Here is a 143,788-nt window from a genome sequence, read left to right as displayed (position 1 = left end):
CTCTCACACACAACCCCCCATTTCTCACACACAGAGCTACTAGCAGCCGCTTTAGGTTAGAGAGAGAGAGAGAGAGAGATGGTTTCGGGTTCAGGGATTTGTGCGAAGCGCGTGGTGGTGGACGCGCGCCACCATATGCTTGGCCGTCTCGCTTCGATCATTGCGAAGGAGCTTCTGAATGGGCAGAAGGTGGTGGTGGTTCGGTGCGAGGAGATCTGTATCTCCGGTGGTCTGGTCCGCCAGAAGATGAAGTACATGAGGTTTCTTCGCAAGCGAATGAACACCAAGCCTTCCCATGGTCCTATCCATTTTAGAGCCCCTGCTAAGATCCTTTGGCGCACCATCCGTGGGTACGTTTCATTTTGGTGAATGATTAGAAATTGAGAGTGTATTCGTGGATTTCGGTTAGGATATGCAACTGGGTTTGTTGATTTTTTTTTTTCCTTTTTGTCTGAGCAATCAAATTGAGCTTTAATTTTAATGGTGAAAACTAGCATTGTCTTGTGCTGCTGAGTTGGTTTCTATTGGGTTTGTTTGGTATATAGATTTTATGCTATGCTAGTGGTTTTTTCATATGGTAGATATTTTTCAGAAACCAAGATCACTATTGGTTTTATCATATGTTATTTGATATGATCAGAGTAGAATATTAGGATGTTTTAATCTGCTATATGTGGGTTGTGACATTTTTATTGAAAATGTATAGAATGATTCCCACAAGACTAAGCATGGTGACCATTTTTTTAATTTTTATTTTTTTGTTTTGTGTTGATCATCCGAAGTGAGCTAGTGCGCTTAAATTTCCGAACTTTGAACTTCAATGGTGAAAATCTAGCATTGTTATTGTGCTGCTGAGCTAGCTTCAGTTGGGTGCGTTTTAAAGTTATGCTTTGGTAGTGGTATTATATGTTATTTGATGTATAGGGTGTTTTGTTCTGCTATATGTGGGTTGTGACATTTTTGTTGAAAATGTGTAGAATGATTCCCCACAAGACTAAGCGCGGTGCCGCAGCTCTTGCTCGTCTCAAGGCTTATGAGGGCATTCCACCTCCTTATGATAAGATTAAGAGGATGGTGATTCCTGATGCTCTCAAGTGAGTTCTTTGGCTGGTTTGCTTTCGTTGGGACTGTAAGTTTATGCATATTTGGATCATCTTTTGGGGTTGTATTAAGGGATTCTTTTTCTGGTATGTAAATAGGGTCTTGAGGCTTCAAGCAGGACACAAGTACTGCTTGTTGGGCAGACTTTCATCGGAGGTTGGATGGAACCATTATGACACCATCAAGGTGGGAATTAGTTCTCCTACTTGTTCACTATTGTTAGGGTTTTTCTGGATTGGTTTTGAAGTCTTCTCTGATACTTGGATTAGACATTTTTTCCGTTCTGCTTGTGATTAGTTTGTGGCTTTTCCTATTCACATATGTTATTGATTAGTTATATGCTTGTTCCATCTGTACTTTATGTTATGTTGAATGTTGATGGTATGGTTGTACATTAATATAACTATGCTTCCAGTAGTTTTGCATTCTAAGATATAATCCATGGACCTTTTCGTTGAAAGTGACGTTTTAATAAGATTTGCATCTTGATTGTTTGACTTTGCTCTGGCTTAATACAATGATAATTTCCATGAAGATGCTGCAATTTAAAAGTGGCTTTGGATTACAGCTTTTTTACTTGCCTATTCTGTGTTTCTAATATGATTCGATCAACTTTATTGCATGCTGCACTGCTAATTATAAGTTTAGTACCATGGGAATGTACTTCAGCAGTTATATTTGTGTTATATCATGTCTTTCCATGTTAACTTCTGTGCAGTAACTATATACTCTAGTTTAGTGTTTCTGGGTGTCATGATAGTACACACATGTTTTGAACATTGATGAACTAATAATTAAATGGTAAATTCTACAATTGCCGGTTTCAAATTCGTTAGGGTTGTAATCAGTATTGCTTTTGACTGTTGTGTTAGATTTCATTTGTTTTGGCTGTTAATTTTTGCGGATGGGCATATACGGATGTTCTGATGCTAATGTGTTTTTGTGCCCCTGTAGGAACTTGAGAGAAAGAGGAAGGAGAGATCCCAGTTGGCCTACGAAAGAAAGAAGCAATTGAATAAATTGAGGGTCAAGGCTGAGAAGACTGCTGAAGAGAAGCTCGGTGCTCAACTAGAGATTATTGCTCCAATCAAATATTGATCCAGACTCGTTTTTATTTTTTTTTTTGAGATGAGAGACTTGTGGAGAATTGAATTGCCCTTAAATTTGTTTTCCATTTTGATACTATTATGGTCCTTGTGTTGGTTATATGTTTATTGCAGTAATTTTTCCCCTAGATATCTTTGCATTTGTATGCTACCCAGTTTTTTTCTAAATTAGATAAATTTTGTTTTATGAATTACATTTTCTTTAAAACATGCGCAAAATTTAATGTGTTGAATGCATCTAGTTATTGATTTTTTGTCAACTAGCTGAATTCCCAGTTTGTACCAAGTTGTTATTTTTACTTTGTGAGACCTTAGGGATTTAATTAGTCTTTTATTCATCTTTAAGAAAGTAATATATTATTGCTTTTTAACAATTTTAGTTGAAGGAAACCTTATCTTAATTAAGTTTGTGGGGATTTCTTTCGTAATTGAAAACTTTTGTATTTTTCAGTTTTTTTATAGAAAAAAATGATTATTGGAAGGAATTGAATGTGAGGCTGTCTGGAATGGAGAAAATCTTGGATGACACTATTGTGTCAGTGGGCTGGTACCACTTCAAATTATTTAATGCTGTAGGTACTACTACAAATAATTTTAGTTAATTCCAGTTTAAAAGAATTACCATATCAAAATATAAACAATCTCAGATTTTTTGTTTTGCAGGCTCCTATCTCTTCTTATTCCTCTCTTCCGATTTATTTTAAGATCTTATCCTGGCCAACATTTTAAAATTTCATTTCAATTTTTCATTATTTTCTCAACCATTTTCTTCTCTTTTGCCACTGCACGAAATCCTTAATCTTTATGAAACATTGAACTCAAGCTACAAAAACTAAAACATTGAACTCAAGCTAGAAAAACTAACACATCTTTCTAAAACTATGTTATTTCAGTTATTTATTATTATTATTTTTAGAAAAAGTTATCACATCCAAAGGTTCCTTTCGTACCACCGTTTATAGCTTTGTTTCTTCTTCAGTGTTTGTAGTTCCGGGCTTGTCCATCTTCATGAGAACAAAAAGCTCTATGCCTCTTCAAATTTTTCATTCTTTTTTCCTTTATTATTATTATTAATTAATTAATTTATTTATTTAATTTATTTTTTTCCCTATAGATCCTTTCAAAGGTTAAAGCTTGTAAAATTGTCTTAGATTTTGAAAATGGGGAAATTTCCATAAATTGCAGCCATTGACAATCCAAAGAGAAAAAAAGAAACTCAAAACAAGAAACTTTACCCACAAACCACAATTACAATCGATTTTCTTCTGGTCCTGACCCAACCAGTAAGGGAAAAAAAAAAAAGAAAAAAAAAAAAAGGCAATTTGTAGAGAGTACAGAGCTCGAGAGAGAAAAAAAAATATAAACGAAAGCTTAAAAAACGATTGTTTTTTCCCCATATATAAACATACATAATCTCGTTTTAAAGAAATTTTGAAAACGAAACCAAAACTAAAATTTAAAACTTTAAAAAAAGAGGAAAGAAAATCCTGAGAGTGCTTTGTTCCTTTCCTTTCTACTGTATATTTCTTGTGCTCTTCTTGTCCATCAAAGAAAAATTATTTGGAATGTTTAACTCTTGATGACATGGAAATTTTTTTAAACATGGCATTAAATAATTTGAAGTGGTACCACCTAGCTGATCTAATATCACTTTGTCATCCAAGATTTTCTCCTTGGGATGAAGTGAAGGGTGGCCTACAAACTTGTTTTTGGTTTAACACAACGTACTTATTGAAACTCATGTATTTAATGTTCGTCAATTTTTGCAGAGGTTGGAGAGGGGTTACATAATTTGGCATTATGACCATAATCCTCTAGTACGTAGGAAATTAGATGTCTCATTTATTATATGTATGTATATATTATGAAAAATGTATATATTTTATGAAAAACGTCTCATATAATTGAGTATTATAGGAAAAGTAACTAGAACCCATTGCATAAAAACCAAATAAATATTTCTCCACGTTGAGTTGGGAGTAGCAGAGTCTTTCAAAATAGGGGCACCTTGGCCTTAATGGGGTCATAAAGACTAATTCAGATACTAATGAATGAACCCAAGTTTATTGATTATTGATTATTTTCTTTCACATTTTCCGAGAAAATTTTGCCTCATATTGTATTTGCATATGTGTTAACAGAGACTATATGTGGTGCAAGTAGAAGGAGAAGGATCCTCTCAATTTTTCCAAAATTAGAGGATGTCATTTCGGGTAAAACCAAAATGTATACCATGTCAACATTGTCATTATTATTAATTTGGAAACAATCCTTTTACTTATTAATTATTACTAATTTTTTTTATATAATTTAGAAATAAATTGATTAATTTTTAAGGAAATAACGATCCCAAAAATAATCAAAACAATATATAATATATCTAAATCATAATTACCTTATTGTAGTGTTTAGAATTCAATAATAAACTAAGTTAAAAGCCAAATTATGCTCTTAAAAAAAAGTTATGCTTAAAGAAAGAAGTTACCATATTATTTAAATTATTACATTAACTTTAGCAGTTTTTGCAAAATCAAAAATAATAATAGTAATAATGGTGTTGACAAAATAAATAATGGAGAAAAAAATAAATAAAAAGAATTAAATTTTACAATTTTTTTTCACGTATTAATTATATAAGATAAGAAAAAAATACATAAAATATTTTACCACCAACTTTACTTTTGACTTGTTTATTATTTAATTCTAAACATTAGTAAAAAATAAGTTATCATGTAGATATATTATTATATATTATGTTTATTATATTGTGTGGTTGTTTTTTTTCTTTAGAAGTAATGAATTAGCAATACTATTTTGGACAGGTACATTTTATTAATTTATTTTTAATTCTAAATCATCTAAGAAAATTAGTATTAATTAATGAGTAATGAGATTGTTTCCAAATTAATATTGATTGTAAGGTATAATTTCCATAATTTTAACTTGTTAACATGGTATATCTTAGCTAATCCAAATTGATATCCTTCATTTCTCTATGATTGGAGAGGGTCCTTATCCCTCTAAAACAAAACATTCAAAAATGGAAAGATTTTAGAAAAAAAGAATAATAAAATAAAATCACAGCTATACTTGATAGTTAAATTCTAATGAGAAAATGGGGTTTGATGCAAACATTCCGGGACTATATACCAACAAACCCAAAACAATCAAATCCTGTCATAAAATATGTCAATCTATACCTTTTTTTTTCCCTTTCCTATTTTGTCTGATGAAAATTGATTTTTCTTTCTATGTATAAATTTGTTGTACACATATTTCCATAATCTTATATTTCTTGATTTCTTTTCCTTTTTTTTCTTCTCTTGCTTGAAATAAGATTATTCATATGGTTTTCTAATACTCAATTAATTTTCATAATAATTAAAACCAATGCCATAGCAGGACTCTTTACTTTTCAGCTTCATTCTCTCCAGTACTTTTTTTTTTTTTTTTCTTTTTTAACTTTTTAAGTTCTTTGCTGAGAAGACCGTTTCTTATTCTAAAAGTAAAAGAAATTTTCTTCCATTTTCTTGACTCACAAACATGTCATTTCACTGGCCTGCTTGTTCACGTATAGCAGTCCTTGTAATCTTCAGTGTAGTACTAGCAGATTGTCAATTCTATAGACAAGTTGGCCCCAAAAAAATAGCTTATAACACGATCACTGTAGATCCATCAGGCAGGGGAAATTTCTCCAAAATTCAATCTGCCATTGACTCTATTCCTTCATACAACATGTATTGGACTACTATCAAAATCAAAGCAGGCGTTTATAGGTATTTCAACATTTCTTAGTTAAAAAAAGAAAAGAAGTTCATTTTCTTCTCTTTCTTTTTATTTTTTATTTTTTATTTTTTTTTAAATTTTTTTTGGTATTTTTATGTGAAGAAAATTGTTCTTTTTTATGGTTATATTTGTATATTGCATATATAATTAGGGAGAAGATCAAGATCCCATATGATAAGCCATATATAATTCTCAAAGGAAAGGGAAAGAGGAGAACACAAATTGTTTGGGATGATCATGATTCACTTGAACAAAGTCCTACATTCAACTCATTAGCAGATAACATCATTGTCAAAAGCATGACCTTCATAGTAAGAAACCCTTTCCCCATATTAAATGGTATATAATGTTATATAATCTTATTTTATTGGACGATTGACACCTGACTACATGGAATTTGGGGGCAATAAATCACAGTGAATTATATAGAATTAGGTGTTTAAGTACAAATGACAAATGTTATATATATATATATATATATGGATATCTTTTTTTATCTATAATGTATGCATGCATGTATATATGCATAGTGGTGGTTAAATTGTTACACTAGTAAATGATTCTAAATTTGAATTTTGATTTTTTTTTTTTTTTTTTGGGGCAATTCATTGTATATACAGAATGCTAAATTTGTGTTCTCTGCTATGATGTTGACTAGAATTCGTACAATTTCCCGGTTAACAACAATCATCCCAGGACACCAGCAGTGGCGGCTAAGATATCCGGTGATAAATCAACATTTTTCCGATGCGGTTTCTATGGTTTGCAAGACACTTTATGGGATGATCATGGAAGACATTACTATAAGCGTTGCACCATCCAAGGTGCTGTTGATTTCATCTTTGGTGGTGGACAGTCTCTTTTTGAGGTAATCAAAATTTTTTAATATTTTACAAAAATGAAAGAGATTTTTTTTTTTTTTTTAATTAGATTTTTGATTCTTAGAAAAAAGTTGATGATGGTTTTTTTGTTTGAGTGTTTATAAATGTAGAATTGTGCTATAGCAGTGCTTGGAGGAGCTCTTGAACCAGGACTTGCAGGTTTCATAACAGCACAAGGAAGAACAAGTCCTAGTGAATCAAATGGGTTTGTGTTCAAGGAATGTAATGTGTTTGGTACTGGTTCAACTTTCCTGGGAAGACCATGGAGGGAATTTTCTAGGGTTTTGTTTTATAACTCAAGCTTATCAAACGTCATTGTTCCCCAAGGTTGGAATGCTTGGGATTCTGCTGGCCAAGAGTGAGTTTATCACAAATACTTGCCATTATTACAAAACCTAAACTTAAAACATGAATTTACTTAAAACCCATCCTTTCCCTCTACCAAAACCATCAAAATTTGCAAATACTCGCTGTCAAAAGACAAAAACAATTCTTATAGTAAGTAATCATCTATTGGGTTCCATCGCATAGCTTATATTACATGCCTAACTTTTTTATCATTAATAAACCAAGATAGCCTTTACCATAAGCTATCTAACGGCGATTAGTAGATAATTTTTATCTTTTTGGCTAAAAATACTTGTTTTTGCTCTCTTTTGAGATTTATTTTGTTTAATAATTCTTTAAAAACACCATGGTCTTTTTTTATTTATTTATTTTATCAGGGATAAATTAACCTTTGCTGAGCATGGCTGCTATGGAGAAGGATCAGAAACTTCTAAGCGTGTGAGTTGGGAGAAGCAACTGAGTGAAGAGACTCTGAAGCACTTAATAGGCTTGCGTTACATCAACAGTGATGGTTGGCTTCATCAGCTTCCTAGTTAATTCCGTATCATCAGCATTTTCTCTAGTATTTTACTCATCCCAAGTTTTCACTATCATAATTGTTATATATTTTGCAGTAGAAGTTTTATTACGTTGTTTGATTTACTAGATATTTTGTAATTTATATGCCCAAATAAGGAAAAGGCAGAAAAACTTGCCCATAATAAATTTCCAAACTAGTAATGCGTGTTCATGTAAAAATCTTTATGCTACATTGTTGTTTTTGGCTCAATCATCACCAGATATTCCTACTAGTTAAAAAAGCTCCTTTTGAGTGAGAGATTTAGATTCTTGCACCCACCGATCATCGTACCATATTTGAATACATTTTGAGGGACCAAATTCAATTACTATAATCAAACATTGTAGAGAAACCCTTTTGGATCACTGTAGGGTAAAATAACGGATTTGCTATAGACTGTCTAATGTCAATCTCCACGACTACAAGGACATTTAGGTTGACAAACTCCAAAGTAATTGACATTGACAAATAAGTACTTACAACTAATTTTTACTACTAACTGACAAGTTAAATGTATTATAATTCTTACTTTGATAAATCAACTTATTCATTGCTAAAGAACTCAGTTATGGCACTTGGAAGTGCAACATAGAGAGTGAAAAGGCAACATGCTATTTACTAATAACTGGTCATATTTGTACTTAACGGTTAGCATCTTCAATGTTTGCAGTTACTACTGGTGTTTTTTTTTTTTTTTTTTTTTTGGGGGTTTGTGTGTGTGTGCACGTGTGTGCCATGCGCACGCACACATGCACGTGTGTGTGAGAGAGAGAGAGAGAGAGAGAGGGAAAAAGAGCTGAAAATTAACCAAATTTTTGCAAATTTTGTTTTATTATTTTAAAATGTCAATGTATAAATCAAACAAAGCTAAATAACAACTTTATTCTATGATTTCATAAATGTAGGGTATGAAACAACAATAAAATAATCTTTTAGAACTGGAAAAAAAAAAGAACAAAAAAAAAAAAAATCAAAATCTGAGTATGTTTCCAGTTTTTCACAGCAGAGTAGTTTTATGATTGGTAAACTATATTTTCCTTCTTATTTCATCCATGCGTAGGAAGCCACATCGCATTTGCATCTCTCTCCAGAGATTAGCAATAAACTGCAACTTTTCTTAACATCAAGGCGGTGCATCTTTAACGCCTGGCACAATCTTTTGATTTGATTTGTGCTACCTCGTCCAATTTCACTTCAAACGCTGTCCTGTAAAATGCTACCGTCTGATATGCAACCACCGCATTTCCTAGATGCCCAGAAAACTCAGCAATTGGCACCTCAAGATATTTTCAACCAAACACTTCATTGCTAATGAGGTGAACCAGAGATAATGATGTATGTCTATTTGGTATTATGTGTTGGGACACTAAGATAGAATTTAGTATTCTTGAAGTCATCCAAAAGCGGGTTGTACCCGTCTTTGGTTCTTGTCTTTGAAGGCAATCCAAACTCTTCCATGAACGAAGATGTATCAAGCTACAACATAGTTGAAAAATTCCTAAATCAATATCCAAGTACTGATATCCTGAACTGATATTATATCACACTATAAAATACCAAAATCTTTAGGTATTATTTTTCTAAAAACACTTTTGATTTTATTAATCCATAAAAATGTGTTCTATTCTAAGTAACAGGCATTAGTGTTTATGTTACCAAATGTTCCTTAGCCTTATCAAGCAACAAGTGTCAGGAAACTTTATTTCTTAAGATATACCATATATCGAAGGTAACAACTGATAACTTAAGGGGCAAGTTGATTAAACAAAAATTTATCCATAAATATGAAAAATAGCAAGGCTGTGCCAATTAATGTCTCTCATAGTTGGCAAGGAAACTAAAGCAATATACTATAATATAGTAGAACTTACTATAATTGTCCGCCTCTTCTTCCCTTTCTTGGATGATTCATCTTTCTGCAGTTTGAGCCACCCAGAACAGTAATGATCAATACGTTCCAAAAGCAAAAAGTCAGTAGGGAAAAAGATATCAGCATCACCCTGCAAATCAACCAAAAAAGAAATCATTAAGGCAATATGTGGTAATTCATATATTTAAAGCACCAGCAGTATCGTAATAAAAGCATGGTGCAATGCAAGTGCATTACTCAAAAAATATGTGGTATTTTGTATGAATAATAACAATTCAAAATACTACTAACTACAGAAACAGCATACCCTTGCATCTAGATAACTGCTACAGTCTGAGCTGCTGCCATCTTTCTGCAGAATGAAAGGTAACAATGGTGAAACTGTAATAGGCATATTATTAGTCACCTCAGAAGTGATTTCGCTTACAAGAAAAAAAGAAAGTTTTGATGACAACAAAAACCTATAGCAGACATATATAGCTATTTCTTAGCTGCTCTTCATGTACAAATACAAAGTTTAAAGATTCACACACTTTCAGGCACAAGCAAGCAAAAGTTTGGAAAGAAATATTTTGTCATAAAAACATTCACTAATGTGTATAGATACATGTAGAGTGTAATCTTTTCATGTATCTACATAATAGTCCATACAGCTAAAACAGTAAGTTGAGCCAGTTGTACAAGAAGACAACACCTGATCCATTCCCTACTTCCATAAGATGACCAAATTTATATGGTTTGCAGGTCATTGCATAAACAACATGGCACATGTTGTGCTTATTAAACTACGTATAAACCATGTCTTTGCATGTGTTGTGTATGAGTGTAATTTTTCTTGTTTTGTTTTGTGTTTTGGGTGGCTAGTTTTGGCCATAAGCTATAATTCCAGTAATTAGCGGAAATTCATAATCTAATTGTCATGGTTGTCAATAGGCAATTCAGCTCATGAATCAAATTCCGATAAAATATCAGTAAAATGTTGATTTTCTCACGTTTACATATACAGAATCAAAGAAAAAAAAAGTCCATCATATTCACATATTAGTTGCTGCACCAAAAGAGTAAAGGTTAAACTGCAGAAATGAATCCCAAAAGTAGGGTTAAGATAGCAATTAGGATAATGTTTAAAAAAAGAGTACAAAATGTCTGCACCAAACATATAAACTATAATAAAACACGGAATAGCAGTATACTAATAATGATGTATGAAAAAGCATGTACCTTGGTTGAAACCAATGGAGCTCTTTCCCCAAGTATTCTTACATCAGGTAGGTAGCTAAAGTCTGAGGCAATTAAAGACATCTTTGGTAGCACACTATGTAAAACCTCTAGTAGTTGCTGTGTACCCAAATATAGCATCAGTGCCAGTTTATTTTATTTTTAAACAATATTATTGTTGAACATTTGACTTACCAGGCAACCAGTTGGCAGCCAACTTCTCTGAGGTTTTGGAAAGATTTTAGACCAAACGCTTTTTGCTTTTGAAATTGCACTGCTTCGAGTAGCTTGACTTTTGTCCAAGTCCATGATCTCAATACACTGCTTAATCAGTGTGTCTTGCAATGGCTTATACACCTCACAAAGAGTCTCTCTACTGGGGGAAAAAATCAGAACTAGTGAAAACTAGACCCATATTAACCCTTATTTGAAGGCAAAATAGATGGAGTTCATGTAAATCCTTCTTCAAGAAGAAATTAAGATATTATATTCCATCTCAAATCCACACATGAAATATGAGGGATGAGTTAACTAACTGAAGGAATTCATATGTGCCTAAACAAAGAAATAATATTTCAAGTCAAAAACAGGAGAATGCATCACCACTATAGAGAAATGACTGCTTGAGTTGAATGTTTTTATAATTTTTTTACTAATAATGAGACAGCTCAGGTATCATTTTCTAAAATCTAAGGTTCAAGTCCATTTTCCATCATATTAGAATTAAGTAATTCACTAACTAGAAAACTACATGTTATATAATTATTGAGTAGAAAGACATAATATTATTATTGACTAATTGTTGGAAGACAAAAAAGTAGAAATGCAAGCTCCCAAAAGTAATTTAAAGGCATTGCCAAAACGTTGGCTACCTATCATGTTGCTTTTCTACCCATACTTCCATCCATGGGGAATTTTGATCTTTTGAGTAGATAAGATCATGAGGAAGATTATCAAGCACCTGCACAAAAATGAAGGAGGAGAGAGAGAGTTATTCAAATTCAAGAAATAAAAAACAAGTCAGATAAGGAATTATAATCATACAATCATACTATTGTTACTTCAACAGTAATCATACTATATACTTGCATCAAATTCAAAATTCCAAACTAACAAAACTCGATTATTTTCTATTGCTCCTATAAAACCGATAAATGACCTAAAACTAGGACATACCTCAAGCATGATTACCCAACATGGTTGTTGTTCAACTTCCCCTATTTAAAGTACATAAAAAATCATGTAAGAAACAGCCGAGCTACTAAGTAGAAAATAAAAGTAGATGTAGAAATTCATTGTAGATTGAGAGGCATGAGAAAGATAGAAATACATTAACAGAAAAGGAAATTGATATATAGCTGTTACAACGGATGGGAGTTCTTTAAAGCTAGAGATAAACAGTACAGGAACATGGCCTTTAAAAGGGCCTTTGCAAGATGACTAAATCTTGTTGCAATATATATGTGAGCATTTATACAAGTACACAGTTTAATGCAGAAAGAAAAGAAATTAAAAATGAAGCAATTCCAGAATTAAAGACACCTTACCCCATCCACTCCTGTCAGCAGCATCACGACATTCAACTTTAAACTTTGATGAGTGACTATCAACTTCTCCAACAGTTTCTCTTTGTATCTTGGCAAGTGAGGGACTAATTTCTACTGAGCTACAGTAATGAAAAATATTGTACTCAATATGGATCAAGACACATAAAATACTAAAATAAAAAAAGAATAGTTGAGAGATATACGTGTAAGTCATATTGTTGTAAACCCTAGCAGGAGCATTCAACTTTAAATAATCCATTATGCCCTTTGCACAGGTTCCTGATCCACCACCAATTTCATAAATCTGAGTGCAGAATAAATAATTCATTATGACGAATTACATGATTATTGGACATTAATAGTAACATAATAAAAAGTTCATAAGAATCTAAGATAAAACCTGACATGATATGAACTGTTTTTTTTTTTTTTTTTAACAGAAGTAAGAAATCTGGTAAGAAATTATAAGTTGAATTACTAAAGTTTTAAGGTTCATGGTAAATTGCTAGATGGGATTAGTAAAACCTAAACTTTTACATTAATAATGTGATGTTATAGGTCTCGAGAAAATCACTCCAGCCCAATAATAAACCACATGTTAGCACCAATATGCAAAGTAAAACCATTTGTATTCCATAAGACTCCACCTCCAGAAGAAAATTAGTCCACATATAAGTGTAATCTGAGATTAAATTGTTATGGCATTTGACGATCTTGTCAATGAATTCCAGTTAGCAGTCAGCCATGTGTACCAACGAGTAGATTATACCAAACAAAAGGTCTTGTTAAAGAGAAACTAGGAGTTGCAAGTCCAATTTGTGAAAGGGACAAATGTTTTCAATATTACTTAAGATCTCTAGAACTTTAGAGCTTGTCTATCCATTAATTAACTGTTTTTCATTAATAAAAGACAAAATTGTCCGTTTAAAATTTTTTTTTTTCCTTTTTTTTTTTTTTTTGGTTGAAAACTAGAATACAATTTGTAAGTACATGGCCGAACAAGGAACTTCTTAATTCTCTATTCTGTTTAGTGGAAGGAAATTCCATAGTTCTACAAAAGCTTCGAAAGTCCTTCATTATAAATGTATAGGTTACCTGGCGAGTAGTAGAGAAATAAATGACAGAACTTATGCAATGATCATTTGTTACTGTTCAAAAGGCTATAATCAGGAAGAAGCTTTCTCCCAAATATTAAATGCCATATTACTCAAGAGAACAGAAGAATAAACAAGCACAAGGAAATTCTTGTATAAAACTTTTGTGACTAGCACATAAAAAGGAGACATCTTACTTTCAGTGGAACTGACAGATTAGCAGTTCGCAATATTGCTCCAGCAATCCCATGGGCATACCATGGCTACAAAACAGAGTGCTATAGTTATCAACTAAAATAATTTGCTAAAGTTGGTTGGATCTTGATTAAATCGTTTTTGGTAACTAAAAAAATGGAAAAATAATAATAATGGTAATATTCTAGTAATCTAACTTTAAATTTTTAATGCTGGGAAAATAAAAGAGGAGAAAAAGATAGTTTGAATAATTACCTTAAAGAGTTCCACTGGAGTAAACCATGACACAGAGCTGTCTTTGTAAATTTTATTGAGGTGTTTCATATAAGCTTTCCTCCCTAAGGTGCAAATTCTATAAATTGTCAGCTAGTAGCTGCATAACTTCTATACTGTAGTGCACATTCAAAATGCTACATGTGAAATCAAGATGACAGTCTCAAAAACTAGTAGAACATACTATCTCAGAACCAATTGTCATTTTAATAAACAGTAGTGTCACTGTTAAAAACAACATCAATTTGTAGACTAATCGAATGACAGTGCAAGACCCTAACCTCCTATCACCCTAAAACTTGCAATTCCAATCAAATATCACCCTCCCCAATTTGTTTATTAAAATGTACTCTGTCAGAGTGATCCATCTCTGAAAAAGTTAAAACTCATTTTAATGTTCTGCAAGTACAAGCTCCTAGATTTGACATTATTACTATTCGTCTACCAGAACATGCTCAGTCACTTGACCACGTAAGTTGACTACACATACTCCACAACATATAGCATAGGTAAAAGAATATTTTCCTCATAGCATTTTAAGGAAATCACCAGTTACAAACTACAAAACCATGCCTTTTAAGTGATTCCATTCTAGTTTTACAAACAGAAACCTTTCCTTATGAATAAAAGCATTCAAGTTCTAGTAATACCTTTCTAGAAAAATAACTGCATTTTGTCAAGCATAATCACCAACTTGAATTCCAAGCCGATCGCATACTAAGAGCCAGACCCATTAAAGACTTTACTCATTTCTTGCAAACACTTCGAATTTAACATGCTCAAAATACTGAATGACACGAATTATTGAAACCAAGTTCAAAATTTTCAAAAGCACAATGATTCATATAACAAGTAAAGTTACCTTCAAGCTGGTTGAATTTAATGCTTTTCTCAAGCACACCAACAGACCCTGATCTTTGCGAGAAATACCCATGTTGGGGATCATACAACTGAGAATGGATGAAATCACGAACCTGCACAATTAAATCAACAAAAGCATTAACATCTAAAGAAAAAAACCACCATCTCAAAGTGCATAAAACAATGAAAATGAGACAGAAAATGTGAAGAGGCTCACAAGAACTGGTTTGTCGCCAACAATGTGAGTAGTAGAGAAATGGGCTTGAAATGGAGGAACCCAATAATCAAACGGCTTAACTGCATACACACATACACAAAAATATATAGATATATAACTGATTCGATAGCACTGAGTGAGAAGGCAAAATCACAAAGCATAGATAGAGATAGAGAGAGAAAGATAGTACCTTTCGTGGTTTGGAAGAGCAAAGGAAGCTCTTTTGCAGCAAAAATGCGACACAGCATCGTTCTCAGGTAGAGAGAGAGAGAGAGAGAACAGTTTGTTGGTTGATTTTTCCGCAGCGTGCTGAAGAGGGGTTTATGCGGCTATTTCAGTGGCTTAAACCCCCCACGGCCCCCCAATTTTAATTTCAATTTTCTTATTTCAAATTTTTGTTCTTTCTTTGGTTTTGCAAAAAAATATAAATAAATAAACAAACAAACTTAACACTAAAAAGATTCACCATTTTCTCAATCTTTTTTTTTTTTTTTCCATTACTATTTTTTTCGCTTTTTTATAAATTATTATATATATCCGAAAACTTTTATATAAATAATTCAGACTAAATTTTTGTTGTAGACCTTTGTCCAAAGCCCAACCCATCAGGTCAGCCCAAAGCTCAATCTAATATAATTTTATAGTTTTCTTCCTATTTTTTATTCAATTTAATACAAAATATTTATTACATATTGGTGAAAAACTGTTAAATCCTTTAATTAATTAGTTATATTTGATTACTCTAAACAGCATATTCGTTTCGGCAAAGTCACAGTCTTCAAAATTAATTAAGATAATATATGTCCCAGTTATATATCACAGCTATATATATGTTGATATATTATTAATTGATATATTTATATAGTAAAAATAAATTTTAAATAAAAGATAAACTAATTTGTCAGAATCCGTCCAGAATTCCTTCCCCGAAATCCTAGACAAGTTTTGATCCCCGGCAAATACCACCGAACCTTCCAACGGAAAATCCGGCAGCACCTCCCCTAAGGGTAGGACTTACCAAAAATTACCTGCACTGAAAACACACTTCTATACTCATCCCCTTATCCATCCCGCAAAACTACAAATTAATTCCACAAATTTATAGCACTTCACAACAATAAGGGCAAACCAGTGCATAAATAAAACATAAGTGTCCACATAGTATACAAAGCTTCATGAAGTGCTAATCAACAGAAATACAATAAAGATGAAAGAAATAATACAACTGAAATTAATGAGTACAAAAGTACTTCTCGAAACATGATAGCGGCGGAGAACTGGTTCGCCCCGGAAGAACGTCTATCACCCCTTGCACCTAAGGGAACGGAACTTAAAAACGTGAGATGCTAATCATCTCAATGAGTGACCCTAGCTACTGAACACTTTTAATAATAATACTAATAATAGAACAAATAGGGGAATTGATTAATACCAACAATTAATAGGTAAATAAATAATGGCAGTTGGAAATAATAATTTCCCTCAAAACTCTCACTAATCACTTCATTGGAAATGTTCCCTTTTTAAAACATTTTCACAAAACCCGATATTCGTATTTCCCGAAAACCAAGGGATCAAACAATTTAATAAACAATAATAAATAAATACCCCAAATATAATTTAAACGTACTAAATTATAATAAATAATTTTTGAATATTTTTGGGGTTTGAAATTTTGTCTGAAAATTTACACTTGACGCACCACACCATATACCGGTGATGCCCTCCGATACCCAGCGTTCTGAGCATCGACTGGCGAGGAGATTAAAGAGAGAAACTTGCAAACGGTACTTCGGCGTCCCGACAGTACCGCTGCTGAAACCGTCATCCCGGCTAAGGAGGGGGGCGGCTGTGGCCAATATCAAACTTGCCTGCCCACGGCCCAATGGCACTCACGGGAGACATAATATTTGCGCTCTAAACCACATATACATACACCAGAACACCAATACTGTATGAATGCGTCCAAAATAATTATTAAATCAACCGTACCGTTTTCCAAAATTACCGTGGGAAATATATCAAAATTTCATATTTACCATCCCACATATTTCATTAACAAATCCGGTACGAAAGCATCGATAACCAATAAAACAATAATTTTTCTCATAATACGAGGTTCAACAACTAAAATACCGTGGGCATAATTATAAAATTAAACCACCAATTTAAACAAATATTTTCATAAAATATTTAAACAAATTATGCCTAAATTATAATATTTAAAACCACGCACAATTTATTACTGAAAATACCTTGCTCATGCATAATAATTAAAATTAAATTACAATAAAATCATAACTAAATTGTACCACATGAGCATAATTCAAATACCAATTAAACATAATTAATTACCCCAAAATATTTTTAAAGGTGGGTCATTCACCTTAAGCGCGTATATCATCTAAGATCCTCCGCAGGATCAACTCCACTACTTGTACGTGCACCTAAAACATCCACAATACACCAACCAAATATATTAATATTTTAATCAGTAATTCCCAAATGGGTACCCGGGGAGCGAACACAAACGACAACTAAAAATTACAAGTTATATACCGAATCGAAGCTTGAGTGATGAGGATCACGGATTCGGTCTTACTTTCTAGAGATCGGACCCGAGGTGGCCGGAATCTCGCCGGAAAGCTTCCAGGATTTGACTCCTCAATTCTCCCAAACCGTCGCAAATTGGCGGAAAAGGATGCCGAATTTGGATTCAGGAGGTTGGAATCAGTGGACAGGGACTGGCGGTGCAACTGGGTACTCGTCGGAACAGTGATTTCCGACGAGCCGCCGCGGTCACCGACATCCGTCGCCGGCGGCGACGCATGCGGTGGGCGTTGGCTGAGATTTTTGGCTGTTTTGTAGATCGAGGGGAGAGGATTCCAACGGGACCGGCGGTGAGGCAAACGGAGGTCGGAAGGCGGAGAAATCGGGGTTTGAAGATTTTCGGTGCCTCGCCGTAAAACGCTCTGATCCCGGTGCGTCGGAGGTCCGGTGGCAGTGAAATTTGGTGGGTAGGCCGGACTTGAGGAGTTGATGAGGGGTGGCTGGCGCATGTGGCCTAAAAATGGCCGTAAACAGGGCAAACGGCGGTGGCCGATGGTGGAGGGAAAAATCGCCGCCGAGCTTCGCCGCCTCGATCCGGGCGCGTTCGGCAACCAACGGTCGTGAAATTTCAGGGTTTGGCTGGAAATGGGAAGACGCTCCCGTCTGGCCGGTGCGTGTAGTAAGAGTCGGCCGAAAAATTGGACGATTCTGGCGGTCGGTCAGCTTTCTCTCTCTCCTCTCTCTTTCTCTCTCCTCCCCGACGTTTTTACCAAATAAAAGCCACCGTGGGTGATACTGTTCATCCACGTGGACCAATCAGGTGATGACACGTGGCATTACTGTGCACTTAAGCCAGATATAATAAAATATTACGGTATCCGGCGAACTTCAAACATCCATAACTTTTTAACCAGATGTCCAATTTAAGCGTGCCGCTAATCTATGAACTCGTATCGACGAGTACTTTACAACCATACAAGAGTCAAAACAAAATTACACAAAAAGAAAAAGTCAACTCCGGCACCTTTTGGACTGTTTGCACCTCGACTTGTTTTGCCCATAACTTTCAAACCGTAGCTCCGTTTTCGACGTGCTACTAGTCTACGAACTTGGGGCATCATGCACTTCGCCAAGGTATCCTAGTCAACTAGAAATTCCAACTGGAACAAAAAGTCAACTTTAGACCTCCCTCGATCAACGTGCACGGATTCTTGTGTGATTTGGGAGTGGGTGTTACAAATTAATTATCATCACATCATTTATTTGATAGATATTTTAATAATTCTTACATTATTAATATAAAGCAGTGTTTTGAAACCACTATTCAACTTATTCTATTGTGTATAAATATAAATTGTGATTTTGTAATAATTCCAAATAATGTAGTTTACCAAGAAAAATAGTAGTTTAAAACGAAGAAGAGAAAGTTGATGATGGTAATAATTATGGGAATGGCAATATTTTATGTCATGAATATTAATGTTTTACAAGCAAGATTATAATATTAATCCTCAATTTTCTTCTTCATGCATCTCGTATTTTTGATCCCCCATGCATCATCATTTGATAAATTTCGTATCCCTAAATAACAAATTCAATACTTCAAATATCTGGTGTGCTTCAAAAATGCAGTATTGAATTTTGTCATCAATCTGCCAATCGGCATAGGCACGAAGGCTTCAATATCAATAATGTATTTGAGAAATGCATATATATAGATCATCTAACATTGACATGCAGAGAAGTCCACTACCATTGATTTTTTATGAATATAAATTTCAAATTTCCAGGTAAGTTGTATCTATGGTTTTATGCGTCATCATTAATCTAAAAGCCATAATATATATATATATATATATACATATATATTTTCTTCTTGTTCGTTTTTGGGTGTATATGGACCAACTTAAATGTAGCTAGTCCTCTGTGGACAAACATAAGTGTGAACTCCTCCACATAAGGCTTAATGCATTTGATGCATTTTAAATGTTATAAAACTCTCAAGAGTACTAGCACTCCACAAGAATCGAACCCTAGTTAACAAAACTATGTGGATCTTAATTTTTTTTATTTTTTTGCTGAATGTATTGGTTTGAGCATGAAGGACTTGTGAAAAATGAAAATTTATAATGGTGATACATTTGCCAGCTGTGCTACAGAAAGATGGTGAAAAATGTGGTAGTTAGCTAACAATGGAAATTATTCATGTGGATATGTGGGATTCTTTTTGAGTTTGTTATTATTATAAGGGATAACTGCGCTTTGATGCCTTTTAAAATCACCTCATATTTATTTTGGAAGTTCTAAAATTAATTTTATGACATTAATATTCTATGTTTTTAAAATTTTTATAAATTAGTCCAATTCAATTAAGTGATATATATTACTTTCTCAAAATAATTACATATAATTATCCTTATGAAATATGAAAAATAAAATAGAAAGAAAAATATTATTTATTATCAATGATGAATGGTTATCAATAGAAATTATATGTTAAATGATAATTTATATAGTTACCATAAATGGTTCACTTTTAAAATTTTAATGTAAAAATAATAAAATTAAATATTTAATTAAAATTTATAATAGAGGATGATAGTTATTATCGATGGTGACAAACAGTAAAATTCAAATAAAAATAGAAAAAAAAATATGGGTCTCGTCCAAATTGATTGGATGTATCCCACCTGTAGTTGTGACAAGGTCGGGTATGGGGACCCTGATTGTTGAGAGGTGAGTTATCTTGCAATTGCATATAATACATATAAGTCCTGCCATTTTTTGACCTCAATTGAGTAGGAGTTTTCAAATTTTGAACATATAATTTCATAGACAAAGGGATGTAACATAGTAGAGGAGAAAAATCATGTGGTTCTGGGGTTATCTTTTTTTGCAAAGATCCTCTAATAAAATTTTGGGATTATCTTTTTTTACAAAGCCCCTTTAATAAAATTTTGACACGTAACTGATAAGATTTTTAAATTGCCAAATTAATTGTCTTTCTAATAGAGTAGTTAAACGAGGTTAATCAATTGATATATATCCCTTATATCTATATTTGAAAATTCATAAATTGAAAATACTGAAAGAGAAAATTATGTAACTGATAAAAAAACAAAAATAGAGTTATAGAATTTTATTTATTTATTTATTTTAGTCAAAAATCATTTAATTTCAGCAAAAGCCACTTTTCTTTAATAATTTATGAATAAGTTTTTTTTTTTATTGATAATAATTTATTAATAAGTATGTGTATATATATGGCCCCGTATAACTCTTCAAGATAAAGAGCATTAACGTGAACTCAATAAATATGTGATTTTGTAATAATATTCAAAAATATATATAATATAGTATTCAAGAAAATAGCTACCTAGGGTGTAATGGATGCTATTAAATTGATGATGAAAATGGGATTAACAACAATAATAATAACATTGTTTGTCATGATTAATATAATGCAAGCAGATTATAATAAATTTTCTTCACCAGCTGGTATTTTTCATGCCCAATTTTTTGATAAATTTCGTATCCCTAAACCCTTTAAATGTTACTTCAAATATCGATCGTGCCTCAAAATTGCTATTGCATATTCTCTTTCGCTTGAGTCTAAAGTATAAACTTAAGGGTTTCAAGTTGGATTATGAAAAATGCACAAAATCTCAAACTCTACCGTGCAAAATATTATTGTCCTTGAATGTTATATTTTATTGAATGTTTCAGCTGTATAATATACAACTGATAAGAGTATTTTATATATATAGTTCCTTGATGGTGAGTGTTAACGAACATATGGTTAAAATCACATCCAAATAGATAAAAACGTCTAATACACGCTTATATTAGACGCTTGTATATGCCTGAAAGCGGCAAGACATTCACTGTAATAAAATTTGAATGTTTATGGTGTGTGATTACAATTGAGAGTTTGGAATTTGTTGGTAAAGTTAAATATAAAGCCAACTTTCTATTTGTTTGTGCATTGTATTGTCGATGGGACTGAGGCTTAAATTATTAAACTCAATTTTCTTTTGCTTCAAGGTGTTTTATTTTTAGTTTCTGTTTCTATTTTGATTTTATTTATTTATTTATTTTAAAAAAAAACCGCTTCACACTTTTCATTCCTTGTCTCTAGCATTCTTTGTCTTGGATGTCTCAGGTGGTAGTTGAATCGCTGGCAGCAGAACACTTGCCGACTACCATAGTTTACTAAATTTGCAAAAGGGGTTTCTTTCTTTCTATCTTTTTTTTTTTTTTTTTCCCCCTCATTTGGTCGATGGTAGGCAAATATATAAAGATTTTGCTGAAAATTAAAGCACCACAAAATTGTAATTTAAAATCTTGGTTTAGAATCTGTTGGTGAATCCAACCAAAAAAAAAAAAAAAAAAAACCAACTTTGTATTTGTATATGTATTTTGTTGAGGGATTTTAATTTGGGTTTCTGTTACTGTTTTTGATTGTGGGTGAATGAATCTCACGAAAACAGAATGAAAAAAACAAAGATGGTTGAAGTTGCCTCGCCATTGGCAAAGAGGTATGTTTTTATGAAACGATTTGTGTATTTTTTGTGGTGTCTTATCTACTTTAAGTCCATGCATCACGTTTAATATGTGTTGTTATAGATTTGAAATTCATGCATCAGGTTCATATGTGTTGTCTGACCCGATTTGTATTTTGTTGGATTGTGTACTTTTTGAGTGTAGGGTCACCATTTTCTGGAACAATAATGGCTCCCACAAAAATGTTTTTGATTTGGGTACATTTGTTGGAGACTTGAATGTTGAGGAAGATTCAAACAGGTATATTTTTTTTCTTCCTCAGTAGAGGTATCATGCGTGCCTTTTTCTTGTTAGTTTTGATCCCTTAATTAGTCTGTACTTTCTGATGTTAGACAACCTGATAGTTTGCTAATGCACTATTGGTGATGCAGGATATACAAAGAAATAATACATATACACACGTAAATGCAAACAATATGATATGACAGTGCAATTCTTACGCCAAATGGATGAGAATTGGTCTGTGTTAAGCGTATGGTTCAACCAAACCTATTCGCTACTCTTTGCTTTTCTGGGTGTGTCATATAAAGAAGATATTTCATTTATCATTTTTCACCTTTTCTGTGATGACATATCATTGGAATGACTACATCAAAAGCTGGTAAGAATGTAAAAATGATGATGTCAGGAATATTATTCTGAGTTTTCGATGCTTTTTTAGGCTGCAATACTCTGTTTGTTGTATCTCTTTTACTATTTCCTAATTTTAACCTTTTCAAAATTTTCAATCTTTTAAATATCTTTGATTTGATTATGACTATTTTTATATAGGTAGTTGCAAATATTCTGTCCAAAGGTACTAAACTTATGAGAAGGTACTAAAAGGGTTGAGAATAATCTACATCAAGTTGAATTGGATTATACTCATGTCTGTAATTATTTTTGAGAATCTTTTCTTTGCAACCAATAGTTCTATGGTCAGTCAATATTGATATCATTTCAACAATACAGGACTATATAGAAAGAAAGCGATGATTTGATATCTCTCCATGATCAGATTCGTGATTGTGAAACCCTTCTTAGTGGATTTCAGGTATTTTGGTTCTTGATTGGCAGTAATAAGTCAATAACTGATATAATCACACCTAGAGTGAAACTTGTATGTCATATATATCCATGTATGAAATTTGACATACCACTTTCATTCATGTACTACATCTGATGCATTTTAAATTATATCAATTCCTGCTGTGTGTGAACTTTAACTGAAATGGTTTCATTCATGTAGTACCAGGATTTCTTGTAGTTACCTTTTGTTGGTTGATGTTTTCATTTTATTTTGGTCAACCTTTTTTATATCCTAGTCGATTTTGTTTTGCCATTTTTTAAATATTTTGGTTTCTGTTGAAACTGTTGCCCTATTATCAAGATATTTATATTTAATGTCAGCATAGGACTGACTGTGATGGACTGATAGCAGAAGTTTTGATTTACTTATCATCTCATTTCACATGCCCTGTAAATTTGTATGTATGTACATGCCTGTGATGCCTACAAGTGTTTGAATACACTCTTATTTCTACTTCATGTGACAAAGAAAAAGAGCAATTACATCTTTTAGTTCAGTCTTAGTAGATAGTACATGTTATTTGTGGTTGCTTGGTGAGTTTGGAATACATATGTTTCCTTTCATTGCTGTTGACATACTTTCTATGGAATGGTTATCCAGGTCAATGATGAATATATGAGAACTCTTGAGACCCTACGTAAGAAGTTGAAGTTTGTTGAAGTTGATAAGCTCTGATAAGATGTTCAACTTCATTTTGATGATTTATTTGTATGTTGGGCAGTACATGAATACAAAAGTATATATTGGAGTGCCTTGTGTGATCATGCATATGTGGATATATGTTTATGTATACATATAATCCATGGAAGCTGCTGTAGATGCCCAAGGACATTTTTCTTGAATTTGTTGGTTAATTAATCTAAGAGTGATTTTTTTTTTTTTTAATTTCAAAATGACTCTTTACAATTTTATTTTTTATACACTACTACTTAAAAATATAAAAAATATAAAATTATTTAATACAATATTATTTATTACTGAAATATCTTTAATTCATACCATCACAAAATTACATATCTCTTACAAATAAAATTTTTTTTTTACAATTCTAAAATAACTATATACAGTCCTATAAAAATTAATTTCATTAAAATGTTCTTATTCTTTTTTTTTTTATTTCTCGTTTTGAATTAGGATTGATTTTTATTTCTTATTTTATTTTTTTAATGACATAAAATATTATTTATTTGAAAGAAAAATGGAGGATATTGGAGATTGGGATTGACATGACCATCTCATTTTTCAAGATGATTGCTCTTTTCAAGACCAAAAAGATTTATTATTATTTTTCCATTTCATTTTTCAAGACAATTTCATTATTTATATCTTTTTTCATCCAGCATATTTTTTATATTTAATTACATATAAATTATCAATAATTTTAAAAAAAATTGGCATATTTCATAATGTACGATATTTAATATTTGTATATATTTATAATGTTCAATAAATAAAAGTTAAACATCTAAATAATGTTCAAATGGACGGAACAATTAAAAAATGTTCAGTTTTAAACTTCGGCAAAAGACGAATTCTAAACATCTTAATAATGTTTGGATGGATGCTTCTGAACAACCAAAAAATGTTTAGATTTAAACTTTAAAAGACGAATTTTGATATACCAGAATCAAATATAAAAGTGTTATTCTGACCTAATAGTTAGTAAGCGATAGAAAAAAAAATCAAAACTAAAGCGATCATCACAATATAAAAAAATAAAAAAAATAAAAACTAAATTCATCTTACTGTTTAATATTTTTAAGCTTCCATATATTGTGAATAATTATTGTATCTACAATCTTAATTTTTAATGGAGTATAAATTATATGGATATATTTAACGTATTGCTTGAGAGAAAGAATGAGACTGTATAAAAAAATTATTTAAATAAATTTAGTTAAAAAATATCCCTAATAGTAGTTTTAAATGGGGATAAAAATGTAAATCAATAATAAAACTATATAAAATCTGAATGGTAGTACAACTAGAATTACTCTTAATCTAAGTATAAAATAAAACCAACTTCGTATACATATGTATCAATCTTAAGTAAGGAACCATCAGATACTCCTTTTTAACTTTTGGATTATTTATGTACTTGAGATTTATATAAAATCCATATATATTATTCACAAATATATTTTTAACTCTTAATTCTTGCCAAAAAAAATTAAGGATTACTAATAAAACCATCAAAACGTAACATTGAGGCTAAAATTTTCATTATTACATTTTTAATATATTTATAATAGAGAATTATTAAAGATCATATAATTAGTTATTCATAACATTTTATTTATTTATTTATTTTGCTTTCTTCCATAATCATTTATGCTTTTTCCATCTTCCTTCATTTTTTTCTTCCATAAATATCGTGACAAAACATAACCAGTAGAATTCAAGCAAAAAAAAAAAAAAAAGGTGACTGGTAGAATGGACAGCGCCTATTACATATCAATACCAATAAAACTCAATTAATAATAAATCCTAACCAAAATAAATATTTAGTTGAGAAATTAAAAAATATCGCCTTTCCCACAGGAGAAAGAAACCAGAGATATTATCCGGAAAAAAAACAAAAAAAAAAAAAAAGACACAAAAAACAAAAAACAAAAGCACTTCAGATATGCATAACATTTGCGTAAATATTTTACATATTGCAGTATACATTACATAATATAGGGATATATGGCAAGTACAAAACAAAATATCAGGATTATACTTTCATTTTTTGGTCCATTTCTTCCATTTATTTCAACTAGATCCATCCATGTGCGATGCACAGCGTATATAATCACCATAATAGATGATATTAAATATAATCTATAATAATTAATTATATTCAAAATTTATTTAAAAATTTTATTGGTAATAAGTATATTTTGATTTTTTTTTAATCTATACTATAAGAATTATAAATTTGACTTCTATATATAATATTATTCAATTATGGGATTTAAATTCAAAAGTTACCCATATAAATTACCTATATAATTTTTTTTCATTTATGGAATTTTTTTATTTCATTTTTTCATTTATGGAAATTAAATTCAAATTCAAATGCATTTATATAACTTTATTTAAATTTAAATGTATTTAAATAATATTTTCCATATATAGAATTTAAATTCCAATTCAAATGTTTTTTTTTTTTTGGTTCTTTGTAAATGATTAATTTTCATATATTAAATACCAATAATATAATTTAATTATTTATCATTATTATTATTTTTTTTATTATTATTTATCCTATAAATATATTTTTATCTTATAAGATAAATTATTTGTGAAATTTAATTGAAAAATATTTATCTATTTAATTTTTTCCATCTATAAAATATAAATTCAAATCCAAATCTAAATGTATTTATATGATTTAAGTCAAACTCAAATGTATTTATATAATATTTTCTATCTATGAAATTAAAATTAAAATTCAAATATTTCTTTGATTCTTTGTAAATAATTAATTTTCTTATATTAAATCTTTATATTTAATTTGATTAGATAAAGAATTTAATTTAAATGAAATAATATTATCCTTATATCTCTTCCATTATCTAATATATACATATTTTAATTTTAGGAATCTTTCCTTTTATATATATTTTTAAATATTTTTGGTATACCTTCGGGTTTTTTTTTTATTACAATCGGATACTCTCGTGTTTATATTTTTATAACTTCATGAAGATATCTTATTGTAATTAAGAGAAACTTCAAAAGTGTGCAGTGTAATTTATAGAGTTGTTTTTGTTTATAATTATATAGAATATTTTATCTTGTAAATATATATATATATTTATGATTAATAAAAATCATGCTTTATCATATTCCTAAAAAATCTTTAATTTTGTTTTATATTAAATATTTGATATTAGACAATTTAATATCGAATATTAAATATTAAAATTATAGATAATTATTAATTTTTCAATTTAAATTTAATAATTATTATTCCAAATCAAATTTATCCATTTTTTATATTTAATAGCATAATCATGTGATTATAAAAAATAATTAAATAGTAGATTAATTATTTAATAACACTATCATTATTGTTATTAAAATAAAATTAGCATGAGATAGCAATTAAGGTTCGAGATCAAATAAAATCATGAAAACCAACTCAGTTATAATTACAAATCAAATTAATGATCATTAGTATTTTACAAATTTCATTACATTATATGGAATATTTATACTTTTAAATACGAAATACACCTTTTATATAAAATTGATTTTATATTGCTTCATATTAATTAAATCTTGTCACGTGTATATATATATATATAAGTATACTTTGCGCAATTTTTGAAAAATATTAAAAAAAATGCATTATTCATTTTAAATTTCTGATAAAGAAATCAATTTCATTAGTAATTATCATATATTAATCTTATTATTTTATAATAAAATTTCACTTATTGTATATCCATATATAAATATGTATGTGTATAGAGTTTTTGTGTGAAATATATTTAATAATAAAAATATCTTTTATCATATATATATATATATGTTTGTTTTTACCTAATCTTTTAAAAATTGAAAAAGTAACCAAATAAGGAGAGAAATAAATTTCTTTTGCCAAGTTTTATTCCATTACCAAAAACAAAATCTTCATACCCACATATTATAAAAATTTTCAAAAATTAAGATCAAATTTTCTATTCTAAGTTTTAAGAACATTGTATAATTTTTATTTTTGAAAATATTATTTATATAAATTAGTTACAAAATATTATTTATATAAATTATGCTAAAACCATTGTATATGTTATTGCAAAAACCAAATCATGATAATGCCCATTTACTATGGAAATTTTTAAAAAATTAAGATCAAATTATTCCTTTCAAGTTTTATTTCTGGATTTTAATTATTTATAATGCCTTTGAAAGGAAATAAAATGAATGTAAAAAAATATATGGCAATGAATTTAAGATTGTAGAATTTTTAAAATAATTTTATTTTTGAATTTTAATTTTTCAATAATTTTGAAGGGAACAGAATGAACATATTATATATTATTATATAGATCACCCCTTTTTAAATTATATAATATAATATTATTTAATAATAATAATATATAATTTGAAAAGGATAAAGATACATATTTGGTAAATAAGATAAAATTAAATATTTTATTTATCTTAAATTTATTTTAAAACTATTATCATATGTAATTTTATCAATCGTTTGATAGTTATGGATAGTTATATCAAAAATTAATTTTATATATATTTGGTTATATCCATAACAGATAAGCTAATGAATAATGAATAATAAATAAAATAAAATAAAATAAATGTATTTTTGGAGGAAATTTGGAAGAAATATATATTGACACATGATGCATATGTTTATTCTTTTATATATTATCTAGATATGAACTCTTATAATTAAATTTTCAACAGGGATTTGAAATTTTAAAAATATGTTCAGGTTTCTCATTTAAAAAAAAAAGTTATTTAAAAATGAGGAAATTTGGTTAATAAGAATATGTATCTTTTTTCCAGAAATAGCAAAAGAATAAAAGAAATGCATAAAAATACTGATCTTTTAGACACATTTCAACGGACTATAAATGGTTTTGGGGCACTAAACTTTTAAGTGTATTTATTTTGACTCATTATACTTTACTATTTCATTAGTATAATTCACTAATGCAATTTTAAATCTGACTTTTCAAACAATTAATGAGCAATAGTGGCGTACAGAATGAGGTGGAGTGGACTTGGGCCAGAGGATTGAAAGTTGTATGGGAAATGCGGCCCAATACCCCTGTTTGAATGCCCATGTTTGGAAGGCCTTAATGAAAACTATCCTCTTTGTTTCAATTTTTTTCATTTTACCCTTCTATACCTATTATATCCATAAGTTGTATAGAATTGGTATAATATAGGGAAATTTGGCCCTTTGTATAACTAGCTTTATCGGTTTTTGATCTTTTGTAACTGTTTAGTAACATTATAAATATGAAAAAGCTTCCTTTGTAAGCTAAACCAGATCAATAAAATATAGACGTAACCTTTCTCTTAGAAAAAAAAATTCTCCCATTTTCTTGCTATCTTTCTTGATTCTTCTGGTTTTCTCTATATTTCTTTGATTTTCTTGCAGATTTTCCTTCAAGTTTTTCTTACTTTCTTATTCTCAAATAGATATTGTTTGATCATATTACATTCTTGTGGAAATATGTGTACTAATTGAAAAGTCCAATTATAGAAAAGATGGCTCCAAAAAAATTGACAACACCATCCGGAAATCCAACAATGGAGATAGCCAGAGAAATTTTGCAAAAAGAACAAGATAGCTTGGAGTGCATTATGAATCGCCCAGAGGTTAAATCCAGCGGCAATAACGTGTTGCTTTATGGTCTGCAAAATGCAAAGAACAAATTGTGGGTGGTTCATTTTTTCACCAGTGATGATTGCAAGCAAATAGAGTTGTATCTTGAAGAAAGTAAGCAATTTCGGGACACGGTAGATGATTTGGAGGCTCTGTTAACCAAGATTTCTATCAAGGAGAATTCCACTGGAAGCAGTAATATCGATGAGAATTTCAGGAAGAATCTGCATAATAAGAGGGTCATGATCACAGAAGGTGATGAAGATGATAACAAAGTGAAAGCTCCTGGAAAAATGAGTAACAAAAGAATGCCCATAGCTAGAGATGATGATGATGATGGTATCATTGAGAAGTTCAAACAAGCCATAATAGCATTGAGCATGGCTCTTCTTCGTACCTGCCTTCTGGTAAAAGGTGACGTCCTAGACCAGGTCTTGGCTTCTTTGAACTTCTTGTTAAATGAGTATGGGGAAACGAAATATTCTCTGGTTAAAAGGTTCTCCATGGTTGTGGACATTGCCATTGAAGAAAGAAATAAAGGATCTATTCATCTTGAAGAAGAGTTGGGACCTGCTCGAAGAAGAAACTTCTGGTGTTCTTCTTTTGAAAAAGATTCTGTGCCAAATTCTGTTTCTGGAAAGGGTTTCCAATGTCTTTGTCTATTATGATGGAAAAATGAAGAATGCACTGCTCGATGCTCTGAACGATAGTACTGAGGTTATCCAAATGATTTCTCGAGCAGATGCAAGGAGTCAAAACTTCATCGAGGTTTCCACCCGTATGATGGCTACTGACAGAGAAGATCTGCTTGAAAGGATAAACAAGGTCTAGTTTTGTGTGATGCAAAACAAACTTAGGTGTGATGCCTAGGTTTTTATGAGTGATTCCTAAAATTGTTCTGGTGTGGTGCTAGAACCTCTCTTTTAATTTTCAGTTTTCTTTCCCTTCCCATCCATCCTACATCAGGTATACTAGCGGAAGTAAAAGGGTTTGTCAAGAGAATCCAAGTGATTGCACTTGTCCTTGCCAAAAGGGAACTCCAACGCACAAATGGAGAAGAACCAACTGCATGGCCTTCTTCTCACTGTACACCAACTGGCTTGCTAAGAAGGAGAATTCCTGCGACCCTTGTAATTTGTCGTGTGGGCTTTGTGGACAAGTGGAAGAATGAGATTAGCAAATGTGCTTTGAATACGACAATGCTGGTCTATCGTGGTGGGAACAATTCAATGATTTGTAAAGGTGTCTCTAATTTGTTTGAGGTTTATGATATGGTAATTACAACATACTCCCAAATTGAGGCTGATTACAGGGAGTGGAAATTTGGATCAGAGGAAAATTCAGTTATGCATTAAGTGGAGTGGGAATGTATTACTTTGGATGAGGTGAGATGTTTAATATAGTGCATAAAATTTTCTTTTAGACAACTGATTTTTCATAACTAATCTAAATCATGTTTGCAACTTTGCTTCCTAATTTAGGCACATTACGTAAATGGGCTTCGCAATAACACGAAGGTTGTTCTTGCTTTAGAATCTTCCTTCAAATGGGCATTAACCCGAACATTAATATTTCTAACCTGAGCAGTAAGAGATATTTGTGCTTCAATATTGCTAACCCAAACATTAATATCGCTAATCTAAACAATAAGAGACTCTACTTGTTCTACCATGTAAATAAATAGTTCTTCAAATTGATTGTCAGCTATTCTGCCTCTGAAGCTCTTTCCAGATCACATAGTCATGATTCTTTTAGTCAAAAACAATCTGATCATTGGATATTGTTCATACGGTGTAGGCTTACTGTTCATGCAACTATTCACATGGGTACTGTTCACACGGCAAGGGCCAAACTGATGTAGGACAGATGGGAAGGGAAAGAAAACTGAAAATTAAGAGATAGGTTCTAACATCACACCAGAATAATTTTAGGAATCACTCCTAAAACCTTAGGCATCACACCTAAGTTTGTTTTGCATCACACAAAACTAGAAAAATAACTCTCAGAGAAATACTTGTATTATTCATTAACTTATCAAAGAGTTACAAAATCCTTATTTATAATAAAATCACCTAACAACACTAGGAAACTAAAATAATAGGAAACCTAGTTAAATAAGAAAACCAACTAATAAACTTTCCTAGAAACTTAAGGAAACTAAAATAATGAGAAGAAACCTAATAAACATAATAATATTAAAACTCTAAAAATCAAATAAATATAATAATATTAAAATCTTAAAAATTATAAAAACTTAAACTCTTAAAAATCATAAAACCCTAATGATTAAAATTCTATGTAATCCTTATCGCTTTCCATCAATACCACCTCTAGCATCCAAATTTTCCATATTGATTCCCCAACACAACCACTGCTTCTGGTGCTTCAGCAAATTTATATTCTCATTCAAATCGCATGGTCGTTTGGTTTCTAAAATCAAATGCTCCTCGTCTTCCATATCAAAAATACTCCAACTCAACGTTTCTTCCTTCCTCTTTTTCACACTTTCAACTGTTCAATCAAACAATGATTTTTTTAAAACTGTTTTAGTTAAACCAAAAAAAAAAAAAAAATTGCCCAAACATTTTTTTTTTCCAACTAGTTACTTAAATCTATTATCATTAACATCACAGATTAATTAGCGGCTTCCTATATTTTACAAAGTTTTTCTTTCTTCTACAGCATCAAGAACTGAATCAAAGAATTGAAAATTAAAACTATGATCATCAATCTTGATGGAATTTTACACTGTTTTTTATTTTTATTTTTAATGGTTTAAAACTATAGCATCAAGAACCAAATCAAGTAATTGAAAATCACCATTGTCGATACGTGAGTATAATCCCAGCAAAGAACTATCATCGTTGTCACTGTCTTTATGTTCTTCTGCGCTGCCATGGTCCGACATTGTTGAACGAATTTCAGTAGCTGCTTTGCGCTTGAAATTTTTTTTTTTTTCTCTTTTCTTTTCTAATGGTAAAGATACCAAATTGTTATCTAAACGTATTTACCAAATGATAAAAAGGAAATATCTAAATCCCATTTTTTTGAAATAGAATAATTAAACCAATTAAAATCTGCCATATTATTTACCTGGCTTTTACTAAAGATATATTTACAAAATATAAAAAGAAAGGTGAGGATGTTATTAAAAATGTGATCTGTAGCCTAATGGAGAGAGGTTTTGTCTATATTTTTTAGAACATAATGTTAGATTTTTGGGCCAAAAAAACCAAAATATGAATGATTTGGGCCTTAAAAAGTTATTGGCTTTGGTTTTGTTTCTCTACCTTTTTGGGAAAAAACAATATTTTTGAATAAAATAAAAAAAATATTTTCAAACGTGGGAAGTTGAGAGTTTTAAGGAAAAGAGTTTTGGTGTGTTGAAAGTTAGTGTGGCACACGTTCTTTTCCAACGTTCAATCAGTTTTTTCAGAAAATACAAAGAAAAAAAAAAGTATGCTTTTAATGATTCCTATAAGTGTATGTTTAGTAATCTATGCATAAGTATGCTGATTACATAAGAAATGGGAATCACCTATGTGAGAGAGAAGAGTGGCCACTTCAAAGGAGAATTGTTAAGGTCGTTTTTTTTTTTAAAAACTCTCGCAGAACCAAGGAGGTGTTCAGGGCCAAAATGAACACAACAGTGAGAACTGAAGTGTACCAGGAAGGAATCATATGTGGGCTATGTTCTCATTTATACAAAGGACGAAATGGTTTAAAGATATCGCATCTACCATAAGTCAGTAAAGAAGATGTAGTCTCACAAGGGAATGTTCAAAAAGTAACATCTACCTATCCTATGCAGGTTCCAACTGCAGAGCTTTACCACCAGAGTTATGCTTTGTTTAGTCAAATCATTCATGTGGGGGATTGTTAGATTTTTGGGCCAAAAAAACCAAAATATGAATGATTTAGGCCTTAAAAGGTTATTGGGCTTTGGTTTTGTTTCTCTAACTTTTTGGAAAAAACAATATTTTTGAATAAAATAAAAAAAATATTTTCAAACGTGGGAAGTTGAGAGTTTTAAGGAAAAGATTTTTGGTGTGTTGAGAGTTATGTGGCACACGTTCTTTTCCAACGTTCTAACAGTTTTTTCAGAAAATACAGAAAAAAAAAATGTTTTTTTGAGTTTAACAGGAAAAACCAGAGAGAAAACAGTAACAGTGGTAAAGTGAAGGTACACAGATAGTTCGAAGAGAAAAGCTTCGAGGATGCTGAATCTGAAAGCTTTTGAAGCGGTTGTATCTTGGGAGACGTTCACCATAAAACTCCTGCACCGATGGGCATAAAACATCTTAAGGACACTGTGGTATCACACAGGTCTCGGTTAACCTTCTAGAAAGCAGATCAATTCAAGGACCTATAGGTTCTAAAATACTTTAATTATTATTTTTTATTTAACTTTATTTTATTTAGTTTGTATTAAATTGTCCACATGTATTTACATATATTCATGGTAATTTTTCCCAACACATAAATCACTCCAAGGTCATCAATTTTAAAACACATGTTATTCCATCCAAACGTATATGCAGTTTGCATGGACCCTCAAGATAGCCGCCAACTCTACCACTTTAGAATGGAAACTTCACATTTGAAACCATGTATGTGCAGCACCTTTACTCTATCATTTCAGGCCACTACGTCCAAGAAACTACCATTGTTGCTCACGGCCACGTCCGAGTTAATTTTGATGGCTCCAGTAGGGGCCAGCTCCATTGGTGTTTGTTCGAAACATTAATGTCCAATTGTATTTCCTTTCCCTCACGACTGTGTTCGAAACATTAAATATTTTTATACTTGTTATTTAAATCTATTACCATATCATAGATTAGCAGTTCATTGGTACACATTCAATGTTTTACACGATTTTTATTTTAACGGAAACAAAAAGTGAAATTAATGCATTATCGAGTTCAATTAAGAGCAATTAATTGCTTTGGTTACAAACTTTAGAAATTTTATCAAACATTTTTACTAATTACTTGAATCTATTATCCAGTTTATTTAATGCATTCTAATTCTACACCGTCTTTCTTAAGGTTTAAATTATCAGGAAACAAAAGAAAATGTGAGTATTATCCCAAATTATTACTATCATTGTCGCTTTTTCAACATTGTTCAGCTTTTACAAAAACCAAATTTTGGGAAGTGTAACAATTGTTTATGCATAGCTACTGCAATGCTCTAGGGATGTGTCTGGTATGCATAATGGACAAGACTATTATTTGGTTTTTGGATAGGATTGAAAGAGATTGGATTGTACTATAATTTTGATTTAATAGCTATATTTTTAATTTATAAATATATGCCTATATCACCAAAATTGAATCAATTTTAATATTAATTTATTTCCCATATTAATTATCCTTTAGATAATTTATTTCCCAATTCATTGATAAATGGAATTTTTTTCTTTTGTCAGGAAGGAGAATATTGCATTAATTAAGCAAGGATATAGTACATCGGTTCATATCAGAGGACAAAATGTTAACAAAATCACATGGAAGTCTAACTTCCTATCCTGGGTGGTAAAAGAGACTTATTCCTACCAGCCTTGTATATTATGCACAAACCATCATGAATAAACCTGTTTCGACCATTCCAAAACTCCCAAACAAAATAAGAGGCCAACGCAGAATATCATCAAACAAATAATGTTTGGAGGAATAATTTAAAACTTCCTTATTTGATAAAATATAATTTAATTAGAAATTATATATTGTAGGCATATTTACAAAAATAATGTCCCATACTTTAAAACATGCATGATATATGAGTAAGGATCCGTTTGGTATAGCTAATGAAAATAAAGTTTTAGTCTGTAAAGTTTTGTATAATAAATCTTTTATTATTAAAAAATTAATAAATGTTTGATTGTAAATAAAAAAGTTGTATTAAATAGTCAATGAGTTTCCATATAAGTTAAAATAGATGTATTAAATGCTAATTAAGTTTTCATATAAGTTTAAAAAAAAAACAAAAGCTTTTATGAAAAAACATAAAATTTATACTTATTTAAAACAGCTTAAAAAAAAAAAATTTATCAACAAATGTTTGTTGACTTTTGTCAAACACTTTTATTTTTTAACAAAAGAGAGTTTTTCGCCTTTAAATAGAGCTTTTGACCCAAAAAAAAAATTCTACCAAACTGGCACTAAAACCAATTATAATCATTATACATATAAATGTAAAACCAATCTACAATCCGTATTACTTAACCAAAAGCGGCAAAAGTCACTCTAGAATAATAATCAAATTATTAGTTGGGGCAACCCATGAGCTTTCATAGCATATTCCATTATTTTCCTTTGCATTCCCTATTAATTTTTTATCGTCCAAGTGAAATTCTTCAACCCTATAAATATATTCCCCTGATTGCATTACGACACAGGAATTGTAAATGGTGTTTGCTCTATACCCAAGATAATTTGAGGCTAAAACAGATAAGCAACGGTTATGTCCTAGAAATAAAGATTGATCACCCAAGTTTTTAACTCGAATACATTCGAATTCTCCATCAGAGTGTTTGAGTTTGTAAACTTTATAGGCAGGACTAAACTCTTCAACACATCTACAGGCTATAAGAAGATCACCATTAGCAATTTCCACAAGATAGGAAACAAACCGAATTTTCTGATATCCTATTAATCCTTTTGAGTAGATGGTAGTACAGTTTCCTCCTTAAAGTTAATGCACCCAATATCATGATCAATCTTTAGAGACAGAATTCTCCCTTTATTAGAGACACCCAATATCCATTTGTCATAAAAAATAATGTCATGAAGAGTGGCCAATTTACGATACTTCGCTAAGCAAGTCCAAAATTTATCATCAAATTTCAAATGTCCAAACTCTGCAATAGCATCATATCTAGTTCCATACTCAGTTTCAAAATAGGCAAGAACCTCAAACGATCCCAAAGAAGGGTCTGTTGACAATACAACCTTTTGAAGTATTGAATATCGAATACCTTCCCTATCAATTGGAGGAAGATCAATGATTTTTCCCAGAAAAAGGGTTAAAAACTATTAATTGTAAACAATTTTTCTCAAAAACCAACCAACCGTGAGAAGATCCATAACAAATCTTGAATTTGTTAAATGGATTATGTAACTGGAATTTGCAGAATTCATGATTGGTGAAATCCAACAATTTCAATTGATTGGCGTTTACCAGTTGCCAAGGGTGGTTGATTAGCCTTTTGAGTTTCTCTTTGTGATCCAAAGCTATAGAATTTCATGCTTTGCAAACCGTTCCCAATCTGATTATATCAGAAACAAACACCAATTTGTCGATGATTAAATCTAATAGATCTTTAGGAAGACAACTCCAGTTTGATGATGACAACGCCCCTGATGAGCAAACCCTCTTCTCCATCGCACAAGATGGTCAAACTTTACGATACAAAATCTAAAAAGATCAAAGACTTATATGAGGCAGAGAAGAAGATGTAAGGTTCTTACCCTTTTTTTTTTTTTTTTGACAAACTAATTTATAAGAAGTTGCTGAACAAAAATAAATTAGATCCATAATTATTATGAGTCATGTTTGGTTTATAAAATAAACATAGGAATAGAATTCTTATTCCATAAATTTTGTTTTTTTTTATATTTGATAAATTTTTGAATTTGACAATAACTATTCCATAGAAATAGATATATCTCCATTCGAATGAATAACAATTTTTTTTTTTTAAAATCTCAGAATTTTTATTTATATATTTTAATTTGGATAAACTTTGAAAGATCCTTGTCACACTCAAATTCAAATTAATTAGCACATACTAAAAATATATAAATAAATATAAAATTTAATTTTTAATTAATTTTTATCAAATTTTGATATTTTTGAAAAAAAAAATTATAAAGGCTAAACTTTGATTTTAGATCAATATTTTTACCAAATATATAAATAGGAATTATCAATCATTTTCTCATTTTCTATTTGAATGAATAGTTATTCTTATTTCTAAAGAAATAATTATTTTGTACACCAAACGTGGCCTAAGTTTGGTCGATATTTTAGTAATTCTAGCATTATTAATATAAATTAGCATTTTGAGGCAACTCTTCAACATTTTGTATCATCTATATATATAAATTGTGATTTTATAATAATTCCCAATCATATAATTTTACCAAGAAAAATAGTAGTTTAAGATGGTAATTATTATGGGAAGGGCAATATTTTATGTCTATGTAATGAATGTTAATGTTATACAAGCAGATTATAATATTAATCCTCAATTTTCTTCTTCGTGCATCTCGTATTTTTGATCCTCCATCATGATTTGATAAATTTCATATATCCCTAAAGAACAAATTCAATACTTCAATTATCTGTTGTGCATCAAACTTAGTGTTGAAATTTCCCATCAATCTGGGAATCGGCATAGGCACGAAGGTTTCAATAATGTATATGCATATATAGATCTTCTATAACATTGACGTGCACAGAAGTCCAGTATGGTTTAGATGTTATATACCTCTGATTCTTTATGACTATAAATTTCAAATTTCCAGGTAAGTTGTATTTATATTTTTATGTGTCGTCATCAATCTAAAAGCCATAGTATATATATTTATATATATGTGTGTGTGTGTGTGTGTGTGTGTGTGTGTGTGTGTGTGTGTGTGTGTGTTGTGTGTGTGTGTGTGTGTTTCTATATATATATAATTTATTCTTCTTCTTCTTCATTTTTGTTATAACCAATTCAAGCGTATCAGGACCACCTTACATGTAGTTAGTCCCTTTGTGGACAAACATGAGGGTGAAACTCCTCCACATCAGGCCTAATGCATTTTCAAAGTTACAAAACTCCCAGACTACTAGCTTCCCACAAGAATCCAACCCCTTGTTGACAAATTTGGACTAACCCTGGTCGATCGTAATATATTTATTTTTTCTTTTTTTCTGAATGTATTGGGTTGGAACACTAGGTCATATGAAAAATGAATATTTTAATGGTGTTTACATTTTGCAGCTGTGTTAGAGAAAGATGATGAAAAATGTGGTAGTCAGCTAACAATGGAAATTAGACATGTGGATTTGTAGTGGTTAACAGGGATTCTTATGAGTTTTTTATTATTATAAATTATTTTTATACTATCTTTCTGCATTACTAAATTTTATTTTTCTTTTGTTTTTGAATGTAATTTTTATTTGGATACACCATATACCCATCATTACAATTTATCATTTAATAAATAAATAAAATCTTTTCAGAAAAAATTAAGAAATTCATATATCAAAGCAAAAAAAAAACCACGTTGCTATTCAAGAAGAGGGGGGGGGGGGGGGGGGGGGGGGGGTGGGGGTTTGGAATCTTTATTAATAATCGCATAAGGAAAAGTATTCTCACTAAGAAAAAATAAAAATAAAACAATCAAATAAAGAACTATTTTTAAAAGATATATTTGAGTGAGTAGGGATACACTTAAGACATTAATTAATTAGTCAAAACTCAAAAGTCATATATATGAGTGACCTAAAAAAATGTATATATATTACTTTCTTGAAACAATTACATGCAGTTATCCAAAAAAGTATGGATCTCTGGTCCAAATCAATTGGGTATTTCTTTCGGGTACCCGTATTTGTGACAAGGTCGGGTACGGGGATCTTGATTGTTGAGAGGTTATTTATCTTGCAATTGCACAATGCATATAGGTGTTGCCAATTTTTTGAGCTCACTTCAGTAGGAGTTTTCAAATTTTGAACACTGGTATGTAACATGATGTAACATAGTAAAGAAGAAAAATGGTCACCTCTTTTTACTAAGACCCTCTAATAAAATTTTGACATAACTAATAGGATTTTCAAGTTGGCAAACCAATTTTCTTTTTAACGAGATTGAATCGGTTAATATATCATTTCTCATCCATATCTGAAAAACTATGAATTTAAATATTGAAAAAGAAAATTCTGTAAACGATAAAAAAATAATAACAATAGAGTAACAGAATTTTATATATTTATTTATTTTTTAATTCTAGAGAAAGGGAGAGTTATGCATGCAAAAAAAAAAAAAAATTAATTGGAAGAGTTAACGGCAAGATGCAGGAAGGCCAGTTCCTTCAAAATTACCATGACATACTTGTAACTGCACAAAATAAATGAAAATAAAAAAATAAAAAAAATAAGATTTTAAAAAAAATAATAAGAATAAGAAGGGGGAACAGCAGCTACTATGGATCACTACTGTTCTAATAAGGAAAAGAAATATGTGTATAATAACAATCAAAAGTATATAATATAGCTTTCAAGAAAACATATAGCCACCTGGAGTATAATGGATGCTAGTAAATTGATAATGAATAATGGGATTAACAACAACAATAATATTGTTTGTCATGATTAATATAATGCAGTCGGATTATGATAAATTTTCTTCGTATCGCTAACTTAAATACTACTTTAAATATCGGCCGGGCCTCAAAATTGATATTGCATATTGTCTTTCGCTTAAGTATGTATATATCTGAGGGGTTTCAAGTTCGATTATGAAAAAATGCACAAAATCTCAAACTCAACTTCGAAAAATATAAAGATTATTCTCCTTGAATGTTATGTATTATTGAATGTTTCGGCTGTATAAGTTACTAATGATTAGATTTGATTAGAGCAGCTTACATATAGATGTAAATATTTTTTTGATGGTGAGTGTTAATAAATATGCGCCTATTTAGGAGTGATTTTGAAAAAACTAAATAAATAAAAGCGCTTAATAATAGACTTTTATATATGCTTGAAAGTTTCTAGAAATCCACTATAGTAAGCTTTTGAATGTTTTTGGTCTGTGATTAGATAATTTAGATTGTGAGAGTTTGGAATTTGTTGGTGAAATTGCATTTGTATTTGTATTTGTATTTGAAGTTGGATTAACTTTGCACTTGTATGTGTACTTTATTGTGGATGAGATTGAGGGTTAAATTATTAATGTCCATTCTCTTTTGTTTCAAGGCGTTTGATTTTGGTTTTCTGTTTCTATTTTTTATTTTCCTTTTTAGTGGGTTTTTTTTTTTTTTTCCCCCCCAAACACCGCTTCATCCTCTTTCATTCCTTTTCTTGTATGTTTCATGTGGCAGTTAAATCGCCGGCATCAGAATACTTGCCGGCTAGCATAGTTTACTAAATTTGCAAAAGAGGTATTTTTTTTTTTTTTTTTTGGTTTTTATTGTAGGCAAATATATGAAGTCTTTGCTGAAAATTAAAGTGTCACAAAGTTGTAATTTAAAGTCTTGGTTTAGAATCTTTTGGTGAATCCGAGTAAAAAAACCAACTTTGTATTTGTATATGTATTGTGTTGTGGGATTTTTATTTTGGTTTCTGTTGCTATTTTTGATTGCGGCTGAATGAATCTAACAAAAACAGAATAAAAAAATAAAAATAAAAATAAACGAAAACAAAAACAAAAAAACAAAGATGAAACAAACAGATTTTAATAAAACAATTTGTGTATTTTTTGTGCTTTTATGTACATCACGTCTATGCATCATGTTTTACATGTGTTGTTATAGATTTGAAATTCATGCATCATGTTCATATGTGCTGTCTAACCCAATTTGTATTTTGTTGGATTGTGTACTTTTTTGAGTGTAAGGTCACCATTTTCTGGAACAATAATGACGCCCACAAAAAAGTTTGTGATTTGGGTACATTTGTTGGATACTTGATGAAGATACAAACAGGTATATTTTTGTTCTTCCTCAGTAGAGGAATCATGCCTGTATTTTTCTTGTTAGTTTTGATCCCTTAATTAGCCTGTAGTTTCTGATGTTAGACAACTTTATAGTTTGCTAATGCACTATTGGTGATGCAGCATATACAAAGAAATAATACATACACACATAAAAGCAAACAATATGATATGGCAGTGGACTTCTTATGCCACATGGATGAGAATTGGGCTGTGCTAAGTGTATGGCTATTCGCTACTCTTTGCTTTTCTGAATGTGTCATATATAGAAGATATTTTTTCCCTTTTCTGTGATGACATACCATTGGAATGGCTACATCAAAAGCGTGTAAGAATGTAAAAGAGATGATGTCAGGAACATTATTCTGAGTTTTCGATGCTTTTTTAGGCTACAATAGTCTGTTTATTGTATCTCTTTTACTATTTCCTAATTTTACCCTTTTCAAAAATTTTCAATCTTTTCAATGTCTTTGATCCTCTTCTTTATTCGTTGATTATTACTATGTTTATATAGGTAGCTGCAAATATTCTGTCCAAAGGTACTAAACTTATGGGAAGGTACTAAAAGAGTTGAGAATAATCTACATCAAGTTAATTTGGACTATATTCATGTCTGTAATTATTTTGGAGAATCTTTTCTTTGCAATCAATAGTTCTATGGTTAGTCAATATTGTAATCATTTCAACAATACAGGACTATATGAAAAGAAAGTGATGACTTGGTATCTGTCCATGATCAGATTCGTGATCGTGAAACCCTTCTCGCTGGATTTCAGGTATTTTGGTTCTTGATTGGCAGTTTGTCAATAGCTGATATAATCAAACCTGGAGTGAAAGTTGTATGTCCTATATGTATCCATGTATGAAATGTGACATACCACTTTCATTCATGCACTACATCTGATGCATTTTAAATTATGTCAATTCCTGTTGTGTGTGAACTTTGACGGAAATGATTTCGTTCGTGTAGTATCAGGATTTCTTGTTCTTACCTTTTGTTTCTTAATGTTTCCATTTTATTTTGTTCAATTTTTTTTTTTTTTTTCTAAATATCCTGGTCATTTTGTTTTGTCCTCCTTTAAGATTTTGTTTTCTGTTGAAATTGTTCCCCCATCATCAAGATATCTATATTTAATGTCAGCATAGGACTGACTGTGATGGACTGATAGCAGAAGTTGTGATTTACTTAGCATCTAATTTCACATGCCCTGTAAATTTGTATGTATGTACATGCCTGTGCTGCCCACATGTGTTTGAATACACTCTTATTTGTACTTCCTGTGGCAGAGAAAAAGAGCAATTGCATCTTTTAGTTCAGTCTTATTTCTAATTCATTAATAGGTTTACATATCATTGTGTGAGTGGTCTATGTTCTCTCAATATATGGCTGAGTCTAATCGAGGACTTATGGTCCGTACAAGGATGGTAGACAATATTATTGACGGAGAGGTACAAATTTTTTACCGTGACTCTAAGTGTGTTGTCCTCTACATCGTCATCATCATCATCATCATCATATTAGTTTTATGATTTATGTCTTGCAAGTCTTTTAAACAAACTTAGAAGACAGTAAATGTTATTTGTGGTTGCTTGGTGAGTTCGGAATACATATGTTTCCTTTCTTTCATTGCTGTTGACATACTTCCTATGGAATGGTTATCCAGGTCAATGATGAATATATGAGAACTCTTGAGACCCTATGTAAGAAGTTGAAGTTTGTGGAAGTTGATAAGCACTGATAAGATGTTCAACCTCATTTTGATGATTTATTTGTATGTTGGGCAGTACATGAATACAAAGATATAAATTGGACTGCCTCTGTGTGATCATGCATATGTGAATATATGTGTATGTGTATGTGTATGTGTATAATCCATGGAAGCTGCTGTAGATGACCAAGGAAATTTTTTCTTGGAATTTGTTGGTTAATTAATCTAAGTATAAAATAAAACCAACTTTGTATACATATGTAGCAATCTTAAGTAAGGAACCATCAGATACTCCTTTTTAACTTCTGAATTATTTATGAATTTGAGAACTTTTAATTCTTGAAAAAAAATTGAAGGATTACTAATAAAACCACCAAAATGTACTGATAGAAGAATAAATTTTTATATAATTATTTGTATTGTATGAGTGAGATTGAGGCTTAAATTTTCGTTATTACGTTTTTAATATAATTATAATAGAGAATTATTAAAGATCATATAACTAGTCATTCATAACATTTTTTTATTATATTTATTTTGCTTTCTTCCATAAACATTTATGCTTTTTCCATCTTACCTTCATTTTTTCTTCCATAAATATCATGACAAAACATGACCAGTAGAATGGACAGCGCAGATTACATATCATTCCCAAATAAAACTCAATTAATAATAAATCTTAACCAAAATAAATATTTAGGTGAGAAATTATAAAATATCAAGAAAAGAGAGATATTATCAGCAAAACAAAAACAACAAAACAAAAACAAAAACAAAAAACAAAAACACTTGGGATATGCATAACATTTGCCTAAACATTTTATGATATTGCCACATACGTGACATAATCTAGGGATATATGGCAAGTACAAAATAAAAGATCAGGATTATACTTTCATTTCTTTGTCCATTTCTTCCATTTATTTCAATACGAACTCTTGTAATTAAATTGTCAAAAAGAATTTGTAATTTTAAAAATATGTTCAAGTTCTCATTTAAAAGAAAATAAAATTAAATGAGGAAATTTGGTTAACAAGAATATATAACCATTTTCCAGAAATAGCAAAAGAATAAAAGAAATGCATAGAATTTAGACAAATTTCAATGGATTATGAATGTTTTTAGGGCACTAAACTTTAAGTGTATTTATTTTGACTTACTATTTCACTAATATAATTCACTAATGCATTTTTAAATCTGACTTTTCAAACAATTTAAAAATTAAAAATAAAGTGATAGAAAAAATGACGGTGTATAGGATTATACATGTGTGTGTACACATATACATACATATATGTTGTGGTGCTAAATGAGGTGTGGTTGATGATATATCATTTTCAACAAATTTCAATAGTGGCGTGCAGAATGAGGTGGGGTGGACTTGGGCCAGAGGATTGAAAGTTGAATAGAACTGGTCCAACACTATATTGGTTAAGTTGACCACATTATAATAAATACCAAATCTCAAGCCCAAGTCTTCCCATAAAGTCACAATGAAACTTGTATTTTTGGCTTTCCATAAAAGAAAAGAGAGCAACTTCCATTCATTAGTGTCCTATTCTTGACAGCAGTATCTACTGCAATTGGTATTGGGTGGGGGGGACCTAAATCACAAGCAACATATATCTATATGTATTATATATATATATATATGAAATAATTTTAAATTTGGTATAGTTATAGGAAGTTTACAGTAATTTTAAAACTCAAAAATTGGGTTTTTTTTGTTAATGATTTTATGTTTCACCAATAAGCTCTCCTTTTTGCTAAGTAGAATTGATTTCAACTTTACTTTAACCTGAAAACCAGTTTATGGATTTTTCTAACAATTTTAACTTTCCCTAAAATTATGCTAAAGCATTAAGGAAGATTCGTGATATTTGTATGCTTATATTGATATAAAACATTTGTTAAATGCTTAAGTGTATGCTTATATATTTTATGAAATTGGGTCGACCTTTTTTTTTTAAAAAAAAAGAAGGTCCACCTAAGTTCCTAACCACTTCATTTTTATTTACATATATATATATTGCAATAGCCACTTCATTTTAATTATTCACTAAAAAAAGAAAAAAAAAACTTCATTTTAATTATATATAAATATGAAAGATGCATAAATGAAAGTGACTAAACAAATAGTATGGACTATTTTATTGCGGACTTGCATGTCTTTTTCAAATCTACTTTTTAAATATACATTACTGTCTTTGAATTAAATAAATAAAATAAAATAAAATAAAATATCTTTAAATTATGTTATAGTACATGACTGATGGCAGGTTTTTGATAGGAAGAATCTAATCCTACTTATCCTTCTTTGGTTAGACCTGCAAAATTCAATGTTAGCTGAAAAAGATTCTTTCATGGACTATTTTTTTTATTATCTAGTTAATAGGGGCTAATTGTAGATTTGTTTGGCTATGTATTAAAAAACTATTTTTTGGTAAAATTTTATTTCTGAAATTAGAAAACAACTTTTTATGTGCATGGATAAAGAAATCTTATTTTAAGAAACATAAATCCTTGCTGTTTTGAATTAAAAACTTCAAATGAGAGTGTTAAAAAAAATAATTAAAAAAATGTTTCTTATTTTCCAATAAAAAATCAATAGATACACACCTTGTATCTTGAATTAAAATTGGATCCACATTGGTTACTTAATAATTTTTTAAAAAGGGAAATGGATCAAGAGACTTCTAACTGCCCAATAGAATATTCAATTTCCGCATATCAGAAATTATACATCTAATATCCATGACTATACATTAATCATAAACCCATATTCTTAATCTCTTTTGTCAAAACTATTGCTTTTCCGTACATTGTTTCTGAATTGGAATTTTCATATTATTAATATATCTATATATATATATATATATAAAGAAAAACCACTACCATCTAAGCAAAGAGAGTCAGCATACACATAACCATATCTTATGAATCTGACATCTATATAAACACAATCAATCGTCCAAATATGAAGCAAAATAAATAGATAAATAAATTATTCTGTCAATATATTCTCTCTTAATTAAGTTTTTAAGACTAAATTAGAAATTAGTTCAATTAAAAAGAAAAGCCACCCTTTTTTTTAGCAAAGACATCATTGTTATCCTTCATGGAATATGGATCTTTGATCTCTAAATTAATATAATTCGAAAAGAAAACTAGAATTCGTCAAATAAAATAGTCTCAAACTTACGGTATTTAGAAAAATGGATTTTTCTATAGCAATACTTCTCAAACTTTCAGATTTTTCATAAGTTGCATCCTAAATTTTATATTCACTACTTATACCCTTAAACTCATCAATTTTTTATATCAATACATAAATATAATTCTGTCCATTTTGTAATGTTAAATATCATGTGAATGACATATGCTTTATTACAATATATATATATATATATCTATTTTTTGAAAGATCAAGTACTTGGCACTATAACAGAGGTAGAATACACTTATATCCCTAAATTTTAGTTATTTTTATACTAATATTCTCAATTTCTTTATTTTTTTTATTAATATCCACAAATTTTAAATAATTTTGCACTAATACTCTTCAAACTTTAAAATTGTTACGATAATACCCACTTAAACATTACAACAAAATTGAGTGACTTTATTTTTTGAAAGTACTTTTATTATAATGGGGCATATGTTATCTACGCGATATTTGATGCCACAAAATGGACATAATCATATTTGATGAGTATTGGTGTAAAAGCCCTATAAATTGAGAGACATAGATGATGAATATAAAGTTCAAGATGTAATTTGTAAAAAATTAAAAATTCAGGGGCACCGTTGCAAAAAGTGCTAAAAATTTGATGTTAATGTAATCATTCATGGAGTCAAAATTATATGGCCTCGAGGATCCCTCAAAAAAAAGAAAAAATAAATAAAATATATATATATATATATATATATATATATTTCTACCTTATTATCAATGTTTCAATCACTCATAAGGACTATATGAACACATGCAGGCAAAATTGTATTTGAAAAAAGATAGAACTTTTGGAATAAGTTTATACCAGCAAAATTTCTATATTATCGATATCTGATCCCAAATCTAATTGTTTATTAGACTACTGTCTTTATCCTAAACTTATATTGATTCAAAACTGTTTTCTAATAATTAAAGCATGAGAAAGATCAAGAGTGAGTCAAAATGTAACTTATTTTTAGCATTGAATTATGGGTTACACCTGAAATCCTAGCTGTCTTGTTCTTTATAAAGTAAGAAGAGAAATAATTTAATTATGATTTTCATGTTTTTAAATAATGATAGACTATTTAAGAAAATAAAAGAATATGCAGAAAAACAGGAAAACCCTACGTTTGTTGGCAACCAACAGTTTTAAAATGGTGTTAAGCATTTTGACACTTTAATCCAAGTTGAGGGCTTTTTCAGGGTTTTTTGTTTTTTGTTTTTTGTTTTTTTTTTTTTTTCAGTCAGATTGAATAAAAATAGATATCGGTTTCAGATTTATCTGAAAACCCAAAACACCCAAAAAGAAAAAAAAGAGTTTTTTTTCCACATAAATAAATGCAAAAAGGTATGTACTGATGGTAAAATCAATGTCCTTCAAATGGTGCATCATGAATTGCAGTATTTGAGAATTGAAAGTGGAAAAAGAGGTGGTCTTATCAACAACAACACACAAGAAACCCCACTGCAACTTCCCACCATAATTAGAAATTTGGATGACATATTTTGTTTGAAAGCTACTTGTCACTTTGTTTTCCAATGTTTCTATTGGTTTTATTAATTTATTTTATAAATTTTTTTTTTATTGAATTTTCTCATCTAATGAATAGTAACCACTAGTACAAGTGTATGTGGAGGGGTCCAGACTGCCAGTTCTGGATTATTGCTGGCTTTGGACTGGCTTTGTCTCCCTTGTCTATCCAATCTGCTTCTTAGTACTTTCTCAGCTCATTTATAGATCATGGCAAGAAATAATTTCATATCATATCTATTATAAATGCAAAGATTTTGTATAAAAGCATGTACATGTATACACAAACAACTTCCATCAAAACATCCCAATAAAATTTAATTTAACGCAGATTTCAACATCATTCACATGTTGCCAGGCCTAGCTACTCTTAGTGCTTGAAAGGGCCATGCCCCTTGCCTTTTTCAATTTTTCCTTCTAAATACGTGTGTTTGAATATATTTTAGGTTTGTACTTTATATTTTATATATTTGACCTTCTATATTTAATTATCTTTTCTTACAAATCAAATATTATTCTTTAGAGTTTGTAATCATCTAATATATTAAAAAAAAAATTCTAATTATCTATTAATTATTATTAAAATAATTAAAAAAATAAGTTAAAAAATTAATTGATTTGTCATTTAGATATAGATAACCAATCATATATGTTATAATTTCGTATCTTATTTTTTTTTTTAAAAAAAACAAATAGTATCTTATCCTGGATAAAACTCTATACAGAGTGTGTGTGAGATTTTGAGTGTTTTACTGTTATATTGATAAATAAAAAAAATTCTCTTACTCTATGTTTGTTTAATTTACTTCAAATAAAATAAAAGATGTATAAAGTACGTGTGCAAATTTAATTTATGTCCAAATAAATTATTTGAAATATTAACTTTTTATAAATAATAATTTATTTCTTGGCCCCCAACAACTTAATAATTCTGGCACCAGCCTACATGTTGTGGTAAAAAACTTTTCTAATGAGAAATGAATTGCATATATACAACCATATTCTTATAAGGTCATTTTGATAGTTCTATCATTAAATTTCAATTTTTCAATTTCTAATGATTAAAATTATAAAATTAACAGTTGATCAATGATTTAAAATTAATAATAACAGATTTAATGCTAAAATCATGGATACCATTTGATGTGAATGTGACTGTCTATGTTTATATATTATTTATATTTATTGTATTTTGAGTTTCACTTTTCCTTATCCTTTGAAAATATCATATTTGGGATGGGCAAAAAAATTATGGATGGATACAAATTTTTTTGAACTAAGATGTTAATCATTTAAAATGTAATACACATTTTGAGAAAAAAAACTATGCAAATTATTATTATTTATCATAAATGACAAACACTATGCAAATTGTCATTATTTATCATAAATACCAAAAGTATCATTTCAATATGTACTATATTCCAATATTAACATCAACGGTATAAATAATAGTGATGCCAAATTTGATATTGGTGATTAAATCTTAAAATAAATATTACAATATGGAATTACCATTTTGCTAATTATCCTAACATGTTCAATATTCCATACCTGATATAATGCAAAATGTAGTAGGTTGCATTCTACAAAAAAAACATGTTATACATTTTGTGTACTTTCTATTATGTTTTGGTTAGTTTGGTAGCTAATAAAAAAATAGAATAAAAAATTTAACCACTTTGAAATTATTAAAAAAAAGAAAAGCAAACATATATTTTTTTTTCAAAAAAAAACCCAAAAACAATTCACATGTCAACCAAGAAGACCTCAATTTTTTATTTTTTATTTTTATTTTTATTTTTATTTTTAGGTTTTTTTTTTTTTTTTGAGAGGCAAACACAGAGTGAGCTAAGACATGAAGAGAGAAAAATATTGAGAGAGACGGGGACAGAGACGCAAAGAGGCATCGCTGTCTAAGCCTTCTCTGCATGCCATATTTCTCTCTCTATCTCTCTGTCTCGCTGTCTCTTTCTCTCTCTCTAAAGCTCATTCTTTTTCTTGAAAACCCACCCACTGAAATCTCTTCCTCCATTATTCCTCAGACCATTTGGGGCTCCGACCCTCAAAACCAGGTAGCCATTTTGCAAAAACGGGTCTTCCAAACTTTCTGGGTCCAATTTTCTCAAGAAAATTTTTGTGGGTTTTTGGTTTTTTTTCTTTTCAGGGTAAGCTTGGAAATGTACTCTGCTATCCATTCTCTTCCACTGGATGGTGTTGGTGGGCATGGGGATTTCCAGGGATCTTTGGATGGTACTAACTTGCCAGGTGATGCTTGTTTGGTTCTCACCACGGATCCAAAACCTCGCCTACGTTGGACTGCGGAGCTCCATGAGAGATTTGTGGATGCTGTGACTCAGCTTGGTGGCCCTGATAGTGAGTTTTCATTTTCTTTGCTGTATTTTGAAGTTTCTCTTTTGTGGTTTGAGCTCTGTTTTGAGTCTTTCTCTCTCTAATTTGTCTGTGCCAGATTCTATCTTAAAGTTTCTTCTTTTGAGTTTGAAATGCTGTTTCTTGGGTTTAATTTTGTTCCAAATGATGTTTTCGTAATTGGGTTTCTTTTATTAAAACTCGTAGTGGATGGTGGCATGGTGGTTATGAAGTCATTCTCAATGGAATTTCTGTTTTTCCTCTTATTTTTTCCTTTGTTTTGTTTTTTTTTTTTTTGTTTTTTTTTTTTAACAAATGTAGAAAAGAGAAAGCTTTTGTTTCCTTTTTTATCACTATATTTCATTGGTCGGATGACTTGAAAATTGTCAGTGACTCAGTGGTTATGCTAAATTGCTGTGATTTTGGCAGTGTTTTTGTCCTTCTTTTATTCGGAAGGGTTTGCAATTAATGCAATTGTTTTTTCATTGTTGACTTTGTGACCCACTACTCAACCGCTCATTCTTGTAGTTGTTTTTGATGATTTCAATTTTATCATTGGTCCAGTTATGAGTATTTAACATACAAATTTGGACTCTTTAATGTTTGTTGAAATTAAAACCCCTCTTTCTATGTTTCTCTCTCAGATGTATGCCAGTCAAAGTTTACATCATTATCATCTATTTTACTACAACATGTTTTCTTCTTTACGCATCTTAATATATATTTTTTTCATTGTATTATTATTTTTTTCTGTTCTAATTTAAGTTATGTCCTGTTCTAGTGGCAGACTTATTTCATAACAGTACCGCATAATTCCCAAGGATAAAATATGGGTAAAGGATAAATAATTATGTATTTGATACACTTTTTGTTCAACAAAGCTAGTTTGTGTGGTTTGAGTCTAAGACAAATATTGCAACTGTTTAACTTTGTCTTGGCCTTGAAGAATATTCTTGAATTTGGGTGAGTTTGTGTAATTGTTTCCAACTATTGTATGAGAACTGAAATTACTAGCTTTATGTCGGAATACATAATATTTAGAGTTAGCAGCTTTATAATATCCTGTTTACATGTATTTTGAATTTTTTAATGCAAATTTTCTTTTAGTACTGACTACCGCACAGTATTGTTTATCATATTGATTTGATCATATATGTGTATAGAACAATCAATGTGGAAATTCTATGAAAAAAGTAGAGCTCGTGCATGTAATGTTTAGGGACTTTCCCGTTGTTTCCTGATTAATCATTGCCTGATCGAGAAATATGGAATTTCATTATTGCTAATTTAAGACTAGTCATACAGCTTTACCATAGGATTATTGGCTACAAACTATATATTTGTCTCTTGTAATTAAAGTGGGCATTGACGAAAGCTATAGGGTAGGACTGTAAGGGATTCTAGATTCAAGAGAGGTTATCTTGATTTACGGAGTACGTACATGTGCAATAAAAAAACGAAGGATTACAAGAGTTGAATCTTGTTAATTTCAGAAAGGGCTAATTTCAAGGGGCGAAATGTATATATTTTGAGGTCTCAGAAAAATCTTTGATTTGATAGATGTGACCGTAATTAATTGGAAAGGGTAGAGTAGCATTTAATTTCTATGTAAATTTTGGCATTGTTTTTTTGGATTGGTCCAAGTTGGTGTTGCTTCTCTATTGCTTGGAATATAACATAGACATGGAAATAAAAGGTTTCAGTTTTATAATTCTAACCCACATCATTAAGCTACTTTTAGTTATATATGATTACTCTCCAATTTTTATTATTTTGGTCGAGAGGATTTCTTGTGCTTTGCTGAAGATTTTCCAGGACTCCTAATTCTCAAATGTCAAGTGATAAAAAGCTGTGGTAAATTAACAGAAAATATTTCTGGGCGAAGAATGGAAGAATCAACATTGGTGTCATTGAATAATGAATCAAGCATTTTAATTTAATTTAATTTTTGGGTAATGAAGCATTTGATTCTTGCTAGACTGAGAAGTCAAACATTTGGGCTAGTGGTAAGTAGTTAGGCTCTTTTATTATCCTGTTATCTTATTTTAGTACATGAAGAGTTAAAAGGGTAATGTTGGTACCTGCACATTATTCCTACGCCAAGCTAAAAGGACAAAATATATCTCCGAATATGACTGAAGACCCAAGAGATGTCTACACTAGTCAACTTTAACATTCTTCTTACAAACAGACTTGAGCATGGTCCAAGGGAGCTTGCATTATTATTATTATTATTATTATTATTATTATTTGATAAAAAGGAGCTTGCATTCTTCTTAGTTTAACTGTTTTGTGCTTTCTTCTCCTTTGTCACTTGAAAATATGGTTACTTATCTTCATGAAATTTATGTCTTCGAAGTCGTATAAATGTACCACTCTAAAATATTTATTGGTCCCAACCTTAATGCTGAGGAAAAGGAGACTGATAAACTTGGTTTATGCTCAAGTTAACCACGTTGGGACTAAGACGACTATTCTCAGTTCAAATGTACTATCACTTTTAGCAGATATTAGCTCATATCCAGGCTTGTGATTTTTGTTACTCAGTTTGAGATAAGACTGGGCCTGTCACATTTCTGTCTCATTTATTGATTTTCCAGTCATAATTATATGTTATATGGCAGGTTCTTTCCTCATTCCAGGATTTGAAATTGTTGATTGGATTTTCTGTTTCTATGATATGCATTGCAGAAGCAACTCCAAAGACTATTATGAGAACAATGGGAGTAAAAGGCCTTACACTTTATCACTTAAAATCACATCTTCAGGTTAGTTTCTGTTGTTCGTAGTCATAAGTATGACCTTAAGTTTTTTGATTCTTTGGTCTGTACGATGCCGCTAACAAATGGTTGTGAGGGAGGGGGAGAGTGGCATAAGAAACATGACATATGGCATGAAAGTTGCCTTTAAGCAGGATCCTGACTTATGAATTTACCTTCTTCATGATCAATTTGTAGTTTTCTGCCATTTTCTTTTCTAAGTGCAAATATTTCGATTGTATTCTTTTTTTTCTTGTTTAACTGGTGATTTATGCTTGCAGAAATACCGACTGGGGAAGCAATCATGCAAGGATTCAACGGAAAACTCTAAGGATGGTATTGACCCTAATTTATTTAAATAATAATGAACTGGGGCGTTTTGTAAATGCAATGTTCGTCTTTTGTGTTATATTTATGATTAAAGGCAAATATGCAATACCTGAACTACTTGAAAGTGCCCAATTGCAAGAGCTTATGTACTATATTTCTCTTTTTATAATCATGTTGCTGCAGTCTTAGGTTCTTGGAAGTGACGTCACATTACCGGAGGTTATATACATGTGTCAAATCTTTTTCTTAATAATATTTTGACATATGGTGGAAGCAATTATTGGCTTCCATACTAGCTGGTGAAAATATGCATTCCTTGAAGTTCTTAGAAGTTTCTTTGGTTTGATTAATAATATGTTGCTGATATTTCATAGAAAGTCCTGGGTGTACATTGAGGCTTTTGGCATACTAATTAGTCAAAGAATAATGTGTAGTTGGAATTACAGCTTCATGCATTGCTGAGAGTCAGGACACTGGTTCATCTTCAACTTCCTCATCAAGAATGATGGCACAAGAACTGAATGAGTATGTTGTATTACCATTACTACTAATGCTCATTGATCTCTGTATCTTCACATGATTAATGCTTTTTCTTCTCCAAACAGTGGTTACCAGGTTACTGAGGCTTTGCGAGTTCAAATGGAAGTCCAACGAAGATTGCATGAGCAGCTGGAGGTTAGTCGCTTTTGTTATCTATTTTGCATTGCGGCCACTACAAATGCTGCTTAAACCAAATTCAGAAACTTTACAGCTAGTCATCCATCGTGCATGACCCACATGGAAGTTAAACCGCAAACCAATAGGCAATAGCTTCTGTGAGGATATTAACCACTTCTATTCTTCCCAACTTGATAGTTTACTAATTTCCTATTTGATGAACTTTTGGACAAAATTATCCAGGTGACTAAGATTTGCATAAACCGTATTCTAAGCTACGAATACTGTGATATTAACCCGACACATTTTCTTGTGGTTTGTACAATGTGCAGGTGCAGCGTCGTCTTCAGCTTCGGATTGAAGCACAGGGAAAATATCTTCAGTCTATACTTGAGAAAGCTTGTAAAGCTTTGAATGATCAGGCTGCTATGTCAGCTGGGCTTGAAGCGGCTAGAGAAGAACTCTCGGAGCTAGCCATCAAGGTTTCCAGTGACTGTCAAGAAATACCTCCAAATGAGCCCATAAAATTTCCTTTCTTGTCTGATATAGCAGCGGCTCTGGACAACAAAACTGCTAACAGTGTGCTGGCTCGCCTTGGAAACTGCTCTATTGACAGCTGCTCGACACTAACTGGAAGCCCGGTTTCTCCAATGGGAATGAGCTCGCAAGCTGCTACTGCTGCAATGAAGAAAAGGGCAAGGCCCTTCTTTGGCAATGGAGAGTTAATGCCATTGGAGGGCAACATTAGACAAGAAGTAGAATGGGTGATGCCTAACATTGGGTGACTAGCAGGGCTTTTCTTCACTTAGGAGTGGAAACTTTTTTTTTTTTTTTCCCCCTTTTTTTCTCCTATTTGTTTTAGTTGTTCTAGATCTACCGTCTTTTGTATCCTTTGTAACACCAGTGGTCTCTTTTTTTTTTTTTTTTTTTGGGTAATATTGTAACACCAGTGGTCTGTATATTGGTAAAGCATGTCCTTTGCATGTGGGTCAAAACCTTTAGTATTTTAAATTTAGATTTTCTAGATTTTACAGGCAGATCCAATAGCACTTCCAAATATTTTATGCTTTCCTTTATAGTTATTATCCGAAAGGTATTATTATCACAATGGTTATGCATTTAAATTAGTGGCATTCTGGTTTCTGCTTTCAAAGACGGCCCATCTTGGGCTCCATTGGCATTAGCATCTACCCGAAAGTATGGTTATAAATTTGGAACATAGATATTTATATGAAACCATTTTCCTTCTAATTTTATTTTTCCATTAAAAAAAAAAATGTTGGTCTTTGTATATTAAGGGGTTGAGGGTCTATACAATTTATTTCTGTGGATTATTTAAAACACATTTTTCTTTATTTAAAATATTCTTTTATTTTTTAACACTTTATTTATATATTCAGACACCCTGCTTTCTATATTAAAAACTAATGGCTCAATAAAAGAGATTAATTATTTATCAAAAGAACAAAAAAAAAAAAAAAGGAAAAAGAAAAAAGATAAAGGGTATTAGTTATTGATGGATACCATTAGACCTTCCTCAACAAAATATATTATCAAAGTGATTCAAAAAGATACTTTTTAACATCATAATTCATCATTGTCAATAAGGGACAACTCATGTAACAAAACTAGTTCTTCGTGGTTGTAATTCATCGTGGTTGGACAGTTTAACTATAAATTTCAATTTAACTTCAAGTCAAAAACAAAATCAAAGCACAAATTTTTTTCTTAAAAAAAGAAAAAAAAATAGTGGGTGTCACTATAAGCTATTCTTTTAGTGGCTTCAGCAAAGTACACTGCATGCTGGTATGAATGTGAACCTATCAAATACTGTTTACTTGAAAATGGGTCACTGAGAATCATCAGCCATATCATCAAAGCCTACAATTGCAATTTCCTGTAGTATGAAAGTGTCGTTATAAGAGTACTTACATAAGACTATTTATAACACAATAGTTGGTTAATAATAAATTAACATAATAATCTTAAGTACATAGAAAACTAAACAAAATAAAACTATATACTATATGTGAATTTGATAAAATATAGTTGATGTAGGATTTTAGTCATCCTAGTATATTTTGGTCATCCGAGTATTACTTACTGTTATAGAACTATACATATTAGAAAAAAGAAAGAAATATTGTAAGTAATGAATATTCTAAACTTCAATTTAGGTGGAAGCAAAAACCATATTCCTTGTTAAATATACCGTTAAAATGATACTTTAAAAAAAAAGGTATAATGTTTTACAAGCAATGCTTGTCGTCAAAGCTATGATGGCATATCCACCATAGCAAACCCCATTTTGCTTCCCCCTTTTTGCTTGGTATCTTTCTCTCTCTCTCTCTCTCTAAGTGCTGCTTTTTATTCTCACCACCAATCACTCTAATTGCACTTCGACACCCTCTTCCTCTCTTTCAATAACTATAGCTAGTACTTTAGCTTCATCGCTTTCACACTTCGATATTTCCATATGAAGGCTTCCATGGGTAAGTTCATGTTTTCTCTGTACATTTTTCCATTTGCTTCTCTTTTTGAGCTGCTAAACGATGTGTTCTGAGAGACCCATAAGATGATTCTTGCAAAAAATGAAGTGGGCAATGTTTTTGAGTTCAATATTCTGCAACTTCAGTACGCTGTACCATTTGATTTTCAGTGTTCTGCGAGTGTTTGTAATTGGTTGCTTTTTGATGGGTTTGGCCGTACAATTATTCAGCTTGTTGATATTTAAAGTTTTATTATATAGTTTTCTGGAGTATATAATATGATTTAAACTGGGGAGCATACTTGTTTTGAGAAGTTAATCAGGTGTTCTAGGACTTGTTTATATATGCATGTTTAATAGTAATGAACTTAGCAGATTAAGGTTGAGCAGATCTTTATAATTGTTTGATAGATATTAATATAAATAATTACATACGCCTTTATATCTATTTATATATATAAAGATGTGTGAGATGTATGTAATGTGCATGGGTCTGATTTTTGTTGTCTGGAAATGGAAAAAATTGATCCTGTATGAGAAACTTGGAGCTTTCTTAGTTCAGAATTCCAAGAAAGTGTTGTCAGTAAAATTTTTAGATAGATTTCAATCTTGGAAGATTGAGAAAAAGGAAAATGCTGAAATTTTCTCTTGAAAGGAAAATTCTTCTAAAATCCATACAACGAGGGAAAAAAATGCTTAATTTTTATTAGAAACAATTTCGGTGCATTTGCATTTGCTTCTGCAGAGTATTTTCGAGGTGCATTTCTAGAGCTACTTCATTTCTTCTTTCTTTCTTTTTTAATTTTTTTAATTACTTTTGTTGGAGAAAAATAAAATTTTCCAATATAACCAACCACCCATGAAAAATCCCCAGCTTTCCACTTCCAAGTTCTTGTTTCTGAACCATATGTTCTTACCAAACTCTCTATTGTCATTTAGCGTTGTGAATTCTGCTGCCATCTCCAGATGGTCATCATCATGTTGCCACCCTTTACCACATTGACATGGGATATTTTTCAATCTTCTTTGTTGAGGTTATATTGATTTTAACTTGTTTCTTATTTGAAGGTCAATCTCAACTCTTCCCTTCTTTGAAGTCTTTCTGCAACAAAGTAGGAGGCATGTGCTGCCATTGTGGTAGACCTAACAAATATATGTGGTTGGATGCAAAGCTTGAGGGAAAACTGATCGAAGTCAAGAGAAGTTCGGGAGGGCATAGCAATTTCAAGTCAATCAACAGCATTATTATGAGGTTCCCTCAGTTTAAAGAGGAATTGAAAAATATAAGAGGTGTTTTTGATCAGTATGGTAAGTGAGAAGATGGTTGCTATAATCTTTCTTAAACTTTCATTTTTCTGACATGTTAACTCCGAGGTTTAAAGAACAGTAACTTCCTGTCTTCTCTGTCTCTCTATGTTGTAGATGAGGATTCTAATGGAAGTATTGACCTTGACGAACTGAAAAAATGCATAAAGAAACTTCAACTACATTTCTCAGATGCGGAAATTCATGATCTCTTTCATTCTTGTGACTTGGATGAAAGTCAAGGGATACAATTCAATGAATTTATTGTTCTTTTATGCCTTATCTATCTCCTAAAGGAGCCTTCATCGTCTGATACTGTATTCACAGTTAACTTGATACTGATATTTCTCTTTTTGTTTTTCAATTGAAAAAATTTTGCAGTTGCAATTTGGTCATTTCTAATAGTTTATTGGATGTGTTTTAGACGTCAACAATGGGTTCGTCAGAGCTTGAGGCAACTTTTGATACCATAATTGAAGTGTTTCTCTTTCTGGACAAAAGTGGTAGTGGAAAACTGAACCAGAATGACATGATCAAAGCATTGAATGAGGCTTCTCCTACCGAAAGATCCCCCGCACGAATCACAAGGACCCGATTCAGTACTTGTTCCTTCCACTTTACTTAGAATTTTTTGCTGTAGCTGCATTTGAAGCATTTAATATTCATCTTATGATTTTTTTGGTACTACAGGAGAAATGGATTGGGACAAGAATGGAAAGATAAGTTTCAGAGAATTCCTCTTTGCATTCATCCATTGGGTTGGAATTGACACAGATGAAGAAATACCGCTTACAGAAGGTTACTAAAATAATGGACAGCATATATGAAAGTGGAATGACGGTTCCAAGTGACGCCAGCTTAATATGTGTGTATATATATCTGAAACTTTCATGCAAAAATATACTTTTAGCCGTTGTTCATGTTTAGCTCATTTATCTTTTTCTCTTTTTCCCAAATGAGTTCTGAACTATTTTGTGAACCATAGTGAATTTTTCTTTTTATAATATTATCTTCTTTTTTTTAATCTGTTTCTCCTGTCTTGGTAAATAAAACTGAGAAGTTATTGATGGGTGCTCCATAGCAGTGTATGTATATGTAAGGCTTCATAACTTTGTATGAAAAGATTCATCTGAGAACATAATAATTCTCTTCTATTTTACACAATACAGAATTCTATTTTACACATACATAAATCTGGCCTAGATAGTGTACAAAAGTTTTTAAAAGAAACCCAAAAAAAAAAAAAAAAAAAAGGCAGAAACAAAAACAAAAACAAAAAAAATACAAATTCAAAACTCTCAATATTCGGAAAAACACTGTTTACAGAATCTATGTTTGACTTCATTATGTTGTTGAGATTCACTGTATTCCTAGAGCTTGTATTCTCTTGATTAAGGACAAAGTAGAAGCATTCATTTGTTTCCAATCTTCGCTGCTCTCGTTTTTTACTTGTTTTGAAAAGTACTTGTCATCTCCGTCAAGTATGCGTACAATCTGTCTCATACCTGGTCTTGATTGAGGGTTGGAGCCTGTGCATTCAATTCCTAGCTTTATCAGTCTCATCAGTTCTTTGTAGTTGTATTTTCCATTCAATCTAATATCTGCTAGTTCGTCCAATGGTCTTCTCTGTGCCTCAAAGTCATGAACCCTCTTCACCAATAGCACCTCAGGCCGCCGAAAGTCAACTGCCATCTGACCACTAACCACCTCAAGAATCACCACACCAAAGCTGTAAACATCAGCCATTGTTGTTGCTTCTCCAGATTCTATGTACTCCGGTGACATGTAGCCGAAAATCCCACAAACTGATCTCTTCGTAGTAATTACATGGTGACCATGCTCGTTTCTTGTCAAAAACTCAGCAAGAGCAAAAGAACCGAGCTTTGGGTTCATGTCTTTACCAAGGATAACTGCAGAGGAGGTGATGTTTTTGTGAATTACTTGTTCATCCCATTCCTCATGAAGATAAAGAATGGCAGAAGCCAGTGCTCTGATAATATTGTATCTGTGATGCCACTGCAGGAATGGACGGCCATCTTTATGTTCATGATGGAAAAGCAAGCGACTTAGAAGGCGATTTTCTGAGTAATCATAGACAACAAGCATCTCTCCTTGCTCGGTACACCATCCGCGAAGCTGTACCAAGTTCCGGTGGCGCAGCCTTCCTAAGTTTTGGAGTTCATTTGAGAATCGTGCCCGTAATGCAGGGCATGTCTTCATGCCGAGGCGCTTCACAAGAACATGCTGACGGTTTTCAAGGAAGCCATGGTATGCAGTACCAAAGTCCAGCTCTGCTACCCTCCTTGATTCTGAGAAATTATCTGTGGCAGATATAATTTCCTTGTAGGAAATTTCTCTTGGAGTTTGAATCATGGAGAAAGGTGTTCTATGCTGGAAGCTTTCAGAAGAGTTGGTGTTGGTAGCACTGCCTCCATTTTCAGCAGTTGCATAAATGGTATCTCCTGTGGCTGTAACATAATTTGATGACATAGATGTGGCAGTTGTGGTAGTTGTTCCTGTTGTGGACCTGGTTGTGTTGGTATTGGCACTTGTGCTGCTGTTAGTCTCAGATGAGAAAGTGATGTAAAGAGGGTGTGATTCAAACGATGGTAGAGCTGGCAATTTTCCGGAAATGTTTCCAGAAAGTGCTTCCACAATCCATTTCATGTTTGGCCTTGATTGTGGATTATGGAGTGTGCAGAGTAGTCCAAGATGGATCAAGCATTCCATATCGGAAAGCCTGTAAGACCCATCTGGAAGCCGGCTATCCCCTGCTTGCAAGAGCTTCCCTTCATCGGAAAGCCTCCTGATCCAGTCAAGCAGGACAATCTGATCATCTGCATATGTGAGATCCACAGCTCGCCGTCCTGACACAACCTCCAACATGACAATCCCAAAGCTGAAAACATCAGATTTTGCTGTGGCAATGCTTCGTTTTTGGAAGCTTTCGGGTGGTAAATACCCAATTGTACCTCCAATTCTGGTTGTCTCTGCCAGCCTGAATTGGTAATCTTTCATTGACGATGATTTGGTCTGGTACTCAAGTTCGTGTTCTAACCATCTAGCCAAGCCAAAGTCTCCAAGCCGGGCATTGTAATGAGAATCAAGCATAACATTGCTCGTCTTAACATCACGATGAATGATTTGAGTTTCCAACTTCTCATGAAGATAATAAAGTGCTGCTGCCAACCCACCAACTATCTTCTTTCGAAGCTCCCAATCAAGAGGCGGTGACCCCATGTTTTCAGGCCTTCTGAAAAGTATCCTGTCAAGGCTACGGTTAGGCATGTAGTCATAAACCAGAAGCAACTGGTCTTCATGAACACACCATCCCCTTAACCTGACAAGATTCCTATGGCGAAGATGAGCAACGGCCACTAGCTCAGCAATGAAAGTCTTCTCGAATCGCTCTCCTCTCTCAGCCAAACATTTCACAGCAACCACTGTTCCATCACTAGGTAGAACTGCTCTATATACTCTGCCAAAACCTCCACTACCAAGAACTTCATTCTCACTGAACCCATTAGATCCTATATAAAGCTCAGCGAAGCTAAAGATCCTTGGATTATCACCACCAACCTTTTCCGAAAGCTGTATCCCATCTGTATCATGAAACACACCAGAGAAATGCTGTTTTCTTCTTCTTTTAGGATAACAGCTACCATAACAACCAGACAAGGAATCCTTGAGAAAACTAACAATTTGATTTCCACAGCTTCTTTGGCTATCTCTCTTGGGCTCTTCTTCCTTTTTGGGTTTAGAAACTTGTTTATGATCTGAAAGATCAATCTCATCAAAATCTGCCGGTAAAATGATGCACAGGCGGTTTAGCTGCATGATGGTGGTGGTGGTGAAGGAAAAGGAGAGAACAAATGGTGAAATTGGTTGGAGAAAGTAGAAGCTAGTTGGACATGGAGGATAATTGAAATGGTTGAGCAGAATAGCAGAGATTTTGAGAAGTTTTTGAAAATATATGTATGGATTTGTGTGATATGATATGCTTGGTTTTGATGTGCCTTTTTGGTGTGGGTGTTTCTTATTCAAACATGGGTAGGTTGCATGGTTGAATTGTATGCAGAAGAACCAGCCAAAAGAACCTACCCTTTTGATGATGTCATAACAAAATTTAAAAGAAAAAAAAGAAAAGAAAAAAAGGGGTAGCTTCTTCAACTTTGTCTTCTTCGCCTTTCTCCTTTCTTCTTTCATACAATTCTGGTTTCTGGAACACAAAGTGTTCAAAATTCATATGCTTTTATATTTGTATGTATCATGGTTTTGATTTTACACCTTGGAAGCGGTACACGTGGCACACGGTTCAGATGGTTGACCCTTGGGAGCTTTTAAAACCATGGCTGGTTATCAGGACAGAAAACTCCAGACATTAAATTGACCCAACAGGGCAACAACATGCCAGTATCTTTTTTTGGCAACTTCTCTAATTGAAATTTGATATTTGAAAACAAACCCAAAAAAAAAAAAAAAATGATTGAAAATAATTTGAAATTTGTTGCAATGGTAGCATCATATTAATGGCAAAGATTGTGACATATGTACGTAGTTTTTTTATTTTTTTAATGGGTTTACAAGTATATTATAAATACATCAGAGACATTTTGTAAAAAGATTGATTTTTTTTTTTTGGTTGTTTTTTTTTATTGTTATGGTATTAATGTCAGAGATCATGACATCTATATATTATTGAACATGGATTTCACAAAAGATAAAGCAATTATAAAAATGATAGACATTGAAAATTTGTTCTAATAGAAGAGTACATTATAAATATATCATAGACATTTTAACATTAAAAAATTTGTAAAAAGATTGAATTTTTTTCAATTATTATTGTTATATTATTAATGTCAGAGATCATGACCCCTATATATTGAACATGGATTTCACGAGAAAAAGAATAAAGTAATTATAAAAATGATAGACATTGAAAATTTGTTCTAAGAAAAAAGTACTTTCCAGAAGGACCATTGGTAAAAAATGGCTGTATAACTATGTCAATTTTGGATACGAAAGTGTATTTTGATTTTGTTAACCACTTAACTAAGCCTATGAATACATTCATAATTATTAATTAATTATATATTTTATTAATTTTTTAAAAAATTGTATAATTTTTTTTAAATGAATTATATATTATTTAACAAAGTTTTTAAAAATAGATATTCACATATCATGTTGACACTAATTTTAAATATTATCATTGAAAAATAATTTATTTGAATCATTATCCATATAGTTTATTATTTTCTTAACTCAAGTTCCATATGTTATAGATAATATTTAAATTTCTTATAAAGTGATTGAATTATTATAGTATTATTGGAAAAGTACATGGGCGTTACAAAATAAATTTTGTTGTTTCATATTAATTTTTGTAAACGCAAGAATATCTTTAAAATTACACCTTTTTTTTTTTTTTTTCCCTTAAAATACACAGCCGAAAAACGGTGGAACTGGTGGAAGTGGAGATTGACGTCAAGTAGATTTGCACTGCGTAAAAGATTGAAAAAAATGGGAAACTTTGTGTACATTTTAATTAAAAAAAAAAAAAAAAGACAAAAGACAGAAGCAGTTAAAACACTTTGGATTATATGCAATAAATATAAAATATGTTGATGGGGAAGTTCTTTCACAAGCTTTTTTTACCTTTAGTTTTGGATAAAACCAAACCAGTTGTTTCTTAATTTCAAAGTTATTACGAAAACACAGTGACTAATTGAAGTATCATTAAACAGATAGTGATTATTGATTATGATATTTCAATGTGTACATGTAAATCTACAACCAAATCCAAAGGCGCAATTAGTGACTGTTATATATTGAAAATTGTAATTTTGTCAACAAGGGACCCATTAGTCGATGTCACGATTTAATTAAATTGCTATTAGAGAGTTCACATTTGTATTTTGAATTTCAGTTTTAAATAAAAATTAATTAATAATGAAACCATATTGATTGTACTTTTCTATGTAAAGAATAAAAGAATATTTATGGTGAAAAATAACAAGAATGTTCTATATAATTATGATGAATATTGTAAATGATTAAAAAAATTATAATAAATATTGTCATCCATATTATGGGAGTCATTAACACCTAATTATATATAATTGGTTAGAGGATGATGATCTAGGCTATTTAAGCCATTATACAAAAAATTATATGTGTCATGTAGATGTACAAAAAGTCAATTTTGGCACAGCTGTGACAAGTATAATGGGACCCCTCCTATTTATAATGAGGAAAAATATGTTACCAAAAAAATGTAGGCAAGAATCAGAACCAAAAAAAAATAAAAAAATGTATGCAAGAATTTCAAAATATTAAAAAAAAAAAAAATTTGTTTTTACTTTTCGGATGTCATGTTATATGGTTGTTTCAGGTGATGCATGGGGTAGTTTTAAGGTGGGTGATTGGGTTGCCTACTTTTGCTTATTTTTTCATGTACCTCAGGGTCTTTTTCTTAATATATACATATATATATATATATATATATATTATAATTATTATTTTCTGTTAACCAAAATTATTAAAAAATAAATGTGTTTCTTTCATACGTAGAACTTTTGGCTCAGAGTGAGAGACCAACCAAGTATGGTGTAACCATATGTACCACCACTATTGACCTATATAGCCTAGTTTTGGACTTGGGTATGTATATTTAATATAACATAACAAACACCGATGGTAGGTGATGTCATTTTACCCAAAAAAAGAAAATGAAAATGAAAATAGCAGGAAATTGATGCAATGATATGCATTTCCTAGAGTGTTATTATTATTATTATTATTATAAACTTTGCATACAAATTAATTTATATATGTCTTTTTGTTTTCTATGAAATGTTGTGAGATATCTTTCTTTATCTAATTTGAGGGTAATGGTAACTTTATGACAACACAAAATGTATTTCCTATTTTAAATTAATTCCTTTAGACTCATCTCACAATGATTGCTTTAGTTTTAAATTAGAGATGTTTGCTACATAAGTAATTAGGTACCCCATTTCTTTCTATTATACGTTGAAGAAGCCAATACAAAACCCAAAAAAAAAAAAAAAAAAAAGACATAATAAAAACTATATTTTGAGTGAATTGTACCAACTTCTTTATAGTTGAAGCAAAATTACTAACAAAAAAAACCAAAAAACAAAACTTTGTACTTCAAAAATTATATTGATATATATATTTATATCTATCCAATAAAGGTATGTTCGGTCTTCAATTCGAAGTTATCATAACATTTTAGAGTATAATTAAAACAAGATTATAGCAATTTAGTACTTTTATTTTTATGGTTTTACCATTTAAACTTTTGATATTTAGAAGTTGCTATTTAAACCTTTAATTTGTTGCAACTTGAATTTTAACTTTTAACTAATAGATTAGTTAATGGTCATCTTATATAAGATGTAATAAATCAAATATGATTCAAATTGTAATAAATACTAAATGTATGGCCTAAATCACAACTTTTGAAGATCTTGAGGTTAAATTGCAAAACCACAATAGTCAATGGTAATAAAATGTTAGACCCAATTACAATTATCAGTTTTTATTAATTTACAAACAAATAATAATAATAATAATAATAATAATGAGCACTATTGATTTCTACACTAAATAATATGAAAAATATATATATTATTAAATTATAAATAAAATAATGTAACACTGAACAATATATATATATTTTTTTATGTATCTAGAACTCACAATTTTATGATATAAATATGAGATACTTATCACTAGATCATCCTCATATACCATTCAACATTTTTTATAGGTATATAAACCAATATAGAAGCCAAAATTAATTTTTTATTTAAATATATAGAGAGGGAATCTTAGATTCTAATGGAATATATAGGAGGTGGAAGATTAAAGGCTTACTCGAAATGTTCTATGGATTAGTCTCAATAACAGTGCTTACAATTTTTCTTATCTTTAATTTGGTTAAAGGACTTTTTTTTTTTTTTTTTTTTTGACTGAGGTTGAGGACTAACTTAATTAAAACAAATATTGGAAAAAGTTGACTATTTTAAGGAATTATTATAATATATAGTCACCTGAAAATACCAAATTAATTCAGAAGAAACTTAGTTTTTTTTTTTTTTTCCATTCTAATATTCTAAGATTTTTTTGTGCTCACTTTTTTTATCTTTGGTCTCATACCACAATTAGATCATTTTTTATTTGAACTCAAACTGCCCAATCGGAAAAGTATGTGATAATCCATCAGTAATATCACTTTGACATTTGTAGAGTTGGAAATTGTCAAAAGAAAAAAACAACTCCAGTAATTATTGAACTACCTCAATTATTGCACATATCTTTCATATTGATATTGTTCCACACGAAAAGCAAAGTTAGAAAATTGATTGGATGTGTGACATGAATATATATACGGTCAATCTATAATATTGTGTGTATATATAATATATATTTATACATATACGTATGCTCCTCTGACTAAATTTGAGTAATACTCATAAATATTCGTAATAAGTCTATTTTGTCGACTAGGCGTTAGTTAAAGTTCAAATATTAGCATTTAAATTATTTGTTTTTAAAAAAATTAAATAAAATAAAATTAGGATTTTGGAAACGAAACTATGCGTGTCAAAAATTAAAAAAAAAAATAATAAAATAAAATAAAAAGAAAGAAAGAAAGAAAACGAAATTGTAAATAGAATACATACAATTCATATTATTAAATTTCTTAGCTTAGCTATGTGAATGACAAGATCTTTCTTCTTCAATTCTTCGTTCTAGAAAAATAAAAAAAATTCAATTGTGAATCTTTGTTATTGTGTTTTATTATTTGTTAAAGATGAAAATCTTCCCACTTTATTTGACTGTATTATTGTGATGATCCTAGCCAAATTGAAGTTAAATAATTATCTTTTACAAAATATTTTTTTTCTATATAAATATGATTAATCTCGATTTGGACGCGTTAAATTGAATGTGTACACAATTAAAAATCTCAATTTGGCTTCTGAAAAATTTTCCTTGAATTGCTGCCTTAATAAATAAAAATATTTATGGTATAAAATGAAATTAATGTTTGTCATGTTAGCACAGTGTCCATATGCATTATAATGATAAATTATTCAGTACATTATGTATATTGATTTAAAAATGATATAGTAAGTACACATTTAATGAGAGGGTGTCATAGTTAAAATTTTTCCAACGTAGCAAAAATAAAGGAATTTAACATCATTTAGGCCCTGTATGGGAAATTTTCAAATTTTGGAAGGAATTAATTTTTGAGAATTGTTTTTAAATAATCAATTTTCTATGAATTATTTTTTAAAGTTTTTAGGTTGTACCAGGATATTTAAAATTTATAAATAATTAGATAATTTATATTTTAAAAATTGAAAATATAATTGTCTTTTAAAAATTATATAAAATTAATTTTTCAAAGAATTTTAATATTTTTTGAGTATTCATTTTTTTACCTATTAAGAAATTTAATTTTCATAGGACTTACAATTTTCTCCTTTCGAAAACCATTCAAACACAGAAAATTTTCAATTTTTCAAAAAAATTCAAATTCCCATTAATTTCGACTTTTCAAGCTTTTGATTTCCATTTCCTCATTTTCCACAATTTTTTCATTGAACGAAACCGATAAGAATATCATTATCAAAAAAACAAAACCGATAAATAAGTTCCATTGATTATTTATTAAGGAACCTAATTAATATTTTAAAAAATTAAAAAAACAAATTACTAGACAATTTTCCAGAAATTAATTTGAAACTCCTAAACTATATACTTACTCTCAAAAAAGAAGAAGAAAATAAAGCTTCATTACTGCGGTAAATCATCGGTCTTGCCTGATATCGAATTTTATTTCTCTTTGTATTTTTCCTTTTACAGTCATGCCAACTTTACATATGTATTTGTACATACCATGATGCAATATTATTTTTGAATATAAAAAAAACAAAAAAACTAGTGACAAAAAGAAGAAGGAAGAGAAAATGAGAATTTGCTTATAAAAAACCCCACCTACTCCATTTTCATCAAATTGTAAGTGAGAATTTTTTAGACCAAAAGAAGAAAGAGAATGACCTTATAATTAAACTCTTAATCCAAACAAGAGGTGAGTTGGTTAGCTGGTTAAACTATTACCTAACACCTACCATGTACACATTTACCATGGTTTAACACACACTAATTAATTAACTGTCACAAAATTATATCTTAACATTTTGAACCTCAAGAAAGTCTAAGAAACCAACTCCCCTTTTTTTTTAATCAATGATTGAGGTTAAATATAATTATTTATATTTCGTTTCACATTCAGGCCGCACTATGTATATTCCTAACAACCCCCATTAATATTTAATATTTCTTCTTTTGATGATTATCAATCATTTAAATTATAATGAAAAATATGATAATGTAGTAAAATATTAAAAGTTTATCACTTGCTCTATTAAATTTTTAGATTTAAATAATTTATTAAACTATATTTTTTAGGGCATATTTAATTTATTAAATAAATATAGAAATAAAATTTCTATTTCATAGATTTTGTTTTTTTTTTTTTATATTTGGTAAATTTTTGAATTTGACAACAACTATTCCATAGGAATAGATATGTTTTTATTTGAAAAAATATAAAATTATTACTCTTATGTTTTAATTTGGATAAATTTTAAAATATCTTTATTATATTTAAATTTAAATTGATTATCACGTATTAGAAATATATAAATAAACATAAAATTTAATTTTTATCGAATTTGAACTTTTTTTAAAAAATATTTATAAAGGCTGAACTTCGATTTTAGATCAAAATTTTTACTAAACACATAAATAGAAATTCTCAATTTTTTTTTTTATTTTCTATTCTTATATCAAACGTTATTTTAAACTTTGTTATATTACCATATTTTTCATTATAATTTGAAGTATAATTTACAAGATAAAAATAACAAGATAAAAATTATATTTATATACATGCACATAGGTTTCTTATGTTGAACATAGTAAACCTCTTTTTTTTGGTAAATAGCATAATCAAATATCTTATCAAAGCAATGGTAATAATTTTCACACGAATTACGGATGCATAAGAATTTATAATGATGACTGTGAATTGGTACATAGGATGACGTAATGTAGTAGTCATTCTCATAACTTTAATATCTAAACTTTTGTATTTTATTACTACTCTCTTTTAATAAAAAGATTTATATATGTTAAATTATATTTTGTTATATATATATATATATATATATATAGGATAATTATATGGTGCGAATAATCTCATATGAATTGTATTTAAAACCAACGTTTTTTTGATGCAAATATCAAATTTTAATATGTACAGTGTACAGCAAAATGCATGTTTCATGTTTGTATCTGAAAAATATCGATTTTGGATGCATCAGCATATGAACTGTCCACATTGTAGAATCATTTTGTATATATATATATAGAAAAATTCTACAATGTAGAAGGTTCATTTGCTGACGGCACTCAAAATCGATATTTTTTAAATAAAAATGTCGGCTTTGCTACAGCAAAATCGATGTTTTCATCCAAAAAATATTAATTTTGGATGCATCCATATCTAAATTATCCGTACCATAGAAATCTTATATATATATATATATATATTCATTTAAAATAATTTTTTTAATCTCATTAAATTATTTTAAATATATAATTTTTCAAATGCAAATATGAGTGGTTAATCAAAATCGCTTCATTTTATTTTACCATATAACAATATAATGAAATTAACATTTTTTAATTTATAATGCAACATGTTACATTGTTAATGCAAGACCATACTAGAATGTTCCAGTAAGACAAAAAAAAAAAAAAAAAAGGGAAAAAAGACCAAGCTAGTGATGGTTTCTAGATACTGGATAGAGCTGAGCCAGCTGACAGCATTAAGAGAAAACAGGTGGGGTCATGTATCGGTAAGCACTAATGTTGTGTATTTATTATGAAAAGAAAAGAAAAGAAAAGAAAAAAAGTTGTGTATTTATTGTTAATGGGCCAACCTTTCCTAGGACCCACCCATAGAAGTGGGAAAAAAACTAAATCAAATGTCAAAAAAAAAAAAAATTGTTTTATTTTATTTTTTTAAACATTAATCAGCATGGTCCGGTTGAAAAGTTTTAAAAATCGAATGGGTTTCATTCAGTTTGTGGGTTGAGAGTTTTTTCAATCCAATCCAATTCAAACTAAATTATTAAAATTAAACTACTAATTAATATTTTTTCAAAAAAATTATGTATCTTTATATTGTCATTTATGCTATTTTATATTTTAATTTTAATAATAGAACATTTTATAATAATGTTTATTTATTATATCTTATTATATATATATATATATATAGATATATTTATATTAGCTTAAATTAATATATAAAATTTTAATTTATGATATATGTCTAAATATTCAATTTTGAAATGTAATATAAAGGTGTAAAGATCACTAAAGGACTTAAGTATAAATATGTTTTAAATACTTAAGCCTAAAATAATTTTAAAAGCCTATATTAATAAAATTTTAAAGTTCAAATTCAATTTTTTACTTTTATAAATACAATAATATACCAAAATTTAATCCATAAACCAAACCGAACTAATATGCTTTGATTCATTGGGTTTTTTTTTATTTTTTTTATTTTATTTTTTGTTTCAATGAATGGTTTTGGTTGGATTTGTATTAGAACTTAACTAATTAGTTCGATTTAAATGGGTTTTTCACCAAAAACTGAATCAATTCAAATCATGCCACCCTATTAGTCTACATATATAAAGAAATTTCTAATATATAAATATATATATATATATATAATATAAATAAAGAGGGTGTATTCAATTTAGAATTTGAAGGATTTTAAAAATGTTTAAAAATTTAGAGGTATTCGATTTAGATTTTAAAAGAGTACATACAAGTCTAATGATATTCAATTCAGATTTTCATAGATTTTATAAAAATCCATTAAAATCTAGATATATTTTATTAGAATTTTGTAGAATTCTTTTAAAATCTGATGGTATTTAAAAAGTAAATAATTTTAAAAAATAATGGATTTTAATGGATTTTAATGCATTTGAAAATATTTTAATAGTAAAATTGTGAAGAAAATTGTGAATATGAAATTCAGTATTAAACCCAAAAATTTCGTTGGATTCTTATAAAATTTTTATGGAGTAGTTAGAATTTTATAATAATCCATCAAATTCTTTAAAATCTATAGCTCATTTTAAATCCATCAAACTCTAAATTGAATACACTCCCTAAGCCTCCTAAATATAATTATCAAAAAATTAAAAAAATGAATTCAACAAGTCACATATATTTTATAAACACATTTAGGATCTAGCTAACATTTCAAAATCTTTTAGGGTTTTTTTTTTTTTAATTTATATTTCTTGGTCATGTGCTTGTATAATTAGCAAGAAACAAACAAATAATACCAGATTAATCATAAAATTACATGATACTTGGTGGATATCTATTAGAGAATGTATATATATATATATATATAGGACCATAAGAAAAGCTAAAAAAAAGTAAACTTTTATTAATTAGTTTTATTATAAGGTTTAAGTCCTGCTATATTAAGTAATATAGCAAATAAAAAAGAAGAAATTTGAAATAAATATTTGTTGTCTTTTTTTTTTTTTTTTTGTTGGTAATGAAATAAATATTTGTTCATGCATATATAGAATTTATTTATTTATTTATTTTTTTCATATGGATTGCATGAATGAACTGTCTAATTCCAATTTTGTGGTGGAATTTTCAATGCATTACATGCTTGTATAGCATTCAATTTTGGATGAGGATTCCTCAGCAATAAAGCTAGTGGTCCGGAAAAATTCTACGGCTGGATCATTAAATATGGAACGTAAGAAGGTGATCAAGAAAGAGGTATCAAATCCTAACTTTTCAATGGCCAATAGGACCTTTACCAAAAAGAGAAAAAAAAAAAAAAAACAATAAGACTTAAAATTTCAATTCTCTTAACTTGAAACAAATTTTATACATATAAAATGAAGAAAATAATATTATTTATTTGAGGAATAAATTCATTTTACATCATTCCGGAAATTTTTTTTAAAAAAAAAAAAAAAGAAAAATTGATGAAGTAGTCTCAAAGAAGGATTGGCAAAGAAAGCCCAAGAAGAAGAATGAACATAAATTTACGAGCCCAGCCCATCATGTTCCTTCCCATCATATGGGTGTGAGATGTTTATATTTTAATTATTATTTCGGATAACTAATTGTTACACTTTGCTATACATTTTAGATTCAAAAGACTATCAAAATGATAAAGATAAAAGAAATCAATAATAAACAATCTTTTGAAACTAAATGAGAATATTAAAAAGAAAAAGAAAAATTAATAAATAGTTTAAATTATTAAAAAAGAAATTTAAAATGAATAAATAGTTTAAATTATTAAGAGAAGAAATTTAAGTTAAATTCATGATATTACAGTAATTAAAAAAATTAAGGTTCATTAGAAAAACTAACTACTAAATGCATTCCTATAATAATTTCGAAGTGGATTATGTATGTTCTTCTTATTATCATTATGGGTACCATACCATGCATATGGTTTACAATCTTTAAGATTTATTTTTGTAATTCAATGCACATGAGCTTATAGCATTCACAAAACATATATAAAAGGAAGATAATCTTAATATTTTAGTTAAAACTAAATAGTTTTAATCTATTTATTTATTTATTTTTAAGCACAGCTAGTGTTATCTTAATAAACTTCGTGCGATAGCAACATGTTTTTTTGGCAATTACATTGCACTCTTTTGAAATAGGACAAATGGAACATTCAATCATTTTATCCCTTCAGTATTCGTAGGCTTAATGCAGTAGTAAAAACTTTTGAAAATAAACCTCTAGATCATGGTTCTAAATCTTAGCCTAGCTGAAATTTCATCATCTGCAAGTTGGAACGTTGGAAAAAAAAAAAAATTTCACTGTATCCCTCAAACTATATATATATATATAAGAAACTCTTGCATTGTCTCTGTCCCTTTGAATAATTGCTTTTTTGCCGATTTAGTTTAATCATGTATTTTAACATATATATTTAATAAAATTAAATATCTATATCATTTATTTATTATTATTATTTTTAATTTTCGATATAAAGGGTTTTTTTAATTGGAGAATGTACAAGAAATGTATAAGAAAAACAATACAAAAGGTACTAAATAAATCTACTAAAATTTATACAAAATGTCAAATGTTTACAAGGAGAAATCTTATGTGAGATTCTGTTTTTATTCAAATTACCAGTAACATGATAAAGCCTATTATTTAGGGATCAGCTTCATGCTTTACCTGTGGCTATGCATTAATGCAACCCCCTTTATATTTTGGCTGCAGGATGCTTTTGTTTTGTGGGATACATATGGTTTCCCATTGGATTTGACACAGGTTTGTGGAGTTCATTGTTCTTTTATAATAAACTATTATATGCCAGTCTCCTAATAACTCTTTTCTCTAAAGTCGATGGCAGAAGAAAAGGGCTTTAAAAGTAGATATTGAGGGTTTGAACAATGCTATGAATGAGGCAAGATAAAGATCAAGGAGTGCTCAAAATAAGGTACTAAATTTCCTTAGTGATTTCACTTTTATACATCTACGTATAGTAAACCATGTTTTCGAATATGGTGCTGATTACCACCAAAGAAGTTGAAGATTCAAGAATATTAATTATTCTAATGGAGCGGATATTTTATCTATGAAAGTAAAGAAATTCAGCAAGGTGGTGCTGCTATAGTTATGGATTTTGATGCTACTGCAGCATTGCACCAGAAGGGAATTCCAGTGACAAAGGATTCTGTCAAATTTAGGTGGCCCGAGGTTGGTGTACATTCTCATTTTTCACATTTAATTCTACATTAGATCTTTTATTAGAATGTTTACTCTTTGTCAAGATAAAACACGTTCCTAGTTCTTTCCATTTTAGGTGAAACTTTTCTGCATTAGGCGTACTTTTCATTACAATTTTGAATTTTTGTAACTCAATAACAAAACAAGCAAACAAGGCAAACCCAAAAGCCTGTTATATCATTACAATTTTGATTTGCTTATGTGGATGTTGCTTGAGCTTTTGGGAGCACTTTACTGATTACAGGAAATAGGATAAATACTTGAGTAATCTATTTTTGTCTGTTTGTGGAATTTCGATTTTGTAAGTCAACATTTTCTTGTGTTGTTTAATAACTTCCATTACTTCAATCAATGTTGACATGTTTTTTCTGCTCATCTTTTCAGAATCATGAGAGTGTGATAAAAGCAATTTTCACAGGTTTTGAATTTGTTGAAAGTGCTGATTCTGGCAATGAAGTTGGTATATTTTTAGAGTCTACCAGTTTCTATGCTGAGCAAGGTGGTCAGGTAACGTAAATCCTCAGTTTGTATACCTATTATTGTTCATACAGTAGGAATGAATAATTTACTTTTTTGCTTTTGACTTGATTGGACTTAAGTGATGTATCGCATTTGCAAAAGAATTATTTTGATATACTTTTGCTTATTTGCAATGTTACACTTCAACATTATTTTCTTGATTGCAGATTTTTGATAATGGATATATTGAAGACCCCTTTGGCTTGTTTCAAGTTAGTAATTTTCAAATATTTGGAGGTTTTATTTGTTATTCTAAATATGGGTTTTTTTCTATTAAATACATAAACACCATATACACATATAAGAAGTAAATGATAGAAAAATCTGTTAGTGGAGGCAAAAATTTGATTCTTTTGTTTTAAGACAATTTTTGTCCCGCATTGGTGCTCAACGGTCTAATAAATGGTGAACATCTCTCAAGATACAATGACTATTTTATGAGAATAATAGCATTTTAAATTTTTAGAAACAATGAATAATTTTTATATGAATGAATAATGAAATAAAATAACAAATATTTTTTTCTGTTATTATGTTTCAGTAGTAGAAAAAAAATTGTTATTATAAAAAATATTGCATCTATATTAAAAACTCAATACTTCAGAATATATAAAATGATAAAAGTTGCTTTATTTCCAATAAAAAAAACATCTTTACATTCTAAAATTATGTTTTTTACTAATATATTATATTTTTTTATTTTATTTTAAAATAAAATATTAATATTTTAAATATAATAACAATATTTATTTATAATTTCTACTCCTAAAAATTCTTACAATATTTATATGGAGAGAGCGACAGATTCTCTGTTGATGACAAAGTCAGTTGCAAGGTAATTATTTGTTATCACACTTCGGTGCCCATTTTAATTATACGTATTTTCGATAATTATTTCGAATGTAGTACTGTTTTCTGTGCTTTGGTACAGGTTGACTATGACATTGACAGGCGTAAACTGTTCGCCGCTAACCAAACCTACACGCACATGCTGAACTTTGGACTTCGGTTATACTCAAATTCCAGTGCCATCTGCCATCTGCTATCTGTTTTTCTGATTTTGTTTTTGCTTTAATTTATTTATTTTTATTTTTGAAATGTAGTTCTTAAAATTTTGTAACATAATTGCATAAAGAACATGGAGAAAATGTCAAGCAGAGAGGTTCCATTGTTCTTTCTTAAAAGCTAATATTTGATTTTTTTAATGGTAAACTTGGTTAATTTTGATAGATTAAAATAGAATATTTAATTTGTGCACAAGAAAATCTTTTATATGCTTCTGAAATTTTAATAGAAAAGCCAGTAGATGCTGACCATTTGAGAAAAATTGAGTCAACTGTAAATGATCAAATCAAAGCTGAATTAGATGTTTTCGCGAAGGCAGCAAGCTTGGAAGAAACCAAGCGCATCTATAGTTTGCGAGCAGTTTCTGGAGTTTGATCTTTTGGACACATCTAAGGATCCATATAGAAAATACACAAGAAGCTAAGGCCTTTGCACTATTATCCGAAGAAGGAATTGCTAAAGGAATACGACGAATAACTGCTGTGAAAGCTGATAGTGCTTTTAAAGCAATGGAATTGGCATGCTTACATGAGCAGGAAGTGAATGATGCATCCAAGACAGAAAGAAGCTTGTTAGAAATGGTATTCCTTTTCAAAATTATACCATTATGCTACTACTAATAGTGTTTGAGATATTGTTTTATAGTAGATAGCATTGACTTTTGATGATAAAGCACTTTATAAGAATTTCTGTGGTTTATGCAGTTGGTAAAAATTTTCACTTTTTCCTTTACAGAAAGTTGCTTCCTTGCATAGTCGGGTGGACTCAGCACCAATTCCAGCTGCCAGAAAAGCTGATAGCAGGAGCAAGATTGCCCTGCTTCAGATGTTGCGGCAAGGCTAATTAGAATGTCACATGGGTTTTGCCCTATTGTTCTTTAGCCCTGCATCAGATATTGCAGCAAGGCTAATTAGAATGTCACATGGGCTTTGCCTCTATTGTTCTTTACTTGTATCTTCTCCTATTCCACTCAAAACATTTGTTTATTGTTACCTTTTTTATAGAACCAAGTGAGAAAAAGCACGAAATAAGATTGCAGAAGAAAATTGAAAGAGAGCCATCAAGCTTACAAATGAGATTGCTGAAGCTGCTGTTTTAGATGGGAAGGCATTCTGTATCCCATGTTAATGTGGGTTTGGATGTAACTGCAGTTAGGAGTGGACATGGATTGAGTTGATTCGGTTTTAGACCGAAATACAATCCAATCCATATTTATCGATTTTTCTAATATACAATCCAAATCTAATCATAAAAACGTTAAATCTAAACCAAATTAAACCATTTCTGATCGATTTGGTTTGGATTGGTTGATCTGTTTGAAACATACTAATTTATAAATATATAATACAAATAAAAATTTTTCAAATATAAAATATAAATAATAAATTATAATTAGAATAATATAACATAGTCTACGCAAATAATATACATCATACACTTATCAAGTAGCAAGCATTAATGTTATCATCTTACTCCTACAAAATTAAATTAAAATTGTTAGAACAAATAATGTAAAATAATACATTCATCAAAATTCATTCACTCAAAAATCGATTTGGAATTTGGAGATGTAAGAAAAATATATATATTAAAAATTAATATATAAAAATGGAAAGAAATTAAAAATTAATATATAAAAATGAAAGAAATATATTAAAATTAATATATAAAAATGAAAAAAATTAAAAATATATAATTTTTTAATTATATAATATATTATTTGGATTAAATTGGATTGGATTGGATTTATCTTTCCAATCCATACAATTTATAATATTTTGAACCTAATCCAATTAATATAAAAATCCAATCCAAATCGTTAAAAATAAATTAAATTAGACGGGTTGAATAGGTTGGATTGGATTTTGCCCACCTCTAACTGCAGTTCGTGAAGCTATTATGAAAGTTATAGAGCACAAGGTTTTTAACCCGTTCACTGCATATAAAATTCAATTTTATATCCCCATTGCTATGAATCTTTTAGTTCCAATAATATTAGGCATCTTCTTGAAATCCTTTATGTAAAATTTCTGCCAACTTGAGCTTATTGTCACTACCCGCGCAAAAAGGATTGGAATTCTGGAAGCTTAGCAGAAAGGTTCTACATTTTTCATTAGAATTTAATAAAAGTTATAAGAATTCAAGAGATGTCCAGAAAATTATAGAAGATCCAAGACTATCTTAGACTAATAGAGTTAGTATTCTTTCTAGAATAATCCATATAAATATCTAGTAGAATAATATAAAATCTCATCTACGAATATACAATGTGTATATTATCTAGAACTTTATGTCTTTGTAATATGTGTCAAATTAGGCATCTTCTTGAAATCCTTTTAGTGCCAATAATATTAGGCATCTTCTTGAGATCCTTTATGCTAAATTTCTGTCAACTTGAGCTTATGCTGGAGCTACAAAATTTGAGAATTGTGGACAGGGAATATCTGCTATTGTTTTCAGCACAGATGAAACTACATATAAGGTAGTTGTATGTGCTGGAGTGCAGAGAAAAAGAGAACAGCAAGCACTTGGAGGTTTGAGAGTGGTTGAAAGCAGCTTTAGGCCCCATAAAGGGAAGATGAGGCAAGGAGAAGGGGGGCTTGCGAGTGGCCAGGTTAGTTCTTTTTCCATACTTGGAACTACAAAGGGTGTTGATATTGTTTGTTCTTCTCCATGATATTATAAAAGTTTTGATGTGTCATTCAGCATTCATTTTATAGATAATTCTAATGTATATGTTGAAATGAAAATTTCAGGGAACAATGCATCTCATGAACTCGAGGCTCTGGCTCTTGCAGAATTATTTGCATCCACGCAACTGAGATGAAGGATTGAAGTGCCATATTTTTTGCTGTTTTAGGCCTTATGTTATCAGTTACTCAAGGGGAGGAAAAAAAAAAAAAAAAAGAGACTCCCAAATGTAAATAAACAAGAAAATCAAATAGTAGTTTAATTAGTGAAATTATTAAACGGTATGATGGTGGCCATAGTAGAACTGAATAACATTGAATAATATGTTTTTTATTTTTTATTTTTTTTAATATTTATTAATTACTTTTTTGGTAGGAATTTGAAGAAGTGCAATTTGGGTCATATATCGTCAATTGGTATATATATTTTGCTGAATTTTTAAAGAACTGGACATTAAAAAAAAAAAAAAATTTGATTCATAATAGACCATTATGTAAAACTAAAAAAGCAATGTAAATTTGTTCACGAGGCTTTTCTTTGTGTTCGAAAACTGGGTTTCAAAATTGTCACTCTTGAAGGCAAACAATGATATGGTAATATATGAGTGGTTGATAGACTATTAATGCCCTGTAGGAGGAAAAATCAATTACATAATGCCAACTTATTATTTACTAAAATTTGGTTAAAAAATTTAATAAAAAGTTATTATATTTTTGTCAATAATGTAAAAGATATTAAAAAATTCACTAAATAGTTTACCAAATAATACAATAAATGATATGATAAATATGATGTATTATTATTTTTTTAATTATTAATTGATAAATTTATATGATCCTATATGTAAACTTTTTAAAAAATAAATATAATTAAATACATAAATTAATAAAATAATGCTATATTATTTTATCTCATTATTTAGTGAACTTTTTATGGATGTAGTATTATTTGTTGGGAAACATGGTAGAGATCGAAAAAGATTGGACTTAAATTGGGTTTACCCATATGATTCTCTTAGCCTTCTTCAATATATTGTTGCGGTCTGCCTCGTTATAAAGCAAGTTTTTGGCCCAAATTTTGCAAAAACCCCAAAATTGATTGACTGGGCCCAAGAAAAGCAAACCAACCCATGTCCACAAAATCATAAAGAGTAATCAGTTTTAGTTTAATCCTTTCATTGTTAAGAGTTTGCATGGAGGAGGTCAAAAGTGATATACTTCCAATATTACAGGCTGATGTATGAATGGCTGTTTGATTTTTGTGAAATTTGAGATATTTTTAGAAGGGTTGTTCTTTATCTTTCAACCCAAAAAAAAATAAATAAAAAAAAATAATAATAATTGTAGTTCTCTTTACAATGTTATTTTTTCTTCTTTTATTGCCTTTTTACATAAATTTCAAATATACCTTTAGCCATCAAACTTCGGCTTTTCAATATCAAATTGTTTAGTATATATCAACCGAATAACATAAATATGTTCAATTTATTAAAACTAAAAGTATTCTTTATACTAAAAAAATGAATTACAGCTTTACTGTTTTATATTAAACATATTTTTTTACGTTTGCAAGTTCATTGTTATATATATGTAGACTAACAGTAGTAAAAAAAATTTTATGCGTGTTTAAGAAAAAGCGGTCAAACTCAAAAATTAAATTCACGAAATATATTCCTTCGGATTGTTGAGCATTTCTATTTGTGTCCGTGAATACACAAATTCAAATCATTCACGGAATGGAAAATTTTGGTAGTTTATAATGTAGGTAATGTATTTAAAAAAAAATTCAAAAATTAAGCTCAGAGTCATTAATTTTATTGTTATAAAATTTTGGGTACGAGTCCTGGAATTAATTATGTCATTGTTGTAGTTTATTTCGTTTTATAAGTAGCGATGGCTTATTCTTTTATTTTCATATTTTGTTTGAGGTAGAAAAGCAAATAACGGTGAGATTTGCGCCAGACCTCGACTATTTTTGTGCCAGATAGCTTCGACTATTGTTGTCTAATGGGCTTCTTAGATTCCAAGTCCAAATCTTTCAATTTGAAGGCATGGCTTACTTGATAGAAATTGATCCAATAATTAATTTCCAAAAGATTTTGTATAAATCCTAATTAATCAATTATGTGTCAGTTATATTTCTTTGTTAAAAAATACATATCAAATCAACATTTTAGATATAATTTTAAAAATAATCAATGATTGTGATTAGAAATCTTACATATTATTATTAGATTGATACAAAAACTTTTCAATTATATAATAGTTATTTCGTAGAATTAATTATTCAATGTTTGGTATGTTTTCAATTTTGTGTAATAAATATTTTTTTTTTATCATTATAACAATTTTTAAATTAAAATATGAATGCAAAAAATATTACCAACTTAAACAATTCCACTTTTCAATTTAGGTAATATATTCCACTATATAGATAATAGCAATTTGTTTCAAAAACCTTAAATCATTGTTTATTCAAGAATAAAATTTAAATATATCTTTATCATATTTTTAATAAATTTAAATATATAAATATATATATATATATATATAGTAATTTTATGGTGGATCCATATAAAGACTACAATAAAACCAATAGTTTTTTTTAAAAAATATTAGGTTTGGTGTACCCAGCACCATAGAATATATATATATATATATATATTTATTTATATTTAAGGTTTTACTATTAAAAAAAAATTAAATTCATTTTATAAAGAACAATTTTATACCAGAAAGGACAAATACTGTACAGATACGTTGCATGACAGTACCTCCACGCTAAAAGCGTATGGGCCTCATTCATACATGTTCAGTCTGGGCCCATTATTGAATACAGCTTCGAAAATACAAAAACATATTTGTAAAAGTCAAAAATTAAAAAGGTGTCACTGTAACTCTTTGTAAAAAAACAAAAAAAAAAAAGATGTAAATAGGATTATCAATAATATTTCTTTAAAGGAAAAAAAATATTCTGAAATTATTATTTTAAGAATGAAATAATATTTTCAATCTTAAATTGTTCGAATTATTATTATTATTTTTTTAAAGACAAATGGCATTGTCAGTAATATTTTTCAAATGATTCATTTTTCCAAAAAAAAAAATTAGGAAATTAATTTTTTGTGGCAAAATAAAAAAAAAAGTATAGGATAATTTATATCCTACGCTCACTTAAAGCGTTTGAGATACACGCTACATGATTTTGATGATGCATGCCGTGGAGCGTGAATCAACGGACTCTAAGTCTAAGTGAATCGGTACTGGCAACGACGACGTATCACCCTCGGGAATGTAAACCGGTGGAGTTTGTCTTCTTCTTCTTCTTCGTCACTGTCGGTTTCGATTTTCATAACCGTTCCAAAATTAGGGTTACTGTTTTGGATTATTATTAATTCAAATCAGCTAAGAAAAGAGAAAAAAAAAAAAAAAAAGTGGTCATCGCCTAGTCGACTCGGCTCCAACTCGGTGAGTTCGAAATGCTTTTTGCAGTGATTTTGCAACTCCAAATGCATTTTCGATATCATTTTCTGTTATCGAAGTGTTTTTTAATTTTTTCTTTTTTCCTTCTTGTTGTTTGTTGGAGTTGTTGGTGTTGTATGGTTGCCGAGAGAATTTGAGGAAAACTGGAAAAGAAAAAAATATATATAAATATATATATATTATGAATTACTGTTACATAAATATTATTGGGAAAATGACTTTTAAAAAAAAAAAAATTTAAGATTGGGCTTTGATTGATCACTTCAGTGAAGTGGATTTTTAATTTTATGATCAAAATATTTGATTTCTCCGTTTCCTTAAGAATCAGATTGGGCTGTAGTACGGATAATCGGTATTGTTGCTTCTTTTATTTACATTGAAGTTTTGTAATGGAAAATGCATTTGAAAATCTTTTTTTCTTTTGGTTTTGGTAGGTTTCTTAGTGATTGTACGGATGGTTATTTTTTTTTTATTTATTTATTTATTTTGGTGTCAAACAGCACTAGGAATGAGCAACATTTGAGGAAAATGATGTGTCAAGCTATTCATAATTGGACATTTTCCGAGCTAGTGGGTGCATTTCTTGATCTCTCTATAGCATTTTTTCTGCTTTGTGCATCAAGTATTGCTTTTTTTGTCTCGAAATTTCTGGGTTTGTTTGGATTGGGTCTACCATGTCCTTGTGATGGACTTTTTGGGAACCCCAGGAATAGCTGCTTGCAAAGACAATTGGTTGATAGCCCATTTCAGAAAATCTCTTCGGTTCAGACGTCAGTGAAGAGCAAGTTCCCTTTTGATTCGATATGGCCTGAATACCATAGTGGGACTTCAAATGTTAAGTTGGTGAATGAGGGAATGCATGAGTTTGAACATGGTGAATTGGCAGGTGGAGCAACGAGTAGCTCTTTTCTGGAAAAGAGGTTTCGAGATTTGAATGCAAGAGATTCTGTTGCCAGGAGTGGACGGGACTTAAGTCTTGGTGTGGAGAATTCAGCATCTGAGAAGGAAGGACAGGTTGATCTTAAGGGGAAGGGGGTTGAGAGTTGGAGGCCAAGACATGGTCTGCGACGCCGTCGTAAAGGAGTTTCTACTTACAATGGTAATCGATTGTCGGTTTCATCGTATGACACACTTCAGTCAGAGGCACAGTATATTCCTCAATCTCCTTCCAGTATCAGTAAATTGAGGAATGAGGTTGAAGTTCCTGTTAGTTATGGAGGTGATGCTTGTTATTTTGTGTTTAATCTGAAGATAGCCTTTCATTACATATTTTGAAATATAATTTAAGACTTCTTGTGTCTTGTGGTTTCTGTTATGTTTTGAGCTTTTCTCCTAGTGAAATTTCTTGCTTGTGTTTAACATACGTTGTTCCCTTTTCCCATATCATACTGATATTATTTTTAATGTTCATTATGTGATCGTAGATGGTGAACAAGCTCCAGCAGATGTGAGTTTGCCGGAAAGAGTTTCTCAATGTCTTCAATTGAGTGATTCTGCGGATGAAAATAGGACAATTGAAACAGATGTATTAGCTGTTAAAGGGTTTAGGTGCAATGAGCAAGAGAATTTCGGTTTTGATAATGATGAGAAAAGTATGATTAGAGTCTTGGAACAAGCACTAGAAGAAGGGTATGCTGCTCGTGATGCCCTTTACCTTGAACTTGAGAAGGAAAGAAGTGCTGCTGCTACTGCTGCAGATGAGGCCATGGCCATGATATTGCGCCTACAAGAGGAAAAGGCATTAATAGAAATGGAGGCAAGACAGTACCAGAGGATGATTGAAGAGAAATATGCTTATGATGCTGAAGAAATGGATATACTCAAAGAGATTTTAGTAAGAAGAGAGAGGGAAAAACATTTCTTGGAGAAGGAGGTTGAAGAATACAGGCAAATGATATTTGGAAATGATCGATTGGATTCTGGCATGCATGATTTGGGTGCAATGCAAGCACAAATCACTTCATCCTATTCATCTGAGGAACCAATATTTATTCTCCAGCAGGTAAGTGAGTCTGCAGAGAAGCCAACGTTGAAAATTACAGATAGTTCTTCAGATTATGGGGCATCATCAATTGAGACCCAAACTAGAACACTTGCTTCTGGGAAAAAATTACCTGTTTTGAAATTGGATGCGGATTCTGAACCTTCCAAAGAAGGGGATGTATATGCACATCCAAGTTTTGACGGTCATGTTTATCACTCCAGTAATAAGGAGGTAAATTATGAGTTTCAAGAGAAAAGTGTCATATCCATGGAGGAGAATCCAATTTGTGACGAGGTGCTGAGGCAAGGGGCAGGTAATACTGAGGGGCGTGGGAAAACTACTCCCCCATTTGTGAAAGAACATGATCAAACTGGCAGCACTAGTTTGTTCCAAGAGTTTGGTTCAAAGACATCTGATATTTCTAATGAAAATGAATGGGATTGGAAAGGTGAAAAGATACCAAGTTTAGTGCTTGATACAGAATCATGTGTTTATGACGTTCATGTTATTGACGAAGAAATTTTGCATAATAAATTGAGTGCAGACAAAAATGAACAGCTATTAGTGAGTGCTACCTTGGATGTTCCAATAAAATGTGATAGTCCAACTTTGAGTAGGGTGGAAACAGAACATGACAAGAATGGTAGTAGTTCACGTGTAACTGGTGGATTGCCACCGAAGGTTTCCTCAGGTGGGAAAGCATTGCTAACTGATTTACGCAGAAATTCCATGTCTGCAATTGATTATGAAAGAGTGAAAATTGACAATGAAGTTGAGTGGCTTAGAGAAAGGTTAAGGATTGTGCAAGAGGGAAGAGAGAAGCTTAACTTCTCTGTGGGGCACAAGGAAAGAGAAAAAATACAGTTGCAACTTCTGGAGGACATAGCAAGCCAGCTTCGAGAGATTCGGCAATTGACTGAGCCTGGGAAGGCAGTGCGCCAGGCTTCATTGCCTCCTCCATCTTCTAAGGTCAAATTTTTAGATTTTTCTTTCGTTACCTTCTGTATGCTATATCGAATTTTGTCACGATGTTGAAGGGGAAAAAAAAAAAAAAAAGAAGGAAGAAGAAGAAGAAAAATCTAGTTATTATGTTGGAATGTCTTTTATGTATTGTTTACTTTTGTTTCGTGTGTGTTGGTTTCTTGTGTCAGTGGATTTTGATGGTACAATGTTTTATTTTCTTGGTGGTTGATAGGTGGACTTTTTGATTTGATTATGTTGTGCATGTTATTTGATCTGTCTAAATTTGAAGCCATTTTTATTTTTGGGGTTAGCCATGTCAAATTTTCCCCAGCGAGGACATTGATTTCAATTTGGCCCCTAATTTATGTCTGAATAGATCAACCCTTAGAAATCAGGACATTTATTTGTGAACTTTGCTAAAGTTTGATGGATTTAAAGTTAAAAAATTTAATGAATATGATGATCATCAGTGCAAGTTCATATCAGCTGAGGTGTAAAATTATTCTTGGTCTACCTTAAAGTTGTAGTCCATGCTGCTGATGCTACTAGTATGTTTAGGCGGAGATCGAATTAGGAGTATGAAAGTTGTTCACTATACATAGTGAAACATTGAATTTTATCTAGTAATTTTTAGGTCAGCTAGCTTATTCCATCTTTAGGTATATCAACTTTTTAATTTTGACTTCTGATGATGTTTACTTAACCTTTTCCCTATATCATTCCTGCTGACTGCTGAAGCCTGTATTTAAATTATATAGGTCACGTCAAAGAAAAGAAGATGGCGCAGTGCATCTCTTGGAGTCCATAGAAGCTCTTGAGGTACAAGAGTTGAAGCTCTAGAGTTGGGACTGGTTACCTGGGCTAGGACGATATCATCTTCTAATGACATTCCACTTGACACGGATGTTCTGAGGTAATCTGAAAAGGGATATGGATGTAAAGCAGATAGAGTAAACTAGAAAAGTATGTTAGTTCTTGTTTTGTATTTGATCAGAGGAGGTATTGGTTTGTTTCCTTCTTATAGGTTTAGCGTCTGAGTTTGACTTTTATTTTAGTCCTGTAGATACCTCATGAGCAGCAAATTTTGGATAACAGTTTGTCAGTCACTGGAGAAATAAAATTCTTTCCTAAAATGTATCAAGTGTATAATGGCATTAGTTTTGACGTTATAAATGGTAATTTTTCTTCTGAGATACGAATGTTTTCTTCTTTCCTAGTTTATTATTGTTCTTGTTCTTCAAGTGGCTCATCAACGCGCTCAGGAATCAATGACTTAGTTAAAGTTTGATACAAAGTCCTTTCATGATTGTTTTGATTTATGTAGTTATGGAACAGTTTGTTATTATACAAAGTCCTTTCATTATTGCTTTGATTTATGAAGTTATGTAATAGTTGGTTATTTTGTATGATCTTTTTGCTACAATTCAAGCAGGGCACTTCAAAACCTCTGAAAAGCTTAGTAATTTTTTCACTTATCCAGAAGTTAAATGGTGAAGAGCCATTCTCTCTCTGCTGAACAGACTAGGATCGATTGTGCACCTATTGGAAGTAAAAAATTTTGATTTGCTTCTATACCTGACAAAAACAATATTCCCCTGACAAAAATAAATTACTAACAAGAAAGGGCTCTATTTCTTAAAATGCTAACGAGGGAAATAACTCCGATATTCATATACAAATTTCATAATATTGAAACTTCAAGAAACATGAACATGCCCACATATATATATACATATATACGTATGTATATGTATATATGACATGTATAAACAAACATATGTATTTTCAAGAAAATCCATGGGGACCTAGTGTGCATACATCTTATAGCTACGCTGTGGAACCTTTCTGAAGATTGCCCAAATGAGATCAAAGTAGAGAGACAACTGAGCAAAAGCGAATAATGTAACTGGGAGGCATGTTGCTGCATACAACGGATATGCTACATACCTAAGTTCATCTTTAAGAACAAATATATGCCCGGTACAGAATGAAAGCACTATGGAAGCTATGGAAGTGAATAGTGATGTTAATCCTAGAAGAAGTTTTCTGGGCAAGCCCATGGCGAAATCCTTCTCTTGGTAACGAGAGGTGAGGATCGAAAGGAAGAAGACAAGTGCAGTGACTGACGAGCAAAGAGCAACTAGTGAGGAAATGGCGAAAGCACTGAATGCAGGCTTGTGTTCAAGAGTTGGTGCTCCAGTGTCTTCCCTGACTCCACCTGGTACAGCTGATGAGGTTGCAAATGCTACTGTTGCAATGAGTGCAGCCACAACAGAGCAGGATTCTGAGGTTTTGGTAAGCCATTCACTGCCATCTTTGACAAGAGTTTTGTGAGTATTGATGAAAACTTCTTTTGGGGTTTGACCCCTTTTGTTGCAGCGAACAAAGAAATTATGTGGCATGGAGTGTTTGACAAACTGCAGAAATATTTAGACCCATTAAGGCAGTAAGTTTCAACTTCAAAACTATTTGATTATGTTAGTTCAAATAACTATTCGAATGTTTTTTTCGAAAGTTGAGGTCAAATGTATATAAACAATATAGAACTATGAAATGGTGAGGTGAGCCTGAATCAAACATATTGTAGAATTTGAGGAAAAAAACCTTACCTTGTACCATTTGATTTCCCATTGCATTTGCAGAGCGCCACCTGGTATAAGCCAAGGTGTGTACTCTCCGAACGTAGCAGCTAGGTGTAATGCACTGTTACCTTGGTTATCCAATTGACGGAACACGTTTTCTTTCATCGTTTCTCTCTTCAACAGCAGACTGTAAACATGTGGCTGCCTGTTCTCAATTGCCAAAAGCACAACATTCTTGTTATCAGAGTTCAAATCCTGGATAGCCACTGGAAATTTGTCTAGGATTTTCTCCACCATTTCCGTTACTCCCATCTTTGCGGCAATTAGTATAGGCGTCTCCTTTTTATCTGTTTCATGAGTTTCATTCTTTCCATTTCCTTTGGGTATCTCGTCTGTTTTCTCTGTCTCATTTACACAAATACTAGTTTTTTAATACATGTTGGATGGTTTCTTTTCATCTATTGTCTCAAGGAAATGAAAGTAAAAACAGAATTAGCTAATATATGAGCTCAACATAATAGGTTAGATTACTCAAATTTCATAGAGAGACTAATATTATACATTGGGATTTGCTTTGCTTGGATGTCAAGAAAAGTGTTGCATATCGTAAACAGATGAACGATTTACTTACGAAGTCCATTCTGATATTTTCCTTTCTGATAATTGTTATGATTTGATGCCAAGGAGTTGTTTCCAACATTGCTATCTTGAATCTCAGATGTCAAGTCTTCATGGCACGGGCCGCACAAAGTTGGGTTAGGAACTTCAGATTCCTCTCCATCAAACTTCTGTCGAGTTTTTTCAGGTTTCTGTCCAGCATTACCATATTTGTAAGAAGAAGTCTGGTGAATCAATTCGTTCATGACCTGATTAGCCCATGTATGCCGCTCTTTCTTTTCTTTGATTTTGTTTATCCTCGAAATACCTACATGACACTCCATAAAATGTATACAAAATGAGTGGTCTTCTGATTTTCTAACAGAGTCTTCACTCAGAAAAGCATGGATGGGAATTGCTTAAAAATTTTAGAAGAAGCTCTTTTCCCTCTATCATTCCTCATCTTTTGTGAGACAAATTTACACACTAAATGGAGACATAGTAGAGAAACCAACTGCAAGATCCAATGAAAAAGTTGGCACTAACCAAATCCAAGAATAACCAGCAAGGCCTTTGTTATGAACTGGAAAAATAGAACAAATGAGGCATAATTAGGTGGATATGAATGCAAGTTCCCTTGTCCCCTATATTCCTTCATACCTACAAAAGAGACCAAAAAGCGAATGCTGACAGCCAATTAAACTTGTTCATTTTCTGCTATGTTGAACAAATAAAACAACCAACAGTCATGAATCAACAATGTGGGATGAAAGATAAACTTTAATTGGTAAGCACTACAACAATTGAATAATTCATTAACAAAATTTAATACGATTTTTTAACAAAATTGAATGCGATTTTTGAAGTTTACTCTCACCATAACTTTTATTTCCCTCTTCTTTGATCGGTATACATCTCCCATGGATGATATTGCAATTAGTAACTAAGAAGAGGAAATGTCCACCAGAAAGACTGAAACACCATTGCTTTCCCCTCATAAACAAAGAAACATTCTATGACATCCATATAGATTGTCAAATTGTACTTGTGAAAAATGCTCAAGATAATTACATTGAAAGTAGTAAGTTGCAGAAGATTTTAGATTCCAGTTTCCACAAAAGGAAAATGAAGAATGAAGAAGTGACAGCATGGTCGTGCGCATATGAGTTTGATTGTTTCATCATATTTTCATTTCATATCTGTTTATAATAATTGTTTCATCATATTTTCATTTCATATCTGTTTATAATAATTTGCCCCACAGTTAGTTATGTATTATCACATATTTTTGTAGCTTCCACAAATCTAAAACTTTCTGTCAAATGCATGAAAATTCTTATTAATTACAGCAATTGCAAAGAATGTGACTCATGAACTTACAAAAACCTTCCCTCGATCATGAAAAATGAACTTATAAAGTGTAATTAGCGAAGATTACCATTCTTTGATGTTGAGCCATTTTGGTCTGACCATATAATTTTCGGATCATTTGATTGCAACTTCATTCCTGATGAACTTACTCGTGAAGTTCCTTCTGTCACATAAAACTGAGTAAACATTTACTCTTACAAAGAAAGTTTATTTTTGTCATAAAAGGAAGATCAATTATTTCTTTTCCTGTTGAGAAATTATTGAATGGATAATTCACACCCATTAGCACTATATTCTAAGACTATCTAACTTATCAAATTTGTTCTTTGCATGATGATGCACTTGAATGTTTAGGACAATTACTATGTTGGATTTTTTTTCATTTTCATTTTATTTTTGGTGGGGGATGATTGAAATTTGCATATGAAAAGTGGGTTCTTACCTAAATTCAAACTTGAACTCTTTGAAACAGATAATTCTTCTGTATCATGTATCAAGTCTAAGCTCGTATCAGATGAAGATGGTTCTCGAAGTTCCCCTGTAATTATTCAATCTAACTAGATCAATGCTAATTCAAATTCATCTCTATCAAAATAAAAGATAATAATTACAATGATTTAATTTAATAGTTACAATGGTTCAATTAATTTTCACTTCTATTCCTCATGGAGAACATCAAGAACATATGACCTTTTAACCACTTAACAAGCAATCTTGCAGTTCTTATTGGTCTACAATTCTTTAAAACGTATAAAGATACCAAATTTGGGATAATCATACTAGATCTCTTTCGAATTATTATCTTTAATTATGAAAAGAGTTTTAACTTAATACTGTTACCTTGTCCTGACCTACTCTCTGGATGGGAATTCTCTTCATCAATTATGTTTCTATCTTTGTTTCTTCCCATAGCTAGAAGAAGAGAGTGACGAAGTTGATCCCAACGAGAGCGGAAAGGTAGCATCCATGTCTTATTGTCCTCTCTTTTAGCTAGAAAAAATGGAGTTGCAGAATTAGAATTGAAACATAAGCAGGTGGAAAAAACTATTAATATGTATCACTTTCACTCACTTAAAATTTGAAACAGAAATCTTGTCATTCGAAAGAAGTTCATGCATGTTTCATAGTTTTCTGGATATGTTTTACTCTTTTTGATTCCTAAAAAACTTGAGTATGCTTTAATATCACTGTGTGTTTCCTTCTTTAGCTTTTTCACCCCCAAACCTGACAAAAAACTTGGAAATGAATAATCTTTCATAGATCACTAAAACAGGAACAATGAACTAAAATGAAGCTTCAACTGTGTGAGATTAATTCCCAATTCTATGAAGATAAAAATATATAAAGGGAAATTTTATACTTTCCTAGTAGATAACAAAAAAATAATGGTTTCAAGTGTGGAAGAGGGAGTGTTATAGGTGACAATTCAATACATAAACTATATAGGTACTTGTTTAGATAAACAATTCCAATAAGATCATGGAATGAATAATTGGAGAATCAGTGAAAGTTTAGTTCCTTTTTTCTGTAAGCTTCATAAGGAAAATGTAATGGATGATAAATTAAATATCAAAATAATAATAATAAACAACAAGAAATGTGGGAAGATTTTTCTGCCTCATTTTTGTTTTGCCTGATGAAACACTCGTTGAGATAAGAGATTGCATTACATTTGTATATGAATAGATCATACAGCCCAAGACGACTGCTGCTTTTGAATGCGTTTGGCTTAGTAGCCAAAATATGAAGTGGAGATAAACCATCCACATTTACAGAGTTAGCAAGTTGTGGATAGTGGTGAACTATCTGAAATGCCAAACCTACAAAATGGAAGAACAAAAAAACCAACCAAAAAAAAAAAAAAAAAAAAAAAAATCATCACATACATATCGAATAATCCAATTCTAAAAGTAAAAAGACAAAAATTAAAAAAACAAGTAATTATCAACCTTAATCATGTGCAGCAAAAATCACTTACTGAAGTATTCACCAGTAATTGCAGCATGAAGAATTGTATCACCATTACTTTTTCGAAATGAATGGTGTTTCTCTATGCATAGAGAATGGAGGCAGAGGAAAGCCTTTTCCTTCCCATGAAAAGCTGCCAAGAACAGAGGAGTCTCGCCCTTTTGATTGCGAAATGTAATGAGGTTCGGGTTCTTCTTTGCCATGCTTTGACACACCAACACATCCCCCATTGAAGCAGCTAAATGCAGAGGGGTGTCTCCTCTCTTATTCACAATGCTCAGTATACTTTCTTCGTATATGTTATCCACCATTTTCACAGCAACTTCAGTTTCGCCATCTAATACAGCTATATGCAATGCAGTGTCTTCTAAACTGGTAATCTTTGCCGTCTGATACTCACTGCCTTTCTTATAGACCTCCACAACTTCATTCCAATTGCCTTTCATGGCGTTATTAAACAAGTTATCAATTTCTTCTTCCGAAGTCATTGATGGGTTTTCCTGTTCATGGTCTTCCATAAAGCTATGTAAAATTGGAATGCAGAAGAAGATTTGGTTAGTGTTTGTTCTGTGTCTCTTAGAAACTGCATGTACCATCTTCAATACTTGTTCCATGCTGGGAAATAGCATAATATCTTCCTCAACTGCTTATAAGACTGTTTTAAACAATGAATTATACTTTACCCTGCTATAGAAGATCTATACTCTCTAATTATCAGCTACTGGCTTAGTTTTTACTTCTGAACTAAACTTCCTCCTCATATGCTTTTTTGCTTTTGCTTTTTATTACTTTGTTCTTAAATTTGTGAACAATTATTTATGTCCATAACATGTTACACAGTTTTTTATTTTTCTTTTTATTTTTTAATCCTTCTTCCTTGTACTATGGGCTACAAGCTTAAGTTAGAAATTTTGAACTATGAACCTTTTTTTTTGTTTAGCTCTGCTTGATGAGGAAGGTGGATATACATGCATTTTTATATACATATATATATAGCTACATGTGAAGTCTAGGTTCTCTGTTGCAAAATTTTGGACATGAAATTAAAAGAGAATGGCATCAACAAAACAGGGAAAGTAACCAAAAATTTGTTACTGTTGGTTTGTCTTTATCTCTTTTTCCCTTTGCCTCCAGATTTGTTCTGATAAATTCTCTAACTTTTTCTTTAAAGGAAAAGGAGTACACTGTATCACAATAAAATATGTATACATATTTTTAAGCGTGAAAATGAGGTATATCTTCTGGATGGGAAAGTTGCATTATTCCTCGTACACCCTCTTGCTTCTTCTTTAAGTCATTCTTTTTCTCTCTTATACATTCCTCTGTTCTTTAAACAATAAACAGCATTAGAATCATTTTGAAATTAGGAAAAGCTTTATATGTCTAATTAAACAAACCCATTTATATATATATATATTACAGAGCTCATGCTTTTGATTCTAGATGATTAGGTGAAAGGTAACATTGTTCCCATGTGAAAGAAATGGTATCTTTGAAATACTAGCCATTCAAGCAATCTCTGCTGGTCTTTCTAAAAGCAAATTATATAGTGCCTCAACTGGTCCCAAAAACTAAAGGACCCAATTCATGTAATTATGCACCAATAATACTACTTTTATTTTTTAAATTTTTTCTGTTGAAAGTGACGATATTAAAATTCAGATAATTATTGAATGGAAATTGATTCTTTATTATTGGATTATCCCTTCAGGATCCAATAGTACATCTAAAGTTGTCAAATTTTTTTTACCAAATTTTACATGCCAACATAGATGATGTTATTTTAATAATCAAGATTGAAATTTAACCCCCCCAAAAAAAAAAAAGCATTAATTCTCTCTATCACGAGAAGCAAGCAAAAGAATAGGAAAATACCGTTACATGATAAATAAAGATATATAATATAAAAAAACTTTAAAGATAACCACTTGAGGTAAATGGTAATTTTCCACTAGAAATGTTTTTGCAAATATACATAAAATTTTGTCACCATAATGAGACAAACTAGATGACACTAGGTATATATGAGTATCATTAAATCCTGGTTTAGTAACCCCTAAGTTTTAAATCATCTATTTTAGTCAAAAGAAAAAAAAATTTAAAATCATCTATATGCCAATTTAATATATGTCCAAAAAGAATAGGCAAAGAAAAAAAAAAAAATTTGATTCAACTTGCTTTTTATCATTGCCAATTGTAAGGCCAGCCTTAACTTTGCAACATGTGTTATACATGCAAAGTATGCTAAGAACCTAGAAATATGCATAAGCTTTTACTGAAAAAAATTGTTGACTGTAATAATCTTATGCACTAAGCATTGTCACTTTTAGAAAATTACAAACTAAGAAAGCCAGACACACTCTTTAATAGATTACAACAATTCTAGTGTTATTAAATTTATTTACCATACTCTAGATACCAAATGATAGAGGATTATTTTATTGAATCCATTTTTTCATGATTTTAGATTATATCAATTTGTCTACTTTTAACAAATTACTATATTATTTTCCATTTGAAATTTAGTAAACAAATTTGATAGTCCTAGAATTAGTTAGTAATTTTTTTGATAATTTTTTTTTAATTATAATAATTTTTAATCTAAAAAAGAAAGAGATATGTGTTTATTCCGATAAAAATCTGAACTCCAAACTAAACATATAACGTTTTTTTTTTCCCCCTTCTTATTAAAGAGGATTTAATTGGGGGATAAAAAAAAATCCACATCAAGGGTTGAAAATGATTGGAGTTGATGTTAGCTAAAACTTTAAACAAACCAACTCAGTTATTCATGTAATTACAACTTACTAAAACCATTAATAATTGTGTTCATTGAATGAGTATTTTTATTTTTGGTCGAAGCTCAAACAAGGTTTCAGTTTCAAAAAACCAACAATTGTAACATTTTTATAATGAAATATAGCCCAAACAGGGTTAAAAATAGTATATTAAAATAATTACCCACAATACAAATTACATTTATAATGGAATATTTTCTATTTGCTATGTTTAACGAAACCGACTCCAATTTTTATGCTTTTTTAAAATTATTACAAACCACAAGGTTTTCTTGGTAACATAATGAAACTTGGAAAAGAGTGTAATTAATATATACACACACACACATATATACTAAAAATGGGAGTAAATGTATTATAGAGGGAGAGAGAGAGAGAGAGAGAGAGAGAGAGACTAATTCTAATGAAAATTAAATGGGTGTATTAAATACCAAAGCTGCTGTTACGGCACACATATCTCCATAACCAACCCCAAACTCTCTCTTTATATTATTATTATTTTCACATTTTTGGTCCTTATCACTTTTTTCTCTGATTTTGCCGTTTCAAAAGCCTAGTCAATTTGACACGTTTCGTTATTCCAACAATGAAAGAAAAATCCTTACATTTTCTACATATTTATAAATTTACCCCATTTGTATTTCTTTCATTAATATGTGTTTTATATTTATATGGGCACCACCAAATCTTTTGGCTAATTAGGACACTCCAAAAGCAATTAATGCTGATATTCCAATAACACCCTTTGTCATATGGTCATGTGTGATAACATATGGGAATAATTTGGTAATTTCACAGTTGGGTATTATATGTTAGGGGTTTTTTTTTTTATTCATTTTATTTTGTGTGTATAGATATAATTTAAATAATATACATTTTTCTTGCTTACATTCTCACCGTCCAAAAAGGAGAAAAATATCACCAAAACTCTTTCATTTTGGAGTTTATTATATAGGTGGTTATTCTTTAAAGCTTCCTCCAAAAAATATCAAAAACTCCATTTCATTTCATTTCATTCATTTTCCCATTCTCAGCTCTTTTTCTCACTGTTTGGGTAAGTTTTTTTTTTGTTTTGTTTTTAATTTCCTACTTTCTTATATGCATATAAATATGCATTTAAATATTAATTTCTTTAACTGGTTTGTCTGTCATTTCTTCATCTGGGTTCCTTTTCATTGTTACATATTATAAACAATATATATATATGTGTATAACAAATGAGGGCAATAGAATAATAATAATAATAAACAGTGCTGCATTTTTTCTCTAGTGGGTAAATCTTATTTTTATTTTATTTATTTATATTTTTTTAATCTTTACGTTTGGCCTCCATGAATGAAGGACAGTTTGGATTTGAAATTTCAATGGGCAGGGTGGGTTCTTTCGGGCAAAGGTGAGTTTTGGTCCTTTTAGGAGAAGACTTCTTTTTCTTTTTTGATTGATGGGCACTTCACCAACAAAACCCCACCATGATTTTGGTATCTTCTACCAAAAAGCAATTTTTAATCTTTTTTTTATAATATATATAATCTCTGAAACAGTGTCAGATAATAGAGAAAGAAGGAAGAAAAAGCATTGGACTTTGTTCATATATATATATATATAATATATTAAAGATACAAATGTAGATATGTACAATTGCTTAGTACCCAATAGATATCATCATATCTTTGGAATGTCAGGCAAGGTTATAGCCTATGTAGGCCTGCAACTTTCTGGTTTAAGAGAAGGACTTTTGAATCTGGGTTCTTTATTGCTATTAAGGCCTATAAGTGTCTTCTCTTTTTAGACCCCCTGTGTTTGTTTTTGAAAGGTCTGAGAGAGAGAGAGATAGCTTGATGGGTTTCTTCCTGTTCCTCGGTACTCTGAAAGGAATTCATGGCTGTGACAGCTATGCTCTGTTCCAGTGCCTTTTGCTTTCCTTGGGCTTTGAATCTCTCCCTTCTTACTGGGAGTTATTTCATCAAGCTTTTGAGAGTTGTTGTTGCTTTTGCTTTTCTCTCATCAAAGGTGTTTTCTGGGTCTTCCATTTTTTTGGTTTTTTTTTTTTTTTTTCACTTCTTTTGCATGGTCGTTCATTTTTTTTTTCTTGAATAAATTTTTTCTTTTACCCTTATCCATATGGTTTTTTGTCTCTTTCCCATTTAGCTTTTTGGCATTTCTGATCTTTAATTTTTTATTTTTTTGGGATTGTGCATGGAAGAAAGTGTTTCTTGCTTGATTCGTTTTTTATTTTTTTATTTTTTGGGTTTCTGACTTTGTTTTTCTTGTATTTTGCATGCGCTGTGAAAAACCAAAACGTTTACTGTAGTTGATGGTAGAGCAGTTGATGACGACGGAAGAATTGAGAAGGTGAGAGAATCAGTTTCGGTAAATGGCATCAACTTCTAGTGCCACCAAAACCCCATTGCCGGTTAAAGAACCATCTTCAAGCTTTCTTCCATACCCACCACCCCTTGCAAAACATGAAGATGTTGTAGCCAATCCTAAGCTGTTCATCTCAACTTTGGAGAAGCTTCATGCTTCAATGGGGACCAAGTTCATGTAAGCTTTCATTCTTTAGACCTTTTGACCTTCAACTGAATGTTTCTTTTTTACTCCCCTTTTTGCTTTCCGTTTTCTATCCCATTCAAAAGCTATCATATTCTTCTATTTTTTTTTTTTGTGCATGCGAGGTTAGAAAGTTTTGGATATTGATTGATGATGATAGCAAGGATTATGAGTTGAGAGATGGATGTTCGTTTTATTATTTTTTTATATCAGTAATTTGCAAATCGTAAATTAATGGTAAAAATCTCTCTTTCTATCTGTCACTGCCTAAGTAATAACATTGCTTGTAGAAGGGAAGAGAAAAGGCTGAACCAAAATAAGAATATTTGTTTTGTTTTGTCAATTTGGTAGATTTTAAAATGGTTATTTAAATCATCTGAAAAACTTTTGAGTCTATGCACTTTGATTGCTCTAGCTTTCTGGAGTTTCTTTTTGTGGAACTGTTGGTTGGATGTAGAGGAATACTTAATCTTTATTTAGGTATTTCAATTTATGTATATGGTTGCAAACCCATGAGCTTGACTTGTAATTTTGGGGCTTTCCTATGATCAGGCATCTAGCATGTGATTTGGTTGAATAAAATTTAATAGCATCTCTCTGCATTGCTGTATTTACTCGACTTAAGTGTGTTTCTTGATGTGTTATGATAGTTTGTTATAGTTCATAATGAATGCCCTTCTCATATTACTCATCTACTGCATGTTATCTATTGAAAATATTGTCATTAAATAAGTGAAGCGCATAGAATGTGTGTTTACTTCTCGTATGTATCAAACAAATCTTATTTAATCACTTAATCAAAGAACTTTGCAGAAACTTGTTATTTTTCTCTTGCTTGTGAGGAAAACTATTTCCATAAATCGTGAAGATAACAACTATTGTTCTTCTTGTCTTCGCTCCTTGATTTAGAATGCCACTTTCCATCCCAAGTTGCGAATTTTCACTTTCACCCGGAAAAAATAAAATAAAAAGGCTGTGAAGCTTGACGAGGGTGATTAAAAAAATAATTGCTTGATATAACTCAAACCTTCATGATTTTTCTCAAGATATTAATTCCATTTAGGAATATAAGATGTGGGGTCCCTCCTTTTTTTTTTTTTTTTTCCCCTTCTTTCTCTCTCTCTCTCTCTCCAAGGTTTGTTGACTGTATATAGCTTCCTCATGTGGAGTTTGGTTCACTGCATGAAGGCTAATTGTGTAATTGCATTTGTACTTATAATATTAATATTAATAGCAGTATCAAGAGCTTTGACTATCGTAGTAAGCGTAAAAAATCAGTGAGAGCCTTACTTGAAATGAATGAAATATGAGTTTCAATTAATTAATGTACTAGTTTTGCGATATAATATTTGACTAGGGTCTGTTATATGATGTATGTAGTAGGAGGTGGAATAAATGTTTGACAAGTTGGTAATTAATGGATCTGATACAAGAAATGTGCATGAACTTAAAGTTGACTATTATGAATTATTCCAATTTAAATTATGTTCTGTTAGATAGTTTGGAATTTGTTTTGCTTAATTTACAGTAACAGTTAAGAGCTTTCATTCAAGTGAATGTACTGCATGGAATTTCTCATACAGTCTATCTGTCATTTGTTTGATCATATGAGGTTACTCACTTTCAGTTGTGAACCAATTTGCAATGGCTCTTTCAGCATTATAAAGGGCAGAACCTAAGCCTACTACTTATTTGCTTTGCTGCCTTTACTTGCCATAGTTTTATAGAAAGCATTATGTAATCTTTTCGGCATGGAAATGTGTTCAGTGATTGCCTTGGGGCTTACATCGAGTTAAAACATTAAAATCCACTAGGGAAAGTGAATACAAGATAGAATATTTTGTTTTAATTATTGGTTTGAAGAAAACTGCTAGGAAAATGAAAGAATAGCATAGAAATAAGAATGTAATATGTGCATGTTAGAAACTTACGTATTTATGACAAAGCTTGATGGCTATTATTTCTCTTCATTTAACTTTTACTTGGTGGATTTTATATTTTAAATGTAAGTGTGAGGTGTCTCACAAATCATGGGATTTTTAGCATTCTTCTTTGATGAAACTGTGAACTTTGGAGAAATACTTCGGTGTAGATTGAGTGAATGAAGTCGGTGATATTCGGTGGTCTTTTAACCCAGAATAGTTTATGGTGATAGGGTTAAGCTTTTGTTATTTTCACTTGGTTGTCTGCATTAACATGTCAATGCTGAAAAAGAATAAAAATAAAATAAAATAAAATAAATAAAAACAAGAAGAATGAATCCTAGTATTATTTTTGTCATTTTATCTTTTAGAATCTTTCAGCATTATGTGCTGTAGAACTTCAACTTGTAATAACTCCATGCGGATATTCAAGTTCTTATATGGTAACATGTTTTTGTCTCTTTTCTCTCTTCTGTATATCTCCCACTCCTTTTCCCTTTTCTCTCCTCATTTTACTATTGTTCTCTTTCCCATCCTTTATTTTTTTTTTATATAAAAAAAAAAGTAGAAAAAGAAAAAACTAGCAAACAAGTTTTCTGTTTTCCAGTTTTAACCCCCACCTCAAAAGAAACCAAACCTGTATTAAATATTTTAAAACAGGCTCTGAACGTGATATCATATTGCATGTTTTGGTACTTAGGCTGGACCACCGCTTGCATTGTTTGCCACTACTTTAATGGGCATGCTTTATCCTTTTTTAACCTTCATTTAAATTTATATGTTCTCTCCACTGTTGACATCTTGTTATTGTAGGATACCTATCATAGGGGGAAAAGAGCTGGATCTGCATCGACTTTTTGTGGAGGTAACTTCTCGTGGAGGTATTGAGAAGGTAACATGTGACCTTACTGCTAGTTGGGTTGTTTTATTGTTGTTTTTTATGTACAATTAAATTGCTAGATCAATTTTGTCGAAGTTTAATGTTCTTGTGTTTGTTGATTATTGACATTTGTTTGATGAGTTTATTATATAAAGATGGAAAGGTAAACAATCAGAAATGAATTAATTATTGAGTTATTTGTTGTTCTGTTGATAATATAATTATGAACATCTGAATTAGCTAAAATTGTTATGCGATTATGCTGTTTTCTATACTTAACTGCACAGTATGTGCTGTTGCAGTGTGGACATACTTGAGTTAACATCAATGACACTTTTTTAGCATAGAATTTTGGCTCAATTATTGTTTAAATCCAAGCTTGTGGTGTTTTTTTTCCATCCGAATTTCCCATTACAGGTTGGAGCCCTGTAGAGGGCAGTTAAATGCCCATATCTCGCTTTCTAAATTTGGTAATATGAAACGAAATTTGGAGCCCTGCTTTTTTTTTCTTTTTTTTTGGGGGGGTATATATGTTTTAAGTTGCTGTATATGGTTGTATTTTAATAGGATTTTGAGAGAATGGTCTGATTACATGTAAAAACTGCTGCTTTTACTCCTTTCTTTATTCTTTTCATCTTTCAACAAAAAGTTGTACTGATAACGAGTTATTATATGGCGACTAATATTATTGGAAAATTGAGTTTGCAGATTATTAGAGATAGAAGATGGAAAGAAGTGACAGCAGTTTTCAACTTCCCCTCTACAGCTACAAATGCTTCATTTGTTCTGCGGAAGTACTATTTTTCATTGCTTCGCCACTATGAACAAATTTATTATTTTAAAGCTCGGGGATGGAACCCTGCCTGTTCAGGTATGGCTCTAAACGCACAACTCACCAGAGTAAAAGATTTGGTACTGTTTATTTTATTGATTCCTCAATTTGTTGCAGAAATTTTGCATAGCCCATCCACAACACCCGGTCTTGGTAAACGGTCAGAATCATTCAAGGCATCACCTGAAAGCCAAGCAACCGGACATCAGCAAACAAGAACAACTGCTGTAGAATTCCCTGCAGGTCTCATCTTTTCAATCTTAAAAAGATGGACACAATTTCTATTGAATCAGCTTAACATTCTTTTTTCTAATTTTCCATTATTTAACATTCTTTTTTCTAATTTTCCATTATCTTTGTCCAGGAGCTAGATTTTGTTATTGTCCTTGGTCCTGATCATCATGTAAATGTTATGCCAATGTAGTGTGCTTATATTATGTCACAACAATAATCCAAAATTTACATGGTTATTTTTTATGGACAAAGTTACTTTGATTCACACTCATTTTGATGTGTGCTTTACTTTGATACACAAATGCATTGTAAGCGAATTGCTTTACTGCTTGGAGGCGATTGCCATAACAAGATCTTTTCAATTAGATATGTGAATAACATAAGATGTTCTCTAATATAGTATATAGCTTTTAAATGTTTTTATTGCTTTGATGCAAGTGAAGGGCAAACCATATTAATGTTCTTTTTGCATTTGCTACTCCAAGGTCATAATAGTTAACAATATATTTTTCTTACTATATAAAACGCAGTTATTATTCATGACTAATTGTTATTCTGTTTGACATTTTCTATAATAGCATCATCAGGTTCATCCCCAGTAATCGGTGTCATTGATGGAAAGTTTGAAAGTGGGTACCTTGTTACCGTTACCATTGGCTCAGAGAAACTAAAAGGTGTACTTTACCAGGCTTCACAGAATGCATTATTGCAAATGTCACAGGGCCTACATCAGTATGGTGTATCCTCTAACAGAAATGACAATGCCCCTGCTGCACCTGGTGTTCATCGTCGCCGCCGGAGGAAGAAGTCAGAGATAAAAAGGAGAGATCCTGCTCATCCAAAGCCTAACAGAAGTGGGTATAATTTTTTTTTTGCCGAGCAGCATGCAAGATTGAAGCCACTTCACCCGAGGAAAGATAGAGAGATAAGTAGGATGATTGGTGAGCTATGGAACAAGCTAAAAGAATCTGACAAAAAGGTAAGAGTAACACCATGCTTACAAATTTTAAGTCGTTATCGATTACCCATCTCGAATCATGAAAAGCAGACACTAACCTTTGTTATGTGCACAGGTTTACCAGGATAAAGCTATTCAAGATAAGGAAAGATATAGAGTAGAAATGGAGGATTATCGAGAAAGATTGAGAACAGGACAAGTCATCAGTGATGCAGTGCCACTGCAACAGCGGTTTCCAGAACCAGATGTTGGTACTGGTGATGCAGATGCAAAGATCGATGAAGCTGAGGCTGAGTGTGCTGATTCTCAAATTTTTGATAATGAGAGTGGTTCTAGCAGAAGCGAATTCGAAGATGATAAAACAGCAGATAAGGATTCAGATGCAGAGGTATCTCTAGAAGCAGGAGTGGGTGGTCAATCTAGCCTTGCGGGTATGGAAATGTCAACTGAGGATGGTTTCGAACTAAAGAAGCCGGAAGAGAATGTTGGAGATGCAATTGTTGAGAGAGTTGATGGTAAAGAGGAAAGTTCTGGCCATAAATTAACAGAGACAAACAAAGAATAAAGTAGATTAAAAAGGAAGTGTTCTGAAGTGAAGTAGGTTTTAATTTTCATTTTTAGTTTTGTAGCTTTTGCTTACTTAATCAAAGGTTTTTATTTATTTATTCTCGGATATGGTATTTCACAGTTTTACCTTATGCATCTTTTTTTCTGAGTTTCCTTCTTAGTTGGAAAGTCAATGTCAATGTACTTCCACACAATGGGTGTGTTTACATCATGGGGTTCAGAAACTTTGGTGGTTCTTTTGACAGTTTTGTAGTGAAAATTTTTGAAGCATTTTGGTGGTAAAAGTAACTTCGGATGTACATAAAACATTTTTCATTTTTTTTGTTTTGGAAATATTTGTTAGTAACTTATAATTACTAGTCCAAATATGGGAAAACGTACAATGGTTTTTTATTGATTCGCTGGTTGGGGTATATGTAATCACAACTCATAGCCTAAATGTTCACCTGGCCTTGTGTGGGGTCGGATCATCTCATGTTTGCCTGGTCTTTTATAGACAGTTTCTTTAAATTGTGAATTGTATCAGCTAAGACTACCCACGCTAATGCTTAGCCAAAAAACCATAATGGTAAACATATACAGGTGCTTCAAGAAAATGAAAATATAAACTAAAATAGAGGTTACTTAAGAGATAAATTTTGACTTGATACATTCCTTGTAAATGTTAGGAAATTCAAAAAAACCAAAACTACACAAAATCTCAATACAAGTCAAAAACAGAGGAAAAAAAAAGACTCCACATGAAACAAAGGACAATTCAATTCAAGACGGCATTTTATTGCATTAGCAAATCTAAGAAAAAACCCAAAATGTGAATAAATTCCACCATCACATTTTTTTGGAAAGCCCACTCTATCGTGATCAAAACATCATCTGCTATATCTATGATTTCCTCAGCATCCAAACAAGTTCCTTACCCATTGATCAACAAAAAGGTCCAATTAGGAGGCATTCCAAATAAAAACTCAAAAAAAAAGAAAAAAAAAAAGAGAAAAGAAAGCCAACAAACCTATTTTTTTTACAAGAAAATAGAAAATATCTACAGTAACATAGTTTTGTCCTTTTACCCATAAAAAAAAAAAAAAAAGCACAGAACAAAAAAAATAGCATAGTTCTTGTAAATTTACCATCATATATTATATGATGGTGTTGTTGATTGCATGGCATAGATTCTGGTCCACTCTCTAGCTTTGTGAATGTAACTTTCCCTGTCATATCTGAAAAGATAACAGCTTTCAAATGTAGGGTCAACAGGGTCAGGAACAGCAAGGAGTGACCAAATTGAAACCAACAGTGACTCAATGGTATGGATTGGTGTCCATTCTTCTTCCTCCAAAATGCTCACATATATTTTCCCATCTTCATCAATGTTTGGATGAAATACCTGCACATTTATAAACACACAAAAATTTCAAAGCATAGCTATCAAACATTTATTCCAAAGCCAAAAATTTCAACCAGTACAGTGTTTGGACCTAGCAAAAAGAACAAACAAATAAATTATTATTTTAATAAATAATAAAAAGAAAAAAAACTAAATCCCAACAAAGAAAACACAATTAATTAATAATCACTAACTTTAAAGGAATTGATTAAATACCCCAAAAAAAAAAAAAAGAAAATGAAAAAGGGGAAAAGAGTACCTTGGTATTGAAAACAATGGAAGGGGGACTGTTTGGGTAATCATGAGGCAGATCGATGGTGAGGAAGAAGACACCATCTTCGTAAGGAGAATCGGTAGGGCCGATGATCACAGCTTGCCATTTGAAAGGGTCATCGATGGAGATGGGTCCGTAACTGCAAAAGCTCGGAAAATCCAATCTCTGGATCCCTTCCCTTATATAAATCCAGTGATTCCATTCCGTTTCCCAATAATACCGATTTTTACCACCATAACATTGGATTCTCATGTTTCTCTCTCCTTTTGTCGCTTCTTCTTCTTCTGAATCATCATCATCATCATCATCTTCGTTTTCCATCCAATCATCACCGTCAATTTTCTCGCCCTCATCATCAATTTTCTCTCTCTCTTCTTCTTCATCGACTTTTACATCGTCGTCGTTTTCCTTCTCGCTCTGATCGTCATCGACTTTGTGGCTCTGATGGGAGATTCTCTCCCAGTCTTCTTCGGATTTCTGGCTCTCATAATCAATTTTCTCCCAGTCGTCTTCATCTTCACCTACTTTTGAATCATAATCATCATCATCATCGTCGTTGTCGTCGTTTTGCTTCTCTTTCTTGCTCTGATGGATTTCTACTTGTTCTTGTTCTTGTTCTTCAAGCTTCGCATGGTGTTCGATGTTGTCCTCAGTCTTCTTCTTCTTCTGATCATCACTGTAATCGGCCATTTTTAGCGTACACAATACGAAAAAATAAAAACAGAGCCTTTCTTTCTTTTTTAACTACCCAGAGAGACAGACTGTTCTTTTTTTTTTTTTTTTTTTTTTTATTTGCAAACGAAATTACAATTACATTTTAATACATATATATATGTATATATATATATCATATCATATCAAACCCTGAGAGAGAGGTCAAGTGGTCTTCGAGCAAAATTTATCTACTTATTATTTTTAAATTAAAATATATCTAAATAAAAAAGGTAAAATAAAATAATTTAGTGGGTATATATTCGTGAAAATCAATGTCATTTAAGACTTATAATTAATATTTTGGACTTTTCGGGTCTACGTATCTTTTACGGTGAATTGGAATTTGTATTTTACAATATGAGGCCCACGTCGGTTTGAAAAAAAATCGAATAGTTATAAAAGGTAAAGACTTTATAAAAATTGGAATAGATAATAAAAGCTAAAGATTTTATATTTTAAAATATATAATTAAGTTGCATATCATTATCAATTAATCATTTAAAACTATTTTTATTTAAATAATGAAAAATTTTAATTGGTATATGAGAACAAATAATTGTCATAGTCACCATATTAATTATAAAGGATTCCCACATAATAGACAAAATGTATGTGATAAATGTATAAATATTATGTGTAAAGCATATTATAAATATGGTGAAAGTGTATAGTTTAAAAAGAAGCTTACCTATCTTTCATGGTATACAATGGAGAGGTTAACATTGAACGACGAAAGATTCACACACAGAGAGAGAACCCAATCGATGGAACAAATGCTTGATCGTGCTTATGGGGAAGAGGGGAAAGGAAGAATCCTAAGAAACAAAAAGCAATAAATATAAATGTGTTATAAAGTCTTGTGGAAAAGAAAGAGGTGTAGAGAGAAAGGTACCCAAAAAAACAAAAAAAACAAAAATTCTTTCACGCGTCAAAGAGCAGAGAAAATCTTTATAGATCAAGAGAGAGAGAGAGAGTGAATAATATAAATTTCATGTTCGAAGAAGCAGGAGGGTTATTTCGTGAGCTTGAGATGATGACGCGTAAAGAGGCATTTCCATGGAGTCTTTCTTTGTAAATGAGTGGAAATTCACTTAAAGACTAATTATGACTAAGGTAAGCTTACAAGCAGCTTCCTTCTTCTTCTTTTTTACTTTTTTACTTTTTTCTTTTTAATTTATTATTATTATTATTATTTTAGGTAAAGCAGAAAGACTTCATTGACTTGCTTTTTGTGTATTTATCTCAATTTTTTTTGAATAAAAAAAAATTGGGAAACTAGAAATAGAAATGCTTATTTTCAATTCTTATTACAGTGAAATAGCAAGAATTTATCAGGTAGATGACAAGTTTGTTAAAATATGATTGGGTATTGGAAGAAGATTAATCATTAACAAATTAATTGAACTACTTGTTCTTATATATCATGATGGGGTAAAAAGAAAAGAAAAAAAAATCAAGATCCTTATTAGAATTGATCGATGATTAAGTTTTAATTGATTAGCATATATCAAATGGGCCAACTAAACTTATCAATAAAATAGATCTAAATATAATCATAATTAAACTTATCAATATTCATAAGTTATTTATTGAATTAATTGTTCAGAAACAAGTATTTATACATATACGGATATACCATCAATGGAAATTAGATACAAAAATTTAGAAGAATATTTCATTTAGAAATAGCATATTATAAGCTTTTTAATTTGGCAAAGTACTTACTTTTTTTTAATTTATGATAATAAATTGGCAAGTACTACTTTACTAGTTACATCAATTTATTAGTCATGTAAAAGCTAATATGGAAATGGCATTTCCGTCATTTTACAAAAGCAAAGCTTGTCGACGAAGTTGGGTGTGTACCCGATTTCCAATCAGAAAGGACATCTTCTTGACGAAGGAAAATATTCAAAAACAAAACTTTTTTTTTTTTTAGCATTAATATAATTTATATAATATATATATATATTTATTTATTTAACGGTTACAAAGCCTGGTGGTAGAAGCAACCACCATTAATCCCCAAAAAAAATAAATAAATAAATAAAAAGTTCATTCATGGCAAAGCAACAACTAGTCTCTGATCTTCTTCTTGAGGATGATGTAACTATCAGCCTCTCAGATGTTATGCTTTTCAATGAAGATGATCATGATCACCATGATCATGATCAGAATTTCCCAATCCCAGATGAAAAATATGCAGAAGAGTTCCAGTTCCAAGAAGCTTTAATGGCTTCTTTGATCACTTCCCAGAAGAAAACCGCTTCATCTTCCTCATCATCTCCAAGCTTCATCATCACTGAGAATTCCGAGAAACAAGAACCAGAAATGGGATCATCATCATCATCATCATCGCCATCATCATCAACATCGCGATGCTTTTGCGAGATCTGTGCAGAAAAGAAGCAAACAGAGGGGATGTTCAACAACAACAACAACAACAACAACAAGTGTGCTTACTCTTTCTGCACCGACTGCATCATCAAACACATCTCCATCAGAGTCCAACACAACAAGTTCATCAACAGCAGCACTGTTTCTTGTCCCGGTTTCGACTGCCTCGACCATGTTCTCGAGCTCGAAGCTTGCTCTTCCTTTCTTCCTAAACAAGTTATCGAGGAATGGGACGAGGCTCTTTGTGAATCGGCCATATTCGGTTCGGACAAGTTTTACTGCCCGTTCAAGGATTGTTCGGCGATGTTGATTATTGACGGTGAAGAAGCTATTACCCAGTGTGAGTGTCCAATATGCCATAGATTGTTCTGTGCAACGTGCTATATTCCATGGCATTCTGGGGTGGATTGCGAGGAGTTTCAGAGGATGAATGAAGATGAGAGAGGGAGAGAAGATCTTATGGTTAAAGAACTTGCTAAGGAGAAGAATTGGAAGAGGTGCCCTCACTGTAAATATTATGTGGAAAAGACTGAAGGTTGTTTGCATATTACTTGCAGGTCAGTGAAATTAATTTATTTTGTTTTGGTTTAATTAAATATGATGTTGTTTTGCTATGATATGCCACATTATGGTGGTCAAGGTCGACATCCAATTACACGTAATCCAGGATAATATATTTTATGAATTATATGAACATTTATATGGATGTGTATGCCAACTATAGCTGGGATTAGGGAGTAATATTATGTATATATTCATTTTACTTTTATATATGTTTAATCAGCTGGATATGGATACTTAGTTTCATGTATAGTTTGTTTGATAATATTATACTAAAAACCTATAGATAAATCATTTATATTAATATTAAAACATAACATTTGTGATTAGAAACCGAATTGACCTCATAAAATACTTGTTATATTTGTTTTTTGTAGAGTAATTTGTTTTGCTTTAAGCATTATATTAAAGATATTTCAAATCAAACTTATTATATTAATTTAAAATCTGTTTATTTAAGTTAGATTTTTGTTATATAAATGTGCTGTTTGCATGGAGAGAAATAATGGTTTTGGAGTAAATTAATTTCTTAAACATTGTAATTGGTGTTTAATATGAGCAGGTGCAATTTCCAGTTTTGCTATGCATGTGGATCAGAATGGACTTCAACTCATGGTGGTTGCCAGCCAAATTAGTAAACATATTCTTGGCTTCTTATAATGAGTATACTATGGTTTTCTTTTCTCCCCTCCCCCTCCTTTTTTTTTTTGGGTTTGAAGTAAGGAGTCTACTATGGTTGTTAATTGTGCGATTATTGAACTTGTGCATATATATATATATATATATATATATTAATATAGACCTAATTGTTGTTGTTAATTTTAAGAGAGAAATAAGTGTTTGTAGCAAGGTGTGTGTACCACAATGAGGCAAATGGCTTCTTATAATTGCGTGTATAAGCAGGATTTAAGATTGTATGAGGAAACCCAATTTGTAATTGAAGTATATTATACTTAAATATTTGTGATTCTACATGGTTGCATGTTACACTATAAAATCATACAATTTTATTTTATGATGTTTGAGAAATTTATACTTCAAATTTACTTTCTGATGTTTATGGATTCTCCAATCTATTTTGAGGATTTTTTTTCTGTATTATTCTCTTAAACATATAGTGCTTAAATTGTTAAGCTTTTATATTGACTTTTATATATATGCAACAAAATTAGGCATTAAGGGAAGTTATATAGCACTTACTTTTAGAATTAAATAATTAGTTCACTTAAAATGAATAAAGGAATTCACATTATTACCAAACTAGAAAAATCAAATGGTGAAATATAGAACTGTAATAATTTATTAGCTAGGATTGCTAAAGCTGAAATTTCTATATAATTTGATGGAAATTCCAATGAAATTTTGAGATTCTTTTTATTTATTTATAATTTAAATACTTTGAATATGGGATATTGCATAATATATAAATATTATAATCAAGTACAATCATCTCGAATAGGGATCTTTTATTCATAACAAGGTTCAAAATTTCAGTATCGATAGAAATATCAATAATTTAAAATAGAAAAATTATTGAAGATTGATAAAAATTCATAAAAATTATGAAAATTGATGAACATTTGTATTGAAAGTTTAATATTAACATATTTAATTAATTAACTATTAAAATTGTAAAAATATTGAATGGATATTATAAATTTTTTAATTAATCTATTTATAATAAGCGTCAATAGTTAAAAATATACTATTATTAATAAAAAAAATATAAACTGATACATATTTAATAAAATTATTTATTAATTAAGATATATAAAAAAATATTACAATTACATTATATTTTATAAATATTATTTCAATACTATAAGAAACTCTTGAATGGTTACAAATGATTTGCATCTTCTTCATTTTGATTTTAAAATGTGAAATGTAAAAAGTAATTATTAAAATATATATCGCATTGATAATTTTGCATATAATTGTTAATACACCATTGATATCGAAATTTTAAACTTTGGTTTGTAAAAAATATATTTCCTGTATATCTTTCAATTTTTATCTACATTCTAATTGTTATTTACTTTATAATATTTATATAAATATTAAATTTATTATTGTAAAAAGAATAATAATATATAAGTAAACTTGTAACTTATGATATTAATTTTCTCTATGAATATGATAGGTGGATTTATCTAACGTAATTTTGGACATTATTTGTTAAATATAATTTTTTTTTATTTTTATTTGCCTATTTATTGAAAGATAATTAAAAAATTAAAAAAAAATCAAAAATATTAATTTGTCAAAAAGTTTCACTACTTTATCAATAATATTTATAAAAAATTTTGATAAAAAAATTTAACAAAAAAATCATAAATATTTTTAAAATTTCTATAAAAATTATGAATTTTTTAACCAAATTATAAAAATTTGATGCAGATATTATGATAAAAATTTTTATAAAAATTATTAAAAAATATCAAAAATTTCAGTGAATATTGTAGAAATTGTTTTTGTTTTCACTTTATAGTTAAATTTTTTTTTTCAATATGTTTAAAAAATGAAAATCTTATAAAAATTTCACGAAAAATTTTGATATTTTAAATTATGATTCTCAACTGTAATGAAAAATTAACATCTCATTTAAAAAAAAAAAAATTAGGATGGTAACAACTTCACTCCGTTACAATTTATTTATTTATTTTTTGGATTTTGCCGTCAGGTTACCACTGTTGTCATTTTGCTTTCTTTGTCATTTTTTTTTTCTTTTTTGTTTATTGTATTTTCTAAGTGGTTCTTCCGATTGGTTCTTCCTATTCCTGGTGCTAATGACATCTCAATTGGGTCTAAAAGAGTTCTTAGAATCTAAAAACCAATTTTTATTTTTCCTTTTAGCAATGCACAATGATTTTGTTTGTGCTTTTTTATCCTACTTTCGGATTTGTGAAAAAAAAAAAAAAAAGGTTTATAAGGGATTTGAACAAAGAAGTAACTAAAAAATATTATTTGTGAAAAAGGGTTTAGGAGGGATTTTTGATAAAGAAGTAACTCAGAAAGATCAGCATTTAGGATTAGATAAAGAAGAACCCAATTTTTGGATCTGGTTCATCTCAATGAAATGGAGGAAACTAATAGCGGCAAGAAAGTAGAAAAAGAATGTAAAAGTTTTTTTTTTTTTAATGATGTGGCCACTATTCATCTAAGAAGGGACATAGAAGAGGCAATGGATAAATGCATTTCCATCCCAACCATCTCATATCACAAACACAAAATATATAAATAAGATCTTCTATAAGCAAACAAAAAAAAGAAGGCATTTTGAGCAAAGCAAACAGGGAACTTGTTTTGTGGGGACCACAACTCAAAGTTAGCAGTGCATTGGATTTTTTCTAACTTCTCCCAATTAGTCATTGCGCTACAAAATTCTCTTTTCTGCTTTCTCATTTCCTTCCTGCCGAGCATAAAAATCACTTTTTTGATTTCCTAATTGGCCTTAGAATTTGAGCAAATTGATGCAATGGAGTACCTGTTTGTCTGTTCTGTATATTAAAGTAGTATTCTTATTCAACACTTGTTAAATAATTGACAGAACGACAGGTATACGCGTAGCTGGTGATTGGTTTAGAAATATGCAAATATATAAAAATAAATAAGTAAAATAAAAAATAAAAAAAAATAAAAAAAACCCTTTCAATTACCAAGTTGGATCCATTGGATTGTAACTGTACTCTCAGAAGCAAATGAAATTTTTGCTCTAAATTAAAGGAGACGAATTTAGCTCCAACACAAATATATATATATATATATATTTTTTTTTTTTTGTGCGTAATTTTTAGAGTTATGATAATTCTTACAGTTCAAATTAATCCACATTTGACTACTTTATAAAAATGTTTTATAGCTAAATTTTGCCAACAATTTTTTATTTTTATTTTTTTGTTTATAGTAAATGGTCCCATCAACAAATGCTTTTTTGTGTCTTTGGTCTGGTCTTTTTCCAGTTGCTTCCAAGTTTCTGCCAATAAAACAACTAGCAATTCACATCCAGATAATTACTTGTTGACTCAGTCATTCGTGGACAACACTTTAAAGACTGGACTTTCCTTCCTCACAACTCCAAACCTTGTAATTTTAAATCAATAAAAAAAAGAAGAAGAAGATTAATAGTTTATTTTACATTGCCGAAATTGGCCTTAATTATATGATTGGTTTTTGGAAGAAGATTAATCATCGAAATTACAATTTAGTACTAAATATTTTGGTTAGATTGCATATAAAATTTTCAAATTTAAATGGTTCTACATCATGTCCTTAATTTATAATTTATTTTACATTAATTTAATTTTTTAAATTGATTTTCAAATTGATTAACATAAAATTTAAAAATTAAAAAAATTTACAAACAAAATTAGAAAAAAATAATTATTGATTTATAAAAAAAAAGTCAATTTTTTCAATTTTTAAATTTCCTGTTAGTTAATTTGAGAATCAATTTTAAAAAGGACTAAATTAATATGAAACAAATTATTATAAATTAAACGCCCTAAGGTGATTCCCTACTCTTTGCCCGACTAAATTGAAAAATAATACTGAATTTGTACACATTTTAATGGATTCTACTATACAAAATTAATAATAATTAAAATACATTGAGGCTTTTTGTACAATGAAGGAATAAATAAATATGATAACAAAAAAATAAATATTACTTGCCAAAAATGTGTAATTTAACTTAAGAAATGGAAGATAAACAAAGACAAATAATCCAATAATCTAGCATATCTAGCTAAAACAATTGAAAGAGGTAAAAATAACAAATAAAAAAAAAGAAAAAAGAAAAAGAAAAAGCAAGTAGAGGGAAGAGTACCAAGCTTTGGGTTGGGTACAGGGACAGAGCCAAACACAGGACAGCAGGAGCCATGGCTTCAAATAAATTTAAAACTAATAGAAAATTAAGCATTTGGCCCCAATAATCAAGATACCATATTGATTTTCATGTAATCAATAGTCACTGTATATAAAAACATAAAATATAAAAATTGTTACTATAAAGCTTCTTATTCAAATATCAATTGTTTTTACTGAAAATATAATAAATTTATTTATATTTAAAATTTATAAAAAACAAACAGCTAATAATTTACAGTTCTTTATTTTTTATTTTTTACTTATAAAATTATAAATCAAGATGAATAAGCATCGTTATAGTTTTTTTAAGAGAGTTTTTATTTATTTGTTTTCACATTTAAATTTAAAATTTTGATTTTTAATTTAATATATTTGTTTAAAATTTTGTTTTTCTTCTACACTGTAGCCCCAAGTTAAACTTCCTGGTTCTTACCCTGATTGGATAAGCAAGTTGAATTATTTCTTTTCTTTTTATGTTTTACTGATAACGAGAGATAGAAGAAATAAAAAATAAAAAATAAAAAAATTTATTTTTTCACAAATAAACAAAAAAATTTGCCTTTTGTGGTGTAGAGAAAGAAGAACATTACGTGGAAAGAAGCAATTTAATTCCTTTTCTTTTTTTCTTTTTTTGAACAGAAAGCAATTTGATTCTTTTGATCGTACAATTGTATGAAAAAGATGTTTTAATTAAATGACTGCATCACCCTCAATGAAAATGCTATCAAAGTGTTTCTACAGGGGCAAAATTATAAAATTACATTAAAACCTTATGAAATAAATACACGGCAAAAATTTTGAAATCCAGCGTGGGTATTCATGATATGATGTTCCTGTACACATCTGTAAAAAGCCATATTATAATAAAATAAATAAATATAACATCAATCAAAATTAGGTTATAAGAATAAAAAAAAAAAAAAAGTTAAAAATTTATAGTTTAACTATAATTGTGATAACACTAATTTATATTTACAGTATCTTATATCATATATTTTCTAAAAAATTATCCAAGAGGAGTAATCCTCAAAAAGAATTATTAATTCCACATTGACTTGCTTGATTAAATAACATAAATTATTTTCTTTTTCTTTTTTTTTTTTTCTCCAAACCCTTACCAATTACTTAAGCGATCACATTACCATTATTTTTTACAAAATAAATTAAAGCAAATAATTACCTTAATAGTTCATTAGATAATGATAGATAAAGCAAACCAAAATACGGCAAAATACTAAAATAATGGAAGTAATTTTTTTTTTTTGAAATTCTAAATAATGGAAGTATTTAAACATAATAATAAACCTAGACTTCGTAATAAAAAACAATATTATCTAATCTTGGGTTTTTTTTTTTTTTTTTTTTTTTTGTTTTTTGGGGGTATCGATATGAGGTGAAATATATTTTACATAATTTATTAAACATAAACAAATTACCATTGATTATAGGTGACTGAAAAACACAGAGAGATTGGAAATCTGACCAATAAAGCAGCAAAGGACAAAAGCTATGCCCAAAAAAATAAAAAAGTTGTTTGTGTGTGGGTGAAAAGCAAAAAGGCAGTTTTTTTTTTTTTTTCTTTTTTGTATTTTATGAAAGGCAATTGAATATTGCAGATGGATAAATTTGGCTGGCTTATTATTATTCATTATTATTATTATTATTATTATTTTAAAATAAAGAGTCCATTAAATTAAGAAGAAGCTAGCAGATACATATTTGAAATAAGAATAGCAAGCCATACAGGACCTGTTTGATCTTTTCAACCAAATAGGGTAAGAATTACAAGCTTATCGTTGTTTCTGAATTGGACAAGCCATTGCCCCCAAGAGCTCACCTTTGTCACTATGGATCTGATTAGGAAAAGAAATTCAAAGAAACGAAAATGCTGTTATGGAAGGTATAGTCTATCGTTTAATGGGACAATCATCCATAATCGTTAAATTGCATGCAAATCTAATTATTGTGAATAATTATAGTTCATTATATGATGCTTTCACTGTATGATGCTCCACAGTAACAGATATGATGCTCCACTCTACCTAAACCCAAAAAAAAAAAAAAAAAAAAAAAAGTAGATTCCATTTTAACACATGTCACTTTGTCACTTGGAGAGTTTTAAGCTGACGTGGTAGCTAGACAAAGATTTTCTTAAATAATGAAAGAGGGTACGTACCCGACTTCCAATCAGGAGAGACACCTTCTAAACGAAGCACTTTCCTTTTGAAAATAGTTACAAAACCTAGTGGTGGAAGCAAGCAAAACCATCATTAATCAAAAAGAAAAAGAAAAATTCTAACATGGCAAAGCGACAACTTGCCTCTGATCTTCATCTTGAGGATGATCTAACCAGCCTAATGATTCCAAAAAACAAAAAACAGAAATGGGATCATCATCATCATCGTCGCATTGCTTCTGCGAGATCTGTACAGAAAAGAAGCCAACTGAGGAGATGTTCAATAACAACAACAGCTGTGTTTACTCTTTCTGCTCCGACTGTATCATTAAACACATCACCATCAAAGTTCAACACAACAACTTCATCAACAACAACGAGGTTTCTTGTCCCGGTGTCGACTGCGTCGACCATGTCCTTGAGCTCGAAGCTTGCTCTTCCTTTCTTCCGAAAGAAGTTATCGAGAAATGGAACGAGGCTCTTTGCGAATACTCGATACTCGGTTCCAACAAATTTTACTGCCCCTTCAAGGATTGTTCGGCGACGTTGATCGATGACGGCGACGAAGGAGAAGTTATAAGGCAGAGTGAGTGTCCGATATGCCATAGATTGTTCTGCGCAAGGTGCTATGTTCCTTGGCATTCAGGGGTGGACTGCGAGGAGTTTCAGAGGATGAATGAAGATGAGAGAGGGAGAGAAGATCTTATGGTTAAAGAGCTTGCTGAAGAGAAGAAATGGAAGAGGTGCCCTCGCTGTAAATATTATGTGGAAAAGACTGAAGGTTGTTTGCATATTACTTGCAGGTCAGTGAATTTAAATTATTTTGTTTTGCTTTAATTAAATATGGTCTTATTTTGCTATGATAACATAATGGTGATAGATTTCACCGTCCAATATCATTAAATTCAGAAATTCAGAGTAATATACCATGAATTACATATAATTATGTCCATCATAGTGCGGATGTGTATGGCTAATGTAGTAGAGACTAATAGAATATATATCCATGATACTCTTACATGAGTTGAACCACATGGATATCTATACTTAACTTTTTATCTAATCTGTCTCATAATATTATACTAAAAATCTATGAAATTAATTAGATTTTAATTTAAAAAGACAATTGTGATTAGAAGCTGTATCGACCTAATAAAAAACTTATTATATTTGTTTTTCTTAAAATTAATATGCCTTGCTTTGAATATTACATTAAGGACATTATCAGATTGATCGACCTTTTTATATTAATCCAAAAATCTGTTTATTTTAGTTAGATTTTATTATTATTATTATTATTATTTTTTTGGTATATAAATTTGTTGTTTACATGGAGATAAACAATGGTTTTGGAGTAAATTAATAGTTCAAACAATGTACTTGTGAGTCAATGTGTGCAGGTGCAGTTTCCAGTTTTGCTATGGATGTGGATTAGAATGGAATCAAACTCATGCCAGTTGCAAGAGAAATTAATAAATTTGTTCTAGGCTTCTTATAATAAGGAATATATTGTGGTCGTTATATGATTATTGAACTAGTATATGTGCATATATATATATATATATAGACCTAATTAATGTTGTGAATTTTTAAGAGAGAGAAGTGTCTGTATCAAGATGTGTGTGTACTCTAAATGATGCAAAATGACTTCTTATAATTGCATGTATAAGTAGGACTTAAGATTGTATGAGGAAATCCAATTAGTAATTACAGTATATTATGCTTCAATATTTGCGATTCTACATGGTTGCATGTTACACCATAGAACCATACACCTTTTGTTGCTTAAGAAATTTGCACGTCAAAGCAAAACTTTAAGGCGTTTATGAACCCTCCATTATCTTTTGAGTAGTTTTTCTTATTTTATTCTCTTAAACATATAGTGCTAAATATATTCAGCTTTTATATTGACTTCAACGACTTTTATATTTATATATATATATATATATATGCAACAACGTTAGGCATTATGGGAAGTTAAATGGTACTTACTTTTAGCGTTAATTAGTTCACTTAAATTAAACAAAAGGGTAAAAAAGGAATTCATATCATTACGAAACTAGAAAAATCAAATGGTGAAATAGAACTTTGTAATAATAATTTATGGGCCAGCATTGCTAAAAAGCTGAAATTTCTATGTTGATATGATTAGGGATTCTAATGATATTTTTTGTCCTTCCGTTGCACATGAAAATCAACTTTGGATTTCATTTTGGGCCTCAGAATTTGGTCTGATTAATGCAAAAGAATACCTATTACTATTTTATAAATTATAATTTTAAATTATTTTATTCAATATATTTATTTATAAAATGAAGGATAGCTTCGTTTGTGAAATATGAGTAAAACATAATTGATAATTATTAGTGTTGGCTTCCTATACGTTTTCACATGGAACAAAAATTTTTTTTGAGAAATCGATTAAAAAAACAAAGCAAGAAAAGAAAATTTGGGTATGCTCCCATAAGATGCAAAAGACAAACTGAACCTGATGATGGGTCATATGGAAACGAATACGTACCATGTATTTGTATTAAATTTTACTTGTTTAAACATAATTGATTAAGTTAATTGGTTAAAATATTCATATTCAAATTCATTTTTAAATTTAACAAGTTATTCGTTATAATCCATTAACTGTTCAACATATACATTAGATATGGATTAACAATTAAGACATGACCTATTTGTACATTTTATATTATAATATATACAATATTTTTTATTAAAAAATATTTTTAAATTTCAATAAATAATATAAAATTGCATCTAAATTACCTAACTAGGATAAAAACTAGGATTTACTTGTCATATATTAAAGTACTATTCTTATTCTAACATCTGGCAAATAATAGATAGAACGACCGGTAGACGCATAGATTGTGATTGGTTTAGAAATATGCAAATATATAAAAATAAATAAGTAAAACAAAAAACCCTTTCAATTACCAAGTTGGATCCATTCGATTGTAACTGTAGTCTCAGAAAAGAATGAAATTTTTGTTCTAAACTGAAGGAGAGAAATTTAGCTCCATCAATTTTTTATTTTTTTTGTAGTAATGATAATTCTTACAGTTCAAATTAATCAACTTTTGACTTCTTCATAAAAATCTTTTAGCCAAATTTTGCCAACATTTTTTTTTTTTTTTGTTATAGTAAATGGTCCCATCAACAAATGCTTTTTTTTGGGCCAATAAAACTATTAGCAATTGACATTCGGATAGTTACTTGTTGACTCAATCATTTGTGGACAACACTTAAAAAGGCTGGACTTTCCTTCCTCACAACTCCAAACCTTGTAATTTTAAATCAATTAAAAAAAAATCCAACCTGAATGTCATTGGCCTTAATTATATGATCGGTTTTTGGAAGAAGATTAACAATCCAAATTGCAATTTAGTACTAAATATTTTAGCTAGATTGCATATAAAATTCTCAAATTTAAAAAGTTCCACATCATGTCCTCAATTTATAATTTATTTTATATTAGTCCAAATTTAAATAGATTTTCAAATTTGTTAATATAAAATTTAAAAATTAAGAAAATTAACTTATTTTTACATTTGCAAACAAAATTAAAAAAAATGATTATTGATACATAAAAAAAAAATAGTCAATTTTCTTGATTTTTAAACTCCCTATTAGTTAACTTGAAAATTAATTTAAGAATTAAATTAATGTGAAATAAATTATTATAAATTAAACTCCTAAGATGATTCCCTACTCTTTGCCCGACTAAATTGAAAAATAATACTTAATTTGTACATTTTATAATGGATTCTACTATAAAAATATAATAATAATTAAAACACATTGAGGTTTTTTGTACATATGAAGGAATAAATAAATATGATAACAAAAAAATAAACATTACTTGCGAAAAATGTGTAATTTAACTTAAGAAATGGAAGATAAACAAAGGCAAATAATAAATTAATCTAGCATATATTTAGCTAAAACAATTGAAAGAGGTAAAACTAACAAATGAAAAAAAAAAAAAAAAAAAAGAAAGAGCAAGATACCATAAAAATATAAAATATAAAATTATTACTATAAAGTTTCTTATTCAAATATCAGTCATTTTTACTGAAAATATAATGATTTTATTTATATCTAAAATATATAAGAAACAAACAATTAATAATTTACGGTTCTTTATTTTTTTATTTTTTACTTATGAAGTTATAAATCAAGATGAATAAGCATCATTATAGTTTTTTAGAGTTTTAAGTTATTTGTTTTCACATTTAAATTTAAAATTTTGATTTTCAATTTAATTTCAATACAATACAATATATTTGTTTAAAATTTTGTTTTTCTTCTAAACTATAGCCCCAAGTTAAACTTCCTGGTTCTGACCCTGATTGGATATGCAAGTTGAATTATTTCTTTTCTTTTTATTTTTCAGTGATGTAGAAACAAGAGATAGAAGAAATAAAAAAATTATTTTTTCACAAATAAACAAAAAATTGGCCTTTTGTGGTTTAGAGAAAGAAGAACATTACGTGGAAAGAAGCAATTTAATCCCTTATCTTTTTTTCTTTTCTTCTTTTTTTTTTTTTTTGTTTTTTGTTTTTTGTTTTTTTTTGTTTTTTTGCACTGAAGGAAATTTGATTCTTTTGATCGTACAATTGTATGAAAAGATGTTTTAAATAAATGTCTACATCACCCTTGATGAAAATGCTATCAAAGTGTTCCTGCAGGGGCAAAATTATGAAATTACATCATATACACGGCAAAAATTTTGAAATCCAGCGTGGGTATTCATGATATGATGTTCCTGTACACATATGTAAAAATCCGTATTATAATAAAATAAATAAATATAGCATCAATCAAAATTAGGTTATAAAAATAAAAACAAAAAAAAGTTAAAAGCATATAGTTTAACCATAATTGTGACAACACTAATTTATATTTACAATATATTCTATCATATTTTCTAAACAAATTATCCATGAGTAGTAATCCTCAAAAAGAATTATTAATTCCACATTGACTTGCTTGATTTAATAACATAAATTATTTTCTTTTTCCTTTTTTTTTTTCTTTCCAAACCCTTACCAATTACTTAAGTGATCACATTACCATTATTTTTTACAAAATAAAAACAAATAATTACCTTAATATTTTTAGCGTTTTCATTAGTTCATTAGATAATGACAGATACAGCAAACCAAAGTATGGAAAAATACTAAAATAATGGAAGTAAATTTTTTTTTTTTTTGAAATTCTAAAATAATGGAAGTATTTAAACATAATAATAAACCTAGACTTCATAATAAAAAACAATATTATCTAATCTTCGAATTTTTTTTTTTTTTGTATCGATATGAAGTAAAATATATTTTAAATGATTTTATTAAACATAAACAAATTAACATTGTTTATAGGTGACTGAAAACATAGAGAGGTTGAAAATCTAATCAATAAAGTAGCGAAGGACAAAAGCTATGCCAAAAAAAAAAAAAGTTGTATGTGTGTGTGTGTGTGTGAGTGAAAAGCAAAAAGGCAGTTCTTTTTTTTTATTTTTTTAACCTTTTTTTATTTTATGAAAGGCAGTTGAATATTGTAGATGGAAAAATTTTGTTGGCTTATTATTATTATTATTTTGAAATAAAGAGTCCATTAAATTAAGAAGAAGCTAGCAGATACATATTTGAAATGAGAATAGTAAGCCACACAGGAACTGTTTGATGTTTTTTCAACCAAATATGGTAAGAATTACAGTGAAGCTTACCATTAATGTTTCTGATTTGGACAAGCCATTGCCCCGATAAGCTCACCTTTGTCATTACGGATCTGATTAGGAAAAGAAATTCAAAGAAACGAAAATGCTGTTATAGAAGGTATCATCTATCATTTAATGGGACAATCATTTGCGTACAAAATCTAATTATTGTGAATAGTTATAGTTCATTGTATGATGCTCCACTTTGCCCACAATAACAGATATGACGCTTCACTCTATCCACCGTAACAGCCTGATCCAAAAAATTGAAAAAAAAAAAAAAAAAAGATTTCATTTTAGCTCATATCACTCTATTACTTGGAGAGTCATAAGCTGACGTACGCGATTTCCAATCAGGAGAGACATCTTCTTAACGAAGCACTTTCCTTTTGAGAATATATATATATATATATATTTATAGATAGATAATAGTTACAAAACCTAGTGGTGGAAGCAAAACCACCATTAATCAAAAGAAAAAGAAAAATTCTAACATGGCAAAGCGACAACTTGTCTCTGGTCTAACCATCCTCAATTATTTCAAAAAACAAAAAACAGGAACGGGATCATCATCATCACCATCATCGCAACGCTTCTGCGAGATCTGTACAGAAAAGAAGCCAACTGAGGAGATGTTCAATAACAACAACTGTGTTTACTCTTTCTGCTCCGACTGTATCATCAAACACATCACCATCAAAGTTCAAAAGAACAACTTCATCAACAACAACAAGGTTTCTTGTCCCGGTATCGAGTGCGTCGACCATGTCCTCAAGCTCGAAGCTTGCTCTTCCTTTCTTCCGAAAAAAGTTGTCGAGAAATGGAACGAGGCTCTTGTTGAATCTGCCATACTCGGTTCCAACAAGTTTTACTGCCCGTTCAAGGATTGTTCGGCGACTTTGATCGAAGATGGGGAAGAAGGAGAAGTTATAAGGCAGGGTGAGTGTCCGATATGCCATAGATTGTTCTGCGCAAGGTGCTATGTTCCATGGCATTCAGGGTTGATTGTGAGGAGTTTCAGATGATGAATGAAGATGAGGGAGGGAGAGAAGATCTTATGGTTAAAGAGCTTGCTGAAAAGAAGAAATGGAAGAGGTGCCCCCGCTGTAAATATTATGTGGAAAAGACTGAAGGTTCTTTGCATATTACTTGCAGGTCAGTGATTTTAATTTATTTTGTTTTGCTTTAATTAAATATGATCTCATTGTGCTATGATAACATTACGGTGATGAATGTCAGCGTCCAATCTCATGAAATTCATAATAATATATTTTATGAACTACATCTAATTATGTTCATTATAGCTTGGATTTGTATGGCTAATATAGCAGGGACTAAGAGTATATGTATATTCATGGTACTTTTACATGGGTGTGGCCACGTGAATATATATACTTAATTTCTTATCTAATCTATCAGATAATATTATATTAAAAATCTATTAAATTAATCCTTTAAATTCATTTTAAAAAGATGATTGTGATTAGAAACTGAGTCCACTTAATAGAACACTCTTTATATTTGTTTTTTTTAAGAATAATATGCTTTGCTCTGAATATTACATTAAGGACACATCAGATCAACCTTTTTTATATTAATCCAAAAATCTCTTTTTTTTACTTTGATTTTTTTTTTTTAAATATAAATTTGTTGTTAACATGGAGAGAAACAATGGTTTTGGAGTAAATTAATAGTTTAAACAATGTACTTGTGATTTAATATGTGCAGGTGCAATTTCCATTTTTGCTATGGATGTGGATTAGAATGGAATCAAACTCATGGTAGTTGCAAGAGAAATTAACAAATTTGTTCTAGGCTTCTTATAATGAGTATATTATGGATGTTATATGATTATTAAACCAGCGTACATATATATATAGACCTAATTGTTGTTGTTAATTTTTAAGAGGGAAAGAAGTGTTTGTATGAAGATGTGTGTGTACCAAAAATGAGGCAAAATGGCTTCTTATAATTGCATGTATAAGTAGGACTTAAGATTGTATGAGGAAATCCGATTAGTAATTATAGTATATTATATATGCTTCAATCTTTGTGATTCTATATCGTTGCATGTTACACTATAGAACCATATACTTTTTGATGTTTAAGAAATTTATACTTCAAAGTAAAATTTTAAGGCGTTTATGAACCCTCCAATCTCTTTTGAGTAATTTTCCTATTTTATTCTCTTAAAACATATAGTGCTAAATATATTCAGCTTTTATATTGACTTCAATGACTTGTCTACTACATATGTGCAATAACATTAGTCATTGCATGGAAGTTATATAGTACTTAGAGTTAATCAGTTCACTTAAAATAAATAAAAGGGTTAAAAAAGGAATTCACATAATTACCAAACTAGAAAAATCAAATGGTGAAATAGAACTTTGTAATAATCTATGAGCCAGGATTGCTAAAAAAACTTAAAATTTCTATGTGATGCGATTAGGAATTCTACTGAAATTTTGAGATCCTATTTTTATTCATTTAGGTATCTTAAGTCTGGGATATTGTATAAAGATTATATTCAAGTACAACGATATCATATCAAAGTTAGCAAGTGTATTGGGTTTTTTTATAAATTCTCTCAATCGCTTATTGTACCATAAAATTCTTTTTTTTTTTTTTTTGGGGCCCAATATCAAAAAAATAAATAATAAAAAAATATTTTTTTGGGTCCTTCTGTTGCACATGAAAATCAGTTTGGATTTCATATTGGTCCTGAGAATCTGGGCAGATTGATCAACAAGAACACCCATTCTTCTGTACTATGTATCTTTGGGCTTTTGGGATCCTATTCCGTTTGAACCTTCCATCAGATAAATAAATAAATATAAACATATATATATATATATATATAATCCTTCTACAATTAAGATTGTCCGGATAGAGTTGGATGAAAATATATGAAAAACAGACACCACATATACTTCTGGTCTACACACAATTCTATCCGGACGGTCCTGATCATAGAATCGCCCTATATATATATATATACACATATATATATATATATATATATTTGTTATCTGCTTATTTTTTTGTCTCTATTTATTCTTGATTTTTAATCCTGTCCAGTTATTTTCAAACCATTTAATCTACTGGACAATATTAGTGTCATATCATGTAATGTCCCGTGACTTTCATATGACCATTTTCAATGGTTGAATCCTAACCATTCACTTCTAACTCATTTGATCTAATGGCCATAAATACAAAAACCATTTTGAGATATTATTCCTATTGAATGCCCTTTTTTTTTCTTTTTTCTTTTTTTCGAATTTCACAGAAAGGGGAAAAAAAAGTCTAAGATTAACTAAATATTTAAAAATTAATAATAATAATAATAATCATAATAAATACAAAACATAATTTTTGTATATCATTAAACCAGAAAAACTATTTTACAAATTATAATTTTAAATTATTTTATTCTATATATTTATTTATAAAATGAAGGATAGCTTCGTTTGTGAAATATGGGTAAAACATAATTGATAATTAGTGTTGGCTTCCTGTACGTTTTCACAGGGAAAATAAAAATAAAAATTGAGAAATCGATTAAAAAAAACCAAGCAAGAAAAGGAAATTTGGGTATGCTTCCATAAGATGCAGAAGACAAACTAGACCTAATAATGGATCGGACGGAGACAGAAACGTATCGTGTAATTTCGTATTTGTATTAAATTTTATTCATTTAAACATAATTTATTAAGTTAACTGGTTAAGATATTCATATTCAAATTCATTCATGAATTTAATGAGTCATTCATTATAGAACTTATTAACACGTTAACCATTAATACATCATCTATTTGACCCGTATATTTTATATTATAATTTATAAATACTTTTTAGTAAAAAAAAAAAAGGAAAAATAACATTAGCTATCAAAATATATTTAAACTCCAATAAATAATATAACATTGCATCTAAATTACCTAAATAGTCCAGCAAACAAATAATAATAATAATATATTATAAAAAATAAAAAAATGGAGAAATTAGAAACATTGTTTTTCTTTTTATTTTAGAAAATGGAAATTAGAAATATAAATTGTTCAAAACAATACAACCATAATCATAAAACTAAGTCTATTTGTTACCTATTATATGATTATTCAAATTTCATTCTTAACGAGTAAGACTGATCATTCTCAGGTTTATTTGTTATAGTCCATTAACTAATGGGTGTTAATGGGTTGATTTATTATCAACTCGACCTATATTAGCTAAACCTGAATTATTCATACGAGTTTGTGTCGTGTTAACAGATTGTGTGAGATTTTACCAAGTCTAAAACAAACATAGTTTCACTCTCAAACCTCATGTATCTCTTTCACAAACATTTTATTTCTATTCTCCTTCTCTGACTTTCAAAATGACCCTTTTTTCTTTTCATTCTCAAGTGTTCATCGGTCCTTCTCTCTAGTTTCTCCAAACAACAACAAATTCAAAACCCATTGAATTTCAATCCAATCTAACCATTGAAGCTAGGGAATTTTAAAAGATAACTATATTATAGTTTGAAGATATTGTAAATATTGTAAGAGATTCTCCCACTTTGAGAGTTTGTAAAACAGTAATTTTACTGAAAAAAGGAACAATATTTTTCTTTAAAAAAAAATGGTCTATGCATAATTATGTTAAAATAATATCTACTAATAAATCAATAAACTCTCATTAAATATATAATAAGTTTTAGTCAAATATAATGAATTATAATGGTCATGTGAGAGTTATATGACATTTAAATAATGTAGTATTCATATTAATTATTAGATTAAATGGGTTAAGAAATAAATGACTAAGATTAAAAGTCGAGCATAAACAAGGATGGGAGAAAACTAAAGGACCCTAATCCCTTTCTGTAAAACAATATAAACTCCAATTATTTGGAAAAAAATTACTGAGAAGGGATTATCAAATAAAATATAATTTACTGTTTCCAACAATTTCTGTTTCCTCTGTTTTTATAGGTTTTGATAGTTTGAACTAGGGAATAATTTTATTTTTTCAAATATTGTTAACATATTTTTTATCTAACACATTTCATATATTGCATAGTGTTATAAATCAATCTAACACATTTCATATATTGCATAGTGTTATAAATCAATAGAAAAAAATAGTTTTGAAAAATAAAATAGTTGTGTGATAAATCAAATTTAATATATACATGTATATAAAATAGGGAATAACAAATAATTATGCAATATATTTAAGCAAATTTTGATATGTTAAAGTAACAAAATTATTTTATCATTGTAAAATAACACAATTTATTGATATATTGAGTTAGTTGCCAAAATTAATATATCTGTACAAAATAAAGCATAAGAAAAAAAATTTAATTTGTTCAAAATTTCAAATAATGTAATTTAATTAAGTAAGTAATTTTTTTAAATTATGGTATTGGCTAAAATAGTAATGAACATAAGTATATGTATATATATATATATATATGTTATTAACTGTATAAATAATTATTAAGACATCTTTTAATTGTAAGGGTATTTAAGTTGTTTTATGATGGTATGTGTGAAAAAGAAAATGCTGTTGGATGAAGTTATTTGAGAAGGGGTATTTATAAATTGTTTAAAACCTATGAAAATAATTCTAAATAAAGTTAGACGAGTATGGTAGCTCCGTTGGTTTGAACATCACTATCCAGCCCAATGGGTTCAAGTCTAACCAGGTGGGAGGGGCCTAGAGAAAAGCTTAAAAAAAAAAAAAAAAAAAAGGAAAGAAATTCTAAATAGAGTAAAAACTTAGGGTCTAAATGATAAGAATCCCTTTTTTATTTTTAACTAAATGAGTTATTAATTTGTTTTTTGGTCTCTCTAAAAAGCTTTTTTTTTCTTCTAACTAATTATCAAGGAGAAAAATATGTTTTTTTTTTTAAGAGGTTATTATTATTATTTTTGCTGAGAACCTGCTCTTCTAGGATATAATTTTAAATAATTTGATGGAATTTAAGTACAACCATCTCATATCATAAAATATAAATAAGATCTTGGAAATATAATAGCCAAGGGAAAAAGAAGGCATATTGAGCAAATCAAACAAGGAACTTTTTGGGTTTTGTGGGGGCCAGAGAAATCAAAGTTCTTTTCCTTGATAGAAAGAAATCAAAGTTGGCTAGTCTACTATTGGATCCTTTTGAGTTGATTCTCCCAACAGTTTTTGTAGTACTATGAAATTCTTCTTTATACTTTGTCGATGACTTTTTCTTTTTCCTAGTGTTACACAAAAAAAAAAAAAAAAAATTGCTTTGATTTCATATTGGGCCTCAGAATTTGGGCAAATTGATGCAAAGATTGGATACAAAGATACCAAATCTTCAGTACTGTATATCCAATATCTCTTCGGCTTTTGGGACCCAGTTCTGGTTTGGACCTTCCATACCATAGTTGTTATTATTATTATTATTATTATTATTATTATTATTATTTTGGTTTTTTTTTTTTTTTGGGGGGGGGGGGGGGGGGGTTTGCTAATTGCTATCGGATCTCTTTTTTAAAAATAATATTAAGTTCGGTAGATAATTTTTTTGTTCTTTATGAAAAATAATTCAACGTTTAAATGACTAATAGGTAAAATTTCTAACTAAACAATAATGTACAAAAAAAATTGTTAAAAATAATATACCAAATCATCTTTATGTAGCATAAACTTGGCAACAATGCGTAGATGCTCATTTATACATCCTGGTTAGATAAGATGAAACTTCAGACTGATTTAGTCTAGAATCAGGTTCCCTTGGTAATATATAGTTCAATGGCAAATAAACTGTTTCCCTGTTTTCCCACCAAAAAATCTGAATTAGAATTTTCCACCTTCAATAAAAAAATCTAAAATATGTTCAATCTGATAATTAATATTATATTGAAGTTTCCAATAATAAATGTAGAATTTGTTGGGTTTGTTAAATTGGATTGACCTTATTTAAAATTAAATGTAAAGGGTTGATTTTAAGTGTTTAGTATAATATTATCAGTTAATATAATAAGAGACTGATATTATATATTATTATTATTATTATTATTATTATTAGTGTTGCAATATATGCATTCATCATTTATTCGTTTAGATTGACATCCCAAAAATCAATTTTCTTTTTTTATTTTTTTTGTAATATGCTATTCATCACTATTTAGTAAATTAGTGATACAACAACTAATAGACATGATAATTGGTGATTAGTTGAGAAATATGCAAATAAATAAATAAAAATAATCCTTTCAATTAACAGGTTGGATCCATTTTGATTGTAAATTTAGTCTTGGGAGAGAAATTTTTTCCTAAACTGGAAGAAATAAATTTAGCTCTAACACAAATTTTGCCATTTTTAGAGTTATGACAAATTTTGCAAAATTTTTTGCTAAATTTTTTTTTTAAGTGGTCCGATTAACTCATGCTTTTTTGTGTCTTTGCTCTGGTATTTGTCCAATTGCTTCTAAGCTTTGGCCAATAGACAAGGTATTCTTTTTCTTCTTTTTTATGCAAATATTTTCCTTTTCGTTTGTTTTAATACCAAGCCATCTTTCTTACAAATTTTTTCACGTATCAAAACTATATTTGGTATTACAATCCAAAAGGGGAAAAAAAGGAGAAGAAAATTTTGAAAGATTTTAAATTTAATTGACTAAATATTAACAGAAGAAAAAGTACAAAATGAGTGCTGGTTTTTCGATTTTCTCTTATTTTTTTCTTTTGTTTGTTTTTCTCCTTTTTCTACGAAAATCCAAACTCAGCATCACATTTTTTTTTTTTTTGGCTGTATTTTGGAATATATATTCCCGTACGTTGGCCCACCTAACAACACCTAATTAAGTGAAATTGACCTTAAAAGAGAGATTATCAAAAGCCTCCTTCAACATTCTAAATTTGGCAGCAAACAACTGCAAATTGAGATGCTTTTTAGACCCCCCCCCCAACCCACTTTGTAATTCAAACAAACTGATTTGAAAATCAATTTCAATCCAAAAGTCCAAACTCTACTACTGCAATTACACCTTCCCCACAGAATCTTAATAGTTGTAACCATTATTAAACTTTTTAGCTACCAACCCAAAAATTCAAAAACAAAAACCAAAATAATAATAATAATAATAATAATTAAAAATAAAAAAAATAAAGACAACAACAACAACAACAAAGCATGATAAACTAGGAGAAGGTGGCATATATGTTGTGAAATCTGACCATTGATGGGCAAAAATAACAAACTTTTGGTCTTCCTGCATAAAGAAAAGAAAATAAAAACTTTTATGCTATCTAAACAAAAGAAGAACGAAAAAAAAAAGAACAAAAAACATAGTTTGTGGAATCATGGTTTCAAATATTTTGTATTCCACACAAAAAGTAACCAAAAAAAGCTAAGGACATAGCCCATGGCTATTATTTTGATTCATGTATCAGAGACCAAAAGAGCATCCCAAATTATATCCATGTCCAAGGATGGCATTCTACTCAACTGAACAGCTTCCACATCTGCTGTTACTAAATCCTCGCTTTTCTTACCATTGTCATTCATATTCTCGTCATTTTCTCCAACTTTGTTTTCCATCAATCCAAACTGCCACTCTTTCCTCATTGAATTCTGGGCCAAAAAACCATTGTTGTTCATTTTCAAGTTCTGCTCCTTCTTTATAGAAGTAGGTGGTGAAGAAGAAGATTGATCAACCACAGAATATTGCTTCTTAGAATTTTGACAACGAGAAGAAGAAGAAGAAGTAGAAGAAGAAGAAGATGAAGAATTAATGCCTTGTGAAATTGCTTGTAGCTTAGCTTCAAGAAGAGCAGCTGTGTTTCCATTCAGAGAGTTGGACTTGAGCTGGTGTTTCAAATCAGGGAAGTTCAAATGAGCATATTCACCTCTCAGAATGTAAGCTGCGGTATCGTAAGCCATGGCGGCTTCCTCTGCAGTATCAAAAGTGCCTAACCAAACCCTTGTCCTGTTTCTTGGTAATCTTATCTCTGCTACCCATTTTCCCCAGTGCCTCTGTCTCACTCCTCGAAAAAGCTTTCCCGGAGACGACGAAGACGATGATGATGATGATGAAAATGATGGTGAGTTTACCTTATTTTGATGATGGTTATGGAGTTTCCTTCCTGTGTACTTCATTGGCTGTGTCTTTGTTGTGCTTAGCCAGTAATCATTGAAGCCTTTCGATGGGAAATTTGATAGATTTTGATGGACTCGCAGCCAATCCATGTCTGGTACTTGACTAAGTTGTTGGGGGATTTGGAATGAAGAAGATGGAATAGGTTCATTTTTTGGTGATGATGATGATAGATGATCTAAGATGGTTGGTTCTTGCAAAAACAGAGTCAAATTTGGGAATTTTGATGATGATGATGATGGAGGAGAATCTAATGGTAATTCAGAAACTTGAGCTCTGCTAAGCTCAGGAAACATTTTCAAGAAATTAACAGGAATGGCATTTTGTTGGACATCTGATGAGCATGGAGTACTTCCAGAGGGGTTGACAGAAGATTGATCATCAGGAGAAGATGACACTAGTGATTTTGATCCTTGATTTTGATGATGAGTCGGAGCATTCCAGATGTTTGGATCACCAAGAAAATTAGACCCAGTTGCTATTCCTGGAAAATAAGATGGAAAATCCTTTGGCATGAAGGTTTCCATCTTGGGAAACTGATCTCCCATGGTAATAAGAATTTTGGAGAGGGAGAGGGAAAGGGAGGGAGGGGGGGTGGTGTGTGAAAACTGAAAACTGTAAGGAGAACAAACAAGAAAGAGAGAGAAATAATGTAAATGAAAGCCAACTGTTTATATATATAGATATAATATAATTAATATGTATTTACCCTGAAAACCTCACTAGACAAGTATCTGCTAATCCTTTATAGAAAATTAGTGGAACCTACTTTGATGTCTATAAAGCAAAGCCAAATTGTCTGAATTAAAAAAATAAAATAAAAAATAAAAAATAAAGGAAGAAGAATATAGCTTACCACCTTCCATTTTCCCACCATGGATTCGTGCTTACCATTTTGGTGTTTTGTTGTGAACCAATCAAAACATGACAGCTCATACTGTTTTGGCTTACGTGTCTTATAGAAGTAGTTCCACATCTTCCATGAAAGTGACTATAAAGGAACCTGAATGATGGGGAAAAAACCTTCATTTTCATGGCACTATATTTGGGTCTTTTTTATATTATTGATCATGTGATTATCTAACACACCCACATGCCTGACTCTTTCTTTTTCACTTTCCGATAATTTAATATTGAATATCAACATTAGACTTGTTAATCCAATATACTAATCAAAGGTCTTTAACATGCATTTATGCTAATTGTAGTGTTTTCAAATAAGGACCAATTGAGGGGGGGTTATGAGAATTTTATTATTGAATTGGTCCTAAATATTATCAATATTATCAACATAATCATTAGTGTTTGAAGGGGTCCCTAATCCAAATATAAATGTTTTTATAATACATGTTATGTTATTAATTTCTTATATGAGTGAGGAAATCATGGCTGTCTTTTCTAGATCTAGTATTAAACAAATAGTCAAAGCCAAAGAAAAATAAACCAGGTATACCTTTTTTTTTTTTTTTTTGGGTAATAATAAACCAGATATACCTTATTTGGCTTTTCTTAGGGCATCTTCATGCGTCTTTTGAGAGAGGTTTTGAGACACTGCTCAAGCACCTCATCAGCACAAGGCAAAGAAAAAGGTAACAAGAACAATCTCTTTGGACCCTTTTTCCTATTTCTTCAAACTCGAAGCCAGAAAATGATTAGAATTCCCCATCGGGGTGGTGCTAGTTTGCAGCAATCTTAAGCTAACAATAAAGATCGATGCCATTTGGGCCAACCCATTCCATGACAGTAAACTACCATATACTAAAATAGAAAGACAGAGAGACTTTTTTAACCCTTCATTTCACACTTTTGGCAGTAGACATTATTTTAAGGCCAAGTTGTTCCAATTAGCGCAGTTTTGCGTTATGATTCTTGTTATTTTATAGAAAAGCACATGGTCCTGGCTATAAGCGATGCCTATGTTATTACCTGTTTAATAGACAATTAAAGTGAGCACATTAGCACGAGCCCATGTTTTCTCCATTTTGCTTTTTTGCCTTTTTCCTTTACTCTTTGTTATATATAATTTAGCTCCAATGAAAATGCTAATTTAAAGATATTATGAGAATTTAAGTATATTATTAATTGGATACATGTATATTTTAGACATATGTATATCTTTAAAAAAATACATTTGAATCCTCACTATGTTCTTAAATTAGTATTCTCATCTGAGCATGATTGTATATATATTTATTCCTTTTCTCATCCGAATATCCATACTTCAATAAAATTTATATATATATATATAAATCAAAAAACATGTTGTAGAATGTATATTTCAAACAACATGTTACTTGATGTTATTGATATCCAAACTTTTTAAAATCTAGATATTTTAATGTGAAAACTTTTATAAATTTATATATAGTTTTGACACACTGAAAATATAATTTTTACTTTATATTGGGCAATTAGTGACATGACAAGTTCTAAATGTTGTTATTTGCTCGATTAAAGATTTTAATATTAAATTATTAATTAAGTTGATATCCTCTATGTTTGATATGTCAACATGTTCTTATCTTATTAGATCATTATTATATATATATATATATAGGTTTGCTAAAATACATGAATACGTCGTCTAAATTATGATGGATATGTGTCTGGTTAATTAAATATAATTCATTGCTTATATTTGGTAAGTTACATGTAATACACCAATATTATAATCTGTTTGCCCGCGTATGACAGCAATATAAGTTGATCCTTCAAAAACATAGTTCTTACTTTATATATTGAAAACCTACTGAGGTGTACTAAAAGTAATGTCACTTAATTAGGTTTGGTTTTTAATTTTAAATCATCGATTAAAATAATACATTTAGTATTTAGCATGTTAGTGTATTTTTATATGATATTAGAAATACATGTCTGACAGGTTATAACTCATGTGTCTGTCTTTATTCCCATCCTGGATATTGGACCTGAAACTCTTAAGAAACACATAAGAGAATAAAATTAAAAAATTCGTTATGGATGCGTCACCGCAGCTTTTTTTGTTTTTTGTTGTTTTGGTTTAAAGAAGAAGTATCAGACATGTGGAAACTGGGCTTTCATCAATTAGTGGATGACAAATCATGCATGGTACTCTCTCTATAATGTTCTATTCTGATTATGACTTGTTTATTTCTTGTGAGTTGTGACAAACTTTCCAAGTTTCCTCACCCTGCAAGATAAGAATTCTGAAGCCTAGCAATAACATACATACATATATATATATATATATATACACACACACACACGCTGTGATTAGGCTTTGAAGCAGTAGTTTTGTTTATCTTTGATTGCCCAGCTCAGAAACTAATCTATTGTCTCCATTTGTGTATGTTACCACATTGGCTTGATGTTGCCAACATAAAGGAGCAGTTTTCTCGTTTGAATGGCTGAGACTGTTTTAGACAATATATATATGTATAATAATATTTTGTGCAGTACATATTATGTAAATATAGAATAATGGTAAGGGGAATACAACTGGTGTTCATTGCACAAACAACAGATCTTGTCTCTCTTTGGAAATTTTTATAATTTGCTGAATATTCTAAATGTTAAGGAAGAGAGAGAGAGAGAGAGAGAGTTGTCCACAGTTTCTAAGATGTAGGGCCTTCAAATAAACCTTCACAACTACCCTCTTACAGACTCTATACAAAGTATCAAAAGCATTACCAATATTAAACAATTCATGCCGTAATTAAGCTGACAAATTAAAAACTATATATTAAACCAAATAGGGTTCATTTTCTGGTGCAACTACTCTAGAATTTGACTAAACAACTACTTTTTACTTTATTCTTTTCCATACACACATCTTTATTATTTTATTTGGGTTTTTTCTTTTTTTTCTTTTTTTAATCACCCTTTTTCTCTTGGAAGTTCGTCTTTCTTCCATATGCCAATCTCTTTGTCTATACCATTCTAATCAAGTTTTAACAGCACACAGAGAAACATCACCCAAAAAACATAAAAGGAAAAAGATAAGAAAAATAAATAGAAAAAAAAAAAAGGAGTGAAAAAAGAGAAAGAAAACAACAACATCAAAGTTGGAATCCTTAGTGCACAAATTATTCCCTCTTTTGTTTCACATCACCTTACTATCTCTTTCCATCTTTTTAGCTCAATAAGTGTAAGAGCTTGCTAGGATTAGAATCTATCTTTTGACTGGGTATCTCTCTTATATTATCAAGTGTCATATGCGTGAACCTCTCTTGGCTCTTGATATACAATATACATATATATTCTTCATACAAACCCCAATTTAGCGTGCAAAAAACCAGCCATTTTGATAAATTTTCTATAATATAAATTAATTTTATATATAATGATAATACAACAAACAATTTATAACCGAATACATATTTTATTGTAATGTTACTCAATATTATAAATTGTTTGATTTACATTGTACTTGGTTAACAAAAATTACATTAGATATCATATATCTATAGTGTAATCGTTAAAATATAATATTTTATCCATTCATACGGCAAAAGTTATTGAAGTAGCCAAAACAAGTATTAAAAATTCATTTTATACTTTTGTTTGGATTTTTCCCTTTTTTCGGCTCAACCAAGCATAGAATATACGTAGGCAACCAGCAAACCCTTTAGAAAGATAAATTAGAAAACCTTATCCTGATCAGCTGTGATGAAAACTAAGTTGTGCTTGCTTATCTTGTAGGCGTAACATCATGATTTCCACCACTACCAAGAAAATTAAAATTTGATTAAATTTAAAAATAGTTTAATAAACAGCAAAAGACAGAGCGCACTTTATATTTATTTATATCAAAAACCATGATTATCAATGTCGTTACAGTTATCATTATCATCTAATTAGTTTAATCATGGATAGAGTAGACAAAGCTTAATCAAAGGTTTTAAGAGGGAAAAAAAAATTAAAAATAAAAATTGTGGGCCAAGCCAGCCGGAATCTGAGAAGCTAGTTAGGTGGAGAAAACAGCCCCATGTCAAAAAGTGCAAGAGGCTAACCAATCACTTGTTACCAAGTGTCAAAAATTTTGTGGTTGTTTAAGGGTGACCACAAATTATTTTTCCCCCTTATCAATGATGGGAATGAACTTGAATCTAAAGAATGAAAAAGATTGATTTTACATCTAAAATTCCCTCTGGGTCCTGTCCACTCGCTCAAAAACACTTATTCAAGCACTTTGCAAAATTATCTCTGAAGCTTTTATGCTGTGAAATTTTGATGGGGTCTTTTTTTTTGTGTGTGGTCAAATTCATTCGCCTATTGACGTGTGCAATTCCTTGGATAAGATATTTTACATTTTGTCCCTCCAAATGACAAAAAGTCCCCCTTTAATGTATATCTATATATATATATACACACATAATATGTTCACCAAAAAATAATATATATATACATACATACACACATACATAATAGGTGCAATGGACCAACCACAACAACTCCATAGAAACCGGCTGCTAAATTGACTTTGCTTTCTAGCTATTTTTGTTATAATATAGTTTCCGTAATACCAAAATCGGCAAGTGGAGGGGCAGTGTATAATAAGGGGGGTCAAAAATAATCAGTTTAAGTGAATACACTTGGAATTTTTAACCATGCTTGATTAATTGTGTATGGAAATATTTAAAAAAATCTGTTGAGGAAGAAGAAGCATTTGCACAGAATATATATATATATATATAGAGGAAATTTTTATAATATGAATCATATCTAAGCTGATATTTTTTGAAAAAAAAAAAATTAATTTTGTTATGTATATATCCACAGCATATACAATAAAATTAATATTTTTTTTAAAAAAAATATCAATTTATATGTAGCCCATAGTAGAACTAATCTATATATATATATATATATATATATATGCATATCTATGAATGAGTTTTTATTCTTTTGTTGGGTAAAAGACATGTGATTCGAGAAGGTGCGGTTATACACAAATAAATTCTTTCAAAAAAAAAAAAAAAAAAAAAGGAGAAAAGTGGCATGAAAATGTATGGGGAGGCTTATATGCTTAGTGAATATAAAAGGCGTGGATGGCACGTTAATTGAACGATACTTCTGTACCCTACCATCCCAGTTAATACCTTCAGATTCCTACTTGCATCACCCCTGTATACCTATATCTATATTTAAATGTTTAGATAATGCATTTTATACCTATATTGGAACCAAATTGTTAGTATATCATATAACATAGGATAATTACAAATACAAACATATTTAGGTATCTTATATATTTATTGAAATTATTGACCCATTTTTATCCCCCACCAAAAAAAAAAATAAAAAAAAAGTATTGGCCTATTAAATATTACAAGAATCTCTTTGTTTAAAGGTTTTAGTGTGCAAATTTAGCACCTCTACCTTTAGATTTTTATTTTTTTTATTTTTTCCATATGTAGGACAAATTGGTCATGATCATTCATCTTGGACTAAGCATTCCACCTCTTGAAATCTTTGATGTTGAATCATTTACCTGCCTGAGATGTTTTTCTTTTTGACTATAGGTTTTACAGTACTTTAACTCATTCAGTTTTATTTTTTTAATAAATGATAATTAAAAAAATTAACTCATCACTTCTGTAAGAATCTCATTTTCAAGAAGAAAGTTAGAAATTTCAATTTAATCATAGATTACCACCTCAATATATAATTAAAATATAAACCTTCTTTTGGTGAAAAATTAAAATATAAACATAGTTAGTGAAGGTATAAGAATAAATATGAAAAGCAAAATGACTTGCTAAAATGACAACGAACATTTGTAATGGGCATGCCAAATGAGATGTTATCATGTATACATGTATTAATCACATTTTGTTAAAATATGGATAGCATGTAATTTAGCTCATTTATATATACTTAGAACTTTGTGATTACATATAATCCAATGACAAATGCATGGCTGCGGATACACCAGATAGAACATTTTTTTTTTTATATGTATGTGTATATATATATCTTTATATATAGCATGACATATCAACTCTAAATATAATGCCAAATCGAATGTCATACTAAGCAAATGCCATATTAGGAAATATATTGTCAAAATTCATTATGATGGACGTGGATTATTGTCTTGCATTGGAATTGTATTTCAAAATTTGGCACCTTCATGGATGAATTAGCATTTGTATGGGAAAGCTTATATGCCAAAATTTGAAATGACCATACCATTATAACAATTTCCCATTGAAAATGCCCTAATAATCTTATCCTATTTCGAAAGTTCATTAAATTTCGTCCTCTCTCTTTCTTCCTTTTTTTTTTTTTTTTTTTTTTATAATCCTAATTGAGTTACAGGTACTGCACAGGCCAAATTCAAATTCATTTAGCAGCTCTGAATAACTATTTTTGTTCTTCATTTTCTTTTTCAGTAGAACCTTTGAATTGCTCGAATACACATTTGTTTTGCAATTACTTGATGTGTATTCTTTCATTATAAACTTTTTCATTTGCCATGAATTTCAATATTCCCCATCCAACTGCTTCTGGAAAAATAGATCGTAAAGAATTTATCATTTTAGATTCTTTTTTCCCCCAAAAAAAAAAAAAAAAATTGTTAATCCTTTAAACTACAGAAGCCAGATATACACAGAGAAAAACAGCTAAAATCCCCCCATTGAACCCCAAGACCATTATATATACATATATATATATATATATATATAGATATAGATATAGATATTAGTTTTGCCTTTATTTTGCTACAACAATTCGAAAAGAAATTAAAATATGATAAGCTAGAACATGTAAGTTTCACAAATAAAATGTTTTCAAATCACTCGTAGCAGGAATAGAACCGGAGGACCATTATATATATATATATATTAGCTTCGCCTTTATTTAGCTACAACAATCCGAAAAGAAATTAAAATATGATGAGCTAGACCATGTAAGTTTCGCAAATAAAATGTTTTCAAATCACTCGTAGCAGGAATAGAAACAGAGGTAAATTTTGAAAACGAAAAACAAGGAGCACATAGCACCCAGGCGCCCACCCTAACCCGTTGTCATTCTTATACAAGCTTCATTATCCATCATCCCCAACCACGCTTAGAAGAAGCAAAAAAAGTCATCCATTCATTTAGCCTAATAGAAAACATAGAACATAGCAGTTGCAGTGCTTGAACACTAGGAATAACAAATCCAACATAACAATGGCGGCCGAACAACTACCCAGGTATGGTACCTCCTGCCAGCCTATATTGGTAATAGCAAACTCCCAACAATAACCAAACAATTTAGAAGATTTTGCAGCATATAGCTGGTCGACCATAATTCAAAAGGCAACCTGCTGACTACTCACATTAACGTTTCACTAAATTATTTTATAACAATCTACAAGGCAACCTCCATAACCAAACAATTACTTCACCACTCCAAACAACATGACGACAAGAAAACAACGATGTCTAGTCTAAATAGGATCACAAAACATTAAAGATGTCGATGGACAATATGACTAACTACATCTACTTCTCAAGAACAGTGTACAGACTATTCGGTATGTCCAATGGTTCACAGCGTGTGTTTCATAATTGCAATGTGTTGTTGATAAGTGCCAGATCAGCTATAAGACTATGATGTAGTCATAAATTGTAGAACATGCTTGCAATACATATCTAACAATTCTTTCAATAAGTTTTGGAGGAAAAAAAAAAAAAAAGGTGATCTGCTAAATCTAACTTTCACAACTAGACAGCAAATTTACCATGAAGAGCACGAAACATATAGTACTAGTGAGTTATAATTAAAAGAAAAGAAACAATTCCCTTCGGCATGTTCACAAAAATTTACCAAGCTGTCACTAACAAATTCTTGCTTATGGCTAGGGCAGCATAGGATATAACAGTCACAACAATAAACATCAGATGCAATAAAGTTTTTTTGAGTGACTCATTACTGAGAGCTGCAATCAAATTTGAAGGTAATAACAAATGTATAATAGTACAAATCATCATATATTGAATGCATAAGACCTATCTCTTAGTTACTCTCTGCCTAAGGAATACAATTCAACTAAAAAGTAGGATCTTTAGATGACTTCATGACTTCTAAAGTGAATATCATTAAATAAACCTTCAACAAGGTAATTTTGAACCAAGCAACTCCTTTGCATATTAAATCATAAACCATAAAGTAGGGGGGAATTTGACAAATAACAGATATTAGAGGATATAGGACATGGAGATTATTCAAGGGTTCAGTTGGCAAGAACAGAAAAGAAGGCTGCACATTCAGAAAAGGCAGCTGGGAAAGGGAGAATAACTGGAAAAGTCAAAAAATAAATAGACAACAGCCAAAAGATACTAGGGATACAGGACAACAAAATGCACAGGAAGGTCTCTGTTTCTAACGTTAGCTTCCCTAGCGCATCTAATATTCACTTTTATTTCACTAAACCAGCATAGTTCCGCCTTAACCCCTTGGTCGCTAACTTAATTAACTGGATATCCCCAATACATAATAGGAATAAGACAAACTACACAATAAACATGAAATTAAAAAAAGGTAAAAAAAGCCACCAGCCAAAATAACCACAAAGAAACTAATTAGTGCTGCTTAACCCACGGAAACATATAAAGGGTGCAAACAAATTTAAAACAATTTGTTCATGAGAAATTATTGTTTTCTTCTTTTAAAAAAGGTACATACTAAGAAGAAAATTATATACCTCAACAATTCCACAATATATAATTAATACAATAACCAAATGAGGAACTACATACTTTAAAAGCCTGCACTTGTAAAATGCCATACATACAAAGAGACTTAATAAATTACAACAAGATTCCCTACATAACAGTGTCAAAAGACAATTTAGAGCAAACTCGCCATAATTAGCACTGCAAACACACCCCCCGCCCGCCCCCCCCCCTTCTCCTCTTCCTCTCTGCCCATGGGCAATGACAAAGTCCCATCAACATAGTTAATTATGTAAATCATGCGATGGTTCTTCAGAGCATCCTTTGAATGCTCAAATTGCATCAACCAACATTTACACATATGCAAAACAAGCACAACCAATACAGCCCTATGCCCATTTAATAAATGTTAGAAACTGCTCAACAAAAATACATGTACACTAAGAAAAGCAGTCTTTAAACTAACAGTCAAAGCAGAGCAAACCTCTTGTTCCCTTTCAACATAGTTACACGCTAAGTCAACCAAAGTACAGTCTTTAAGAACATAATACATATTATAAGAACTGAATCAAATAAGCATAATACATATCAACCACTTAGATTGTCCACCTCCCTCTTCATTGATCAACCATTCCATAAACACATGTTAAAAAGGAACAGAAATTTAGTTAATTATCCAAGCAACATCAACATATTACGCATTGACCGTAAATTTTTAAAGCTCATAAGTAACCAAAAGCTAAATTTCCACCTTAATATTCAATTCCAAGCGAACCAATTATGTCAATAGATACATCTAAGAAAGCAAAAACTTTAAACTTTACAGATCTTAATGTGACATTGAGTAATAAATCTTTAAAACTTACAGATCTTAATGTGACATTGAGTAATAAATTCCACACGATCATGAACAATTTGATTAACCCAAATTTACCAAGCCATTAGAAATTATAACATGACAATTGACAACAACAAGTCAAATTGATTATTTTTTTTCTTAATTCACATCTAAAATAAGATACAAATCCACAAGTATTCTTTAGAATAATAAATTAATTAAAAAAAAAAAAAAGTCATTGCAGCATCAAGTATCCATAGATCACAAACCACGGAATCCCAACAACCACAAATCCAAATTTAAGCATTATCACACCATCTCAAAATCCAAACAACTTCACTCTCTCTCTTATTTCTTATTACTGTTTTGACCTCCGGCCGATCCCCCACCCGACGCAGCCTGAGCAGCCTTCTTAGCTGCCTTTTCTTGAAGAGCCTTAGCATCCCTGCCCATAAGAATAAATAAATAAATAAATAATAATAATAATAATAAATTTTTCAAAAAAAAAAAAGAAAAAAAGAAAAAATTGAAGCAAATTCAAAGAAAATATTCAAAATTACGATATGGGTTTCTCTCAGGAACCCAAAAAATAAAAAAAATTGGACCTTTCTCGGCGCTGCTCGGGAGTCAGCCCGTCGTCCTTGGTTTTGCCTCCCTTTCCACTACGAGCTTGAGCCCTTTCCCGATCTTTCTCTCTCTGATTCCCGCGTGGGAGAAAAAAACAAGAAAATTAAAGAAAACACCATATTTCTCACTTGCTTTTCAGAATCAAATTAAAACCAGAATAACAATAATGGATAACAATATTTTGGAAGCATTGAAAAACATAAAAAAATAGAAATAATAATAAATAAATAATAATAATAATAATTGAAAAAAAAAAGCACAAAACAAAAAAAGAAAAAAGAGAAAGGATATGAGTCATGATGATTAGAAGCAGCGGAGATGAAGAGTTTGTGAATTTGCAGAAGAGATTTGGTGTCGAAGTCTTTGCTCAGGTTTTGGGGTGCGACCAAATCTAGATTGGAAGTCATCAAAGAGAAAAAAGAGATTCCTTTTTATTTTTGGACTTTTTTTACATGATTTCTCCATTTTACCCTTAGATGATTTCTAATTAGGATATATTTATTTTTGTGAAAAAAGAAAAAATAATAATTGCTATTTTGGAACTTTTTATTTTTACTATTGGTATTGAATAATATTATATAAACATTTTTATTACAATTTTAAATATAAAATAAATTTTATTTTAATAATTAAACTATATAAAGTAAGACAATACCAAATATATTGATACTACTTATAAAATTCGAAATATAATTTTTTAAATGTTTACATTGAAATTTATATTTAGGAGAAATTTTCAAGGTAATTAGTAATAATAGTTGTGAATTTATTATTATTATTAATTTTTTAAATTTATTATCTTTTAGACATGTGATTTATTTTAAACCACTAGAATTAATATTTGAAAAAACATAATAATGTTCTTCCCCTTGGAAGCATTTGGTCAATAAAAGTGGAAACAACATGCCAACTCCATATAAATAAATAAATAAATATATATATATATATATATATAAATATTGTCATATGCTATAGGAGAAAAAGACAAGATTACCAACGAATAATAATTGGAGTCAATGGATCTATATGGAGATCAAATAGCATAGATTTTATTTCTTCTTCTTCTTCTTTGTCTAAAACTAATTCAAGAGGATGAGTATTATCAGTTACCACTTACCACTACAACATTTAGTAAGTACTAGTAAACTAAATATTGTTTTCTTGAAAATCTATGATTGCTCTTTCTATTAACTAGCTTTTTTTGGTGAGAATTTATATTAACTAGATAGCTTCAAAGGCATGGGAATGTGGTAATAGTTTAGAGCAAAATACATAAACTCTAAAAATTATAAAGTTGTTACAAATAATCTTTTGATTATTCTAATGGGAAAAAAAAAATCATAAACTATGAAAAGTGTACAAAATAAGGACAAATTATGACACCGTATTAATAATAATTATGACATCTTGATACCAACAAGGGGAGAATTAAGTGTGTTAAAGAAATAAAGAAGTAAAAGCAAAGAGTATGAGTGGAAATAAAGAAAAGAGACGGTAAAGCCAGTCAAGAACAATTGATTATGTAAAATATTAAATAAAATATATTTAAGGCGGTAGAACCAGCCAAGTAATATAAAATAAATACTTAAAATAAATACATAAATGCTTACTTGATTACAATGGAGTACCAAAGATTGATATCTCAGTTGATTATAATATGCACTCGGTTCACTCAATATACTAAGCACAAAATATTTTGATTACAAGTAAATATGAGAAGTAAAGAGGAAATCTGCCAAGAAACTCTCTCAATTGCTCTTGCATTTGCTTATCTTTTATGAGATGGAGAGGCTCTTTTATATAGGCAAAGGAGGACTGGCTGAATGATCATTTCCTGTTGATCTTGTGATTATGTATGTGAACAGTGTCTATGAATAGTATATACTTTTCGATGCTTTTTACTATTCATAAATAGTAACTGTGAAAAGTGATTCTCGTGATCTGCTTTTTATGAGTGGAATATTGAAAGTAACTCAGCACTGTCAGAAATTCCAAATTTTGTGCAGCTTGATTGATTGTGACTCAGCCTTCCATCATGTTGGTGATGTTGATGGCTTCTTCATCTTCTAGAGGATAGGTATCATCTTCATCTTGATCAAATGTTAGGTCTTCTTCTAACTCTGAATCATCTTCAAAGTTGACAATCCGTTCTTTTGCTAGCATTTTTGCATATGCTCCAGCAAGATCATGAGAAGACCTAACATTTGATCAAGATGAAGATGATACCTATCTTCTAGAAGATGAAGAAGCCATCAACATCACCAACATGATGGAAGGCTGAGTCACAATCAATCAAGCTGCATAAAATTTGGAATATCTGACAGTGTCAAGTTATTTTCAATATTCCACTCATAAAAAGCAGATCATAAGAATCACTGTTTATAGTTACTATTTATGAATAGTAAAAAGCACCGAAAAGCATATACTATTCACAGACATTGTTCACCGACATAATCACAAGATCAACAGGAAACGCAATCATTCAACCAGCCCTCCTTTGCCTATATAAAGGAGCCTATCCATCTCATTCAAGGAGGAGCAATTGCAAGAGCAATTGAGAGAGTTTATTGGTAGATTTCCTCTCTACTTCTCATATTTACTTGTAATCAAAATATTTTGTGCTTAGTATACTGAGTGCATATTGTAATCAACTGAGATACCAATCTTTGGTACTCCACTATAATCAAGTAAGCACTTATGCATTTATTTTAAGTATTTATTTTATATTGCTTGGTTGATTCTACCACCTTCAATATATTTTATTTAATATTTTACATAATCAATTGTTCTTGGTTGGCTTTGCCGCCTTCTTTCTTTATTTCGGCTCATACTCTTTGCTTTTACTTCTTTCTTTCTTTAACACTCTTAATTCTCACCTTAATTCTCCCATTGTTGGTTGTCGCCTCCTTTCTTTATTTTCGCTCATACTCTTTGCTTTTACTTCTTTCTTTTTATGAGTGTTAAAGAAATGCCTCCTTTCTTTATTTTCACTCATACTCTTTGCTTTTACTTCTTTCTTTTTATGAGTGTTAAAGAAAGGCCCCGATACCAACAATGGGAGAATTAAGGGGAGAATTAAGAGTGTTAAAGAAAGAAAGAAGTAAAAGCAAAGAGTATGAGCGGAAATAAAGAAAGGAGGCGGCAAAGCCAGCCAAGAACAATTGATTATGTAAAATATTAAATAAAATATATTGAAGGCGGTAGAACCAGCCAAGCAATATAAAATAAATACTTAAAATAAATAATTTAAAATAAATGCATAAGTGCTTACTTGATTACAATGGAGTATCAAAGATTGGTATCTCAGTTGATTACAATATGCATGCAGTTCACTCAGTATACTAAGCACAAAATATTTTGATTACAAGTAAATATGAGAAGTAGAGAGGAAATCTGCCAAGAAACTCTCTTAATTGCTCTTGCAATTGCTGCTCCTTGAATGATATGGAGAGGCTCCTTTATATAGGCAAAGGAGGGCTAGTTGAATGATTGCATTTCTTGTTGATTTTGTGATTATATCAGTAAATAGTATTTGTGAACAGTATCTACTTTTCGGTGCTTTTTACTATTCATGAACAGTTTTATAAATAATAATTCTCGTGATCTGTTTTTATAAGTGGAACGCCGAAAGTAACTCTGCACTGTCAGCAATTCCAAAATGTAATTATCATTTAGTCAAATGCCAAATCATAGGAGTCTTGATTGTCTTGATAAACGGAGTCTGCCCGTATGGTGGATGTTTCACCTATTGTCATAATTATTATTGATAACTTTAAAGTTACAAAACTACTCTTACAAAATAAAAATAATAAATATGATTATTTGTTTCTAAGCTTTGAAAATTGGATACATGCTGACACTATTATGTTAAATTAACCAT

The 143,788-nt window shown here is 30.1% G+C and overlaps 14 protein-coding genes, 1 long non-coding RNA gene and 2 pseudogenes across 30 annotated transcripts in view; 11 read left to right on the top strand and 6 right to left on the bottom strand.

The window, feature by feature from the left end:
- LOC107422542 (large ribosomal subunit protein uL13w) overlaps positions 1 to 2,398 on the top strand; it is a 2,416-nt gene extending 18 nt beyond the window's left edge. The window contains exons 1-4 of the mRNA XM_016032005.4: positions 1 to 350; positions 978 to 1,094; positions 1,200 to 1,287; positions 2,056 to 2,398. The exon at positions 1 to 350 is cut by the window's left edge and continues 18 nt beyond it. Coding sequence (XP_015887491.1) covers positions 79 to 350; positions 978 to 1,094; positions 1,200 to 1,287; positions 2,056 to 2,199 — 621 coding nt within the window. The 5' untranslated portion in view covers positions 1 to 78 and the 3' untranslated portion in view covers positions 2,200 to 2,398. The remainder of the gene's footprint in view (positions 351 to 977; positions 1,095 to 1,199; positions 1,288 to 2,055) is intronic.
- A 3,352-nt stretch (positions 2,399 to 5,750) lies between these two features.
- LOC107422539 (probable pectinesterase 29) lies at positions 5,751 to 7,979 on the top strand. The gene is made up of 5 exons (XM_016032002.4): positions 5,751 to 5,983; positions 6,145 to 6,304; positions 6,652 to 6,861; positions 6,985 to 7,232; positions 7,600 to 7,979. The coding sequence occupies exons 1-5, from the start codon at positions 5,751 to 5,753 to the stop codon at positions 7,757 to 7,759; spliced, it is 1,011 nt and encodes a 336-aa protein (XP_015887488.3). The 3' UTR covers positions 7,760 to 7,979.
- Positions 7,980 to 8,604: 625 nt separating this feature from the next.
- On the bottom strand, positions 8,605 to 15,522 carry LOC107422543 (protein arginine methyltransferase NDUFAF7 homolog, mitochondrial). 6 transcript variants are annotated; one of them, XM_025075507.3, is made up of 14 exons: positions 15,247 to 15,502; positions 15,057 to 15,136; positions 14,841 to 14,952; positions 13,961 to 14,043; positions 13,708 to 13,773; positions 12,620 to 12,720; positions 12,417 to 12,535; positions 12,046 to 12,086; positions 11,742 to 11,830; positions 11,065 to 11,245; positions 10,873 to 10,989; positions 9,959 to 10,003; positions 9,653 to 9,781; positions 8,605 to 9,257 (listed from the first exon to the last, which is right to left on the bottom strand). In XM_025075507.3, the coding sequence occupies exons 1-14, from the start codon at positions 15,302 to 15,304 to the stop codon at positions 9,123 to 9,125; spliced, it is 1,356 nt and encodes a 451-aa protein (XP_024931275.3). In that variant the 5' UTR covers positions 15,305 to 15,502; the 3' UTR covers positions 8,605 to 9,122. The 6 variants fall into 6 exon arrangements, with proteins under 6 accessions (XP_024931275.3, XP_048334316.2, XP_048334318.2 ...); XM_016032006.4 differs by having other exon boundaries at positions 8,606 to 9,257; positions 11,065 to 11,242; positions 15,247 to 15,498; XM_048478359.2 differs by lacking the exon at positions 13,708 to 13,773 and having other exon boundaries at positions 15,247 to 15,505.
- A 25,264-nt stretch (positions 15,523 to 40,786) lies between these two features.
- On the top strand, positions 40,787 to 43,174 carry LOC125423604 (uncharacterized). Its single transcript, XR_007242306.2, has 5 exons — positions 40,787 to 41,286; positions 41,418 to 41,516; positions 41,809 to 41,852; positions 41,989 to 42,070; positions 42,959 to 43,174. It is a non-coding gene; the product is annotated as an uncharacterized LOC125423604 (long non-coding RNA).
- Positions 43,175 to 49,602: 6,428 nt separating this feature from the next.
- Positions 49,603 to 54,941, top strand: LOC107409797 (protein PHR1-LIKE 2). 3 transcript variants are annotated; one of them, XM_048478216.2, is made up of 7 exons: positions 49,603 to 49,826; positions 49,919 to 50,127; positions 52,813 to 52,889; positions 53,162 to 53,216; positions 53,645 to 53,735; positions 53,816 to 53,885; positions 54,200 to 54,941. In XM_048478216.2, the coding sequence occupies exons 2-7, from the start codon at positions 49,932 to 49,934 to the stop codon at positions 54,650 to 54,652; spliced, it is 942 nt and encodes a 313-aa protein (XP_048334173.1). In that variant the 5' UTR covers positions 49,603 to 49,826; positions 49,919 to 49,931; the 3' UTR covers positions 54,653 to 54,941. The 3 variants fall into 3 exon arrangements, with proteins under 3 accessions (XP_048334173.1, XP_048334174.1, XP_060672024.1); XM_048478217.2 differs by having other exon boundaries at positions 49,604 to 49,826; positions 53,657 to 53,735; XM_060816041.1 differs by lacking the exon at positions 49,603 to 49,826 and having other exon boundaries at positions 49,989 to 50,127; positions 52,746 to 52,889.
- Positions 54,942 to 56,091: 1,150 nt separating this feature from the next.
- On the top strand, positions 56,092 to 59,438 carry LOC125423431 (probable calcium-binding protein CML22). Of its 3 annotated transcripts, XR_009638338.1 has the most exons (6): positions 56,092 to 56,359; positions 57,424 to 57,663; positions 57,778 to 57,986; positions 58,085 to 58,259; positions 58,351 to 58,525; positions 59,300 to 59,438. XR_009638338.1 is itself a non-coding variant. In XM_048477631.2 (5 exons), the coding sequence occupies exons 1-5, from the start codon at positions 56,344 to 56,346 to the stop codon at positions 58,464 to 58,466; spliced, it is 756 nt and encodes a 251-aa protein (XP_048333588.2). In that variant the 5' UTR covers positions 56,092 to 56,343; the 3' UTR covers positions 58,467 to 58,684. The 3 variants fall into 3 exon arrangements, 2 of the variants coding, with proteins under 2 accessions (XP_048333588.2, XP_048333589.2); XM_048477631.2 differs by lacking the exon at positions 59,300 to 59,438 and having other exon boundaries at positions 58,351 to 58,684; XM_048477632.2 differs by lacking the exon at positions 59,300 to 59,438 and having other exon boundaries at positions 56,094 to 56,359; positions 57,778 to 57,977; positions 58,351 to 58,684.
- LOC107409386 (receptor like protein kinase S.2) lies at positions 58,930 to 62,080 on the bottom strand. The gene has a single exon (XM_016016820.4). It carries the CDS (start codon positions 61,864 to 61,866, stop codon positions 59,020 to 59,022), a length of 2,847 nt encoding a protein of 948 aa, XP_015872306.3. The 5' UTR covers positions 61,867 to 62,080; the 3' UTR covers positions 58,930 to 59,019.
- Positions 62,081 to 73,032: 10,952 nt separating this feature from the next.
- Positions 73,033 to 78,007, top strand: LOC107422476 (alanine--tRNA ligase-like; annotated as a pseudogene).
- Positions 78,008 to 81,078: 3,071 nt separating this feature from the next.
- Positions 81,079 to 85,493, top strand: LOC107422494 (uncharacterized). 3 transcript variants are annotated; one of them, XM_048477735.2, is made up of 4 exons: positions 81,079 to 81,338; positions 81,854 to 82,572; positions 82,778 to 84,306; positions 85,059 to 85,493. In XM_048477735.2, exons 2-4 carry the CDS (start codon positions 81,882 to 81,884, stop codon positions 85,116 to 85,118), a joined length of 2,280 nt encoding a protein of 759 aa, XP_048333692.1. In that variant the 5' UTR covers positions 81,079 to 81,338; positions 81,854 to 81,881; the 3' UTR covers positions 85,119 to 85,493. The 3 variants fall into 3 exon arrangements, with proteins under 3 accessions (XP_048333692.1, XP_060671881.1, XP_048333693.1); XM_060815898.1 differs by lacking the exon at positions 81,079 to 81,338 and having other exon boundaries at positions 81,854 to 81,923; positions 82,061 to 82,572; XM_048477736.1 differs by lacking the exon at positions 81,079 to 81,338 and having other exon boundaries at positions 81,854 to 81,927; positions 82,061 to 82,572.
- A 146-nt stretch (positions 85,494 to 85,639) lies between these two features.
- On the bottom strand, positions 85,640 to 92,011 carry LOC107422478 (uncharacterized). 2 transcript variants are annotated; one of them, XM_048477734.2, is made up of 10 exons: positions 90,829 to 92,011; positions 90,521 to 90,670; positions 89,922 to 90,074; positions 89,691 to 89,840; positions 89,293 to 89,388; positions 88,918 to 89,013; positions 88,026 to 88,139; positions 87,514 to 87,807; positions 86,910 to 87,283; positions 85,640 to 86,717 (listed from the first exon to the last, which is right to left on the bottom strand). In XM_048477734.2, exons 1-10 carry the CDS (start codon positions 91,445 to 91,447, stop codon positions 86,106 to 86,108), a joined length of 2,658 nt encoding a protein of 885 aa, XP_048333691.2. In that variant the 5' UTR covers positions 91,448 to 92,011; the 3' UTR covers positions 85,640 to 86,105. The 2 variants fall into 2 exon arrangements, with proteins under 2 accessions (XP_048333691.2, XP_060671880.1); XM_060815897.1 differs by lacking the exon at positions 89,293 to 89,388.
- A 2,507-nt stretch (positions 92,012 to 94,518) lies between these two features.
- LOC107422479 (high mobility group B protein 15) lies at positions 94,519 to 101,657 on the top strand. Of its 4 annotated transcripts, none has more exons than XM_048477769.2 (7): positions 94,519 to 94,670; positions 95,928 to 96,160; positions 98,902 to 98,980; positions 99,677 to 99,839; positions 99,918 to 100,043; positions 100,613 to 101,013; positions 101,108 to 101,657. In XM_048477769.2, exons 2-7 carry the CDS (start codon positions 95,991 to 95,993, stop codon positions 101,555 to 101,557), a joined length of 1,389 nt encoding a protein of 462 aa, XP_048333726.2. In that variant the 5' UTR covers positions 94,519 to 94,670; positions 95,928 to 95,990; the 3' UTR covers positions 101,558 to 101,657. The 4 variants fall into 4 exon arrangements, with proteins under 4 accessions (XP_048333726.2, XP_048333727.2, XP_048333729.2 ...); XM_048477770.2 differs by lacking the exon at positions 94,519 to 94,670 and adding an exon at positions 94,872 to 95,009; XM_048477772.2 differs by lacking the exon at positions 94,519 to 94,670 and adding an exon at positions 95,163 to 95,626 and having other exon boundaries at positions 100,622 to 101,013.
- Positions 101,658 to 102,315: 658 nt separating this feature from the next.
- Positions 102,316 to 104,774, bottom strand: LOC107422480 (uncharacterized). The gene is made up of 4 exons (XM_048477774.2): positions 104,620 to 104,774; positions 103,203 to 103,893; positions 102,687 to 102,943; positions 102,316 to 102,471 (listed from the first exon to the last, which is right to left on the bottom strand). The coding sequence occupies exons 1-3, from the start codon at positions 104,652 to 104,654 to the stop codon at positions 102,689 to 102,691; spliced, it is 981 nt and encodes a 326-aa protein (XP_048333731.2). The 5' UTR covers positions 104,655 to 104,774; the 3' UTR covers positions 102,316 to 102,471; positions 102,687 to 102,688.
- Positions 104,775 to 105,915: 1,141 nt separating this feature from the next.
- On the top strand, positions 105,916 to 107,859 carry LOC107422495 (E3 ubiquitin-protein ligase RSL1). The gene is made up of 2 exons (XM_016031951.4): positions 105,916 to 106,885; positions 107,452 to 107,859. Exons 1-2 carry the CDS (start codon positions 105,993 to 105,995, stop codon positions 107,522 to 107,524), a joined length of 966 nt encoding a protein of 321 aa, XP_015887437.3. The 5' UTR covers positions 105,916 to 105,992; the 3' UTR covers positions 107,525 to 107,859.
- A 6,142-nt stretch (positions 107,860 to 114,001) lies between these two features.
- On the top strand, positions 114,002 to 115,664 carry LOC107407826 (E3 ubiquitin-protein ligase RSL1). Its single transcript, XM_048477829.2, has 2 exons — positions 114,002 to 114,737; positions 115,335 to 115,664. Exons 1-2 carry the CDS (start codon positions 114,142 to 114,144, stop codon positions 115,405 to 115,407), a joined length of 669 nt encoding a protein of 222 aa, XP_048333786.2. The 5' UTR covers positions 114,002 to 114,141; the 3' UTR covers positions 115,408 to 115,664.
- A 4,428-nt stretch (positions 115,665 to 120,092) lies between these two features.
- On the top strand, positions 120,093 to 121,814 carry LOC107422500 (E3 ubiquitin-protein ligase RSL1-like; annotated as a pseudogene).
- A 6,044-nt stretch (positions 121,815 to 127,858) lies between these two features.
- Positions 127,859 to 129,502, bottom strand: LOC107422481 (ethylene-responsive transcription factor ERF062). Its single transcript, XM_016031935.4, has one exon. The coding sequence runs from the start codon at positions 129,342 to 129,344 to the stop codon at positions 128,082 to 128,084; it is 1,263 nt and encodes a 420-aa protein (XP_015887421.4). The 5' UTR covers positions 129,345 to 129,502; the 3' UTR covers positions 127,859 to 128,081.
- Positions 129,503 to 139,405: 9,903 nt separating this feature from the next.
- Positions 139,406 to 140,359, bottom strand: LOC132803354 (uncharacterized). The gene is made up of 3 exons (XM_060816087.1): positions 140,201 to 140,359; positions 139,887 to 139,990; positions 139,406 to 139,726 (listed from the first exon to the last, which is right to left on the bottom strand). Exons 1-3 carry the CDS (start codon positions 140,204 to 140,206, stop codon positions 139,630 to 139,632), a joined length of 207 nt encoding a protein of 68 aa, XP_060672070.1. The 5' UTR covers positions 140,207 to 140,359; the 3' UTR covers positions 139,406 to 139,629.
- Positions 140,360 to 143,788: the final 3,429 nt, after the last annotated feature.

This window comes from Ziziphus jujuba, chromosome 3, assembly GCF_031755915.1.
Source record: "Ziziphus jujuba cultivar Dongzao chromosome 3, ASM3175591v1".
NCBI lineage: Eukaryota > Viridiplantae > Streptophyta > Magnoliopsida > Rosales > Rhamnaceae > Ziziphus > Ziziphus jujuba.
Note: the sequence above shows the minus strand (reverse complement) of the source record. Positions and strands in the feature narration are given on the sequence as shown.

Coding starts and splice junctions, on each gene's coding strand:
- LOC107422539 (XM_016032002.4), top strand. CDS start 5,751: ATGTCATTTCACTGGCCTGCTTGTTCACGTATAGCAGTCCTTGTAATC. Junction 6,862..6,984: donor GTGGACAGTCTCTTTTTGAG/GTAATCAAAATT, acceptor TTATAAATGTAG/AATTGTGCTATAGCAGTGCT. Junction 7,233..7,599: donor TGGGATTCTGCTGGCCAAGA/GTGAGTTTATCA, acceptor TTATTTTATCAG/GGATAAATTAACCTTTGCTG.
- LOC107422543 (XM_025075507.3), bottom strand. CDS start 15,304: ATGCTGTGTCGCATTTTTGCTGCAAAAGAGCTTCCTTTGCTCTTCCAA. Junction 12,536..12,619: donor TACAACAATATGACTTACAC/GTATATCTCTCA, acceptor TCATTACTGTAG/CTCAGTAGAAATTAGTCCCT. Junction 12,087..12,416: donor TGCTGACAGGAGTGGATGGG/GTAAGGTGTCTT, acceptor TACTTTAAATAG/GGGAAGTTGAACAACAACCA.
- LOC107409797 (XM_048478216.2), top strand. CDS start 49,932: ATGTACTCTGCTATCCATTCTCTTCCACTGGATGGTGTTGGTGGGCAT. Junction 50,128..52,812: donor TCAGCTTGGTGGCCCTGATA/GTGAGTTTTCAT, acceptor TATGCATTGCAG/AAGCAACTCCAAAGACTATT. Junction 53,886..54,199: donor GATTGCATGAGCAGCTGGAG/GTTAGTCGCTTT, acceptor TACAATGTGCAG/GTGCAGCGTCGTCTTCAGCT.
- LOC125423431 (XM_048477631.2), top strand. Junction 57,987..58,084: donor CGTCTGATACTGTATTCACA/GTTAACTTGATA, acceptor GATGTGTTTTAG/ACGTCAACAATGGGTTCGTC. Junction 58,260..58,350: donor AATCACAAGGACCCGATTCA/GTACTTGTTCCT, acceptor TTGGTACTACAG/GAGAAATGGATTGGGACAAG.
- LOC107409386 (XM_016016820.4), bottom strand. CDS start 61,866: ATGAAAGAAGAAAGGAGAAAGGCGAAGAAGACAAAGTTGAAGAAGCTA.
- LOC107422494 (XM_048477735.2), top strand. CDS start 81,882: ATGATGTGTCAAGCTATTCATAATTGGACATTTTCCGAGCTAGTGGGT. Junction 82,573..82,777: donor AGTTCCTGTTAGTTATGGAG/GTGATGCTTGTT, acceptor ATGTGATCGTAG/ATGGTGAACAAGCTCCAGCA. Junction 84,307..85,058: donor TGCCTCCTCCATCTTCTAAG/GTCAAATTTTTA, acceptor TAAATTATATAG/GTCACGTCAAAGAAAAGAAG.
- LOC107422478 (XM_048477734.2), bottom strand. CDS start 91,447: ATGCTATTTCCCAGCATGGAACAAGTATTGAAGATGGTACATGCAGTT. Junction 89,389..89,690: donor AGAGAGTAGGTCAGGACAAG/GTAACAGTATTA, acceptor GAATAATTACAG/GGGAACTTCGAGAACCATCT. Junction 89,014..89,292: donor GAGTTCAAGTTTGAATTTAG/GTAAGAACCCAC, acceptor TTTATGTGACAG/AAGGAACTTCACGAGTAAGT.
- LOC107422479 (XM_048477769.2), top strand. CDS start 95,991: ATGGCATCAACTTCTAGTGCCACCAAAACCCCATTGCCGGTTAAAGAA. Junction 98,981..99,676: donor CTCGTGGAGGTATTGAGAAG/GTAACATGTGAC, acceptor TTGAGTTTGCAG/ATTATTAGAGATAGAAGATG. Junction 99,840..99,917: donor ATGGAACCCTGCCTGTTCAG/GTATGGCTCTAA, acceptor AATTTGTTGCAG/AAATTTTGCATAGCCCATCC.
- LOC107422480 (XM_048477774.2), bottom strand. CDS start 104,654: ATGTTAACCTCTCCATTGTATACCATGAAAGATAG. Junction 103,894..104,619: donor TTGTATACCATGAAAGATAG/GTAAGCTTCTTT, acceptor GGCCGATTACAG/TGATGATCAGAAGAAGAAGA. Junction 102,944..103,202: donor CCATTGTTTTCAATACCAAG/GTACTCTTTTCC, acceptor ATAAATGTGCAG/GTATTTCATCCAAACATTGA.
- LOC107422495 (XM_016031951.4), top strand. CDS start 105,993: ATGGCAAAGCAACAACTAGTCTCTGATCTTCTTCTTGAGGATGATGTA. Junction 106,886..107,451: donor TGTTTGCATATTACTTGCAG/GTCAGTGAAATT, acceptor TAATATGAGCAG/GTGCAATTTCCAGTTTTGCT.
- LOC107407826 (XM_048477829.2), top strand. CDS start 114,142: ATGGGATCATCATCATCATCGTCGCATTGCTTCTGCGAGATCTGTACA. Junction 114,738..115,334: donor TGTTTGCATATTACTTGCAG/GTCAGTGAATTT, acceptor CAATGTGTGCAG/GTGCAGTTTCCAGTTTTGCT.
- LOC107422481 (XM_016031935.4), bottom strand. CDS start 129,344: ATGGGAGATCAGTTTCCCAAGATGGAAACCTTCATGCCAAAGGATTTT.
- LOC132803354 (XM_060816087.1), bottom strand. Junction 139,727..139,886: donor CCCGAGCAGCGCCGAGAAAG/GTCCAATTTTTT, acceptor TCTTATGGGCAG/GGATGCTAAGGCTCTTCAAG.